This window comes from Musa acuminata, chromosome BXJ1-7 (assembly GCF_036884655.1).
Source record: "Musa acuminata AAA Group cultivar baxijiao chromosome BXJ1-7, Cavendish_Baxijiao_AAA, whole genome shotgun sequence".
Lineage (NCBI taxonomy): Eukaryota > Viridiplantae > Streptophyta > Magnoliopsida > Zingiberales > Musaceae > Musa > Musa acuminata.
The window spans coordinates 15,571,090-15,698,844 of NC_088333.1; the positions used below are offsets into that span (position 1 = coordinate 15,571,090).

Here is a 127,755-nt window from a genome sequence, read left to right on the forward strand (position 1 = left end):
GCACGTTTAAGAGACCGAAGAATCATCGGAGATGTTGCCGGAACCAACCAAGAAGAAATCGGGAACCTGTCGGAATTTTCAGAAGTTTCCCGAAGAGATCATCGGAGGTTCGCAGAGGTCATCGAGAAGGCTCGGCTACTCGTTAAAGTCAATCACAAGATCAGGAGCTTGCTGGGAGTCCATCGGAAGAAGTTCGTCGGAAAGCTCGCCGGAACAAGACTCGACATTCGCGGTTGAAAACTTGCTTAGGATGTTTTTAGTTATGTAGTTCACATGTAATTAGGATTACGATTAAGAGATAATCATATATCCTGGTTAGGGGCCAATTGGGCCCAAAATTAGACTTAGTTTGGGCTAAATTTAAAGCCCAACCAGTGAACTGGAGGGTCAAGAGGTGGGACCGCCAAACTAGGCGGTTGCACTGCCCAGGACCCGAGAGCTGGGCGGTGGCACCGCTTGGCTGGGCGGTGGCACCGCCAGTCCACTGTCAGTGTAAAACACTGATAGGCGGTGGCACCGCCAGCATCGGGAACCAAAGAGAATTCAAATTTTGGAGCTCAAATTTGAATCCTCTTGAGGCCTATAAATACCCCTTAAATCTTAACTGAGATTACAACTTTTTTAGAAGCAATTGATTGAGAGAAAGGTCTTAGAAAAGTCTTAGCTAGTCTTGTTTTCAATTTGCTAGTGTTCACCTCCTTCTTTCTTGCTCAAAATATGTAAGAGAGTGAACTACTTGTAAAAAGTTGTAAGTGGGGTATTTACCCTTCCCCTTCAAGAGATTTGCTAGTGGAAGGTGGGAGTCTCATCGAAGAGGGGCCTCGCAAGTAGATGTAGGTCATTTGACCGAACCACTTTAAAATCGGCGTAATCTCTGGTTTGCATTTCATTACTGCTATTTATATTACTGTAAACCTTCTTACTTGCTTTATTTCCTCATTACCTTTGCTGCACAACTTTACGAATACGCTTTCAAGTTAAGCACTTCCAAGTTCAATTTTTATCGTACGAAAGATTTGTCGAAACCAACATTTTAATCCGCTGCACTAATTCACCCCCCCCCCCCCCTCCCCCCCCCCTCTTAGTGTCGCTCCGATCCTAACAATTGGTATCAAAGCTAGGCTCACTCTCATATTTGGTTTGATACCGAAGAGAGATGACTTACTCCGGCAATCATGAGGGTCATTCTATCACACGTCCACTCTTGTTTAATGGGTCGGATTATACTTATTAGAAGACTCGTATGAGGATCTTCCTCATTTTCATGGATTTCGAGCTTTGGACTATTGTTGAAAATGGATTTCAAAAATCTTCTCTTCCGATGAGCGAATGGAATAAATCGGAGAAGAAGGTTTTTGCTTTAAACGCAAAGGCTATGAATGCCTTATTTTGTGCATTAGACAAAAATGAATTTAATCGTGTTTCAATTTGTGATTCGGCTTTTGATATTTGAAGAACTCTTGAGGTCACTCATGAAGGCATTAGCCGAGTGAAAGAGTCCAAAATCAACATCCTTGTGCACTCTTACGAACTTTTCCGAATGAAACCAAGTGAGTCCATCGGAGACATGTACACCCGGTTCACGGATTTCATCAATGGACTCAAAGCTCTTGGTAAAGATTTTACTAACTTTGAACTAGTAACTAAAATCTTAAGATCCCTCCCTAAAAGTTGGGAACAAAAGTTACGACCATTCAAGAGGCCAAAGACCTTAAAACATTCCCTCTTGAAAAACTTATTGGGTCTCTAATGACCTACGAAATGACATGTCAAGCTCATAACGAGCTCGAGAACCCCCTTCCAAAGAATAGGAAGGATATGGCACTCACATCACAAGAAGACCACTTGAAAGGAACATCAAGTAATGAGGACAGTGATAATGACATTGCACTTTTGACACAAAATTTAAAAAAATATTTAAGAAAGAACAAATTTACAAATAATACAAAAAATAAATTCGAACACAAGATGGACCAAGTGATTTGCTATGAGTGCAAAAAACCGGGACACTACAAAAACGATTGTCCTCAAGCCAAAAAGAGAACATCAAAGAAGAAGGCGCTCAAGGCAACGTGGGATGATTCAAGCCTGTCCGAAGAAGAGGAGTCCAACACCAAGCAAGTTGCTCATTACACCCTAATGGCCATCGGAGAAGAGGTAACGGATTTAATTGATGTAGATTTACCTTATCATGAATTTTTAAATGCCTTCCATGAGTTATTTGATGAATGTAAGACAATTAGTAGAAAATATAAATTGCTAAAAAAGGAGCATGATAGTCTCACTTGTGATATTGATAAATTAAAAACTGAATATCATGATAGTTTAGCTCCATATGTAAAATGTCATGATCTAGAATCTCTCCAAAAGGAGAACTTGCTACTTAAGGACACCTTAAAGAAATTCGAGGCTGGTAGTAAGTCTTTGAACATGATCCTTACAAATAAGGGTCACGTTCCTAAAAGAAGTGGAATCGGATTTGTGAAAAGTCCTCACCAAAATCCAACTACCTTCATTAAAGGCCCCGTCTTACATGTTCGGCACTAAAGCAATTGCAACTTTTGTTGCAAATTTGGATATAAAACTTATAAATGTCCATTCAAGAAAATTAGTCCGAACAAACTAATTTGGGTTCCTAAAGGAACCATGATCAATTCTATGCAATATGATGAATAAGTTAAATCAGTTTTTAAGGCACCCAAAAGAAAATGGGTACCTAAAAATAATCCCTTCTTGTAGAAACATATACCATCACAAGCTAGGAGTAAGAGATGGTATCTAGATAGTGGATGCTCAAGACATATGACTGGAGATCCATCTCATTTCTCTATGCTCACTAGCAAAGAAGAAAGGTACGTCACCTTCAGAGACAACAACCAAGGTAAAATCATTGGCAAGGGAACCATAGGTAACAAATTAAAATTTTCTATTGATGATGTCTTACTAGTTGATGAATTGAAACATAATCTCTTGAGTGTTAGTCAATTATGCGATAAAGGTTATATCGTTAGATTTGAATCAAATGTGTGTATTATTGAAAAACCAAACCATAACATAACTATGATTGCATTAAAACAAAATAATGTCTATACCATCAACCTTGATGAACTGAGTAATGAAATGTGCTTCTCCGCTTTAAATGATGATGCTTGGCTTTAGCATAGAGACTAGGTCATGCAAGCATGAAACTAATATCTAAGATCTCATCTAGAGAATTAGTGCGAGGAATTCCAAATATAAAGTTTATTAAGGACAAAGTATGCGATGCATGTCAACTAGGTAAACAAATAAAAACTAGTTTCAAACCAAAAACTCAAATTAGCACAACTAGACCATTACAATTGATTCATTTGGACTTATTTGGACCAATTGACACGATAAGTCTAGGAGGAAGCAAATATGCATTTGTAATTGTGGATGACTATACTAGATACACTTGGACCTAATTCTTGGCTCACAAAAGTGATTATTTCAAGTGTTTCTCTAAATTTTGTAAACTCACTCAAAATGAAAAAGGTTTCATGATTTCATCAATTCAGAGTGATCACGGTGGCGAATTTCAAAACCGTAACTTTCAAAATTTTTATGAAGTTAATGGATACAATCACAACTTCTCCACTCCGAGAAATCCCCAACAAAATGGAGTAGTTGAAAGAAAAAATAGAAACCTACAAGAAATGGCAAGAATGATGTTAAATGAACATAGTCTACCCAAGTATTTTTGGGCCGAAGCCGTAAATACAACTTGTTACATCATGAATAGGGTCCTAATAAGACCATCCCTATCAAAAACTCCCTATGAATTATGGAATAACAAAAAACCAATATTTCCTATTTTAAAGTTTTCAGTTGTAAATGCTTTATTTTGAATAAAAGGGATGCCTTAGGAAAATTTGATGCTAAATCCGATGAAGGCATCTTTCTTGGTTACTCTTCCATTTCTAAGGCTTTTCGGGTTTTTAACAAAAGAACCTTAGTAATAGAAGAGTCTATTCATGTAGTTTTTAATGAAATTTCTAATTTAAAGAAAAATAATTTTGATGATGATCTTGGTTTTGATAATTTGAATTTAAATGAACCCCCTCCTCAAAATAGCAACTTGGATGCACCTTCTTCCAAAATTTCCTTACCCAAGGAATGGAAGTATATAGATGCTCATCCAAAGGAGCTAATTATAGGAGAAACATCAAAAGGGGTTCAAACTCGTTCCTCTTTCAAGAATTTTTGTGCTAACACCGCCTTTCCTTTCTCAAATCGAACATAAATGCATTGATGAGGCCATAAAAGATGATTTTTGAGTTATTGCAATGCAAGAGGAATTAAATCAATTTGAGAGGAATAAGGTATGAAAGCTTGTTCCTAGACCTAGTGACCATTTAGTCATTGATACTAAATGGGTCTTTAGAAACAAGCAAGATGAAAATGGTATCGTGGTTAGAAACAAGGTTAGATTAGTGGCCAAAGGTTTCAACCAAGAAGAAGGTATCGATTACGAAGAAACCTTCGCTCCCGTGGCTCGATTAGAAGCCATAAAGATGCTCCTTGCCTATGCTAGTAGTAATAATTTTAAACTATTTCAAATGGATGTCAAAAGTGCTTTCTTGAATGGTTTTATTTCCGAAGAAGTATATGTCGAACAACCTCTCGGATTTGAAAATTCTCTTCTTCCTAATCATGTATTCAAATTGACTAAAGCTCTCTATGGCTTGAAACAAGCTCCTAGAGCTTGGTATGAAAGGCTTAGTTCCTTTCTTATTTTAAATAATTTTACCAAAGGCAAGATTGGTACTACATTGTTTATCAAACATTTTGAAAATAATTTTCTTATTATGCAAATTTATGTTGACGATATTATTTTTGGCTCTTCGGATGAATCACTATGTGAATTATTTGCCAAATGTATGAGTCATGAATTTGAAATGAGTTTAATGGGTGAATTAACTTTTTTTTTTGGATTACAAATCAAACAACTTAGTGATGGTATATTTCTTAACCAATCTAAATATACATTAGAATTGTTAAAATGATTTAATATGGATAATTCAAAAGCAACAAACACCCCTATGAGTACTTCGACTAAGTTAGATATGAATGAAAATAGTGAAAATTTTGATCAAAAAACATATAGGGGAATGATAAGTAGTCTACTCTTCTACCTCACCGCGACTAGACCGAATATTATGTTTAGTGTAGGACTTTGCGCTAGATTTCAATCCAATCCTAAATTATCTCATCTTAAGAGCATTAAAAGAATATTTAGATATCTTAAAGGAACTCCAAACTTAGGATTGTGGTATCCAAAATTAGAAAAATTTGATTTAATAGCTTATGCCGATGCCGATTTTGGCGGATGCAGGATAGATAGAAAAAGTACATCCGGAACATGCCAATTTTTGGGACATGCACTTGTTTCTTGGACTTCCAAGAAACAAAATTCAGTTGCATATCTACGGTGGAAGCCGAATACATTGTTGTAAGTGCATGTTGTGCACAAGTTGTTTGGATGAAAAATACATTAGAAGACTATGGAATTCACTTCAAAAACGTTCCCATAAAATGTGATAATACTAGTGTCATATGTCTTACCAAAAATCCAATTCAACACTCTAGAACTAAGCATATCGATATTAGGCATCATTTCATATGCGATCATGTCCTTAACAATAATGTTGTTCTAGAATTCATTGACACAAAGCATCAATTAGCATATATATTTACAAAAGCCTTGAATGAAGACCAATTTGAATTCATTAGAAGGGAATTAGGTATGTTAAATTGTCCCTAAGAATAAACTTGTTTGAATGGATTTTCCGTAAAGTTTTTTCATCCTCTCTCCGTTCCTCGGTGGATTTGATCCTTCTCTTTCGATTCTAAATGACATGTTAAAATTACCTTATCCTATCTTGAGTCAAACACCGCTCCCATCTAATCAAGATTAATAATTTTATGATATTGTGTGAATCTCAAGATTGATTTTGATGGCTTGATTATGAGTTTCAAGTTGACGATTTCAATTTGAAAGAGTTTGTATTCGAATTATGATCTTGACTTATTGGAGTTACTACTTGAAATTTTTTTCTTCATCACAATCTCTTCTTTGTACACCTACAATTTTTGTTATTCATAGAAAGAAGAGATTTGATAAAATGAATGAATGCTAAATTTTCTTTTAAGATGAACTCTGCGTAAATATTTTAGCATACTTAATTTTGAATGATGAATTTTTGTATGATCAATGCTGAATTCCTGATGTTATAATCACAAATTATGTGCTTCAAGTCTCATTCCCTTTTTGTTGATGACAAAGGGGGAGAAATGATGACTAAGTGATGACTTATACCATTTCGATAGCATGACTCAATGAAAATGTCTTATGTGCATCGATAATATGACTTATATGATTTACAAAAGCTTGTATAATACAAATATCTCATATGCCTTGCAAAATCTTTGAGAATATCGTAAGATTGATTGATCATATTAAAAGCATGCCTTACATCTATATCATGAAATTCATGTTGAAAAGCTTTATCTCCTGTCATAGTGAAAATCATCCCTTATCACTTGACTTGAAAATGATTTTCATCGAAGTTTCGTATTTACCATTGCTTAATGAGAATAACGATAAGTTCTACGATTAGAACTTATCGGTTTATACTTGAATTCAATGGGATGGAATTCAAGTGTTTTTATCTTCTCATAATATGGCATATAGATAGGGGGAGTTACGTTTAACTCCGTCATCAATTGATTGTCATCATCAAAAAGGGGGAGATTGTTGAATCTCGGATTTTGATGATAAAATCAATTGATGGGTTAATTGATCTAATCCATATTATTGAGTTAAGTATGCAGGATTAACTACGATAACCAGAAAATACAAAGCAAGAATACTGGAGTCAAGTTCGATGGACGTTTAAGAGACCAAAGAATCGTCGGAGATGCTGCTGGAACCAACCGAGAAGAAATCGAGAACCTGTCGGAATTTTTGGAAGTTCACCGAAGAGATTGACAGAGGTTCGCGGAGGTCACCGAGAAGGCTCGGCTACTCGTTAAAGTCATCACAAGATCGGGAGCTTGTTGGGAGTCCGTCGGAAGAAGTTCGTCGGAAAGCTCGCCGGAACAAGACTCGACGTTCACGGTTGAAAACTTGTTTAGAATATTTTTAGTTATGTAGTTCACATGTAATTAGGATTAAGATTAAGAGATAATCCTATATCCTGGTTAGGGGCCAATTGGGCCCAAAATTAGACTTGGTTTGGGCTAAATTTAAAGCCCAACCAGTGAACCGGAGAGTCAAGCGGTGGGACCGCCAGACTGGGCGGTTGCACCATCCAGCACCCGAGAGCTGGGCGGTGGCACCGCCCAGCACCCGAGAGCTGGGCGATGGCACCGCCAGTCCACTGTCAGTGTCAGACACTGACAGGCGGTGGCACCGCCACTGATAGGCGATGGCACCGCCAGCATCGGGAACCAAAGAGAATTCAAATTTTGGAGCCCAAATTTGAATCCTCTTGAGGCCTATAAATACCCCTCAAATCTCAACTGAGATTACAACTTTTTTAGAAGCAATTGATTGAGAGAAAGATCTTAGAAAAGTCTTAGCTAGTCTTGTTTTCAATTTGCTAGTGTTCATCTCCTTCTTTCTTGCTCAAAATCTATAAGAGAGTGAACCGCTTGTAAAAAGTTGTAAGAGGGGTATTTACCCTTCCCCTTCAAGAGATTTGCTAGTGGAAAGTGAGAGCCTCATCGAAGAGGGGCCTCGCAAGTGGATGTAGGTCATTTGACCGAACCACTTTAAAATCGGCGTAATCTCTGGTTTGCATTTCATTACTGCTATTTACATTACTGCAAACCTTCTTGCTTTATTTCCTCCTTACCTTTGCTACAAAACTTTGCGAATACGCTTTCAAGTTAAGCACTTCCGAGTTAGATTTTTATCATACGAAAGATTTGTCGAAATCGATGTTTTAATCCGCTGCACTAATTCACCCCCCCCCCCCCTCTTAGTGCCGCTCCGATCCTAACAAATATGACCTGCATCCACTTTCAAATTCCTCCTCCGTCGAGGTCACCAGCGTCCACTAAAGGCCACACCTCTCTTGAATGATCTTAAAACATAGAAAGGGAGGAGGAGAACTCTAGCACTTGTTTACAATACTTTTATACCCCAATAACTTAAGATTATACTCATACTTCAGTGCCTTTTCACGTAGAAAAGGGTAGGATATTTATAGCCCCAATGGCTTCAAAACTGGAACCAAACAGTGTCTTATCCCGATTTTCTAGGGTACTAGTGGTACCACCATCATTACTGGGCAGTACTATTGCCTGTAGTCTGACACTGGGTGGTACTACTACTCAGTTTGGCCAGTATCATCGCCTGACAGAGGTCGGAGACTGAGTTCTAGTAGTACCACTGCCTGACAAGGGTGGTACCACCGCTGGCAGCATTAACTGCCAGTGGTATCACCACCCAGACCACCTGGGAGACTGGGTCTTCCGGGCGATGCCATCGCTGGCCCTGGTGGTGCCACCACTAGTCAGAGTCCAACAACCTGGTTGGGCTTTGTATTCGGCCCAAACCATCCTAGCTCCGAGCCCAATTGACCCCTAACAGAATTAATGGGATTACCTCCCAAATCAACTCTAATTATCGGTCTAACTACGATTAAAGCAAGCATGGTCCAGTGTGTCGATTTTTCACTCGACGATCCTCCGACGAACTTCTCGATGAGTCTTCCGGTGAGCTTCCGGCGAACTCCCAACCAACTCTCGGCTTGTCTTCCGGCGTGCTTCCGGTGATCTTCCGAGAAGCTTTCGGTGAGTCTTCCAGCGTGCTTCTGGTGATCTCACGATGAACTATCGGTGAGCTTTCGATATATCATCCGAGTCTTCGACTCCAGCCCATCATATGCTTTACGCCTTACTACTATCGTAGTTAATCCTGCACACTTATCTTAACACATGGATTAGATCAAATGATTTATCAATTGATTTCATCATCAAAATCTGAGATTCAATATCAAGTACATCCGAAGACAAGAAGTAAATCGATAAAGAAAAGGTGGTGAATTACGCCTTGGTGGCTTTCGATAACGAGGTAAGTGACTTAACCAAAACATCTTTACTTTACTATGAAATTACTTGATACATTTCATAAGGTATTTTAAATTAGTATATAAAATATAAATAAATAAATAAAATAAAAGAGGATCATGCTTCTCTTTCTAGTGATTTTGAAAAATAAAAATTGTGCATGACAATTGTATGTTAACTCCTAGCACTAAGTATGACGAGTTAGATTCACTTAATCATTTTAATTAAAAATTATCATTTTATAAATTTAAGTTATGATAATTTGAATTTATAAATCATTTTACTTTATGTCAAAAATGATTTTCAAAATGATTTTGATTGAAAATACTTTATGTTTAATGAAATCATGCTTGATAATTCAATGATTTAATTATGCATGATTATTTAAAGTAATGATGATTTTTGTGATTTATGGTTTATTGATATTGATGATTTTTATGATGAAATTTATTTTTTTCAGTTTAAAACAATAGCATGAAATTAATCACATAGAGGATTGCATTATTTCTCTTGAAAATGACTCTATCCCCAAAAGCTTATTAAATCTTTCAATAAGAGATTAATGAATCTATTTATGTTATGAATCTCATGAACTATGAAAATGATTTTGATGATTTGAATTTAATGAGTTTTATTGAAATCTTGATTTCTTAAAATTTATAACTCGAAATCGTTTATAAATCAAGATCTCTTATTATGTGTTCTCGTATCATTCCTTCTTATTGAGATTTATCTAAATGAATCATAGTTTCTCTTTTGATTTCTCAGAATCATAACTTGAATTTGTTTATGAATCAAGATTTTTTTTATGATTCCTTCTTTTACTAAAGAGAACGTTTATTCAAATTTTTCTCTTGATTTCTCAAAATTTATAACATAAGATTACCTTTAAATATCATTAACTATTTAATCTCCTAAGATTTCTTTTTATTATTTACTAAAGAGAAGATTTGTCAAAACTGACTCATTGTCTTTTAGTATTCATGACTTGATCTTTCATTTTCTTGATGATTGAAATATTTATGTAAACGTATCGTGGTTATTAATATTTGGTATAATCTGAAAATTGATGTAAAATGAAAAATTTTGTACCATTATATTCCTCTTTTTGACAATGACAAAGGGGGAGAAAGAATTGCTAGCTTAAGATGCAAAACTTACAAACTTGGACATTGCAAAATGAAGAAAAACTTGCTAGCTTACACATTTCAAGAAAAAAAACTTGCTAGCTTGTACATTTCAAAGAGAAGAAAACTTGCTAGCTTGCATGATGTAAAACTTGCTAAAATTACTGGCTTGCACATCTCAAAAGAAAAGCAAAGTTTACTAGTTTGCATATTTAAAGAAGATGCAAAAATAAGCTATCTTGCACATCTCAAAAGATACAAAAATTTTGCTAATTTTCATATGTAAAAAACTTGCTAGCTTACATGTTCAAAACTTACTAGTTTGAACATCGTGAAGAAAAGCAAATTTACAAACTTGCATAACTCAAAATTGTTGCTAGCTTGTATGTTGTAAAACTTGCGTATATCAAAAACTTGCTAATCGCACTTTTCCTTTTTATTGATGACAAAGGGAGAGAAAATACAATGATGATTTATAAGTTATGATGATAATTATGCATGGGATGATGTACTTGGATATTTTGATTATGCATGATTTTATATTACATGCAATGATATGATTAATTGGGTCTTTCAATATTCATGATGCATACTATGGTGAAATACTTATAATTCTATGAATTTAAAAGTTATATTAATATGGCATATTGATAGGAGGAGTTTAGTTAAACTCCGTCATTAATTGATTATCATCATCCAAAATGGAGAGATTATTGAATCTCATATTTTGATGATGAAACTAATTGATAGAGTTTATGATCTAATATGTGTTTTGAGTAATGCAAGACTAGCTTCGATTATGAAGAAACAATTAAAGTATGAAGAATTAATGTTGGGCCGGAGTCGAACATGTCAGAAGATTGGACTCGAGCCGAAGGATCGGTCGACATGTCGGCATAAGGCTTTGTGCCATGAGTTTGGGTATCAAACCTAGAAGAGAGGACATTACGCTAAGGAGATCGGAGTTAAAGAGGTCAACATGCCAATTGTGTTGAATCTCATATTTTGATGATGAAACTACTTGATATATGTTTATGATTTAATCTGCGGTTTGAGTGACGCATGTAACACCCCTCATTTCCGAATTTTCGTATAAATTTCTGGTGATAATGTAAGCAATTATTTTAAATTGACAAAAGAAATAGAGTATGAATGAGAGGTAACTTATTTGTAAGATTTGGGAGATCTATTCAAAAAAAAAAAAAAAAAAAGAAAGAATCTGAGGACCTATATGTAAACCCTAAGGACCTAATCGCGAATATGATAAAAACAAGGACTAAACTACAAAACGCACAAAATGACAAATTCCACCGTTTAAGCCTCTCTGCCTTCGTTCTTAAGGAAGCAGAGAAGGCAGCTCGTGGGTGATCAGGGAAAGAAAGAAAGAAAGAAGAAGAAGAAGAAGAAGAAGAAGAAGAAGAAGAAGAAGAAGAAAAAAAAAAAAAAATTGGGGTTTTTAGGGTTCTTGCTTTAATCTTTTCACTTCGGGTCAAAATTCTCAAAGGCAAGTGTTCTAACCCCATCCTACAGAATTTTTAGTCTCTGTTTTTATGTTGATTCAAAATAAATTGAAGGATTTCTATTTAGAAACTGATATGTCTTTCTTTGGACATAGAACTATGGATTTTGAAGTTTTTTCGGTAAACTGACCCCTATACACTGTTTCAGCTATAAGTTTTAGTACAAAATGTGAATTCAGGCAGGAACTATTTTGTTTGAAATTATACTCGTATATCTTCCTTTGACACTGATTTTGTAGATTTTGGACACCAAACACTTACCCAAACATCTATTTCAAATGAGCCTATAGACGCTGTAAAACAGGGTTCAAGATTTCTGACCTGTCAATACTAAAATGCCTATAACTCCCTGTTGAAAATTCTGATTTGTACCAAACTGATTTTATTTGAAACTAGATTTGAAAATCTTTCTTTTTACATACATTTGGAAATTTTGGAATTCAATTGCCTACCCTATTATCTGTTGAATCCGACCCTATAAATTCTGCAAAACAGTGATTGTGTTTTTGACCTTGTGTTACCAAACCAAAGGTAACTCCGTGTTGGGAGCCCTGTTTCATATGAAATTTGTTCCATCAGAATATAGATTGATATATGGTTCGACCATAGCTTTCTTATGGGTATTGGAGCATAATTGATATTCTGAAATATTTGTTTGATGTGCCACTGGAATTCTGTCTGAAATCGAGCTTTGGTCGATTTCGCATATTTTGTTCCATTCCTTTGGATATTTGAATTCGTCTAACCTTCTTATTGGAATTGAGCTAAATATGATTGCTTGGAATCCCTATACACTCTTGTTTTCATTTCATTCCAAATCTGAATATATTTGTGAGAGATTTGTTCTTTGTTTCGTATTGTCTCGAAAAGGCACATGCACGTTTTGTTGTTCTGCGTGTGCTTCCGATATATGCTACTTATTGTTAAAACTGTCCTCTTGTACTCTGGTGTGTGAGATTGTCTGGACCTTTGCCAGAAATGGTAAAGGGTATGCGCTTATTGCCCGCTCTGTGGGGTCCCGCTCTGTGGGATATTCTGGACCTTTGCCAGAAATGGTAAAGGGTATGCGCTTATTGCCCGCTCTGTGGGGTCCCGCTCTGTGGGATATTCTAGACTTTTGTTAGGTGGTCATTCAGAAATGGATGAATCACATTCTGACTGAGATCCCACTATACCTTCTATATGTTTGATATGACATCCAGAGTTTTGGAGAGTTGTTTCTGTTCATGCTCTGGATAAGAATGATATGATTGCAACGTCAAGGACGACGTTTGAGCTTCTGTACGATATTTGTTTTTGATATGCTCTGAAATGCTTCATTCACTGATGATTTTGCTTCGAAATGTTCCATATGCCGTTGATATGCTTCGGAACATTTTATATGCCATTGATAAGCTCCAATATGTTTCCTTTGTTACTGATATGCTCCAATTACTCTATGCCCCATCTGTCCGGAACCAAATACGTAAGATTGAAAGGACAATTGTGTTTATGCTCCTAATGATATTATGTCTACGAAATCGTATATTCTGCCTTGTATTTTGAAACTGTATCTCTTTGGAAATTGTACTATTTTGATATGGATATGTTAGTCACTTGCTGAGCTCTTTATGCTCACCCCGTTTGTTGATAAATTTTTCAGAATAGTGTATCGCTTGCTTAAATGTTAAGATTTGGCTGAGGCGATGGAAAGTTTAGAAGATTTTGGGCAGATCTTTGTTAGCATATGTCTATATGTTGTATAAGATACTTTGCATCTTATGAAATGTGACGATAAATCTAAACGTGTGGATTTTATGTAAGATAAAGGATCCCTCATGTATAGGATTTTGGAATGTTAAGTTAAATTTATGTAATGATATGATCTTATGGTAATCGTTGGTTTGGTGACTGCATAGACTTCCCCACTTGTGAATTTTATATTGTGGTTATTATTTTGATGAGTTAAATTCAGTTTGTTTGAATTATCGAGTGATGTGTGGGATGTTTATGAACTGCACAGGGTTATGAATTTGTAGACTATAGAGGTGAAATTTTTGATCTGAATGTTTTCTTAGTGACCTCAAATGTATGTTAGGATCCTGGGTTAGTTATGATGAAAATTTTAAATATTGTCGATATTTTGAGGGGCGTGACAACGCAGGATGCTTCGATCAGGATGAGACAATTAAAGCAGGAAAATCATGTTGTGCCGAAGGAACATGTCAGAAGATTGGACATCGGGCCGGTGGATCGGTCGACGTATCGACAGAAGGCTTCGGGCCGTGGAATCGGGCATCGGGCCAAGAAGAGCGGGTATTGTGCCAAGGATATCGGAGTTGCGGAGTCAACTGGCCGATTGGGCAATAGGCTGCAGGAGAGGACGATGCGCCGAAGAATCAGACGAAGCGTCAAGGGACCAATGACATGTCGGACAACTTGGTTAATTGCTTAGGATTAATTGTCTCGATCGAAGTTTTGTTTTTGTTGTGCAGGATTAACTATGATACCGATGAAGACATAAAGCGAAACAAAGTGTCAGAGTCAAGCGCGAAGGATTTGTTGCGAGTTCGAGAGTTCGACAGAAGTCTGAAGGTTCATCGGGAATGCTACCGGAACTAGCCGAGAATGAGTTGCGAGCTTGCCGAAGGGTTTTTCGGAAGCTCGCCGGAAGGTTCGTTGGAAGTTCGCGGAGCTCACCGAGAAAGATCGGAGCTTGCCGAAGAAGCTTGTTGGAACTCGCTAAGATCAAATCGTGAAGTCTAGGAGCTTGCCGGGAGTCCGCAGAATGGTTTCCGAGAGTTCATCGGGAGACCGTCGGAAGTTTGCCGGAAGCTCGCTAGAAGAAGTCTTGACTTGCGAACTTTGTAATAGCTTAGAAAATGTCTTTAAATTCATAGTTAGCATGTTAATTAGGGTTAGGATTAGGTGTTAATCCTATAACCCAACTAGGGGCCAATTAGGCCCAAGTTCGGACTAGTTTGGACCAAGTTTGGAGCCAAACCAAGTGAGCTGAAATAGTGAAAGAGGTGGCACCGCCAGGGTTGGAGGTAGCACCGCCAGGGTTGGATCTCCCAGTGAAGCTGGGCGGTGCAACCGCCCCAGGTAGGAGGTGGCACCGCTTGGGCTCAGTCTCCGAGCGAGACTGGGCGATGCAACCTCCCCTGACAGAGGTAGCACTGCCTGAGCTCGGTCTTCGAGCTCTGGCAGGAGAGGTGCAACCGCCTCAGTCAGGAGGTGGCACCGCCTGGGGCTCAGACACCGAGCCAGACTCAGGCGGTGCAACCGCCCCTGACAGAGAGGTGCAACTGCCCGGGCTCAGTCTCCGAGCTCTGCCAGGCGGTGCAACCTCTCCAGTCAGGAGGTGCAACCGCCTGATCCCGGAATTCCGGGATTTGATCGTTTTGAGCTCCAAATTTGAACTAGGTTGGGACCTATAAATACCCCACCCATTCAGCACAGAAAGAGCAAGAGACCAACACTGAAATCTTGATCTTCTCTGTGATTCTTGAGCTCAAAATTGTTGAAAAGCCTTTAAGTTCTCCTCCTTCTGTTCTTCAAAGTCTTGAGTTGTAAAGAGAGGAGAGAAAGGTTCTGTAAGGGTTGTCTCCTGATCCCGTCAAAAGGAGTGAAATTGTAAACGGGCAGTTGGCCTTCGCCTATTGAAGGAAGGCCTCTAGTTGACCTCGGTGACCTCGTCGGTGGAGGAAGCCAAAAGTGGAGTAGGTCAAGACTGACCGAACCACTCTAAATCTCTGGTTTGCTTTTACTTTAAGCACTTTATCATTACTGCAAACCTCCTACATAGCTACTGCCCTCTACGCTTTTACGAACAAGTCTCTAAGTTCTGATTTTTCTGAATCTGCATTCAGACGTAAATCGGTGTTTTCGTACGATCTTTACATTGCAGTTTACGTTTACGTTCTGATTCCATTTATAACTGCAAACTGTCTTCTGTGCTTTTACGAACGAGTTTCTAAGTTCAGATCTTTCTAAAACTGCGCAAATTGCGTTTAGACGTAAAACTACGTTTAGACGTAAACTGCGCAAACTATGTTTAGACGCAAACTGCGTTTAGACGTAAACTAAGTTTAGACGCAAACTGCGTTTAGGCGCAAACTGTGTTTAGACGCAAACTGCGTTTAGACGTAAACTGAGTTTAGACGTAAAACTGCGTTTAGACGCAAACTGCGTTTAGACGCAAACTGAGTTTAGACGCAAACTGCATTTAGACGCAAACTGCGTAAACTGCGCTTAATCTTAAGATCGGCTTTTACATCGAAATCGCTTTTATTGAACAAACGCAGCTTTCGTTTTTAATCGCTGAAAGATTTCCGCTGCACTAATTCACCCCCCCCCCCCCCCCACCCTCTTAGTGCTCTCGATCCTAACAATTGGTATCAGAGCCCGATTTTTCTCATTTCGGATTTACACCCGAGAGAAATGGCTCTTCATGGTTTTCAATAGAGCTTTTCGGTCTTTCGTCAACCATTGTTTAACGGATTGGACTACACATATTGGAAAACTCGAATGAGAGTTTTCTTGATTTCTACGAATTTAGATTTATGGAATATCATTGAAAACGGTTTTAAACTTCCCTCTAATCCGATGAACGAATGGTCGGATTTGGAGAAGAAGTATTTTTCTTTAAACGCAAAGGCTATGAATGCCTTATTTTGCGCTTTGGACAAAAATGAGTTCAATCGGATTTCCACGTGCGAAACGGCTTTTGACATTTGGCGAACACTTGAAATCACGTACGAGGGAACTAGTAGAGTCAAAGACTCGAAAGTTAACTTTTTATTGCATGATTTCGAGCTTTTTCAAATGCAACCAAGCGAGACTATAGGCGACATGTACACCCGTTTCACGGATGTCGTCAATAGTTTAAGAGCTCTTGGAAAATGTTTTTCGGATTTTGAACTCGTAAACAAAATTTTGCGTTCTCTTTTTAAAAAGTGGGATTCAAAAGTAACTGCAATATAAGAAGCTAAAAATCTAAACAACTTACCACTTGAAGAACTAATTGTTCATTGATGACATATGAAATGGTGCACAATGCACATGATGAACATGTTGAACACAATCACCTTCCAAAGAACAGGAAGGATTTGGAACTCTGGACAAATGAATGCCACTTGAGCGATGACTCAAGTGATGAGGACAATGATGAACAAACCAACCTTCCAAAGAACAGGAAGGATTTGGGACATAGAACATTTGAAGACCACTCGAGCATAAGCTCAAGTGATGGTGAACTTAAACTACAAATGAAACGAAAATTAAAAAACAAAAGAATAGAACTACTTGCTTTAAACGCAAGAAGAAGAACAAAAATTGGGATGAATCGAGCTCCTCTGAAGACGAGAAAGTCAACAAAAGCGAGGCGGCAAACTACGCCTTACCAGCCTACGACATTGAGGTAATTAAAATGCCTTTGGTTTATTTTAAAATTACTTGATGCTTTCGTGATATATTTTCTTTTTTAGTTTAGAATTAATTTTCTTAAAAATTACATGTTTAAAAATAAAAATACAAAAATTATGATCATGCTGATAATTTCGAAAATGATAATATTGCATGATAAACAAACAAAATGATTTTGATCATGGTTAAGAAGTAATAATGTGTATCATGTTTGATTAACATTGTTGAATGAAATCACGTTTGATTTAAAGTAATGCATAAAGATGTAATATTAAATGGTTATTAACAATTTTATGCATGAGATTTTAAGTTATCCATGATCATGAGCTTGTTTGATCTTCTTGATTTAATTTCAAGATCTATAGCAAAAATCATGTCTGAATATATGAAAGTGTTAATTTCATTTTTGGATTCACTTAACAATTGGTATCCTAACAATCAGATTTTCTCATACACTTATGAAAAATATTTTTCTAAAATAGATTTGATGAAATGATTCCTGCTTATAAATTCCATCTTGAAATATGAATGATAGTGTTTTTGCTTGCGAAGATTTGTTTCACATTCATATCTCCTATGATTCATGTGCAGAAAAAGAATTTATAAATCATAATACAATGAGATTTCTTATGCAAAAATAAAGTGCTTTTGTGATTCTTTGCTAAAGAGAATAATCATAATCATGATCTTGATAATTATAACATGAAGCTCTTTATAAATCAAGATCGTTCATTATGCTCCCTACATTTATCAAAAAGGAGTTCTTCAAATGAAATGCAATTCAATGAAGTGTCATATTGATATCTTGAAACTTGGAATATTTTAAAATGTGATCTTGATAAGAATGTTTTAAGTTGCTCTTTGTACTATATCTTTTCGAATGAATCATGAGCCTTGATATCATATATTTCATAATACAACATTTCTTTGCCTTATGTCTTGAACTTTCAAGCTTATCTTAATTTGGCATATAAAGACTAAGGCATGCTTAGATGAAAAAGAATCTCTTAAAAAATGCTTTTCCCATCTGATCGAGATTAATGATTTCATGATATTTTGTGAATCTCGAAATTAATTTTAATGACTTGATTATGAATTTCAAGTTAATGATTTGATTTGAATAAGTTTTATCTAAATCATAATCTTGATCTTGCAAAATTGAAGTCACAAATAATATCTTGTGGTATTCATGAATTGATACTCACAATATGAAAGCATTGATATTCATGACTTGAATTGGATTGAAACATTGTATGCTTAAATTAATCATTCTCCTATGTTTCAAAAATTCTTTAAATGCCTTATGTGATGATTGAAAACTAACTTGCTTTATGATGAATCACAAATCATGACTTGATCTATGATGTAAATGCCTTGAAATGATTGAAATATTTAATACTTTTATGCTCTTCCCCTTACTTTCTTCTTGTTTTCAATGATAAAATAGGGAGAAGTTTTGATCATGCATGGTAGGATATAATTTGACAAAATTGATACCATCATGATATGAAACATTTATGATGTGCAATTATGCATGCAATACTTGTGCTTTCTAATTATGATATGATGTATTGCATATGATGTAAATCATAATTTAAAATGCTATGAGTGCCAAGTTACACATTTTGAGAAGAAATTGTTATATTGAAACATTAATGTAATTATGAATGGTGATATGATATCATGCATGTAATACTTCAACTTATGATAATGATGCATGCAATGATAAAATATTCATGATGAAAAATTGTCTTGACATTCATAACTTGATTATTCATCCTTTGTCATGATTTTGAAATCGTTGTAAAAGGAAAAAAGAACTACAAAACTGTATTCTCTCTTTCGTTTTTACATTGACAAAGGGGGAGATAGCTAGCTTGTACAAGTCAAGAAGATGCAAAAACTTGATTGCTAGCTTGCCTATCTTAAGTAGCAAAGATTGCTAACTTGCTTATTTCAAGAAGAAAAATTGTCTTCTTGAACATCACTATCTTGAATATCTCAAGAAGCAAAACTTGCAATTTGCACATTGCAATAGGAAGCAAGAATCATGAGCTTACACAAGAAAGCTATCTTGCATTTGCTTTCGAAATTTTTGCTAGCTTATATATTGTGAAACTTGTATATCGTAAAGACTGCTAGCTTGTTGGTCTAAAGAGAGCAAAATTTTCAAGAAGCAAGAGTTGCCTTCTTGAACATCTCTAATTTGCTAGCTTGCATGATGTAGAACTTGCTATCTTGAACATTACCAAAAGTGCTATCTTATATGCTATAAAACTTGCATATCTAAAACTTGATAGCATGAATGTTCTAAGCATGATGTAACACTTGCTAAATCTTCTAGCTCCAAGATTGCATGATGATAAAACTTGATACTATGTTTTTCATGCAATGAGTTTAATAAATATCACAAACGATTGATTGTGATACTTCTCCTTTTTGTTGATGACAAAGGGGGAGAAGTATGTTGATGAAAGTATATTGATGACATGACATGTGATGCATAAGTTTATGCATATGTTCATGTTGACGTGTTGCAAGTATTCATGATGAATATTGCAATGACTTGAATTCAGTTTGAATTCAAGGTTCTATCAATATGGCATATTGATAGGGGGAGTTTGTTTAAACTCCGGGAGTTAAGTTTAACTCCGTCACCAAGTGGTTGTCATCATAAAAAAGGGCGAGATTGTTGAATCTCATATTTTGATGATGAAACTACTTGATATATGTTTATGATTTAATCTGCGGTTTGAGTGACGCAGGATGCTTCGATCAGGATGAGACAATTAAAGCAGGAAAATCATGTTGTGCCGAAGGAACATGTCAGAAGATTGGACGTCGGGCCGGTGGATCGGTCGACGTATCGACAGAAGGCTTCGGGCCGTGGAATCGGGCATCGGGCCAAGAAGAGCGGGTATTGTGCTAAGGATATCAGAGTTGCGGAGTCAACTGGCCGATTGGGCAATAGGCTGCAAGAGAGGACGATGCGCCGAAGAATCGGACGAAGCGTCGAGGGACCAATGATATGTCGGACAACTTGGTTAATTGCTTAGGATTAATTGTCTCGATCGAAGTTTTATTTTTGTTGTGCAGGATTAACTATGATAACGATAAAGACATAAAGCGAAACAAAGTGTCGGAGTCAAGCGCGAAGGATTTGTTGCGAGTTCGAGAGTTCGACGGAAGTCCGAAGGTTCGTCGGGAATGCTACCGGAACTAGCCGAGAATGAGTTGGGATCTTGCCGAAGGGTTTTTCGGAAGCTCGCCGGAAGGTTTGTTAGAAGTTCGCGGAGCTCACTGAGAAAGATCGGAGCTTGCCGAAGAAGCTCGTTGGAACTCGCTAAGATCAAATCGTGAAGTCTAGGAGCTTGCCGGGAGTCCGCAGAATGGTTTCCGAGAGTTCATCAGAAGACCGTCGGAAGTTTGCAGGAAGCTCGCCAGAAGAAGTCTTGACTTGTGAACTTTGTAATAGCTTAGAAAATGTCTTTAAATTCATAGTTAGCACGTTAATTACGGTTAGGATTAGGTGTTAATCCTATAACCCAACTAGGGGCCAATTAGGCCCAAGTTCGGACTGGTTTGGACCAAGTTTGGAGCCAAACCAAGTGAGCTGAAATAGTGAAAGAGGTGGCACCGCCAGGGTTGGAGGTAGCACCACCAGGAGAGGATCTCCCAGCGAAGCTGGGCGGTGCAACCGCCCCAGGCAGGAGGTGGCACCGCTTGGGCTCAGTCTCCGAGCGAGACTGGGCGGTGCAACCTCCCCTGACAGAGGTAGCACCGCCTAAGCTCGGTCTTCGAGCTCTGGCAGGAGAGGTGCAACCGCCTGGGCTCAGTCTCCGAGCTCTGCCAGGCGGTGCAACCTCTCCAGTCAGGAGGTGCAACCGCCTGATCCCGGAATTCTGGGATTTGATCGTTTTGAGCTCCAAATTTGAACTGGGTTGGGGCCTATAAATACCCCACCCATTCAGCACAGAAAGAGCAAGAGACCAACACCGAAATCTTGATCTTCTCTGTGATTCTTGAGCTCAAAATTGTTGAAAAGCCTTTAAGTTCTCCTCCTTCTGTTCTTCAAAGTCTTGAGTTGTAAAGAGAGGAGAGAAAGGTTCTGTAAGGGTTGTCTCCTGATCCCGTCAAAAGGAGTGAAACTGTAAAAGGGTTGTTGGCCTTCGCCTATTGAAGGAAGGCCTCTAGTTGACGTCGGTGACCTCGTCGGTGGAGGAAGCCAAAAGTGGAGTAGGTCAAGACTGACCGAACCACTCTAAATCTCTGGTTTGCTTTTACTTTGAGCACTTTATCATTACTGCAAACCTCCTACATAGCTACTGCCCTCTGCGCTTTTACGAACAAGTCTCTAAGTTCTGATTTTTCTGAATCTGCATTCAGACGTAAATCGGTGTTTTCGTACGATCTTTACATTGCAGTTTACGTTTACATTCTGATTCCATTTATAACTGCAAACTGTCTTCTGTGCTTTTACAAACGAGTTTCTAAGTTCAGATCTTTCTAAAACTGCGCAAATTGCGTTTAGACGTAAAACTACGTTTAAACGTAAAACTGCGTTTAGACGTAAACTACGCAAACTGTGTTTAGACACAAACTGCGTTTAGACGTAAACTGAGTTTAGACGCAAACTGCGTTTAGGCGCAAACTGTGTTTAGACGCAAACTATGTTTAGACGCAAACTGAGTTTAGACGCAAACTGCGTTTAGACGCAAACTGCGTAAACTGCGCTTAATCTTAATATCAGCTTTTACATCGAAATCGCTTTTATTGAACAAACGCAGCTTTCGTTTTTAATCGCTGAAAGATTTCCACTGCACTAATTCCCCCCCCCCCCCCCCCCCCCCCCTCTTGGTGCTCTCGATCCTAACAAATTGGGCAAACGACCGTAAAAAAGGATGATGTGCCAAAGGATTGGACGAAGTGTTGATGAACCAATGATATGCTTGACAACATATGATTAATGCTTTGTAATAATTGTCTAGATCGAAGTAGTTTTAAGTTATAATTGAGTTATAATTAGGTCAACTCAATTAGGAGTCCATTAGGCCTAAGTTAAGGTTGAGTTAGGCTAGATGGATAGCCCACTCGGCCACTCGGCCACTTGAAGTCATGCCAAGTGGTGGAATTGCTTGAGGTTCAGCCTCCCAAGAGGTTTGGGCGATAGTACAACCCAAACTAGGCGATGGTACTGCCTATACTAGGCGGTGGTACCATCGGTAGTTAATATTGCCAAGCAGTAGTACCGCCCTGTCACGTAGTGGTACCGCCAAAGCCTAGTCTCTGAGATTCTATCAAGCGATGGTACCACCAGACTAGATGGTGGTATTGCCCAATATCAGACTAGCAGGCGGTGGTCCCTCCCAATACTGGTGGTGGTACCCCGAAGACCCGGGATGAGACTAGTTTTGGCTCCAAGTTTAAATTCATTTAGGGCCTATAAATACCCCTCTCATCCCTGCTCAGAATACACAAGAATTGAGAACAAAAATAAGAAAAAACTCTGTTATAATCTTGTGAGAGTTCTCCTTGTCTAATCTAAGTATTGATTTATGTTTAAGAAAGTAGTGAGTGGGGGTGTAAAAGTTCTCTCCTAAACTTGTCAAAAGGAGAATAGAGTTGTCAAAAGGAGTGAGTGGGGATGTAAAGGTTCTCTCTTGAGAATAGAGTTGTCAAAAGGAGACAGATCTAAGAGGATGCTTGCTTGGCTTATCCCAATCCAGGTACATAGATACCAGTGTCAAAAGGTTTAGCATAGAAAATTCTAAGAGATGTCTCATACCGATGAGATATGGGATATCACTTTCTAGGAATATGTCCCCAAAGACTCCTAAAGAAAGAGTAAAAATTGATAAAATACCCTATGCCTCAGCGATAAGATCTATCATGTACGTTATGCTATTTACCAAGTCTAATATAGCATATGCTCTAAGTGTCATGAGTGTTAGGATCGAGAGCACTAAGAGGGGGGGGGGGTGAATTAGTGCAGCGGAAATCTTACAGCAATTTAAAACCGAAAGGTGCGTTCGTTCAATAAAATTTATTATGATGCAAAAGCCGATTCACAGTTTGTATTTAAGCGCAGTTTGCGTCTAAGCGCAGATTGCGTCTAAGAGTAGTTTACGTCTAAACGCAGTTTGCGTCTAAACGCAGTTTTACGTCTAAACTTAGTTTTACGTCTAAACGCAGTTTTACGTCTAAACGCAGTTTTGCGTCTGAACGCAGTTTTACGTCTGAACGCAGTTTTACGTCTAAACGCAGTTTTGCGTCTGAACGCAGTTTTGCGTCTGAACGCAGTTTTACGTCTGAACGCAGTTTTGCGTATAAACGTGGTTTTACGTCTAAATGCAGTTTTGCGTCTAAACACAGTTTTACGTCTAAACGCAGAAACTGAACTTTGAAAATCTTTTTGTGAATGTGCAGAAAGTAGTTCGCAGTTATGAATGGAATCAAAGCGTAAGCGTAAACTGCGATGTAAAGATCGTACGAAAACACCGATTTACGTCTCAATGCAGATTCGGAAAGATCTGAACTTAGAGAATCGTTCGTAAAAGCGCAGAGGGCAGTAGCTATGTAGGAGGTTTGCAGTAATGATAAAGTGCAAAAAAATAAACGCAAACCAGAGATTTAGAGTGGTTCGGTCAGTCTTGACCTACTCCACTTTTGGCTTCCTCCACCGATGAGGTTGCCGACGTCAACTAGAGGCCTTCCTTCAATAGGCGAAGGCCAACTACCCTTTTACAGTTTCTCTCCTTTTGACAGGCTCAGGAGACAACCTTTACAGATCCTTTCTCTCCTCTCTTTACAACTCAAGACTTTGAAGAACAGAAAGAGGAGAACTTTTGGACTTTACACAATTTTGAGCTCTTAGAATCACAGAAAAGATCAGGAATTCGGAGTGGATCTATATCCTTTCTGTGCTGAACGGGTGGGGTATTTATAGGCCCCAACCCAGTTCAAATTTGGAGCTCAAAACGATCAAATCCCGGAATTCCGGGATCAGGCGGTTGCACCTCTTGACTGGAGAGGTTGCACCGCCTGGCAGAGCTCGAAGACTGAGCTCAGGCGGATGCACCTCTCTGTCAAGGGTGGTTGCACCTTTCTGCCAGAGCTCGAAGACCGAGCTCAGGCGGTGCATCTCCTGACCAGAGAGGTTGCACCTCTCTGCCATAGGTGGTTGCACCTCTCTGCCAGAGCTCGAAGACCGAGCTCAGGCGGTGCATCTCCTGTCCAGAGAGGTTGCTCCTCTCTGCCAGAGCTCGAAGACCGAGCTCGGTGGTTGCACCTCTTGGCAGAGCTCGAAACTTGAGCTCTGGCGGTGCTACCTCTTGACAGAGGAGGTTGCACCGCCCAATCTCGCTTGGAGACTGAGCCCTGGGCGGTTGCACCTCTTGGCTGGGGCGGTTGCACCGCCCAGTCTCGCTGGGAGACTTAGCCTGGGCGGTGCTACCTCCAACCCTGGCGGTGGCACCTCTTTCACTATTCCAGCTCACTTGGTTTGGCTCCAAACTTGGTCCAAACCAGTCCGAACTTGGGCATAATTGGCCCCTACTTGGGTTATAGGATTAACACCTAATCCTAACCCTAATTAACATGCTAACTATGAATTTAAAGACATTTTCTAAGCTATTACAAAGTCCGCAAGTCAAGACTTCTTCTAGTGAGCTTCCGGCAAACTTCCGGCGGTCTTCCGATGAACTCTCGGAAACCATTCTGCGGACTCCCGGCAAGCTCCTAGACTTCACGATTTGATCTTAGTGAGTTTCAACGAGCTTCGTCGGCAAGCTCCGATCTTTCTCGGCGAGCTCCGCGAACTTCCAACGAACCTTCCGGCGAGCTTCCGAAAAACCCTTTGGCAAGCTCCCAACTCATTCTCGGCTAGTTCCGGTAGCATTCCCGACGAACCTTCGGACTTCCGTCGAACTCTCGAACTCGTAACAAATCCTTCGCGCTTGACTCCGACACTTTGTTTCGCTTTATGTCTTCATTGTTATCATAGTTAATCCTGCACAACAAAACAAAACTTCGATCGAGACAATTAATCCTAAGCAATTAACCAAGTTGTCCGACATGTCATTGGTCCCTCGACGCTTCGTCCGATTCTTTGGCGCATCGTCCTCTCCTGTAGCCTATTGCCCAATCGGCCAGTTGACTCCGCAACTCCGATATCCTTAGCACAATACCCGCTCTTCTTGGTCCGATGCCCGAGTCCACGGCCCGAAGCCTTCTGTCGATACGTCGATCGATCCACCGGCCCGACGTCCAATCTTCTGACATGTTCCTTCGGCACAACATGATTTTCCTGCTTTAATTGTCTCATCCTGATCGAAGCATCCTGCGTCACTCAAAACGCAGATTAAATCATAAACATATATCAAGTAGTTTCATCATCAAAATACGAGATTCAACAATGAGCAGGTATCAAGCGGATCCAGACTTGAAGCATTAGAAAGCAATAAAGTGTATCCTTAAGTACTTGAGAAGGACTCAAGTTTTCAATCTGATGTCGATGATAGCAAGTCAAATTCGGGGTATGTGCATACCCTGAATGGAGGAGCAATATGTTGAAAGAGTCCTAAGTAAGATACTATTTCTAACTCGACCACAGAGGTGAAGTACATTGTTGTAGTAGAGGCAGCAAAGGAGGGAGTTTGGATGAAGAAGCTCATTATAAATTTTGGGAGTCATGCAAGATAGCGAGGAGTCGATTACCTTATATTATGACAATTACGGGGTGATTTCTCAAATAAGGGAACCAGGGTCTCATCAAAAATGTTTTAGGGAGGTTCCAACTTATTAGAGAGATCGTGGCTCGAGGATATGTAGAAGTGGAAAGAGTTCCATCCGAAAATAACATCGTAAATCCACTAATAAAGTCGTTATCTCATATTATCTTTGAGCATCATAAGGGTCTGATAGGGATCAGACACATAGGTCATTGGATTTAGGTCAAGTGGAAGTTTGCTAGTCATAGGTGCCCTACAAGCCAATCACGTGAGTGATGACACGTGTGACATGATACGCATTCTAATTGCTTATTATATATTAACATTTTTATCTCTTTATATTGCTTGTTGCATATATGTATATATATTGTGATGTCAATGGATTTATGTAATGGGAATCGGATCGTGATCAGATCATGATAATGAAACTGATTCACCTTTAAACATAGACCCTAAATAATTCTGGTCATAGATTACTCGAGAGGGACATCGAGATAACCAGCTAGATTAGTATATTGTATACTCATCTATACGATGGAGATAGCTAGTCTGATAGCTACTTGTATGGGGACAATAAGGATAGATAACAAAGAATCATATATTTCAATTCTACATAAAATATACAAATTGTGGATGGATAAGCTCTCGCAGGACACTTAGGATTCTACAAACATGACGAACAAAACAAGAATTGAGTATGAGAATATTGCATTCTATATATAGAGGGAGCTTGGCTACATAAAGTGATAAAGGACGAGGAACAGCACTAAGAACAGTATCGTTCCAAGACCGTAGCCTTCGTCATCACAGCTCGAGTTGCCTTCTTGCCCGCCTCCAAAAGACCACGAGAAAGAAGGGAGCGACTCACTACAGTAATGAATCATCAGCAGGACCAGGACGAGAGGGATCAACATAAGGAGGAGTTTGTTGCTGCCTCCGCCTACCTCTTCGTCTTCACCTCCTCCTCTTTCCCCCGCGCCGGAGAACGCCTCGAACACGCCCAAGCCATTGATGAAGAAGCACAAGACCACGATCGTCAGCAGAGGGATCAGCGGCGACGGGCCACCTCCCCTGTTGTTGAACCAGAGCATCGAAGCGAGCAGTCTTCTTATCCTTTGATGAAGCCAAGACAACTGAGTCACAGAGGAGCTGCTGCTACTCCCTCTGCTTATAGAGCTCACAAGTGGGTTATTGCTTTTAGGAATTAGGTTGATGTCGATGGAGATGGATTACCGACCACACCATGTGTAATAAAACACCTCTCCCTGTTTTGGAATTCCGTCTCATTCCCGTACCAGCCTGATGATTGGGAAGAGTTATGGGGCGCTTCCGGAGCCCACGTCCTTTTGCCACCCGATAAAAAACGGGTGATAAGTGTCGTGGTGTGCGATGGAGACTTGGCCTACATACCGGTGTCTATGATGTAATATAAGGACAAAACTGGCGTCTTTTTTCTATATTGTCTGTTTTCTGGTAGTTGAACTGCTGACGTATATCCTAGTGTGTTCATCATTATTATAGGTGTTTTTACTTATATATCCTTTGGACTTTGAAACCAACCTATGGCATAACTATGCCTTAATATTATCATTAACATAAAAGATTGCAGTATCTGATTCCACAAGAACTCATTGTAAGGCATGAATCAGCCCGTCCCCCCTATTTGCAACTGCTACTACAAAGTATAATGTTACTTCATAGGCCGTCCTAATAATAGAACTTTAAATTATAGTAAACACACTAAAGAGCCAAAATCATATTTGGATTCAGTATGTGTGAAGCATATGGATCAAAAATCTATACCAAGTTTGGTAAGGAACTACTAACTGCAAGGCCTTCCGTTCCAAGCTTATGTGATAATGAATAGAGGAGACTGAGCAAATTGTGATGATGATGATGTTGTATTCCGATCAAGATGAAGCTCCATGCCAAACCTAGACTTGTACTGCAATTAAAAGTACATGATGGTGGCCACTGACAACGAGATGGGAACGAAACGCTGCTGCAGAGATGGATTGCCGTGAGAAGAGCTGCGGAGATGGATTGTCATGAGAAGAAGGACAAGGAAGACAAGTATAAAGGGCGAGGTACGTCCCTTTCTTCCCTCTTCTGCTGCTGCTGCTTCTGTTGTTAGCATCTTGATGATCTTGAACATGCCAGGGCCAATGAAGAACAAGAACAGGATCAGGATCATGCAGAGGGGAATCCATGGTGATGGAGCACGTCGCCTCTTGTTTGACCAGTGCATTGCTTCACAATTTTTAAGCCTTCTTCCTAGTTCTCACAATCTGCTCCCTGTTTATTTCAGCTCATGAGTCCATCGCTTAACAAAGTATACTAGATGAAAAGACATGATTAAGATGGTGTATTGTCTTGCCAATGATCATATAAACAATACTAGTCTTATCTACTGCACAAAACATGATTTAAGTTGCCTGTATACTCTCCTATTGTTGAGAAAAACAATCATGAGCTAGCATTGAATTCTGCTGGTCCTGATAACATGGGAATCAGATCATGTTTTGTGCAACAAGAATAAACTAAGGGGGCATGAATTTTTAGTATAATCAATCACATTGAGTTTATTCCACCATCATGAAACTATTAATCATGGAAATGATATATTAGGGAGGATCTCAAGATCAAGAGGCACAAGTGCAGAAGAAAGACTATTTTTCTACCCCTGCAGCTTCCTGATATCCATCCCAACAAGTGAAACCCATTATCACAAGCATGTGCCTTAATGTATACAATAGGGCTGGTCTTTGGAATAGAAAATATATGTTTTGAAGCACATCCCTGTTGGCACCATCACACAACCATGACAAAGACTTTTATATAACTCCACCTGCAAAATGGCACCAAATCTGAAGATGATAATTTGTCGGTGAACTATGATCCTCGGTCTTCAGATGATCCCATGAAGGAGCAAGTTGATCTTCATTAAATCGATTAAAATACCAGGCTATAGAAATCCATAGTTCTTGATGGTCGCAACATATATTTTCTGCGATACAAGGAAGAAGATTTAGTATCCACCCAAAACCAAGAGAAGGTTAGGAAAAGGAAATATTGAAGCAGATGCAACCATTTTCATCATAAAAACACAATTAACATGTCCAAAATGACTATGAAAAAAAAACATTAATATCCAGCAGAAAAAGATTGAAACTCTTAAGATCACCATTATGTGAAGAAAATAAATCAGACTTTTCATTTCATGAGATGTCAGACAAGTTCCTCTGTTAGGGAAACCTCTTTAAGTTCACCATTATATGAAGAAAATAAATAAACTATTCATTTCATGAAATCTTCTGTTTACGGAGCAAAGTAGAACATCCACCAAGGTAGTAGGACCAGGAATAGTAAGTTAAACCTTCTTTTCCATTCATGTAGGTATCAGCTTGATTGTTATTCATCTGGTACATAGAGCTTGGAGGAATGAGAGAGACGAGCAAACCAGATCAAGATTATAGAAAATGTTACCTTACCTCAAATTAGTACCAAAGAGACTGAAAGAAATGAGGCACAAATTGCACTTAGGAGGTCAGGATTCAACACAAATTTCTCGGCCTTCATCAAGTGGATGTACCCTGTACAGAAAACACAAACAACTACTTATAGTAAAAATAAAGCACCTCATCATAATTCCACACCGGGCACTTGCAGTCTTGTGATTCTTTTGTGCTCCAATTTTTTTTTGTCAGAAGTGGCTACACACTATAACTGCATTAGGATGGTGCATTGAAAACATGCATATGATTATTTAATACAGAATCAATGCACCAAAGGGAAAGGACACCATTTGGTTCACTGTATTTCCATCAAAACATACTTTGTATTATTGGTACAACAAAAAATGACAAGTATTCATGGAGATAATGGCAGGATACATCCAAAAATTTTTACAATCTGAGGGGCACCATGATCTCATAACAAAAAGAAAAGATAAAAACTGATTGTAATAAGTTATTTGTATGTATCATACACTGGATTCCATAGGCTTTAGTTGCAGTCTTGCATCTTATTTGGAAAGTACAGCAAAAACAGGAAGCAAATCAATGGTTCTGATATGAAATTAAGATGCTACGGAAACCCTAATTTCACATTCATTAATATAATTAGTCCCACCAAAATGGAACATTCTACAAGCCAAAGTTGTCATCAAAAATAGAACTGTCACATGTATAAAGTAACAAACTTGTCATATAAACTGAATCATAATTTGAAACAACAATGAATTTATCTCTATTAACATGTTTTGATAATAATTCTTACTCATTACCACTAGCTTTTTTTTTAGGATAAATAGATATTATCATAACTTCTTCCAATGGCCAAGATGGCTCGAATTTTTTGTGCTTCTAATATTGATTTTCAGTGAAGAAAGGTAGTACATTACACAAAATCTGTCAAGAATGCAAAACTGAGATACTCCAAAAAAACAAAATTAAATTATCCCTACAAAAACTAAACAAAAATCTGAGAAACATATGCTATAGAATTTTTTTTCTTTACATGTGAAAAAAATGCAGCTTTGTCTATCCATAATTAGGACTTACAGTTTTGTTATTGTTGTTGTATCACGGTTGACTTTTGCCTATCGAAGTATACCAGCCACCGTCATCTGTTATAATCTTGATTTTCTGTCCAATGAACCTGGCATAAAGGAATTGCAATGATAAATTATACAGCACAAGGAATATAATGGTGGATGCAATTCATTTTCAGGATTTATTAAAAATCTACTCCTTGGTTAATTGACAGATCTTATTATTGAAATAAGCAATATGCCAACTATGGTGTATGGAAGTTATACATGAGAGCAAGGTATACAGTTTCAAATAATACCGTTCGTACCGAGCGGTACATACCGGTCCGTCAGCTGACCGGTACATGGACCGCCTATTACCGGATGGAATATATATATATATATATATATATATATATATATATATATATATATATATATATATATATATATATATATATATAAACGAGGCAACGTCGCGTCGCCTCGATGATGTCGCCCCGCATGGGAGAAGGAAAAGGTGACGTCGCCGAGGCGACACGACGTCGTCTTGGCGACGCGACGTCGCCTTTTATAAAAATATTTATATATAAATAAATATATAATATTTTATATATAAATATATATATTTATTAATTTATATATATATATATAAACGAGACGACGTCTCTTCGACGACGTCGTTGAATTATATATATATATATATATATATACACCAAACGGTATACCGCTCGGTATATAGTATCGTACCGTACCGAGCGAACATCGAAACTTTGGTACAGTATGATATTTCAATCCTTGCATGAGAGGACAATTTGAGCTAAAAATCATCATTTCAGATCCACTAGAAATAAGCTGAATGCCTTAACATTAACTGACAGTTTAGTAAGAACTTATTCATGAATGCAATTGTATGACAACAGTTGTTCCCTCTCTGGCTTAACTCCAGCAGAGAGGGAACAACTGCCACTTATGCCACCTCCAGGTGGTTGCTACCACTTATGAACAGGTGGAGCTCCAGAATAGATCTGAGGGGTCTACTTACCATCCAGACCTCATATGGGATGTCCCATCTGAATGACTTCACTGAAACTTTATATTGGAATTATCTGATCTTCAACCAGACTCTATTCTTGCAGACACTAACACAGGCAGAAAGCTGCTGCTGGATGCTTATATGGGAGAAACCACGATGCCCTTCATGCTGAATGTCAAACTATTCTCCAAGGCCTACTAAGAGAAAGAAGGGAAGGCATCCATAACATTTGGATCAATAATGAAGCTTTGGAAGTTATCTGATATTCTAGACTTAGCCAAAGTCTAGAATATATCTGAGTCTAGAAGTCAATGGTCCCAATGAGTCTCCATGGCATATATCTGATATTCTAGAGTTGGCCAAAGTCATTAATGTTGTAAAGTCTGGTCGTCAGTCATGAGGCCGGCAGTGCAGCCCATTGACTAGCTAATTTAATCGCAGAGAAGAATTTCTTTTTGCAAAGGGGAGAATACTTCACTATTTTTGCTCCCAGACAATGTTCTTAATTTACAGATGACATCTGAATAGATCTTCCTTTTTTAAAAAGTATTAGAGTCATTGTGTCAAAATTAATAAAGCTTTGAAATAGCATGTGAAAAAAATCTTTAGTACAAATTCATTCAATTTGTAACTTTGCTCTTTGTTTTGGTGTAAAATATATATCTAGGATCTCAAATTTAAACTTGAAAACAATAATTACAGGGTATGACCACCGATGATTTCATAATAATCCAGGTAGTACCAATCTCAAATGAGTAAGAGGAGCTTGATAACCAATAAAACTAAATAAGAGGACTAAGTTATAATTTTTAAAGAAGAAACAGCTAGCATCTGAACAAAATGTATCAGGTTGTGAATTCTGTCACCAAATTGAGAATATTACACTGTGACATAAAGTGAAAACTTCGTCTTACCTAGCATATACAGAACTGACCCTTACAGACCTGATTGGGAATGAAATTGATCAAATAGTCTTGGTTCAATTAAGTACAGTCTCCTTGGACACCTGAGGCTTCAACCACAGTTACTAAAATATCTGACTCCAAAAATAAAATTCAACACTCATACACATGATCACGATCAATGTGAGAGCAATAATTATCCTCTAATATAGATTATAGATCATACATGATATTCTGCTTACAAAGGGTAATCACCACGCTGAAGAAAAGTAAACTAAAAGTATATACTCTAATCAGGTACCTGATTTCGTATATTCTAGAAATGGAAAATGTAACTTAGACATGAGTGCTGCTAACCTCAAATTTTTAATTTGTTGCTCAGCAACTTATACAGCCCAACTTCTACCAATGCAATTTGGACATAAATTGTTGTGAATTCAAACCTTGATAAGAAATATAGTTAAAAGGAAATACTTGGAGAAAACAAAACAGCAAAAGTGAACTAAGATGCTAGGCTACAGTCATATCAGAAAGTTTCAGAATAATCAAATTATCAAGAGTTTTGGATCCAAATAATCATTGAACCCTCTATCTTTATGATACATAGCACAATGATAAAAATGTGAATATGACCTTCCTATTTATGAGAATATGACCTTCCTGCCAGGGCTTAGACCAATTCAAGGACAAAAGTCATCCCAACAAAGAATAAGAAAAAAAAGAAACACCACTAGTCTTCTCTATTTTTTTTCATAGAAATAAAAATGGCAATACCAAGTGTAGATTCAAGGGCTTTCATCATCTCATATTCATGATTAACCAGTAAGAGACCTTGTCCGAGAAAAGTCCTGTTTCAGGAAATATTGTTACTCAACAGAATCATATCTATGGACACTTTCAGCACTTGTAAAAGAAAATTCCCGATGCCTTATGGATCTGCAACCCTATCTGTGTCCATAATGAGGCACTTTAGTATCAAAAGATGAAGTCATTAACATTCTTGGGTATCAAATACTATTTTCAAGATCATATTTATAGAAACTTGAAATTGTAACGTCAAGTTTAGAGGTATTTCAAGCATTGAAGACTACTTGTCATGTCCATAATTGTATTTCATCATTAGATTAAATCCCTCCATCTTTATATCTCAAACAACAAAACATGGTGCTCCCATTAATCCATCTAAAACACTTTATTTCTCCCCTTTTAGCCTAAAGAGTATCATAAAATGGTCAAGAGAAAACAGTCAATATCACTAGAAATTGGAGAATCCGGTCGAAAGAACCTAAACCTTATATAGCGCTGACATGACACCATCGGTGGTTCAAAGTCTGGCTGCTCCAAAACAATTAAACCAAAAAACAGAAAATGCATGTGTTCACTCTGGCTTGTCATGGTCTTCACTAAAGCAAACAATGATTTTTAACAATAGTTACAAAGCAATAACATCAAAGTAATAAAACACATGAATCATCCACTTCGTCAACTTCTATTTAAATCAAATACTAATTTCATGAATGTACAAAAGTTTCCCATCGAATCATCTTCTGTCCATCAATCTTTTATTATCCAGAATGTTAATGTAGAAATTTGATCACAAATAGTAGCAATAACCAAAAAAATGGCAGGCCCTAATATTGAGTAGTATGCAAATTCTAATTACAAAATGCGGGAAGAACAGTTATTTTAGTTTGTCAGAGTATTTATCTCAAAAAGTTAACTAGAAGTACTTTCAGAAGAAAATAGTAATAATAATAACAGACTTGAGATAGTATTAGTACCTCCAATTTGTGACTCACAACTAGCTCTGTTTGTTGAAGGCTTTCTCTAAAATGCAAACCTCATCCATGCACTTCCAAAGATGTTTGAGATGACCTGTATCAAAGCGTAAGGCTAAAATGCATCATGATGTTTATATAATGTGTGATATTTTGATTAATCATGGTGTCACCTTATTCTTATTGTGATGGATTAATATTTCATAACATAAATATTATACAAACATAGCTGAAACATATGAATGCAAAAAATATGCATAGCCATATGAAGCAATATATAAATGTTTCTGCAGGGATGGTAAAGATCTGGTAGAGAAAATTTCTGCATTTAATCAAGAAATCCTTGAACAATGATCTGCCACGCCAACTGTGCAACAAACAACTTGAAAACTCAACCTAAAAAAATTTTAGGAAGCTCATTCTAATAAAACCTGTACAGATAATCATTATTTTTTAAATGTGTTCAGAATGTTTTGACTCATTGACATGGAAAGAATCAAGTTCTTAACAGAGTTTAAGTGACCTGGAATTTTAGAGATTAAAAGAGTTAACTAACAACTTTAGCAAACAACAGGAGAAAATCAGCACATGTGATCCTTATGAGAATGAGAAACACATTTCCCAGAATTAGAAAAGTAAAACTGAAGTTTAAAAAATATATTTATGAAAATTGCTTACTGGAAATTTAGTTAAGTTTAACTGGAATGACAACAACCACATTTAATTTCAGATTCGGTCGAAAAGTAGGCATGAGGTTGCAAAAAGCTTTCCAATACATTCAGTACAATGGATAAGAGGGCATTTCTTGCAAAAGCCACCATGAAGTGCAAAACAAATGGAGAATAAAAACTGTGTAATCCAATGCAAAACTGGAAGCTAGTGATGCCTTCGGAACAATTAGTGTCCTCTCTCTTTCTAAAGTACAAAGCTGAAAGACATTCAACCAGGAGATAATGCTATAGAAAGAGAAAAGCTAGTTACACACAGGTACAAGAACGTCCACAATCTCAGAGTGCTTCTTTGAGCTGAAAGATTCTCAGAATTGCTCTAGCTTTGTCATACTCATTCAAGGACACTAACATATTCTTCAAACGGCGAGCAAGCCCACAAGTCTCTTCCTCGCTCACACCTGATGCATGCCTTTTCTCCAACTTGCCCCCTAACTCTGCAATGCAATCAACCAAGGGCTGCAGCTTCTGACTGGGTCGTGAAGTGACCTCAGGACCAGACCAAACCCCTACAAGTGATGCTACGATTCTCTCTGTCCTCATGATGGCATCATGAATATTGGGCATGATGCTTTTGACATGAGGCAGGAGCTTCCCTCCCAAAAGCTCTTCAAGGGCAAGATTCTCTAAAACTGGCATGGAAAGAATATTTTTCCACAGGCAAATATTTCTAAGAAGCCGAACAGATGTACCAAACCTATATGCCACAATTTGTGCAGCGCCTGGCACAGCCTTTGTCACAACACTACTCCAAACTGGCAAATTAAGGCTACTGATGGCCTCATTCAAGCGATTGTGGACAACAGTCAACAATTCACGCAAAGGCTTGCTTGAAGCTGGAACATAGCTGATGACCATATTTGTTGCAAAGACTGCATTTTTCGTCCTTTGGGTACTCAATATGTCCCAACAGTGTGCAATTTCATGATGCAAGATAGGAAGCGCTACCTTTTCAACTATTTCTGGAATAAGATTAGCATCTGCATCATTAGGTTCAAAATCTTGACCTTTTCCTGGCAATCCATAATCAAAAAGAAGTCTGTGCCACTCCATGTCAAAAAAGTCTGTCGCATCATAAAGAGGATCCCACTTCAAAAGCTCCAATCTCACATACGGAGAGAACAAAGAGGGTATGCTTAGGGAGACATAAGCATCTCGATAACTAGAAAGGTAATGGCTCTTCCATCTTTCGAACCTTTCCTTCACAGTCGTAAGGTTAGAATACTCTTCCGATGCATCACTGAAAATTTCTTCAGCAGTTTGGAGCAACTCATTCCTGCTAGAAATATATGCATTGCTTTCAGAATCACTCTCATCGGTGCTTAATTCTCCTTCAATCTGCTGGGAAACATTATCCTTACCAATATATGTGATTCTTTTGGATTCAGCCCAAGCTTTCCTCCTTTTCCTGGACTCTGCCCTCCGTGCAAAATCCATGCGCAATTTTAGATTGATATCCCTGCCAAACTCATCCAGTTCAACAGGTAAATCTGCACTTTCTTGAGCAGCAGCATTGGCAGCCTGAGCTGCAGCTGTAGCAGCAGCAATGTAAGCCGATCCAGAGCCTTTATTCAGAACTGCAATCGCTGCATTCACAGCAGCTTCCACTTCATTGGAATCATCAGAAATATCAGCAGCTCTTCTTTCAACAACAGCTAATGCCCTCTTCTCATGGAGCTTCTGCATCTGCTCTTCCAGTTCCTCAATAAAATAAGCCTTGTCATTCAAAAAATCACACATCACCGAAATAAAGTCCCGGAATTGTTGCATAAATACATACTTATCATCAGCAGCTTTCAAAGACTTCTCAAGATTGGTAATTTCAGATAGTGCTTCGGTGATATTTGTATCTGTTTTCACCAATGAATTCATCGTCATTTTGTGTGATTCCTTAAGTTTGCTGATGCTCTCCTGCAGAGCTCGTGTTGCAACCTCAGCCTGCTGAGATATTGACATAACCTCTGCACTACGTGAAACACCAAATGAAGCTGACATGCTGCTCACTGAGGGTTGATGGGTGACGCCAGTGTAGGCAGTTGGCAGTGGCTGGATAGCAGGAATGGTTGGAATGCTGTAATTGACTCTCTGAGTGGAAGCCTCATCAATTCTCCTTCCCAGTCCCTTCCTGAACTGCTCTTCCTCCCATTTTCTCTCCTCCTCATCTTCATCATCATCCACATTGTCATGCACTTTACTGAGTCCACCATCCACAAACCTCACCTCTGCTGCATTGATCCTCTGCCCAATAGTCTCAAAAACCCCCTTCTTCGACCCATCATCCACCTTATCCCCAAACAAAGCAATCCTCTCTTGAAAATCATTGTCCTCTTCATCACTTGATGCGCCAGCAGAAGGGTGGCTACTTGGCATCCCGCCATCAAGAGAGATGTAATCGGGTGCAGCATGACGTGGTTGCTGAAGCTGCTGCCTCTTTGCCCTGATAGCTTCTATGGTTGCCTGATCAGGTATCACCGGCAACCTCATCCCAGTCAGTGGACCACCATTGTGATCATCTTCTTCCTCCTCTTCTTCTTCCTCATCCTCCTGCCGTTTCGGCACAACATCCTTCTCGCTGTCTCTCCCAGGCACAACAGTGGTCGAGGTTGGTTTCAGGAGGCCTTTAAGAACGATAACAGGTTCAGCAGGGGGATCAGGTTTTTTCGACTTGGGCTCTGCGGCTGCCTGCGGCCGCTGTGGCCGTGACGTGCTGCCCAGGGGCCTGGCGTTCTTCTGGAGCTCAAGGAGCCGCTCCTTTGTATACTCGCCGACCTGCGGTTGAACATTGGAAGGGATGGGAGGAGCCAAATGCGAGGCCTTCGAGCGGTCCTTGGCGGAGGTATGCTTGTGGAAAGTGGCGGAGGAGGAGGCCGGGGTCCGGGCGGGGCGACGGACGGTGGCAGGGCGATCGTCGTTCTCCTCCTCCTCATCGTCGGCGAAGCTAAGCCGCTTCGGGGCTTCCGGTTTGGAGGTCTTGGATTTGGTTTGAATTAGGGTTTGACTCTTAGTGGCGGCCGGACTCGGTGCGGATTTCTCCTCGCCGTTTGCATCATCCGCCTCGGAGCGGCGGCGGAAGTTCTTCACTCTGCTGCTACTCATCGATCCAAGCACCTTCGTTTTCTGCCACGAATCGGACAAACAAATTGCCGTAAGCCTGTTCTCTCCTCCGACGTCAAACGGAACAAGAAAAAGAGGAAAAACAAACTACGAAAACCACAAAAGCTTCCAAGGATATGTAAAAGATCGAAAGGAAACGAAGGAAGAAGAGGAACGAAACCTACCAAGTTCAATTTTGTGCTTCTGATCTATTTCTCGTTCGGTTTTGTTTGAAGGGTTTCAGGCGGAGGCGCTTGATGATGATTAGAGGGACAGGTCGGCATGGGATGTAGGTGTGAGCTGATGCGACGAAGGGGGCGGTTTCCAAATCCAACGGGCAGTGAGGGACGTCGTAGGAGCATTCTGACCGTCCAATTGATGAGCCGAGACAAACAAGCCGAATCGACCGTGAGTTCTCCGGTTCGATTCGGCCCATGAGGCTCGGTTCACTCAACATCAATCCAACTCGCCCTGGCACAGGAATAAGAGCGTATTTTCTAATACAGCGTATATTTTCCCCTAAATACCTAGATATTACATAAGTGGCTTTACCAATCGTGGTAAACTATAAGCTAAAAAGGTAATAATTTTTTTTAAATACCGATTAATTGACTTCTTATTTTCTGAACTTAATTTTTAAAAATATTAATTATTAATTTAGGAGCGATAATATGTACATAAAAATATATCCGGTATTAATACAAAAAAAAAATCACAGGAAAAAGATCTATGTAATTTACTTTAAATAATCAGCACATTATAGCTTGTTATTGTTATTATACTTTTTTAGGGCATTCTTGTCAGAATTCCATCATCATTATACTGTTTAACCAAAATTATATATTTGAGAGTTTTTTAAGTTTTCATATTTGAAAATGTTCGAGTTTTACAAAGATATAAATTCTAAACTTAGATCTAAAGAGGTAAGTATGCAGCTCATACTTTTCAGTTTTCATACCATACCTACATTTCAGTAGAACGAGAACATTTTAGAAGTAGTCAAAGTAATATATTTCCTTAAAAGATTATATTATACAGAATTAAAAGACTAATACTGCAAGAACAAGTCCATAAGATACCTTTATAAAGGATAGGCATAATAGGAAGATTGCGGGCTTTACAAGTCGTGCATCAACTTCAAAAGAACAGGTGCAGCTGAAAGGCATAACGAGGTGGTGATATCAAATGATCAACCTTCATGCAGCAAATACCAAGATCAGTTTCATCCTAAAGCCCAGCTGGCATCAAGTGATCTGTTATTAACAACTAGAATCAATCAAGATAGCAATGGAATGATATCTGCTAAACCACAACGTTAATGGAGATCACTCTTCAATAGTATCAGGAAGAAAACCATTCATTTTTATCCAACTTTAACTTGATCACTGGCTTATACTAATTTGGTGGATGGAGTTCTCCACAAGAGGGTAGAAGATACCAGCGTATGAAAGTATAAAAGGATATATATATATATATATATATATATATATATATATATATATATATATATATATATATATATATATATATATATATATATATATATATATATCATCAAGAACATGATGTCTGAGTTTTCTTAATATCGGAGATCTCCAAAGATGCACCTATTCTTTTTTCAAAGAAAATCTGGGTTAGACGAGATAAGAGGGTCCACACCACAGGAGAGCAAAGTCACCACTTGGAACAATAATACGAAAGCAATCTCAGAAGGCCTTTAGATTTCCTATTCACCGGCAACGAGAATCGGAAGTCCCCTGGAGACCGGAATAATAAACAGTAGTTAGCATGATCACAATTATCAAAACAAGAACAAATCAAAACCACAATGCCAGTGACATCAGAATATGCTGTTTCAATGTGGCAGATGTAGGCATGCTAAGCCACATGATCTAAGATCTTCGCCAACTTTAAAGAGGAGAAAATTTGATGATACCTTACCCCAAAACGATGAAAGAAAATGCCATGGTTGACCAAAAAATGAACAAAGCCAAATCTGACACAATTCAGAAATTAAGATCGTTCAATTTTATTATGGTCTGTGGTTCAAACAGTATACTGGGTGCAATTTTAAGTCATATAAGTTCTAGAGATCTGAATGCAACTAATCGTATATTAAAATTTGGAAGAAATGTATGACTACGACCTATCACTAGTTTTTCAATAAAAAATCTAAGTATGGACTGATAACATAAATATATGAAGCAATAACTTGTACAAAACTTCAGTGATGGACTCAAACATCTACATAACTCATGCTAGCAATAAATCAATAACCTCACGCCAAAAATAGAAAAGTAAAACCTTAAATCATTATTTTTTTCATAAATAATAATGCTATAATTTAGTTAGCTTACAAGACCCTCTACAAATGAGAAAAGGAACTGTGTACAAAAATATGTAAAGATCTTTCTTCAAAGACTATCTAAAGTAGCCACCTAGAAAAATATCAAAAGAACAGAATTAGACACGTCCCAACCTGGACCTCCAAAATGGCTCAGATTTGCATTCCATTTCAAGATACTCCAATTCACTTACGTCAAATATACTTTTACAGTCATTGCATGCAACTCTATCCAATAACCTAGTGAGAAAATCTCTACATGGTACAATCTCTCTACTCCAAGTATCAAATATTCATCTTGTTTCTTCAAATTTGTATCGAGAATTAAGAGATCATAACAACAACAAAATCTAGAATCATGTTTCTGCCTTTATTATTTACCTCACATCCATGATTAGAACTTCCAAATTTTTTATGCTCTCACAAACGTGTAACCTTTTGAATCCACCTGAAGGAGAAGTTCCCCACTAACTAGTATTCCCTAGATGGTTGAGCTTAAACATAAACTTTGGTTTCATGAGATCACCTAGTTCTGCTTGAGAAACATAAAACTAATAGCATTAACAATATCTTTGATTGGTCGGGATTTTAATACTCTGTCATATACTCACAACATTTTCCAGAAAATCCTAACCTAGATTAATGACTATATACTTTTCTGAAAATATTATCTAGGATAACACCAACCTGAACATTATTTTACTTTATTTTCTCATCATATATTAAATCTTTTTAAAGGAAATTGCCAAATTTATGTAGAAACACTAAAAATTTTACAAAACCAAGGCTGTGGCCCCAACTGAAAATGAAACTTCAAACCATGGAATGACTTGCTGCAATAAATACCAGCCATACAAGGTTGTATAAAACAAGACCAAGACAAGAACCACTAGATTTCAGGTTGTGAGAGCTTGATAAGCTAAATATGATCGATATTCTCCCTTATCTCTTCTGCAATGGCAATGCCTTCCTCTCTTTCTCCCCAAGTTTTTACTCTTCTCTGTTCCTTAAGGACAATGGTCCCTCTCACTCCAATAACCCTTTCCATAATGTCATCAGCTGACAATCAATGACCTTGCAACATAAACATTATTTTGTTATTTTTCATTTTTTTATTTTTTCCAATTGATACCATCAAGTATAATGTAACATTACCCTTTCCATGGTTTTGTTGTTGTTGTTGTTGTATAACATAAAGTATTGTGCCCACAGCAACATAACAAACTAGTCCAAGCAGTGATCACTATAATTGATACCCACGAAGAATATCCTTAAGCTAAATAACACTAATATTACTAGAATACAGCTTTGGAGCTAAGATAGTTCTAAACAAGGTTCGCAATACCGTACCGTACCGGTGTTTCGACCTGGGCTCGGTACCGGTATGGTACGGTATACCGAGCGGTACACCCAGGTATATCGAGCGGTATACTCAGGTGTGCCGAGTACTATAGCTCTGCTATAGTGCTGCAGTACACTACTATAGTGCTACAGTACACTCGGACCGGTACATACCGCCCGTACCGGGCAGTACAGTTCGGTACTGCAGACCATGGTTCCAAACATTTAGTTCATTTAAGATGATTTGATTTTAACATGCTGGTCAAAGTCCTTTAATGTACCTTGTTCTGGGTTAAGCAGTTACAGTCTATTGTTACATTTCCATCAAAAGAACTTCTACCCAAACAGACCGGTGACCAATTGCAAAGCAATTGTCATCAATCCAGTAAAACCAAATTAGAAAAACTATTAATAAATGTAGTAATTCCAAAGAGAATGAATATCTCAACAAAGATTTGGAACAACTTTATGTTTCATACATCATAAATAGTGAGTCAAAAGACAGGTGAAATAGTAATCTAACCAGCCTCTACTCCTGGAGAAATAGTCGTTATCCAGAGAAACAGCAAGAGCGACAGCCACCGCTCTTTCAGAAAGAGTTAGTGGGCGAGCAACTTCTAACTCTTGAATCTGAAATGCAAAGCATAGGTCACAGACAATCCAACAAAAAGCTATACCTGTTTATAAACAATCATAATTTTCAGTAACCCCTGAAGCAGGCTCAGTTATGGGAAGTGAATTAGAGTCCCCAAATCGAATCACATATTGACCAGCATCGGTGAAGAGCTGCAGAACAATAAAATACAAAAATCAATGTCCCTTGACTTACTCTTTACGAATAGATATATTCATTCACAATATGTTTAAAACTGTGGATTTCCAATACTTGAAGTCTGATGTAATAGAGTCCAAGAATTGTATGCTGTGAACAAAAAAGTAAACTTATCCCACCTTATCTCCTATTCTCCCACTCATCAAAAAAGATATTAAAGATTTGAAAATCCAACAAGTGAAGAAAAAATAAATTATGAAAACAGAAGATCAAGTGAAGATGACTACCTCAAAACCAATACCCCTCCAATCACGATCAATTTGAGCCAGTACATTGTCATCTTCATCCTTTAAAGTAAATGTCCAATTCCAGAAGCCAGGATTTTCAACCACAGAAAATTGTTTGTTTCTAAAATTCCACAATAACAATAACATTTTCAGTCCAGCATTTAGCCAAATATTGAGTTTAAAATTCCCAAAAATTGTTGAACAAGACAACACAATGTCTGCAAACACCAGATGTTTGACAACTTTTACTGGATTCCTACTTAATTTACTGTTTCAGTTTTAATTATTAAGTTTTCCGAAAAGTCCAAAAATGGTTCAGAAAAAATATTTTTTGTGCATCCAGATTTAGACATGCATTGCATGCTTGGGCAGCTACTTCAGTGTATAGTTTGTGATATAAGTTAATTCCAATACCATAACCTAATTTGTATTGATATAGTAAAAAGACCAATCAGGTTTGACCCAATTTCTCAGCCTTATAATTTGACATAGCAAGAGTAGATGAAACTCAACTTGAGTTGGCATATGTCAGCAGATCATAACTGATTTGAAAAAGAAGCGGCACAGGAGAGGATGAAGATCAGAGAAGTAAAGATAGAAAATTAACAAAAATAAAAATATAAAATTGCAAATATGAGAGAGGAGATGTTGCGATGTTGAATTTGATAGTTGTTGCAACTGTCACATTTATCGTCTACCACCAGTATTTTACTGTTCAGCAGTATTTGACCACAACTATTGCAATGTTCAATGTTCATTGTCCACCACTGCTTAAGACAGAAAAAGATATAAAGGGAGAAAATAGATAAATAGAGTTAACTTTTACTGTCTCAAGTAAATAAGGATGCCACCACAAAATTTGAAATTGAGGTAACTATTACACTATTAGGACACCTTAAGTCCTCAATGTTTCCATCATACTAAAACATTTCACCTGGACCTGTATTTCCAATGGCATACTTTGAGTTAATCATGAGGTGATCTTTTCATTCCAAGGCTAGTTCATGTTAACATGATGTATAATATGATATCCAAGAAACATCACTACTGGAGTTTTCATATAATAATTTGGGCCCATATTTTTGGGCTCACACTGGACAAAGAAGAAAGGAAATACTGATACGAAACTTTATCCATATACATGAAGAACAAGATAAAATTAAAATTACCCCAAGTATAAATCATAGATTCTCCGCCAAAGATGCCAACGTCTATGGACAACACCCACTTCCTAAACAAGGAAAAAAGATTGAGACCATTTAAAAATGTTTAATCATACAAAATGAAGAAAACAGTTTAGAAGCGACATGCCACTAAACATAATTTACTTACCTTACCATCTATTTCTGCATATATTGTGCTATTTATCCACCAAAATGGCCTGCGAACCTAAACATAAATTACATATAGTTTGGATGTGCACTGCAATATACTAAATTTTATATAACTTGAAATTTCTAGAAGATTTAATAGTAGTTTCATACTCTAAATATTTCATTGCCCATGGCATCAAATATATAAGCAACAAATGGACGTCTTCCACGGAGTAGCTGCAAGGCACATAAAAAATGACATGATGCTTCAGCAACTATACCAAGATGATGAATGACTTACATTCGATCAGTGTATTGTGAGCATCAGAATCACATAAAATAATCATCATAAACAACAACAATGTGGAAGTCCATTTACGTGAGTTTAGACAAAGTTTAAGAATACCAAGCATAGAAACATGCAGAAAACTATAACTATTCAAGGAAATTGAGGGTTATAGATTTCAGAGATGCCCATTATGACAACAGCTTTAGCAACTGACAAATACAAAAAAAGACAAAGATAACCTCAAACAGCATTAGTGCATAAAAGTATATTCAATCAAATTAAGCATACTAAAACTATGAAACAATGATTTGTTTGGTAATGAAAAATACAAGTCAGAGATATGCTGCAAATTATTTTAAAATGATGAAGGATAACAGGACTTATATATCATTTGCTTATAGCACATAACAGATTCAAATACCAATCTGATACTGATACTTATTAGCAGTCACAACAGTCCAAAAAAGGAATAGCAATGGAAAAAATCATACTAAACTTCTCAAAAGGATGCTTAGTTTGGTAATAGAAAATGTAGATCATGTGTATACTGCAAACCATTTTAAGGTGACCAATGATAACCAGATTTATCATATAATTATAGCATACACCATTGATTCTCAGTACTAAATTGAGATTTTAATCTTTGATCAAGTAACCAATATGTATAAGTAAGAGACAATCATTGTGGTTGGACAATGGAGAAGAGGGTAGGCATGATAATGATGAAAGATGGAAAGGGCATTTTGAAAAAGGGAGTGCCTGGTAAAAACTTGGCACTATCTCTATTTTTGGAACACATGGCTTCAATCAAAAAGGCAATTTGTCGTTCGTGAATCCAGAATCAGATGTGTGAAAGTTCTCTAATTTCGAAACACTTACCACTTTATATAGTAATCAATGACTACACAGATCCTCACACTTAATATGTCTCCTACAAGGGATAGGCTAGAGGAAACATATAGTAGAAAGGCCACTAGGACTCATAAATGTAACTAATCATCAAACCTACAACCAAAAGATATAGAGATGTTGTGCTCAACATCTAAGGTGGGTTCACTTGTGTAATTGAAAATGAAATTGCAATGCCACTCCTTTGCTCCACCATGCTCCCCCTTATCTTTTTCACCCATGTCAAATAAGATTTTTCAGCCTCTGGCAATTCCTAGCCTTAGACAAGATCTTTTAAATTCTTTAACGAAGCACCTGTGAAGCACTGAATACGTTGGTATTCAAACCACACATAGACATCATACATGAATTTTAAATAACCACCATGAATTTTGAGCATAACTAGTTCAAAACACCCTCCAACAGAATTGTACAAGCATCTATATTTTGCATCACAACAAATAGGTTAGAACATAAACTACACTATTGTTATCTGAAAAGATTAAATAGAATGGCTTGTCATAATCCAATTATGCCTATTAAGTGAGTCTAGACAAAGAAGTGCGTGCCACAAGAAATTGATGTAAATATTTTTAATTAAAAGTAAATAAAAAAGGACGTACCTAGTGCATGCAAGGAAGGTCAATGTTCGCCAAGACACTTTAATTAGAAGCAAATAGCATTTTTAAATTTGAACACCAAGACAAAATTACACTTATAGTAGATTGGTCACAAAAAAATAGCAATGTTATTTTGAAATTTAAAAAAAAAAGGAAACAATGCAATCTAGTATTGATATTATGCATTACCACTTTAATTGCAAGAGTTGCGACAATGGCAACTATAGAGTGAAGAACCAAGCAAACCAATTGCACAAATTTTGGAAAAATATATGATAACTGGACATTCTCATACAGTATGAGTCATACTTATGATGCAATCTAACACTCTATATCCTCATGACAAAAGCTGAAAACTTGATAAATAGAGTAGTCACATGACCATACAGAGTCATAGATTTCACTAATTTTCAACTGAAGATGGTGGCAAGTGAACTTAGTTTAGGTATTATTAGTGGTTCCTATTTAAAAGATCATGTATCAGACAGATAATAATAACAAAAAGCTTTGCACTAGAAGAGAAAAACAAGGTACATGGAACACAAAGCAAACGAAGGCTTTCTTCTATTTCTTCCACCCACTCGTAACAACTAAATATATAAAATTATACTAAAATCTAAAAATGTTAAATGAACTTATAAACAACTATAAAATATATGACAAAAATTTACATGATTTATATGAGAATTCCAATACAAAAACAAGGAATGATTACTCTTTGTTTGTATACAAAAGATGATGTGGCACAGTGAGTTAAGGTCTAAAAATCAAATAAATTGTAAATCTTATCTACTAAAATAAAACCACTTCAATTACACAAGAATTAAAATATGTTAGTGAAAACAACAGTTCGGAGATCGCGCACCTGCCTAAAGATAACATTACTACTCTCCCGAATGAAACCCACAGGCTGAAGGAGAAAAAAAATTCATTAATGATACTTTTGAGGCTAAACAGGAACAACCCACAAAATTTAGTTTAGATGGAGCCTGACAAATAACTTTAGTTACATACTAATTGGGGATAACAAGCATCCACTATCACATAGCGGTTCTCCTGCAAAACAACAAGACAAATAAATATGTATAAGTTCTGAAGAAATAACAATTGTTGAGCTGTGATCATGTGCCTAAAATCATTGGGCTTACAAAAAATTTCTGTTCATGCCAAACAAAATATTTCATTTTGATCCATTGCAGAGAACCACAAAAAAAGAGAAGTCTCAGGTTTAGAGCAGCAGCAGGTGGTATCAGTGCATTAGCAGTTATATAAAAGTTTTAACATTTTGTCTGCTGAAAAACAAATTTTCAGATCAAAAAGGCAGAAGAGATTTTATATTCATTCTTGTTATCAAATCCACTCTCATTTATACTCTTACATTTTAATTAAAAGAAATGATACAAGATTTAGTAAATGAGGGTAATATAATAATTCAATTTCCTACTCTCTCCCTCTCTCTTGTTTAAAGGTAAGGGGGAATATTTGTAGTATTTTTAGTGTTGAAAAAGATGAAGTTCAGATTAAAAAGAAGAGTTCCAATGTAATGGATGCATATGTTACAGTCTTTGTACATTTTGTTAGTTTTATTTCAAGTAATAAGCTTTCTACACAACATCTTCATATGTATTTCCACATCACTTACCAAGATTGTCCAAAAGGAAAAAAAATGAAATATGACTTGGGAAGATGTGCTTGATCAACAATGTTATCCAAGTAAAGGAACCAATCCTACCCAACGATCTTTCGGATAAGAAAAATATATATCATGAAGCAAGAATAGAATGTGAACAGTTCTCCAAACATGGCCAATGGGCTGTCATTTGATTACATTTTGATCTTATAAATTAGAGATTCATTGTCTAGCTTTCGTTTTTCCTTGTATTTGGTGAAAGGCAAGAAGGGTTGTAATCAAGAATGTGACTGAATAAAAATCTGACTTTTCCCACATTTTGCATCAGTAGTGTGGCCATCTTTTTCTCATTTGTGTGATTCCATCACATGTACATGTGAATCTGGTGCAAGACAAAAACCCATAAGTTTGATCCTTAGGAACTAGAGTGAATCAGATATTATCTTCTCCCTCTTTTCTCTTTTAAGATTATCAAATCCATAAATAAAATAAATATTTTCTTTGTTCTTCTAGTCCTCCATCCTCTTGATCTACATCATATACCTTATTAACCATGCATTTTTTATGCATATTATTTTGATACATAATTAACAGAAAATTTGCAGTAGCATCCAGGTTCCCTCGTGTTCAAACATAGTTAACATCTCCATCTTTAAACAAGAAAGCAATCAAGTGGATACCTTCTAGGCTTAATTGATTTTAAGGGAGGACCTGAGTTTCAAATGATATGTTGCAGTGAAAAAGGCTGTAAGCTTGAGAGGTCTCTGGTAATGATAACTAGTCTTTCCAGAGATAATATCAAGAGTATATAGCACTGATTATTTGCATAAACTGTCATATGAACATCTAATTGATTCACAAGCATGAAGAGAATCAGCAGAAATAACACAGCCTTATAAAATATGCAAAACTTACTATAATTATTGCGACATATATACACTACATTATCATTTCCATGCTTAACAGCATCATTAATTATGAAAGAAAACAGTTACCTGTTCAAAAGCAAACATAATATTTGCCCACTCTATGTCTCTGGTAATAAGCAAATTGGCTCTGGAAAGAAGAGGAGCAAGTCTGACCTAGAAAGATGGAAGCCAAAGGAACAAATCATTATCAAGAGCCAGGTCATGCAAATCCAGCCTGAAAATATCACATACAACACACCAAAGAAACAAAGAAAAGGAAACAAAAAAGTTCTAGATCTTATGCAAAGAATGGTTGGAAGACAAAACATTACATGCACAACAAAAACCAAAGTCATTCCTATCAATTTGAATCTAGGTGGATCTCATATGCCACCGGTAGCATGTAAAAAAGATGATGATCAACCAGATGTCCCAGTGAGATAACCAGAACCCAAAGCATAGTGCAAATACTCCTGACTCCTGATTGGCAATGTATGCTTAACATGTACTCTAAAGTTACAATTACAAGCACTACCCAAGTTATAAGACAGAACTTTCAGATCTTGCAAGTGCTGTCCTAATGAAAGGTACTTTGATTTTGTCAATTAGTTCAGAAACCTCCAACCTAACAAAGCTGGTTTTCAAAATCTTTTCAAAGGTATCATTTCTTATGGATCAGAAATCCGTTCAGTGGCAACTAACTAACTTTTTGCTTGACTCAGCCTACTCATTCAACCAAGACCTAGATGTAATATCTTAATTACGTAAGACTAACAAGGACATGTGATATGCCTAGATGACCAATAACATAAATTTTCCCTACATGAAACTATGAGGCAAGTAGTGCATACAATGTTATCTTAAACTATATAAAACAATGAAGAAAATATCATAAAAAAATACCCCATTTGAAAAAAAAAATTGGTTTGTACTATGCATTATGCATGCTCTGTTGTGCTTAGAACATGCATGCTTCAAAGAAGAACTTAATAAATAAAAAAATCCGTGAACTGCCAGATGTGAGATGAAACAACATCACGAACCAAATCGGAGAACTCAGCAAGATAAAAAGAATAAATTGTGCACAAGAACTCACCTCTTCAGGAGAACCAGGGGACAAGAGATCACCATCATATTGACTGATCGGCGGTTGTTGCATGGTTTCCTTGATACCAGAATCTTGTTCAGCCAGAACTGGTTTTCTTAAGACTGACTTCAGAAATGGAAGCTGAGAAGAAAAGGTGTCAAATAAAGTACCCCTATCTTGAACGCGTGGAGCAGGCTGCCTCTTTCTAATTCCCCTTCTTCTTACTTCCATGTTTCGTTTCTCTTCAACCCAAAGTCGTGCTAACCAATCCCTGCTTAGAGTTCGTTTTTTGCCAGCAGAATCTGAAAACCCTCGACAGCCAATTAGGCGACCATGCAGCACAGTTTGTGGTCTTTTAATGTCGACCTGTGAGTTGGATGCATTCCCCAGCACATTTGCACTTCCTGAGCCAAACTGCTGTAGGAGTGCAGTAACACTGTATCTTGTGTGATGCAGCTTCCCGTTCGTTATTTCCTGACGAGCCCGGTCAGTTAACGAGCCAAAAGGAGTGATCCCACCGGTAAACTTGATGGGAGATGCAAGCCATTTCTTCAACCACCTCATCTGAGCTTTTGAGATTAATGCGGATGTTTCAGGAGCCTTCAAATGGACCAACAATTACGCCAGTTATTCAAAAGCCATCAGTTTGTCGAATGTATTCATTCAGGAACGAGGCATAATCGACAACAAACCGAAGGGAGAGCCGAGAAAAGAACATCGGATCAATGTTTTGAGCCAATTTCGATCTAGGACAGCGAGCGCGGCGACGAAAGGTTTCGGCAGGCGGCCGGGAGAGGGGGAAGAGGGGCAAGCAGGGAAAATAAAGAAGAGGAGAAGAAAGAGGGGGAGGAGGAGGAGGAGGAGCAGGAGATTCACCTTCCACCGTCGACAGATGCTGCCAGCGCCGCCTGTAGCCTCTGGTCGCCGATGGGAGAGACGAGGGGGACCGACGGTGGACTCCGCCAGAAGGAGAGGGTTCGAGTGTAATTGGCGACTTTGGTGGAGGAGCTTTTGAAGCCGGGCGTCTAATAGAGCTAATGTCATTGCACTCAGTTACTTTCGATCGCTATATTTTTAAAAATTATATTGATTTAATATTTAATCTTATTTTTCGTTGATTTTGTTAATTAAAATACCACACATGCCACGCAGAAAATAATACTAAAACAGACTTAAAATGATAATTTCATAATATTATTCTCATCAAGATTTTTTTTATATATCTTTATCGAAAACAGTAGTCAAGAAATCAGCACTTTTTTTTCTTTCCATTTTTCAATAAAACTTCTAAAGACAAAAAAAAGAGACAAAATAATTGAATAGTATTCCCAACAAAATCTCTCTGCTTTTTTTCATTGATAAAAATAATATTATAAAATTATATTTTTAATATTATTTTTGGTAACAATACATACAATATTTCCATCGACAAAATCGATAACTAATTAGTTAGTCCCGTCTCCCATATATTATTAATAGTATTACTTGATGCAATGCAACCAATGTTTTCACCTAAATCGTTCATTTAATCACGCAAAGCATGATGTGCTGCTGCATCAATTTTTGCCCAGTCCCTCCCTTTATCTTGACCTCTAAAAATATGATGGATCAAAATATAAACCATAGTAGTTCCAATCTAATTTTATATCCGTCAAAATTATCTTGTAGCCTTGTTAGTTGTAAAAATTATTTTATATTGACTTGAGTAACTTCTTTAGTTAATTTAATCAATTCTCAAACTTGGGTGTTACATCTAAATGTCATGTTATTTTCATCACACTAACTCGTTTCAATATACACATCCACAATTGAAGATTTTGTCTCTTATGCATTGTTGAAAGTCTTAATTAATTACATTGTATGGAAATTTTGTACTCATTTTTTTTGGAATCACTAATATAATTATGTTCATTATGAGGTGGCTTTATGTTTTCTAGTTTGATCCTTAATTAATTCAGAAATAGTATTCATTTTTTATATTAACGCCACAACCTCTTTACCATGACTCAAATCTTCTAAGAATCCATTCATACCCACTTCAACAATTCTAACCACATCAACCACAGCCCAGCCAGGATGCTGTTTATCTTTCTCTATGCTTCAAGGGTTTTGGTAATTTACATGTTGGGTTCCATGTCTCTAATACGAGATAAGAAAACTCTCAATCTTTCTTCAATATCTATATTGAGAAACTAATAGGAGCAAGCCAGACAAGTTCCATAAAAGTGATGAGCATGTAGCAACAGTGAAACTGGAACCACGAGAACAGAGTTCAGAAATGAACAAAGAGAAAAACCTTCAGAACTATTATACATACACAAATATCTTGCACATCCCCTCAGGTCTAAAAACCCTGTCAAATCATACAAGAGAATAAGATAGCATCAGATCATACAGGCTTCTCGCCTGGGAGATGAGAAGGGGAGCCACCATCAACTTGGTTCTTCTTCCTATGAAATATGCCGCTCAAGTTTGGGAGAAGTGCCTTTTTTGAAACCGTTGGTCTAACAACCTTTCGGTTCTCTTCCGTCTTCTCCACACCCTTTGCACTATGAACCATCGGTTTTGGTGGTAGTGCTTCTGCCAACATCTGTGTCTCGGCCAGTATCCTTGAGGCAGTCTTGGCAGCCATCTTCTGTTCCTTTTCTCGCCACCTCCTCAGCTCTCCTTCAACAGCTTTCTTTGCAGCCTCAGCCATCTCTGCCCTCTTCAGTGCCTCCTCTGTCGCTGTCTCTATGTCCTCCATCTCCTTCCGAGCAGCCTCAAGTTTCTTGACTGCCTCATTCTCACTGGCCCTTACAGCATCCACCTGGGCGATCGCAGCAGCAACCTTCATCTCCGCCAGCTTCCCAGACTCCTCTACCTTTCGGGTCAATGACTCGTACTCTTCTTTTGAAATTGTTATGTTCGCCCCAAACTCAGAAGATGATGCACGAGCAACATTTGCTTTCTCAGAAAGTTCCTTGATAAGATCAAGGACTCTTGCCTCTGCTGCTTTTGCTTCTTCGGCATCCTTCAAAGCAACCTGCAGCTTCTTTTCTGCTTCATGTAAGGTGGTTTGGGCTGCCTCCGAATCAGCTCTTAGTTCTTCAGCACTTTTCTTCATTTCTTCTGCTTCCTGCAATGCATTCTGGGATTCAGATGATAGCTGCTGAAGGGTTGATACTAGATCATCAGATGCTGAAGTCGCTTTGGATTCTGCAACCATGGCTGCCTCAAGCTCAGCTTTGCATTTCTGAAGTTTAAGGTGAAGGTTACCAACAACAGATTCAGTTTCTGCATCCTTCTCTTTGAGCTCTTCATGCTCTTTCTTTAGACCTTCCAACTCAAGCTTCAGGGATTCCACCAAACTTCTGAGTGAACTCTCTTCTTCAGCAAGTTTTTGCAGCATTTCTTTAGCACCATCGAGCTCACAAGTCACTGTAGTAACAAACTCCAGATCTGAGGTCCTGGTATCTTCCATTTCCTTCTGCACAGCTCCAATTTCAGCAGTTGTCTCTGCCAGTTTTGCCTCAAGCATATAATGAACTTCAGGATCAAACTCTTTCTTCAGAGATGCCAATTTCTTTTCAGTTTCTTCTAGAGCTTGTTTGTAGGACAGTTTGTCAGTATCTTTGTCAATGTGAATCTTTGACTCCTCTTGTCGGGCTTGATCAGCGGCAAGCTTCACATGCATAAGTGATTCCTGAGCAGCTGATATCTCCTTAGAAAGCTGAGCAACTTTCTCAGTGTTTGCATCAAATAGCCGCTTTGATTCAGCTTCTTGCTGAATGGCAGTGAGTTTTCCCTCCATCGAAGTCTCAAAATCCTTCTTGATTCTCCTAAGTTCCTGTTTTGCTGCATCAAGCTCCGTGATGGCAGCTGCATACTGCTCCCTTGCATTGTCAAATTCCTGCTCCCAGCCAGCATCCTTATGAGTAGTACTCTCAACAGAGCTCACATCTTCAAGTTTCTTAGTTTGACTATCTGCAGCTTCAGTAGCTTTTAAAGCCTGCTCCTTCGACTCATTTAGAGTACTGAGTTTGTTAGTCAGTTCCTCAACAGTTCTTTTAACCCTCTCTAATTCAGCAAGTGCCTGGATCCTAGTTATATCAGCATTATTAAGCTGTTCCTTGTACTTGTTAAGCTCTTTTTTGGCCAAGTGAAGCTGTGTCTCCTTGGGTAAAGCCCTCTATTAAAAGATAGAGAATGTTGGAGCATAATTTTTGCAATTCAATTGATTGATCAAATTGCAGAAAGCAGTCTATCACTAACCTATATAAAACCAACAACAAGAGCAGAAAAAGTGTCCTAGGTTGAACACAAAGAACATAGTCCAAGAGAGAATTTGACTACTCTTTAGATTATGACTCAATTATGAATGCCAATTAGGCAATTCCCAGAATCCAAAAACCATTTGCTTTTTAAATGCACGAGATTGATGATGTATTATTCTTCTTGAGCAATCTTGAATCACAGTTTGAGATGAATCACAGTGAACAATGTGCTTTTCTCTAAGACCTACCAGTTTTGAAATAAAAGCCAAAAGCTACTATGCTAAAAATTTGGCAGGACTAATACATGATAAAATATCAGCATCTATATCATGCCTGCTACAAATAGCGTCAGATATTCCATTCATATTCTACAAGATTCCAAAGAACAAAAAAGAAAAAAGTTATTATTTCCATAGATGATCATCTACTTTAAATGAAAAAATAGAAATTCAAAGCCAAATATCATTCCTTATATTCTCTTAGGCAGCTGAAACAGAATTTGGTAAAGATAAGTAATCAAACATCAATAAAGATGGTATCCAGTCACAATGGCTATGTATCATGGTGAATACAGTTATGCTTTGGAATTTTGCTATAATTGCTAGACCTTTAAAGCACTCAAGAAGTAATGCAAATGAAGGGATGATGAAAACTCGAAATGACCACCAGAGTTCGAAGTTTTGCATTTTCTTTTCATCCTAATTAAATATCTTTGATATGCTTTGCTTGATTAGCTCCAAATTACTTCACAAGAAAGGGGTATCTTATAGACTTTTTCACAAAAGAAATATATTAATATAAAAAACAGATAGCAATGTCGTTTGTGATGGAGTTAATTTAAATCTAAATTTAAAGAGAAAAAAATGTAACATAAACCTCAATGAGTGGAGGCTTTGGCTTTCTCGCAGTAGATCTGTCAGATGCAAATGCTACCTCACCAAAGAGGCTGACAGCAGCTTTGACAGATTCAAAAGGTGCCCTTGTGTCTATTTCTGCTTTAGGTGAATCTATAGAATTTTGTTGGACTTTTGTCCCCATGCTGCTTTTTCTAACCTGTGTCAGCCTGCACAACCAATAGCAAAAGAGTTTTCATTCTGGACTGATAAAAGTCTCAAGAATTTTATTAACTTCAGTTTCTAAGTGACGTAAGCAATTACAGAAAATTAAAATAATTAATATGCATAGATCTGAAAAGAAAAAAATTGTCTGAGAAGCTTGAGCATGTTCAATGATTCACGTCTATGCTACTAACACTACGTTCACACCAAAAAATGTCGAGTTTAGAAACTCAAGAGAGCAACATAGTATTTGAACTGATGGGTTACATGAGGGTCAATAATAATTACTTCAGTGATAGGATTAAAGCAGATTGGTACAAGTCTCTAAGAAATGATATCAATGGAAAAAACATATTAGAACAGTGACCAAAGGCTAGCCATCAAAATGTCAGACATCGTTGATCAACCTCGGGCAGAACTCATTTGTTAGAGATATGAATAATCAAATGAGCAAATGTTGCTCCATCCAGGCCTTTCTGAGTATCTCGATGACTAAATCTCAAACTATAGGAACATTCAACCCTAGATTGGCATAGTAGATCTTGCCCTATTACCAAGGGACAACTACTCAAAAGATCCTTCAGTTCATGGAAGTCTTAGACCTTCACATCCTAAAGTACTAAAGCTAAATAAAGATAATAAACTCGGTTCCATTGTACTAAACAAAACAAGTTTCGCCGCAATTCTTTAACTTTCAGTTAATTATCTATATCTTCTAGGATTTTCATGGCATTACTAAACATCTTGAGCTTTCAATTGTAAGTAAAAGTTTAAGAACCACTCAAACCTATAAATTATTACAAAAATGAATGGGTAAGTTGCAAAATATGAGCTAATGAGATTTGATATACAATGAAGCTCTTAGCAAAGCATTTCTGTAGGTTATGTTATTTGTTGAAAATAGTCATGATGCTTAAAAAATTATATACATACATTTTACAAATTTGAGAAGCAACATAATTTATGTTACTATAAAATGCACATGAGTTGTAATTAGCATGAAATATTCTTGGTTGTATAGTGCTAACAATAAACAGTATAAAGTACATGATGAGATGTCCATAATGATATCGTATAGACACATATACACACAGATATCAGTGTGAGCTAGATTAATAGTGCAGTTGACAGTCAAGAATAAATATTAAGATGGATGAAGAATCTTGCAATATATTATTTATACATAAACTATAAATTGACATTTACAAAGCATAAATTGACTTTTACAAAGCACTCTAAGACAACATTGTCATCAACCACTTATAAACAGATGTGGATTTCATGAAGACAATATGCTTACTGAAAATGGGGATCTTGCAAGTCAACAGATAAATTGTTATCCACGTTTGAACATCTGAGACTATTCTGTTGAAATATCCAGCTAATGCAAGACGATGCTAGAATTAGAAGTAATCATAAAAGTACATAAAAACAAACAAACTTTTGCCTGTAGCAAATGTTGAAATGCAGAGAAAGAAGTTGTCTTTAATGGTTTCCCAATGGTGTAAGCTCAAATCTTTACAGCCTTGTAAACACCATGACTCTTAATCACCTCACTAAAAGGAAGATATTATGAATGTTCCCCTTCAGTTTAGTTCTTTCAAGAATTCAGGCTTGAATTTCTTTCTTCTGTTTTTCATTAAACAAACCCGAGACAGCTTCATGGATGGCACAGGACCTGAATTTTGCAGGTTTTATTTTCTTGTCAAAGAAATAAATAATTTGATGTCTTGGCAGAAGTAGAAGTCAAAGGAGGGGCTAAAAGGCTACTAAGGTCGGTAGATATAACAAATCTAACAAATAATTCCATGAAATAAGTAGTAAAGTAGATCAAATGGTGCTTGCTGATGTAATCATAATTTTTCACAAGAAAAATGAAAGTTAAACAGACATTTCTCTGGGCATTGATTGTAAAGCCTATAATCCCAATTTGAAAGGATCATATGTAGTTCAAAAAGAAAACAACTAGTTATATAACTAACGATGCAGTCAACTCTCCGTCCTCAGCCAGTAAAATCATAATATTCTAACATGCAGTTCGTTGCTTTCTTGACACACACCAAAATGAAAAGCAATCTCTCTTTTAGTTCCTGAAGCGATCAACCATAGCAAAGGAACCACTAGACCAGATCAACAAAACATTATCGAGTCGAATAAAATTTAGTTTTTTTACTCCAAAATCATTGCAGTCTCGTACCTTCACCAAAACATTCAAATTTCTCGAGCCTCTTCTTAATAACTATCATCATAAAGATACTGATTTCACAAAAAGGAGGAGCAACTTATCTGATAAAATCAACCAAAAAATAGCCGTCGTACGTATAATTGACAACAAAATTTTATCTTTCCATCGAATCGAGTACGCTAGAAGCCGCGAAGCATGAGAGGAAAGGGAGAGGAGTCATAAAAGCACCGGGTCACAGAAGGGACTTGGATTTACGGCTCCAACCGAGGATAATAGCAGGAGTTGGAGAAGAAGGGAGAAAAGGAGATCAGAGAGCAAACCTCGGAAGGATAGTCGGCGAGAAGCGGCCGTCGAGGGTGCGAGGAGAGAACGGCCACGGAGAGGAGCGACAGCGCGCGATCAAAGAGGTCGACGGCGAACACGCCCGCCGGAGGGGACTCCGGCGCCGAAAGCTAAGAAGCCGGCGGCGTTGGGCGTCGGACGCCGGGCGCGTCGTCGGAGAGAGCAGGAGAAGTGGAGCGACGCCAGGGAAAGAGAGAGAGAGAGAGAGAGAGAGCGCGCAAGGGGTGAAGAAAAGGAAGGCGAAGGCAGGGGAGGGGGTAAAGCGGACTCGTCGGGATGTGCGTAAGGATTTGGATCCCAAAAAAAGTTCGGCACAGCTAATGAGTCCTAGTATGTTATGATTGATTTGTAACAGGCAGGACCACGCGGGTCCCGGGTGATACGGGCCCGTTACAGCAGTGCTCCCACGGGAATCGACCAATGGAAACGATTCCTTTCTTGTCTGGTATCTGCTCGGAGACAGTTGAGCCGAAAACTGAAATTAAAAGCACAGCAAGTGCGCGTGTTGGGACTATTTGAAGTGGTAATATATTTGGATTTGGATTCCCGTCTCACGTAGCTGTTTCTCCTCCTTTTTTTTGGTCTGAGGTTTGTTTTATATCTCTATCCTTTAAAAGTTTAAAAATAGGTCATTCGTCCCTCTATATTATATTATATTTTATATTATATTATTTTTATATTATATTTATATTATATTTATATTATATTTATATTATATTATATTATATTATTTACTTTTAATATAGTTAGTATTTCATACCAATTGTAACTTAATATGGGGAGCCTAATTAGTCAGCCTACCACATCATGATGAGTTGGGAAGGGGATATTGTTTGTGTAAGTGGCTCATCATCAAGTATGCTCGTTGTATGGGGGCGATGGTTACGGCACAGCGTTCCGACGACATAACGCTTTTTCACAAGTGAGCCACAACAGTTGGATCCCGTGACGTGAATCAGCAGTCAATTTTGATACCAACAATTTTCAAATATCTAAATTTTTTTAAGTATTTTTTTTAAAAAAAAATTAGTAATGTCAATTTCAACATCATCATATCAAAGGATGGGTATTAATGATACTAATGCATCGAATATCAAAATATAGCAATGAGTAAACTATTTAATTACTTCGATCATTATTTTTTAAAAGAAAAACAAATCAATGGTTAAGATGGTGGTGGGCCCTCATCTTGATTCGATTAGTTTTCAGAAGATATTTAATCATATGGATGATCAAGATAACAAGATTTGATTAAATAAGTGATGTTTTTTATGTTTTTAGATGGTTACGAATATATTATCTATTAAAATGTGCATTAGACTAATCGAAAATCTATAAGCAAGCATAATGGATCAGCTACTACTACTATGTTCCGGATCTGATATGCCACGATTGTAATTGAGCTCGGAATCGGAAGAGACACACATCGTTCTGTATAACTAACGTTTTTTTAATTTTAATAATAGTTTTCAAAGCTCATTATAAAAGGACTTTTTATACATTATTATTCTTTATTCAAAAATCTAGTCAAATAATCTGAATTATTTACTAACATGGGACATTATCATGAATGCCCTAACACAGTCCTATAGGGATTCTCATTCGGTATCAAAAAGTTTTCACTTAGATTGATTCGATTTTACTATGCTTAATGGGTTAAGAAGCGAGAGGACAAGTGTTAGAGGCATAATAACATGGCCAATATCTTAATATTAGATGATCGATACCTCAACACCATCATGTGATGTAATAGACAGATGTTATCATGTCTCGAATTCGACATATCACAACTAGAGAGCTAGAGAGAAACGTACTTTATTTTTAACATAGTCAACGCTTACCGTCAAAATATTAGCTTTATCGGTATCGATTTATTTATTGTCAGGAAGATTTGATTTGGGATCAAATCAAAGGAAAGACCTTGATTGGATCCGAATGCTCGGACAATCAAAATCTCACTTTGCATCGCTATTAAAAATAAATAGAGGCATATCCATATTAACAACCACTTAATTATTATTAGTCATGGTTATCTTTAATATATTTTTTTATGTAAACTAAAACTTAAAAGTGATAAACAAAGAATATTAATTGATAGAAATATATGTAATATTTTTCAATAATAATTATACCATTTGGTGTTTTAATATCATCATATTAATGATCTAACTGAGCTAAATTGACTATAATAATATTTATGTACATCTTTAGACATATATATATATATATATATATATATATATATATATACACTAAATTAGAATTTAGAGGGGTCAATATTAAAATCATCAACTTTGAACCATCATCACTTGTTTAAAAAGTAATAAAATAAGTATTAAAATAAGTTTATTTTTCCAAACAGCAGTACCAAACACACAAAAAAAAGATGTTAAATCTAGATGCCAATAATGCCTCCAAATAAAGATTGTACAGTTCGATCTAGCAAAATTAACCAATTAATTGGACCTTCTCTCTACATACATGATTAAGTTTGATATAAGAGAAGGATTTGAACTAACAATTCTATATCCTTCATTCCATGGGAGACGGCTTTTCTCCTTCAGCATTCGGAATACACTTGGAGCGAGCATCCACCTCTAACTCTACGTGAGAAACTCCTCCTTCGTGCACAGTAGTATAGCTACTACACCCTCTTTTTAACTGCTGCCAACTCGTTGTGAAGACTTCCTTTGCCCCTATTCCATTTCCCTCCTGCCAAAACACCATCGCTATTTAACTTGAAGCTATCTATCACTAACTAAAAGCTACACAATAAGGTTGTTGTTCTTAGCAATTATTGTCCTCAGAAAAATCATGCAGGCACCTTAGGTGAGAAATTAATAATTTTATAGAATATATATATATTATAAGTTGTCGACTTAGCCCCACTAAAAATAACTTCATTTCGGATATTCCAGATCATTCAATGGAAATACATAATCAATGCTCTCGGTGACACAATTCTCCTCTCGCAGGAATCAGTCCCTTCCAAAAACTCAAAGTTAAATTGTTCGGTTTACACTGTAGCATTGACAATATAAAACAGGTGAAGGAGCAAAAGAAAAAAATAGTGATCCATGTCATCTGTATGGTTGTCACATAAAGTAGAATATCTCAACTCAACTAAGCTGGATGTTAAGACAACTCTACGAAAGTGATATTAGCAGAAGCCAGCGAACCAAACACAAAGTCAATTTTATCTAGATTTCCTTCATGATTAATTAAGAGAGAGTCAACTTTAAAATCTTCTTCAAGTAGTGAATAGTTAAAATACATGGGTTTGAGAGAAATTGGGGTCTCAAAAATTCAATTATCATGAAGCATATTGATCAAAGTTCCAATACCAATTAAACAGTGAAAACTAGATCTAACAAGTTCCGTTGATTTCAAAAAGTAGCTTCCAACACCAACTAATAGTATTAGGGTAAGAAATATTCCACCGATAGACCTCGCTATACTTGGCAGTGATTACATTGGAGCCATTAAGGAGAGAGTAAAGTTCTGAATATTTTGAATACCAAAACAATCAAAGTCTCTTGGAAGAGTAACATAATCCCAATTAACCATATGGATATCGAAGGAATCATAAAACTTTTGCCACAAGAATCTATGGATAGACTTATTAATGTCATTAAGGATGCATTTTAGCATCTAAGATGTAGCCAAACAATAGACCAAAGTGGACAAGAGGATCGAATTAGTCAAGGAAACATGCTCGGTCTGAGATAAATGATTAGTCTTCCAAGAGGCTAGCTCCTGTTTAATCTACTGAACTTTTGGTTCAAAGGCGGACATAGGAATTCTACGGAGCCAACCTACATGCCAAGGTATTTAAATGAAAAACATCCCTCCTAAATGTTAAATAACTAGCAAATCTGATGGCTCTACTTATATGCTTGAGAAAGAATATTTGAGACTTACAAAGGTTAATTTTCTAATTCATTAACATCTAATACTTATAAAAAGATATTCATAATGGTTAAACAAGACATACCATTGGTTATTGGCTTAAATGTATAAGGGGATATCATTTGTAAATATCAAATGAGACAATTTGAATTTATATTTGAAATTAAAAGGGATAAGAGAACCCTCAAAACATGACTGATTAAGCATATCTAATAAAACTTGAGCCACAATGATATATAAGAAAGGGGAGAGAGGGTCTCCTTGTCGAAGGCTCCTATTTCCCCTAAAAACCTTTGAAAATTGATTGTTGATGACACAAGAAAACTCAGGAGATGAAACACAAGAGGAAATCTAAGTCAAAAAATAATTAAGAAATTTAAAACAATGAAGAACATTGATCATAACATCCCAAGATAAATGATTATATGCCTTTTCAAGATCAATTTTAATCATGATTAAAGAAGACTTATCTATAGAAAAGATTCAGGAGAGATTGGTTTAGGTAAAAAAATATGAGAAAATTGGCTAACAACATAGCAACAATCCGATAGTTGATATTATATAATGATATGTGTTTAAAATCTATGCAAGTTTTTGGGTGGGTGCATTTAGAGATGAATATAAGATGCATTTTGAACTAATCTCGGTAAATAAAATTAGTTTAATAGAAAAGATTCAAGGGCAAGCGAAGATGACGAGAGATAGTGGCCCAACATCTGTTGTAAAATTGTATGGTGTGTCCATTTAAGATAGAGTTATTGATATATTGGAGTGATCGGATAGAATCCCACACCTCACTCTTAGTGAAGGGCATGGTAAGGGACTCAAACTGTTAGGATCGAGTTGTACTATTGGGGGGTAGTGAAAGTAATAAGCATGTAAATCAGTTTATAATATAAGAAATACAAATTGAGTTTTATAGTGGTTCGGTAGTCGCGACCTATATCCACTCTCGATTCCTCATCACTCGAGGCTATCGGCTTCCACTACTGATCTTCATTCAATGGGTAAAGATCAACTACCCTTTTATACTATTTTTTCTTTTCGCGAGCTCAGGAGATAATATTTACACCTCTCTTTTAGGCCTCACTCCTTCTATAGAAAACTTTTGGAGGAAGAGATTTTAAATCCTAAGAGAGTTTCCAATTTTTCTCAAGTATTTTTTCCCCTTTTTAAACTCAATTTCGTGCTCAATTCTTGCAACTTAATGCAAGAATAGCTGAGATATTTATAGACACTAAATTATTTCAAAAATAGAATAAAAAAAGGGTCTAATCTCGGATTTCTCGGGTCCTAGCAATACCACCGCCTATGCTGGGCGATACTATCGCATGCAGCTCTGACACTAGGCGGTACCACTACCCAGTCTAGTGATACCATTGCCTGACATTGGGCAGTACTACCACCTGACACAATCTCGGAGGCTATATCTTGAAGACTAAGCCTCTGGTAGTGCCATCGCCTGGACCGGCGGTGCCACTACCTAACCCAACTTTTAGGTCACTGAATAGGCCTTTCTCTTGGCCCAAAATAGCCCCAACATAGGCCCAATTTGCCCCTAATTGAGTTAGCCTAATTCTAACCTAATTACAATTTAAAACTACTTCAATCTAGATAATTATTACAAAGCTTTAATCATATATTGTCCGGCATGTCATTGGTTTATTAGCGCTTCGTCCAATCCTCCGGCACATCATCCACTTTTGCAACCTTTTGCCCAATTAGTATGTTGACCTGTACAACTCTGATCTTCTTGGCATAATGTCCACTCTTCTTGGCCTAATGCTCAAACTCACAGCATGAAGCCTTCTGTCGACACGTTGACCGATCCTTTGGCTCGATGTCCAATCTTCTAACATGTTCCACTTTGACCCAACATTGATTATTCCTGTTTTAATTGTCTCTTCATGATCAAAGCTAATCCTGCGTTATTCAAAACATAGATTAGATCATAAACGCTATCAATTGGTTTTATCATCAAAATCTGAGGTTCAACAATCTCCCCCTTTTCATCATCAAAATCGAAAATAGTCATGTATTATTCTACCGACATGTTTACCGATCCTCTAGCTCGACATTTAATCTTCTGATATGTTCCACTCTGGCTCAACATTGATTCTTCCTGCTTTAATTATCTCTTCATGATCGAAACTAGTCCTGCGTTATTCAAAACGTAGATTAGATCATAAACGCTATCAATTGGTTTCATCATCAAAATCTGAGGTTCAACAATATCTCCCTTTTCAATGATGACAACCAATTGATGACGGAGTTTAAACCAAACTCCCCCTATCGATATGTCATATTGATAGAAATATAAATTTAGACATAAATTATGAATCATAGCAACATGTTATCATAAAATCATGTATAATCAAAATTTTAATATATCATTCCACGCATAATCGTCATCATAACTTCTTCCCTTTTATCATCAACAAAAAGGAGAAGTGTAACTAGCAAGTTTTTTAGATATAATTTCAAATCATTGCATTATAAATATAGTTTTAAGTTTTTGAAACATCATTGCATATATCATCATTGAAGCGAGCAAGTTTTTTTGACATGAAAGTTAGCAAAACTTTTGCATCTTTTAAGATATGCAAGATAGCATGTTTTCTTTTCTTTGTCATATTAAAGCTAGTAAGTTTTTGAAAAAAAATATAAGATTTACATTATTTTAGAACATGCAAGCTAGCAAATTTTACATCATTTTAAAATATACAAGCTAGTAAGTTTGCTTTTCTTTGCAATGTGCAAGCTAACGTGATTTGCTTCTTCTTGAATTGTACAAGCTAACAAATTTTGGTTCTCTTTTGAGATGTACGTACTAGTAATTCTTATTTCCCCTTTGTCATTAGCAAAAAGAGGGGAATAACACAAAGGTGTAATTCAGTTCCCTTTACATCAATCTCTAAGCATCACATAAGGTATACAACCATAAATATAAAAGAATTATACATAATGAAAATCATGTCAAGAAAGATATAATATCAAAGATCATATAAATACCAAAAGATATGATTCATTTTGATCTCTTTTTAATTAAAAAAATAAAAAAAATCTTATGAGACCGAATAGTAAGGGAAATATTAAGTCATGAATTCCAAAAAATATATTCTCTTTAGTAAATAGCAAAAAAGAACATAGGAGAATAAAATATCTCGATTCATGTTAAAAAAATCTCAAATTGTCAAGATCATGATTCATATATTAAAAAAATTCAAGTTATAATTCATAAGAAAAATTATTATTCATAAAAAAATCTTCTCTTTAGTAAATGATAAGAAGAAAGGAGAAATTGATTCATATGTATAAGAAATATCGAGTCATCAAGTGAAGGAATCGTGATTCATGTGACAAAAAGATTGTTGATTCATGCATTTTAGTAAATATTTTTTAAACTATCATTACTTCAACTCATCATGTATAATTTTAAAATGTAAAACCATCAAGCATGATGTAAACATTTATTTTCAAAACATTCATCATTATTTTTAACTTATTCAATTTATCAAATCATCAAAATTACTTTCAAGGGATTCTAAATGACATAAATATATTTATCAATTTCTTATTGAAAAACTAATAAGATAGAGGTAGAGATATTTTAAAAATATATTTCTTTTTAAATTGTTTCAATTTATGTGATTTATTTCATACATGGAAGTCTTTGTCTTTTATACCAAATTAAAACATACATCATGTTTAAAATCGAAAAATAAGATTTATCACAAAAATCATCAAGATAAAAAATATAATACATAATTCCAAAACATAAGATTTTAAATCATCATTACTTCAAATTCTCATACATATTATAAAATCATCGAGCATGGTGTCAAAACTTTTAACATTTTTATTATATCGTTACATCATTATGCATCATTAAATCATCAAACATAATTTCCTTAAACATAAAGCATTTTCAATCAAAATCATTTTGTTTGTCGTAAATGTATTTTTCTTTTTAAGCGAATCTAACTCTTCATGTTTAGTGCTAGGAGTTAACATGCAATTGTCATGCTCAAATTTTTAATTTTTTTTCAAAATCACTAGAAAGAAAAGCATGATATTTTTTATATTTTTTTTTATTTTTTACTAACTAATTTAAAAACAACTTATAAAAATCATCAAGTAATTTCATAGTAAGATAAAGAAGTTTCGAGTGAGTCATTTACCTTATCGTTGAGAGCTATCAAGGCATAGTTCACCACTTTGTCTTTGTTGGTTTTCTCTTCGTCTTCGGAGGTACTCGATTTGTCCCAAGTCGCCTTGAGTGTATTCTTCTTCTTCTTCTTCTTCTTTGATAACCTCTTCTTTTTAAGTTCATTTTTATTTTTTGATTCCTATTTTATGAACTTTTTAAACTTTGTTGTTATGAGATCAAGTTCATCATCACTTGAGCTTTCGCTCGAGTTATCTTTTTTGTTCTAAGTGTAAAATCCTTCTTGTTCTTCAAAAGGTTATTCCCAAGTTTATCATATGCTACATAAGTTATTTCGTAGGTCATCAAAGACCCGATAAGTTCTTCAAGTGGAAACTTGTTTATGTCATTAGCTTCTTGAATTGTAATTACTTTAGGATCATAGCTCTTTAAAATGGATCTTAATATCTTGTTAATGAGTTTAAAATTAGAAAAACTTTTACTAAGTGATTTTAGACCATTGACGACATCCATAAACCGGGTGTATATGTCTCCAATGGTCTCACTTGGTTTCATATAAAATAATTCATAATTATGAACTAAAAGATTGATTTTTGACTTCTTAACCCTACTTGTGCCTTCGTGTGTGATTTCAAGTATATGCCAAATATCATAAGTTGTTTTACAAATAGAAACTCGATTAAATTCATTTTTATCCAAAGCACAAAATAAAGCATTCATAGCTTTAACGTTCAAAGAGAACATCTTCTCCAAATCATTCTAATCGTTTATCGGAAGAAAATATTTTTGAAATTCATTTTCAATAATATTCTATAACTTGAAAATCTATAGAAATTAAGAAAATCCTCATTCTAATTTTTCAATATATATAATTCGTTCCATTAAATATGGGAGGACGTATGATAGAATTACCTTCTTGATTGCCGGCAAAAGTCATATCTCTTAGGTTTTAAACTAAATTGAGAGTAACCTTATTCTGATACCAATTGTTAGGACCGAGTTGACACTAAGAGGGGGGGGGGTTGTGAATTAGTGCTTTCGTAAAAACCTTAACGATTCAAAAATCTCATTCGAGATAAAATCATATCGAAAAGATGCTTGACTTGAAAGCGTGTTCATAAGCATAGTGAAAGTAATAAGCAAGTAAATCAGTTTATAGTATAAATGAAAAGCATAAAAGAAATACAAATCGAGTTTTATAGTGGTTCGATCGTCATGGCCTACATCCACTCTCGATTCCTCTTCACTCAAGGCCACCGGCTTCCACTACTAATCTTCTTTTAATGAGTGAAGATCAATACCCTTTTAAACTCTTTCTCCTTTTTGCAGATTCAGGAGAGAACCTTTATACCTCTCTTTTAGACCTCACTCCTCCCTTAGATAACTTCTAACTCTAGGAGGAAAAGACTCTAAATCCTAAGAGAGTTTATAATTTTTCTCAAGTATTCTTTCCCCATTTTTTAACTCAATTTCATGCTCAATTCTTGCAACTTCATGCAGGAATAGCTAAGGCATTTATAGACCCCAAATGACTTCAAAAATGGAGCCAAAAAAGGTCTCATCCTAAGTTTCCCGAATCATGGTGGTACCACCGCTTGTGCTGGGTGATACTGTCGCCTACAACTCTAACACTGGGTGATACCATCGCTTGACATTGGGTGGTACTACCACGTGACATAGTCTCGGAGATTATCTTGGGGACTGAACCTCTAGTGGTGCCACCACCTGGGCTGGTAGTGCCACCGCCTGACCCAACTTTTGGGTCACTGAATAGACCTTTTCCTTAGCCCAAAATAGCCCCAACATAGGCCTAATTGGCTCGTAATTGAGTTGACCTAATTCTAACTCAATTATAACTTAAAACTACTTCGATTTAGATAATTATTACAAAGCTTTAATCACATGTTGTCTAGTATGTCATTGGTTCATCGGCACTTCGTCCAATCCTTCAGTGCATCATCCTCTTTTTGGACTTTTGCCCAATCGACATATTGACCTCCACAACTCTAATTTTCTTAGCACAATGTCCGCCTTTCTAGGCTTGATGCCCGAACTCATGGCACGAAATCTTTTGCCGACACGTCGACCGATCCTCCGGCTTGACATCCAATCTTCTAACATATTCCACTCTGTCCTAATATTGATTCTTCCTACTTTAATTATTTGTTCATGATCGAAACTAGTCCGTATTACTCAAAATGCAGATTAGATTATAAACACTATTAATTGATTTCATTATCAAAATCCAAGATTCAACATCACCATCCTCCTCATTAATACCTACAATATAGGCCAAAAGGGCAGGGGACATTTGTTGAATCTTGGATTTTGATGATGAAGTCAATTATAATTTATTTGATCTAATCTATATATTGAGAAAAGTATGCAGGATTAACTACAATAGTAGTAAGACATAAAGCAGGTGTTGTGTCGGAGTCAAGATCAAGATCACGTTGGGAGTTTGAGAGTTCGTCGGAAGTCCGGACGTTTGTCGAAAGTTCTGTCAGAACCAACCGAGAAGTCCAGGAGCTTGCCAAAGAAGCTCATCAAAACTTGCCAAGAAGATCGTCGTAAAGTCTAGGAGCTTGCCGAGAGTCCACCGGAGCATTGCCGAGAGTTCATCGGATATTCGCCGGAAGAACGCCGGAAGCTCGCCGGAAGAGTAATTGACACGCCGAAACAAGAAGTGTTGTGATCAGGTCTTAATTATCGTAGTTAGAGTGTAAATTAAGTTAGTACTGGGTGGTAATCCCACTAACTTAATTAGGGGCCAACTGGGCCCTTAACATGGCTGATTTGGATCGAATTGAACAGCCCAATCAGCCCCTGAAAACATGGTCGATGGTGGCACCGCCCAGAAGACCTAATCTCCCAAGTGGTCTGGGCGATGGTACCACTGGTAGTTATTGCTACTAGTAGTGGTACCGCCCCTTTCAGGCGATGGTACCGCTAGAGCTCGGTCTCCGAGCTTTGCCAAGTAGTGGAACCGCCTAGTGTCAGAATACAGGCGGTAGTATCGCCCAATAATGATGGTGGTACCACCAGTACTCCAGAAATCCTGGATGAGATACTTTTTGGCTCTATTTTTAAAGCCATTGGGGCCTATAAAAACCCCACTATTTTTTAATATAAAAGGGGATGAAAGCATTGAGATAATCTTGAGTTGTTGGGGTGTAAAAGTGTTGTAAACAAGTGCTAGAGTTCTCCTCCTTCCTTTCTAAGTTTTGAGATCATTCAAGAGAGGTTTGAGACTTGTAAAAGTTCTTTCCTAAACCCGTGAAAAGGAGAAAGTGATGTAAAAGGTGGTTGGTCTTCACCGATCGAAAGCCTTTGGTGGATGCCGGTGACCTCGTTGGAGGAGGAATCCGAAAGTGGATATAGGTCATATTGACCGAACCACTCTAAAACTCGGTTTGCATTTACTTTGAGCAATTTACTTTTATAACAAACTGCCTCTCCTCCTAACTATGCTTTTACTATGCCTACGTCTCACATACGCTTTCATGTAAACACCTTTCAAGATCGTTTTTAATCGTATGAAGATTTTATGAAACCGACGCTTTTCATTTGTGCAATTTACATCACTGCAAATCTCCTTAATCTTCTTTACACTTTTATGAAAAGCTTTCAAGTTCAAATTCTCTCTGAAATGGATTGAATCAAAATCATTTTCGTCAAAATCAATTTTAATTGAAATAAAGTCATTCAAAATCGTGAAAGCTTTTGCTGCATTAATTCACCCCCCCCCCCCCCCCCCCCCCCTCTTAGTGCCACTCTTGATCGTAATAATTGGTATCAGAGCAAGGTTCACTCTCGTTTGGTTTAAAAACTAAGACATGTGACATTTACCGGCAACCAAAAGGGTAATTCAATTATACGTCCGCCCATATTCAATGGGATGGATTACACATATTGGAAGACTAGAATGAGGATCTTCCTAATTTCAATGGATTTCGAATTATGAAATATTATAGAAAATAGGTTTCAAAAGTCTTCTCTTCCAATGAACAATTGGAATGAGTTGGAGAAGAAGACTTTCACTTTAAATGCCAAGGCTATGAATGCCTTATTTTATATATTAGATAAAAATGAGTTTAATCGAGTATTAATTTGTGAAATGACTTTTGACATTTGGCACAAACTCGAAGTGACTCATGAAGGCACTAGTAGAGTGAAGGAGTAAAAAATTAATCTTTTGGTGCATTCTTATGAGTTGTTTCGAATGAAACCGAGTGAGACCATTGGAGGCTTGTACACCCGATTTACGGATATTGTCAATACTCTAAAAGGACTTGGCAAAAGTTTCTTAGATTTTGAACTTGTTAATAAGATTTTAAAATTCCTACCAAAAAGTTGGGATCCTAAAGTAACGGTAATTCAAGAGATAAAAGATCTAAATATTTTTCCTCTTGAAGAACTAATTAGGTTACTAATGACCTATGAAATGATATGTAAAGCTTATGAAGAGCTTGAGGACACCCTTCCAAAGAACAGAAAGGATATGACATTGAGAACACAAGAAGAGCACTTGAAAGAATACTTAAATGATGAGGACTTTGATGATGACGTGACACTCTTAACAAAGAAATTCAAAAGATTCATAAAAAGAAATAAATTTAAAAATGATACTAAAAATAAATTTAAACATAAAAAAGAACAAGTGATATATTATGAATGCAAGAAGCCGGGACACTTCAAGAGTGAATGTCCCCAAGCAAATAGGAGGCAACCAAAGAAGAAGGCTCTCAAAACTACATGGGATGACTCAAATGCTTCCGAAGAAGAGGAGCCAATCAATACCGAGCAAGTTGCTTACTATGTGCTAATAGCTATTGGAGATGAGGTAACAAGTTTATTAAATGTAAATTTAACTTTCGATGAGCTTTCAAGTGCTTTTCATGAATTATTTGATGAATGTATAATCTTGAGTAAAATGTATAACTTTTTGAAAAAGAAACATACTTCTCTTATTAGCGACTTTGATAGAGTAAAGATTGAGCATGAAAATAGCTTAGCTTCCTACACAAAATGCCATGAACTAGAAATACTTTAAAATGAAAACTTGCTACTCAAAGAAACCTTGAAGAAATTTGAGGTTGGTAGTAAGTGCTTGAACATGATCCTTGCCCATAAGGGTCACGTTCATAAAAAAGGTGGAATCGGATTTGTGAGTAGCTCTCACCAAAATCCAACAACCTTTATTAAAAGCCATACCTTGCATGTATCACCTCACACTAAATGCAACTTTTGTTGCAAACTTGGACATGTTACATACAAATGTTCATTCAAGAGATATCGTCCACATAAATTGATTTGGGTTCCTAAAAGAACCTCAAATGACTCAATGCAACATGATAAGCTATGTAGATCGATTTTTGAGGTACCCAAGGTCAAATGGGTGCCTAAAAATATCTCTTTTTGTAGAAAAATTCACCATCACAAGCTAGGAGCAAGAGATGATACTTTGATTTTGGATGCTTAAAGCTTATGACCAGAGATCCAAAATAACTCATAAAGCTCTCTAGCCAAAACAATAAAAAGAGGATCATAAGAATTAAAACTATTAGTTACAAAATGATACTTATAAGATCATGATGTAATAATTATTTAAAATCTTATGTGATAAATACTTGATCTTGATCTCTTAAACCTGAGAATTCATATGCATAAGTTCCCTTTCTCACTTCTTCCGGATTTCTAAATTTATCGGATACATTCCCTCAAATTTTTTTCCGGATCAAATTCTATCCAACAAGATAATGAATTTATTAAATTTCATTTTTAGACTTTTCTTAATTCTTTGGATCACTCACTTAAATCATGATCTTAAAGTGTACGCAATGAACTATATGCATTTTTCCATATGAGTTATTACGATGCTTGCGTACAAATTTTATATGGTGAATCATGAAATTAATTTTATATGGTGAATCATAAAATTATAGTATGCTTTTTTTTTTATATACGAGTTCTATATAATGTTTAAGTATAGTATGCATTTTATATGATGAATCATGAATGTACAATCTTCAATACGAATCTTCTCCTCTTATGATACGAATTTTACATGATGATGTAAATAAGCTTGTGTGCTTCACAACAATAAAAATGTTGTAAAATTAGAATCACCTATGACAGCAACACACACCAATGTGAGTAGTGCTAACTGCCTATAGGCGGTGGCACCACCCAGCTAGCGGTGCCACCGCCCGCAACCTCTGCCCTATAAAAAGGCACTTAGGGCCGGCGGTAGAACCGACCCCAAGCCCTCCTACATTCCTCCCTCACACCTCTAAAAATCTCTCCACCTCTCATTATCCTTGATCATCCTCTAGAAACTCTAGGAAACCCTCCTCTTATTCAAATCCAAGGATCAATCTCAATCTTTCAAGAAGATCACTGGAAGGGTAATTCTCAAACCTCTTCTTTCAATTTATTGATAGATCTTGCCTCTTATGTGTAGTTTTCTCATCATTTATGTGTTTAGTCTTATGGCTTCTAAAAGATCCTCTAGGGACAAAGGAAAGAGGAGATTAGATAAAAATTATGACTCCTTACTTTTTGATTCTAATCAACATGCACTTAAATTTTCATCCATAGAGTCTAGGAATGTTCATAAGGGTAAATATGTTGATTTAGAGGAACTAAGTGACTTAGAACCCATTCAATGGTTTGCTAATCTAAACATTCTCCCAATCATTCAAATAAGTGAACCCATCTACCCTAGGCTTGTTAGGCTATTTTACAATAATTTACATGTAGATGAAAATAAAATGATATCTACCTATCTATTAGGACATCATATATCCATTACGGATAGAACAATTTGTAACATCATAGGAATTCCAGTAAAAAAAAGAGGATATTATTTTAGAGGATAATGGGATAAAGAAATAGTTGGGACTACTTCCATTGATGCCTTAGGAATAATTTTTGGTAATTCTAACTTAACGATTCTTCCAAAAAGCTATGAACATTTACTACCTTTAAGCACCAAAATACTTCATCACATCTTGATAAGTATCATTCTCCCAAAACAATATCATTATAATGAAGTAAGCCAAATGGAATTAGGTATTATGTATTGGATTATGAAGGGATATAACAATTATTTTGGTTACCTAATTCAACAAAACATGATAGAACTATCAAAAAGGGACATGATGCTTCCATATGGTGGCTTAATCACAAGACTACTCTATATCTATGATATTGACATTCCACCCGAAGAAGAAGTTATAAAACTAGATAAATTTAGTATCATAAATAGAAATCTACTTTCGATGGATGAGATGCACATTCAGAAATGGTATACGGACTAGACTGCTTAGAAAGACTGATCCCCTATAACCTGAACTAGAATCTAAAACACCAATTTTTAGGGGTAATCAATCTCCTCCAACTGGTCCCTTTAAGGAATCACCTCTAGTAGAGCAAGCACCTCCCTCATCTATTGACGATATAGGGACTCGGATGGATCGTTTTGAACAATGCCAAGATCGACTTGAACAACGCCAAGATCAAATCTTAACTGAGTTACAGTAGATTCACTAATAGTTTAATACTTTGTTTGGACATTTTAACTTACCACCACCTAAATAATCAGTGAATAAAATCTCTCTATTCTATTATGCTTACTTTTATGTTGTAATCTTATGTTGATTACCTTGTTGTTTGTAATCTTAAAATGCTGCTTACTTTAATGCAAAAATTTCGTTGTGATCTCTTTTATATTGTAATCTTATGTTGCTTACTCTGATAGTGAAATTCTGTGCTTACTTTGATGAATGCATCACTCTAAGAATTAGACTTGATAAATCTTTTAACTAAATAAATTCCTTGATATATTCAACTTTTGGTATTTATAACCTGACGCATTATTTGATGATGATGATCATTTGCGAAGTTAAGAATGTTAAATTGTCTGAATGCATGAATTTGGTGAATTTCTTTTCCGGACTATCTTCTTAAATGAAACTTTTATGAGTTTAATACCATATCAAGTTTATTTCATATCCTTGCTCCATCATGTAATAATGTTGGATACATGAAATTCATTGACAAATGCATCTCTTACGAATTTCACTCTTGTGAATTTTTTTATGAGAAATGAATTTAACGTGATCATTCATGAAATTTCTTTTATTCTTTCATATGAATTCTTTTTTAATGAAAGAAAATATATATGAATTTTTTAGTATGAGATTAACACTTGCAAGAGTGAGGATTTGATTTCACATGAATATCTTGATCCTTATGAAAATTGAAGCATGATTTAATGAAATTATTTTATCATTTTTGACTTGATTCAAATCATTTCACAAAGTTGGTTTTTAATGGATTTTCTCCTTTCTTTTCTTCTTCATGTAATGGATTTTTAATGGATTTCACAAAGTTGGTTTTTAATGAAAAAAAGGGGAGAAGTTGATGGAAGCTATAGCTTTAATGTTGATAACATTTAATGTTGAGAACTTTTGAATGATACTATGTCATGAATGTAAGAAATATGATTGGTATTGTCAAATACAAATTGAAATGTGACATGAATCTTTACTTGCATTGTTTAATTGTTCTCCTTTTTGTTGATGACAAAAGGGGAGAAATGATACCAAACTGTGGTAAATTGATGATAATGTATATAATGTATCTTATTATAAATGCTTATGTGCTTATCATTTGAGACATATTGAAATATGGCAAAAACATATCTTATCGTATCAAATTGATAAATATCTTTCATAGAAGATATCATGAGTTGAAATATGGCAAAAACATATCCTATCATATCAAATTGATAAATGTCTTTCATATAAGATATCATAAGTTAAAATATGGCAAAAACATATCTTATCATATCAAATTAATAAATGTCTTTCATATAAGATATGTAGAGCTTAATTTGTAATTTTAAAAATGATATCTTGCCATGAATTGCTGTTTTTGTCATCTTTTATATTTGAAATATCTTACTTGAAAATAGATGTCATGACTTGACATCGTACTTATGTTAGATCATGATGTGAATATTGATAAGTTTAAATGAATCTAACTTATCAGTTTAATACTTGAATTCAAAGGCTTTGAATTTAAGAGTATCTTTTCTCAAGTATGACATATAGATAGGGAGAGTTAAGGTTAACTCTGTCATCAATTAATTGTCATTATCAAAAAGGGAGAGATTATTGAATCTCGAATTTTGATGATGAAGTCATTTGTAATTTATTTGATCTAATCTATATGTTGAGAAAAGTGTGCAGGATTAACTATGATAGTAGTAAGATATAAAATAGGTGTTGTGCCGAAATCAAAATCGAGATCACGTTGGGAGTTCAAGAGTTCGTCGGAAGTCCGGACGTTCAACGGAAGTCTGGATATTCATCGGAAGTTCTACCGAAACCAACCGACAAGTCCAGGAGCTTGCTTAATAAGCTTGTCGGAACTTACCAAGAAGATCGTTGTAAAGTCCAGGAGCTTACCGGGAGTCCATTAGAGCATTACCGAGAGTTCGTCAGATGTTCGCCGGAAGAACACCGGAAGAGCAATTAACGCACCTGAACAAGAAGTACTGTAATCATGTCTTAATTATCATAGTTAAAGCATAAATTAAGTTAGGATTGGGGGATAATCCTACTAACTTAATTAGGGGCTAATTGGGCCCTTAATAGGATTGATTTGGGCTGGATTGAATAGCCCAATCAGCCCCTGAAAACATGGTCGACGGTGGCACTACCCAGAAGACCTAGTCTCCTAGGTGGTTTGGGCAGTGGTATCGCCCAAACTGGGTAGTAGTACCGTCGACAGTTATTGCTGCCAGTAGTGGTACCGCCAAAGCTTAGTTTCCGAGCTCTGTCAAGCAATGGTACCACCCCTATAAGACGGTGGTACCACCCAATGTCAGAATACAAGCGGTAGTACCACCCAGTAATAGCGGTGGTACCGCCAGTACCCCGAAAATCCGAGATGAGACACTTTTTGGCTCCATTTTTAAAGTCATTGAGGCCTATAAAAACCCTACTCTTTTCTGTATGAAAGTGGATGAAAGCATTGAGATAACCTTGAGTTGTTGGGGTGTAAAAGCATTGTAAACAAGTGCTAGAGTTCTCCTCCTCCCTTTCTAAGTTTTGAAATCATTCAAAAGAGGTGTGAGACTTATAAGAGTTCTCTCCTAAACTCGTGAAAAGGAGAAAGCACCGTAAGAGGTGGTTAGTTTTCACCTATTGAAGGAATACCTTTAGTGGACGCCGGTGATCTTGTCGGAGGAGGAATCCGAAAGTGGATGTAGGTCACATTGATCGAACCACTCTAAAACTTGGTTTGCATTTACTTTGAGCAATTTACTTTTATAGCAAATTGTCTCTCCTCCTTACTGTGCTTTTACTATACCTATGTCTCACATATGCTTTCAAATAAACACCTTCCGATATTGTTTTTAATCGTATGAAGATTTTATGAAACCGATCTTTTTCATTTGTGCTGCAAATCTCCTTAATCTTCTCTTATACTTTTACGAAAAGCTTTTAAGTTCAAATTCTCTCCGAAACGGATTGAATCAAAACCATTTTCGTCAAAATCGGTTTTAATTGAAACAAAGTCATTCAAAATCATGAAAGTTTTTCGCTGCACTAATTCACCCCCCTCTTAGTGCCGCTCTTGATCCTAACAATATTAAAGATAATGAAATTATTCCAAAGATCCTGATAAAATCTAACAGACACTTTTACGATGATATCAAGCTATGAGACAGTAGAGCCATATGTTCAATATAAAAAATTTTATTCAAAAGTCTACTAAGGGTAATGAGATTATGGTAGCACTTGGAATTATGATCACCATTCTCAATCTACTTGGTTTTAGCTATAGCCCAACGGTTGAGCTGATAAAGGATAGCCTTAAACTTATTATAAAGACAAGGCAATAGATTTCTCATTAGAAAGGACCTTATAGAAATTTAAGTTGAGACATTTCAATTCGAAGAGTAGCAACAATGTCCTCCTTAAGCTTACCCAAATAGGACCAGTTTCATTTGGATAGGATATCTCTAAGATCGGATAAGTTAAAGAAAAGTTAGACCCAATTTGATTAGTATTATGAGAAACCCAATTAGACCAAACCATTTCATAGAACTTTTTATATTGTATCCAAAAGTTGAAAAATTGAAAGGGCCTCTCTTTGGAGGGCCTGAAATCAAGGACAGTAAAAAACAATGGGCAATGATTGAAACAAGCCTTCGATAAATTAAAAATCAATGAATTATCAAACCAATTAAGCTAACAATGATTAACAAAACCATGGTTCAGTCACACATTAAAATTGTTACGAAAAGGGCTCCAAATATTAGCATAAACAATTGATATAATCCAAAGATTTGAGTCACGAACTTGAACTATAGTACGAACACACTGAGCATGGAAAAAAATCACCTAGATAAAAACCATTGTAGTCTTCCATGCCATTCATTATAAAGCCCCTAGAAGCACCCTTCGCCATTTGTGTAACACAGCTTCATACTTTTCCTTGACGACTAAGTAAATCTCTTAGCCTACTTCATGTTCATATATGATATCTACAGTAGAATAACATTCGGATTACATTGCATAAATAGGTAGGTCAAATAGTCCCTCACAGGTCTACGTTTGGCCTTGCAATTTCAATTTATCACTTTCATTATGAGATTACGAATTTAGATGAAATCCCCTGGTTTAAGGTTATTTTGTTCATACGAGAGACCTCCAAAGATTAGGCAGACTTCATCTTTCGTTGTCAAAGCTTTTTGCTTTTGATTCATGCTTTCATTATTTTTAAGCTTGCCTCCAAACATGAATGGGTAGATGATCTTCTATTAGAGGAGGAGCGGGGCCTCTACCAATTCCTCTTGCAAAGGCTCTACTAAAGACACCGTAGAATAATTCCTAATAGAGAGAAGGCCTTGTAGGATTTATGGAGTCTTCTTTCCCAACCGAGCAAAAGAGGAGGATAATGGCTCCCCATCTTCCCTCTCTATTGAAGTTGAGGTTGGCGGCAGTGAGAGGACTGTAACTATTGTGCATTCCTAAGGAGGTCTCGAGCCATGTGCACCTTCAATGAGGGTGTACTTTCCACAAGACATCAAGACCTGCCCCACATTAATGGCATAATCGACTTTTGTTAAAGGCTCATGTAGTCACCAATTGAAACACCCATCCACATCATCGTCCCTTGAAGGCTTTGTCACCTTATTATTGTGGCTCAGGTCTAGCTAGATCTTGCTCCAAAACTAGCACTAGTTGTAACTCCCCGAGAGGTTCTTCCCATTATCATCTAGTTGTGTAGTCGTTAATGGCCTTAGCTAAGTCACCCAAGTCATTTGATCTTTTGACCAAAGATTCATTTGGCTTTATCACCACGTGCATGGCACATGACCTCTTCTTTAGAGTCCACGCCATCGTCTTCCCTAGAGACAAGTCGACTGTGAATGCGTATCTAAGGCCCATAGACCAATTGATTCGCTATAGTGGCTTACACTGAGCCAGCTTGCTCGGACGACGAATTGACAAAAGTTCGACTCCACAACACCACCTTGCACACACATAGCCCATCCATTCAGTCTTTGTGATGGTGTTTCTCTAGTAGTATTAGTGTAAATCTCACTACCTCTTTTGATGGATCTATCACCAGCTTCTTTTGGACATTCGAAGTTTCTATGCCCCACGCTCCCACAAATGAAATATATAAAAGAAAGCTTTTCATAAGACCAACAAACCTAGAAAATCTCCTCTTAGGGTTTCCTTATCAAATATAGGGTTTCCCCTCCCTCGAATAGTCAATGAACTTTTAGTCATAACCTTGAGAACATCACAATCTAAGAAAAATTAAAATATAAAAAAACTCTTTAGCCATATCCATGATTTGACAGGGAGAAAACAAATTTCAAAGTTGACAAACTGAAGTATGAATAACGTCCGATAAAGGTGGACGTCAAAGAAACCGACCAACCGATGATAAAGACCATGGTTTTCCTAATACCGATGGTTCATCTTCAAAAAATAAATTAAAAAAAATCTTCAATCAAACCTTTAGTTTGATTAATAATATTAAAAGTCATGGTGAAATCATCTTTAGAACAAAAAGCATAATCAAAGATTCCTCATGCCTAAGAGAGATTCTATCGTAATCCTTGATGGCCTGAGCTTCTCCACATAAGAGGGTGGAGCATTCGAAGGTGGAGTCGAAGCTTACGTCGACCCTTTTGGACCGAAGGAATTAATTGCCCGAACGCCCTCGTATAATAAAGGAGGAGCGAACGACTCGTAAGGCCAAGAACTGATCGAAGACTTTTTACCTTAGGACTAACAAAGGTTGGTACCAAGAGGATGGCTTAGCAGATAGCGAAGAACACTCGAAGACGAGGCCAATCTAGTCAAAAGCAAAGGAGTCTTGGATGGTGGGGTTTCTCCCGTCATCCATGATGATTCTCTCACTATCATTAGAGTTTCTCACTCTAGTCTCCTATTGAAGTAAATCACTCTTGTTTAGTATTTCCAAGTTGTATCTTAATATTTGAGTTCTTCTATTCTCCCATCTCACTAAATGAAAGAACAGTACAAACATGATATTAGGTGGCCATCGAGACCAAATCGATGTCTTCTCTTCCTGTTCTGTGGGTCGGCTGATGTGATCCAAGGCATGTAGGAAGTCTCCAAACACAATTCATAGTACTAATGTGCATGCTACCAATGACAATTAATGTCGTCATATGTTTATAAGATAAATATCATTTAATGCTTATCATATCGCTAACCTATATGTATCTTTTTAGCAATAATTGGTGTTATTTGTTTCTAAGGTCAAAAATGAAAACATTAAGTTTGAGTGATAGAACAACATCAATAATTTGCATACTAGGTGGTCTTTGTGGAGGGGATTCTTTCTTGATATTTGTCATTCACGAGAATAATATCATCATTAGAGAATCCAAGGTCCATCATCTTTTTTTTCTTTTTCTTCTTCTTCTTCTTCTTCTTCTTCTTCTTTTCTTTCTTGAAACAAGGTTTCTTTGACTTGTCTTCTCCTGTTTAACATCAATTAAATTTATCATTTCTTTCCACCACATGGAACTCACACTACATTTTCTAATTTATTTCCTTTTCACTTCCCCTCGTTTCCTTCTCTTTATGCTTTTTTTTTTCTTAATAATGAGCATTATGTGCCACAAAAAAAGAAGGAAAAAAAAAAAGGACTCCTACATACCAATTTTCGAGCTTTAATTTAATGGATTACAGCAGATCCATAATCCATGAGAGAAGAAAGCTAGACAATCTTGTATTAGCGAGATTGACTTGTATGAAGACGCAACAAGGAACTGGTGATCACACCATGATTTTTATGTTGGAAGAAGACGAGACTGTTTTCCTCCAGTTAACTTAATCTTCCATCATTTGTGCTGCAGCTGATCTGGACATATCACTTCAGAACTCGACATTAATTGCTCAAGAAACAAGACAAACAAGTTCTTGCTAGCTGACTTTACATTTCCTTTTTGTTGACTCCTTGTCATCTCTCATAAAGAATCCAATGTTTGTGGAGAGTTGCTTATTCCAGAAGGCTCCGTTGTTATCTCCCTTCAATCTTAAAGTGCATGATCACTGCACCGCTTGCCACCATGATCTTAGCAAGGAGAGTTCACAAGGTCTCTATCTAATGTTCTCATAATGTGCAGTAGAAAGTCATCCTGCTTGCTTTTCATGCATGGGTTTAAGTTTACTAGTTCAGTAAATTAGAATCAGCTTCATCGATCGATTACTGCATGCTACAGGATCTTCACAAACTAATTACTAAGTAGCGGTTCAATGTTTGCCTTTTAAACCCTCCACCAAGACAAATTACTATGCTTCCAAAGTGAGAGAAGACACTAATGACAAAGCTTAGCTTACAAGTATTGCTTCATACACTGTGAATTATCATAAGCTCCAGAAGTCGGTAAACTCATCACTACTCCAAACATCATAAGGTTTCATAATCTGTACTTCTCGAACCTTTTATCTCCACTAACATAAATAATAGATCGAATACTAGAGACAAAGGCTTCAAATTTCCCGGTCAAGCAGTGGGTGGTATCATCTCTTACATGGAGTTATCAGGTGCAATAATGTCGCAGTGCGATTGCCTCGCTCGAAAGGAAAAGATAACTCGGTTGTGCAATGATGGAATGCTTGCGTTGGAGACAACGTTATCCGCTGTCCTGATTGAGACAATTAATGGCATCCAATAAAGCACATAATCCAAGAATTCATGGAAGCTCCGATGCTTCTTTTACTCCCAATTATGGGATATAAATCGGTCCTTGACGGACATGGAGGACTTGTACGTGACGTTGTTGCAACCTTTCGTCGTTCTTCTCATCATAGCAAAAGAAGGGATCATGGCTTTGAGCCTGATGGCGGTGCTGAAGCTGAAGCTGTTGGCTGCAGGTGGTGGCGGTGGCGGTGGACACTGCCATCTCCATGTCGCCCTCTTGTGGTTCTTCCTGCTTAAGCTGCCGTTTGCAGTGCAAACGTCGGGCTCGCACGCCGATACCATCTTCTCCCTGAGGCTTTTCTTCTTCCGATTGAACCGTGTGCTGTTCTCCGACGGCCCAGGAGACGATCGAAGGCGATGGCGGAGGGCCCTGCGGCTGCTCCGCGAGAGAGTCGTTGCCGGTGCAGGGAGTTCAAATCCACAGTACACCGAGGATGCGCTGCAAAGCATTAGCATCTTATCGCTTTAGGCTAAAGAAGATTATTAGCTAAAAAATCTTCTTCTTATTCTTCTTCTTCTTCTTCTTCTTCTTCTTCAAAAATGAACTCTTTTCTGGGTGAGATCACGAAGCTGTTCCTTTTTATGCCATGAACTACAAAGCCAAGAAAGAAAGAAGAAGACAGGCTGATGAAAAGTTTCCAATCTTCTCCTCTTCCGTAGAGCGGTATGAATTATGCAGAACATAATACATGGCACTGACTGACTACACTAATTTGTTGACATCATGCAATATGTCTCCAAGATAGTTTACGTAGGATCTAATCTTTCAAATGGGAGATGAGCTTTGAGACTTTGAATCTCCTATTACATGTTTCTTCTAGTTTTTGTTGTTTTTATGATCAACGAGTTTCCATGTATTGGGCGCATCTGTATTTATAAAAAATTTAATTTTTCTACTTATCTCAATTATTGGTTCAGTTTATGTATGTCATTGGAATGATCTTAAGGTGAAAATCTCATGTAGGGTTCTTCTGTGGAGTGACAATAAGAATATGACTTATCAATATTTTCACTGTTATCATAAAAATCTAATCTCTAAAAAAATTTTAATTGTTTCCAATTTTCTATTTGTAGAATGATATATATATATATATATATATATATATATATATATATATATATATATATATATATAATTCCCAGTTATCAATTTTTTAACTGTGGAGTGTGTGTGTGTGTGTGTGTGTACAAAATTCCCATCAATCCTTATTCTAACAAATAAATAAATTTATTTGATAATTGTGTATGGAATAAATTTAATTGACAGTTTGTATTATTTGTACATCATCCTCCCCTTGAAAGTTTCATTATGTGCGGTTCTGATCGAGCCACCTTTGTATTATTTCATGTCGTTACTGTTACGAAATATCCAGTTTTCTTCAGGTTTAAATCGTCATTGTATCAATTATATGCTAATAGTCTACTAGACTTATGTAAGATAAGATACATTCCCCTTGACACAACTTTATGTTACAATATAATTGAATGCCTCAATTATGTTACAATCTTGTGTTCAGTAACATAAATGCCTCAATTTGTGTCCCAGAAGGATCTGAATTTTGATTCTCACTTCACCCCACTCTTTGTAATTTATGTCCACGACATATAAAAATCCTCAACTGATTAGATAAAGAATTTGATTACAGAAGTTCAACGTGGATACAAACATTTTCAAATTTCACAGTTATTGCCTTACATGGATCAAAAGCAGATGTACAGAATTTAGAGCAGTCAGCAGCAACAGCGTTTGACAGTCTTTTTTATTTATTTTTACTCCTTCCATAACACATACATATGTGTTTGACACTCATGAGGCACATAAATGTCTCAATTTGTAACACTTGAACCCCCACAAGGATCTGGGTTTTGATTATAAATGGCTGGAACACCTAGAACTGGTCACTTCATCTCTCATCTGTTTGTAGTTTTATCTTCACAATATATCAAATCCTTAAATGATTAAATAAATAATTCGATTACAGACATTTTAACATGTTCAAATTTCATAGAAATTGTTGTGTGAACACATTTTTCACCTTCTCCTTTCCTAAATGACTCTCTTCAGCTTGTATCTCCTTGCAAAAACTACATAAACACAGAAATTTACTGCACACATTCCTGCAAGACTGTAGAAGTAGTAATCAAGGTGGCCCTCGTTCAAATCATCCGGGATCCACCCAGGCTTCCCTCCACTTGCTGTAACAAGAGAAACAAATGTTATGATGAGAGAGCTCAAGTAATTTCCTAATGCGGTTGAGAGCAATGCAAATGATGTGCAGATGCTCCGCATGGTATCAGGTGCCTGGGCATAGAAGAACTCAAGCTGCGTAATGTAGTTGAAGACCTCTGAGCCTGAGATGATGAAATACTGGGGAAGTTGCCATGCTATGCTCATCGTCTGACCATTCTTGACTCCCTGTAATCTCTTGGTTTCAACAATTGCTGCTGTTGTCATTGATATAATCATCGTAAAACGGCCAACTCCCATCCTCTGCAGATTAGAAAGTCCTGCTCCACTTGCAGAGCACCTCTGAACAGCCGGGGCTATAATCTTATTGTAAATGAAAACCCAGACCATGACACACATCACTCCGAAGGAGGACAAGGATGCAGGAGGGATGGAAAAGGACCAAATCCTTGTGTTCATCACACTTCCTTGTTGGATGAAAGTATTATTCATTTGGGTGCATGCCGCTGAATACACGATGGATGTCGCCCATATTGGGAGCATCCGCAGAAGTATTTTCAACTCCTCGACTTGAGTAATGGTGCATAGAGTCCATGAAGTATGAGCATGACTATTACTTGTTTCCGTATCTGAAATAGTGGCAGCTTTATCTAAGAACCTGACAATAACAAACGAAGAAATTAACCTTTCTTTTAACTTTAATATCATCTGCAAATGCTTAGCCAGTCTCTGCTCAAGGAGATATGAAAAGAAATCAGAAATGAAAGATCAAAAGCTGGAGATAAAATATAGTGCTAATTCTACAGAGAGAAACATAATTATGTTAGAAAGACATGAATGAAGACCATCACACACAATTAAGAGAGCCAACAGAGTTTAACTCATAATTAAATTAGTCTAATTGCTTTGATGTTGTATATAGCTAGCTTTTGCACATCTCTTTGGCAAGCATGTGATGTCTGATTTCAGTACAGGATATGTCAATGCCTTGACTACTTACTATAAAATTTCTGAGATATGCTTCATAGAGATCATCAAAATTCAGGAATTACATTTATTATTTTAGCTAAAAACAGTTCTTATTTAGTTGCAGCATCCTTCAAGACATTACCTGAATTCATCAGTATGTGCCAAATGTTGTTGCCCTGAATTATTCTTGTCTACCTCGTACAAGAGATTACCGTCGGTAGGCACTTCCAGGTGCATCTTCCTAAAGGTGGCAACAATTACCTGAATGATACTCTTCATTGGACTGCCAGTTGGCATCCTTAACTTATACGTCGGAGTTCCCAGTAAAAAGCCTCCAGAAGCTAAGGCCATGCATATGGTTGCAATGCCAAATCCAACTGCCCAATCGATGTTTTCTTGAATCCAAACTATCAAAGTACCAGCAATGAGCACTCCTAACATGGAACATACATAGAACATACTGAAGAAAGATACTTTCTTTCTCATTTCTACTGGGTTCTCGCCATCGCTAAATTGGTCCGCACCAAAAGGAAGCAAAGCTGATCTGACTCCGCCACTCCCAAAGGCAATAAGATACAACCCAGAAAAGAATACAAACATTTGAGCTCCAGTTGCAGGTTGACATGAGCTTACATCACATGGAGGTGGTTTCAATGATGGAATTGCAGCACATGAAGTAACAGTTATCATCCCCTAAAGTGATTGATAAAGCAGAAGCAAAGTCAAGATCTATGATAATGGCCATGTAATTCAGGAACATTTGGCCAAAAAATTTAAATCCAGCATACCAGGAGGTACAATATAGTGGATATGACGATTGTCCTGTAATTTCCCCAATACGTGTCAGCAAGGAGGCCACCAAGCAGTGGTGTGAAATAACTAGTTCCACCCCAAGAAGCAACATTTGCAGCATTTGAAGAATTAGCCCCATGGAGGACAGTACGAAGATATAAAATTAAGTTAATGCCAACACCATTGAAAGCTACGCCTTCTAAGAATGAAAATCCTGCAATGCCAGCATAATCATATAAGTGTTTATTGGTTGAGGAGGATGTTTTATGATTAAGATTGCTAAAATTTGCATATACTTTACTAATTAACTTATTTATTGTTTAAAAATGTACAGATACACTCGGTTAACTTGCAGCTTTTTTAACCATTCTTGATAAGAGACGTGAGATAAAAAATGGGCTATAAACAAAAAACTAGACTGAAATCTTACCCAAAATAATGAGTGGTGCCTTGTAGTTAGTAGGTGCACATTGTTGCTGAGGCCTTTGATGTACTGCTACTGGCTCATCATCTTTGTAGCAACTTGATGAATGACTCTGAAATGAGTGGACAAGTATCAAATAAGTATATTATCTTGAATCATCTTTTGCATCATACTTCTAAGTTCAACTCATATAGAAGTACTGATAAGTATAATCATAGGCACAGAATATTATTCTGCTCAAATGGGGAACATTGATGTGACTAGTACATTTTTTTTCTATGGAACACTTTTTCGGAGTAATATATTATATTCATAATCGTTTTCTCCATAATCACCAAACTTAAGAGTGAGAAACATGAATTTTTAGCCTGCCCATGCTTGTAATCAATGTGCACATATAATGGGTTCTGGTATCCAATGATTTTAGCAGAGATCTTGATCTACACCAAGAATTTCCAGTAAAATATACCCTCATTTACATGTTGCATTTATATGTGGTTTTAAGGAGCAAGTGAATCTAATTACAGAAAAAAGCCTGCAGTGTCTCAGTCCGTATGTCAAATCTGACGATACATCAGCAGATGGTATTCATAATTCACAGGAAGGTATCACGGTTATTCAATGATTATGGTGATCTTTTAACTCTACAATAATTCCAGACAGGAAACCACTTAGATCCATTCAATTGGAGACTTGCCTTGGCAAACTACTGATTCAGTGAATAAAGGGATCTGTAAATTGGGGGAGCTTGAAAGTTGGCGGGCTGTAGCTTTTTTTTACGGCTTCCGGCAGCTGGGAGGCAGAACTGCTGGCCATCAAATTGGGAGTGGAGCGCACCTTGGAGGAGGGCATCAGCTATCTTGATATAGAATCAGATCCCGAACTCATCATCGAGTTCCTCAACTAGGAGGAAACACCACCATGGAGCTTGCTTAATAACCTTATAAGATCTATTTGGAACTGAACTTAATTAAGGGTTTCCAAGCTTGTAAAATTTGTCATATTTGGAGGGAGGGGAATAGGAGCGCTGATTGTTCAGCGCATTTTGCTCTCTCCACTAAATCCTCTCACTTTTTGGGGTCTTCTTGGCCTACTAAATTGGATTATTTTTTTGTGCTCCGAAGAGTAGCTTGCACAAGGTAACTTGAGTAATATAATCTGATATTTTATTTGGAAAAAAAAAAAGGGGAAGGGGGGCATCTGTGATGGCTTCCAAAATATGTCTGTAAGAACGATCTACGAAGCAAGAGACCCTCACAAACCTATGTCAGCGGAAACAATACATGTTCTGCAGAACAGACCGATGGTCCGACGGCAATGACGATAAAGGATCAATCAAGATGAAGTATGAGGAGGTACTAATTGTGAAAAGCAAAAGCATATTTCAGATCCAAGTGCAAAGTTAGTCAACTAAAGAAAGGAAAACCCAGATGTAAGGATGAAACAAAGAAGAAGAAGAAGAGTTGAGCAGATGGCAGTACCTCATCCAGCAGTGGCCTTCTTTGCGCTCCCTCCCAGGAACCCCCATTTTCCATGGCAAGAAACCAGAGGGCAGGAAGTGCTAAGAAGGCCTCTCGCCCAGGAGATGGAAGTCCAACAAGTAGAAGGGGGCTTTGTGGTCAAAGTTGGTGGCGGCTACTCAATCATTACGAGCTCATACCGTACCATTTGGGCCGACCAAATCAGAGCTCGCAAATTGGTTCGACCGAGATGGATTAGATTTAAATTGAATCGATTGCTGTGTTCTCTTCAAGCTGATGATGAGGTCAACGGAAGAAAGAGACATCACTGCCAGCTACGACATGATTAGCCATGGCGATACCGTTTCCTTGGTGCCATGAAAGGTGCACGATGACAACTGTCATCTCGGAGATATTTTTTGGTGCGGCCACGAGGTGGAGCACTCTCATTAAAATATTTCATTTTTATTTAAGATAAATAAAAAAAAAATTAACTAAAAAAATACGAAAAATTATCATAAAAATCTGAAATGACGTAAAGGTCGTGCTAAGATAATAATATCTTATGACACGTAGGGAGACCCCAACTCTGAAGTAAGGTTAAAATCTTTCCCTTCGGTTGATATATATGCGAAAAAATAAATTTAAAAAAAAAATGGTCTACCAATTTATTTTAAATATCTAATGTTACAATTTTATTTTGTAATATCTAAGAATACATATGTCTTATTTTGCAATCTGACTCTTAATATCTAATGTTATAGTTTTTTATAATCTTATTTTAAAGCAGTATTGGAGATAGTTAAAAAAATAAAAAATTCTCAAAGATGATCCATTAATTACTAGTTATTTAGAATTTTATACCAAAGTTATTGGGCCTGGTGGTTACACCTACTTCAGATGTTGACATATTTAAAACCTCATCCACAAATATTTGAAAATTACTATTAAATTTGGTTGGTAAAAATTTTATGTTGAGATCAAAATCTTTCTACATCAGTCATCATTAATGAAAAAATATTCTTTCTTAATCATAGCTCGACATGTGATAGTACCATCAACGAGACTTGGTCAACGATAAGGCCACGTGAATACTAGTCCAAAACATTAGTACGTGGAATCTCTATACTCCATAAACAGTAAGACAAGAAATATTTCACCCATAGCAGAATATTTTCCTCGTTAACTCATTATACAAAGTCATCTTGGGCATGATAATAAAGATCAGTTTACTAAAATTACTCAATCCTCAACGATCGCGAAGCACACGTCCACCTTAGCCCTTAAACAAGCATATGAGATGATAAGAAATGATTAGTTAAATTTTTATTGATAATAAATATAAATTTATATTGATAATAAATATAAATTTATATACATAAAGAGATATTACAAAATATGATAATTACATGATTTTCTCAATCAATAATAAATATAAAATATTTACTAAATTATTTCATAACGTAGGAGATCATGTTGAGATTATGATCTTCGTTATTGATAGAATCATGATAATAAGTTATCATAATTTCTATGATTTAGAATTATGATAACATAGTATCAAAATATTAAAAGGATCATCATAATTTTATCATGATTTATTTTTTTAATAATATTTTTTCTAATATACCATCACAAGGTGATGCTCTTATTAGTGACATTGATTGTGGACCAAAATAAAAGGAATTACTAGTGATATAAAGGCTTGGTAAGAGCATATGTTGTAGCATCTTTCATTTTTAAAAATTTAATAAATACTTATTTATAAATATGAGAATTATTTAATAATTTTTTATATTAAATAATATTATATTAAAAGTTTATGGCTAGGGATCTAAGAGTAAATATTAGAAATTTGATATGATTTATGAGAGATATAGATTTAAGTAAAAAAAAAATGATGGGCATGTGTTACTAGCTAACCTAAGGTTGGTGCTATTTATGTTTGCTCTAAAGATAACACCTAGCCCCTTTCATGCATGCATGATACCTTATAATTTTTGTATTAGTCAAAACTCAAATAATTAGATGAAATGTTAAAGAAAACAAAACTTAAGAGTCGTAGACAACGTGAGTTTGAGAAGAAGAAGAAGAAGAAGAAGAGCTTGAGGTTTTTCATCAATTTTCTCATATTTGGGATTTAAACTATTTTAAGGCAAGTGTTCTAATCTCATCCTACAGTAATCTTAATCTTTGTTTTTATTTTAATTTTACATAATTTTGAAAGATTTCAGTTGAGAATCATATATTTCTTTTGTTTTGATATAAAGCTATGAATCTGTAATTTTTTGGTAATATGACCTCTATGCATTGTTTCAGACCTAACATTTAGTTCTAAACTCTGAATTAAACATAGTCTAATTCATTTGAAAGTAGACTCAAAGATCTTTATTTTGATACCTAGTTTGACTAATTTGGAGTTTAAATACTTACTCAGACTTCTATTTCAATTAACCCTATAGATTCTAAAAAACATATACTGTAATTTCTGATCTCTTATTGCTTAACTGCTTATAACTTTATGCTGGGAACTCAGATTCATGCAAAGTATGATTTATTCGTAGCTAGACTCAAAATACTTTCTATATATATCTGATTTGAAATTTTTAGAATACAAATGCAAACTGAAAACATCTATTTTCATTGACCCTATGGATTCAATAAAATAGAGCTGATATTTTCAGACCTTTTACTACGAAATTATTTGTAACTCCTTGTAGCTAACTCCAATTTATGCTAAACTTAATTTACCTAAAACTAGATTGACATATCTTTTGAATAACAATATATATATATATATATATATATATATATATATAGTATAAATTGGAGCATAAATAATCATCTAAATAATTGATAGAATGTCTCTCATATTCTGTTAGAATCGAGCTTTGGTCGATTTTACTTCTTTTTGATTCTTCTCTTTGGAAATCAATTTAAGCAAAAACCCTTACTTCAGTTGAACTTTACATTATACCTATATACTCTTATCCTTTATTTATTTGCACATATGATTTTATTATGTAAAGTTCATGTTTGTATTGTAATATCTCATTTTAGGCACATGCATTCCATTGTTCCACATGTTTCACCTTAAATTCGTCTCTTCTTGTTTTTTCTCTTTAGAAATAAATTTCAACAAAAATCCATACTTCAATTGAGCTTTATATTACTACTCTAAATTCTTGTATACTCTTGTCCTATAATTATTTATATACCTTATTTCATTATATAAAGTTTATGTTTGTATCGCAATGTTTTATATAGGCACATGCATTCTGTTGTTCCACATGTGTTTTTGATATGTCCAAATTTTATTGTTCACTATCCTTTTATACTCTAATGTTTGTAGGATGAATGTGAACCTTTGCTAGAAATGATAAAGGGAGTTATGCTTAGAGCCCGCGATGCTTTGCCGATCCCCTATGACTTCACTCAAAAGTGGGTGGATGAAGCTCCCAGATATGGGAGACTTATGTTTGGTGGTTATTCAGAAATAGATGGACCATATTATGTTATGATCTCACTTCACCTTCTATGTATTTGACATGATATCCAAAGCTTTGGATGTGTTTCTATGCATGTTTTGTTCTTTGATATGTTTCCGAAATGTTATGTCTTTGTTATGCCTTGAAATATATCATATGCTATGGATATGCTTCTTATGCCAATGATATACTTCAATTACTTTTCCTCGATTATATGAACAAAACATGCTTCGAATGAAATGACATCGTAATTCTGCATTCGAACAAAACATGCTTTGGATAAGATTGAAATGAATGCAACGTCATGTGACATTTGAGCTTCTATTCATGTTTTGTTCTTTGATATGTTTCCAAAATGTTATGTCTTTGTTATGCCTTGAAATATATCATATGCTATGGATATGCTTCTTATGCCAATGATATACTTCAATTACTTTTCCTCGATTATATGAACAAAACATGCTTCGAACGAAATGACATCGTAATTCTGCATTCAAACAAAACATGCTTCTGTTTCATCTTGTATCTCTACTTTGTATTTTGATATCTCATTTGTTTGAAAACTATCCTCTTTGCTATAGATATGTTAGTCACTTGCTGAGCTTTATATGCTCACCCCATTGCTATATAAATTTTTCAGGATAGCTTATCGCTTGCTAAAATATGTAATTTGGGTTGAGGTAGTGGAAAGCTAGAAGATTTTGAGGCAAATCTTTCATACTTGATATGTTGATGTTGTATAAGTTCCTTTTGTGTGTATCAATGATAAATCTAGATTGATGTATCTTGTAAATATTTGAAAAATACCTCTCATGTTAGGATTTTGGGAATGTTAAGTTAGAATTATGTAATGATATAAACATGCGGTACATGTTGGTTTTGTAATTATATAGATTCCCACAACTATAGATTTATAATATAGTTATGGTTTAGTTAAGTTGCCTTTGGATTTTAAGAATCATTAAGTGACATGATGTATAATTATAAACTGCACAGGTTTTGTAAATTGTGGATTGTAGAGGTGAATGACTTGAATATTTTTCGACCTCAAATGTGTGATTGGATCCTGGATTATTTATTAAATTATAATATTATCAATTTTGAGTTAAGATCACATCTCCTGAATGAGAATTAAATTTAGGGGGTGTCAATATGTAAGTTGATTAGAAGAAAAGAAATGAGAGACACAGCTCATCATTTTGAACTTTATCAAGAACAAAGTAAAATCGATAGCTATGTGCTTCATTCGAGAGTGAAATATAGGATTAGCACATAGATATATTGCACGATATATAGATGAAGGATCAGAGATTGTGATAAATATTTCATATAGAAATGATTGAATTCAGCAAAGTTCAATAGTTATAGAAGTAACCACTCGATATTCAGCGGAAAACTTTCTACGATTAAAACCGAAAGCTGCGTTTGAACGATAAAGACAACTCTGTATGAAAGTTGATACTAAGCAAGGTTACAGTCAATCTATGCAGGCAGTTTGCAGCTATGATGAAAATCAGAATATCGGCGCAAACTGAAATCCGACATTCGTACGAAGAAACAGATTTACGTCTAAGTGTTGATTCGTAAATCACTTGATTAGATAAGACACAGTTTAAGCAGAAGTATAAAGACAGTGTGCTGCTATTGTACAACTCAAAACGTAAATGCAATCTACAATAAGATCATCATGCGAAAAAGCATATTTACGTCTAAACGCATATTTACGTCTGAACCTTGAAACTCGTTCGTAAAATCGCAGAGGGCAATAAGCTATTGAAAAGTTTGTAGTAAAGGTAAAATGCTCAAAGGAAATGCAAACCGAGATTTAGAGTGGTTCGGTCAATCTTGACCTACTCCACTTTTGGCTTCCTCCACCGACGAGGTCACCGACGTCAACTAGAGACCTTCCTTCAATAGGCGAAGGCCAACCACCCTCTTACAGATTCACTCCTTTTGGCGGGCTTAGGAGACAACCCTTATAGAAGTTTTCTCTCCTCTCTTTACAACTCAAACTTTGAAGAACAGAAAGAGGAGAACTAACAATTTTGAGCTCTAAGAATCACAGAAAGACAGCAAGATTTCGAGTGTGTGTTCTGTGCTTTCAGTGCTGAATGGGTGGGGAATTTATAGGCCCCAACCCAGTTCAAATTTGGAGCTCAAATCTGTCAATTCCCGGAATTCCGGGATCAGGCGGTTGCACCGCCTGGCAGAGCTCGAAGATTGAGCCTTTGGGCGGTGCCACCTCTGTTAGGGGCGGTTGCACCTCTCTACCAGAGCTCGAAGACTGAGCTCGGGCAGTTGCACCTCCTGATTGAGGCAGTTGCACCGCCTGGCAGAGCTCAAAGACTGAGCTCAGGCGGTGCCACCTCCTGTCAGGAGAGGTTGCACCGCCCAGTCTTGCTCGGAGACTGAGCCCAGATGGTTGCACCTCTTGGCTGGGGCGGTTGCACCTCCCACAACAACCTGGGTCTGAATGGATTAATCCATTCGGCCCAATTTGATTCTTTCAAGGGCCCAATTGCCCCAAGATTAAGCTAATGGGATCACCTCCCATTTCTAACTTAATCAATATGCTAACTACGATTATTTCCTAAGACATATTCTGCAGCTTGCTCCGATGCGTCAATCGCTTCTTCCGGTGAGTTTCCGACGAACTTCCGTCGATCATCCGACGAACCCTCGGTGATCCTCCTACGAACTACCGGCAAACTCCTGGACTTGCGACGATCCACTTGGCGAGTTCCGACGAGCTTCTTTGGCAAGCTCCTGGACTTCTTGGATTTGTTCCCGCAGAACCTCCGACGACCGTCCGAACTTCCGTAGAACTCTCGAACTCCCAACGTGATCATTGTCTTGACTCCGGCGCAACTCCTGCTGCATGTCTTTCTTCCATCGTAGTTAATCCTGCACGCTCAAAACAAAAACTTCGATCGAGACAATTAATCCTAAGCAATTAACCAAGTTGTTCGGCATGTCATTGGTCCCTCGACGCTTTGTCCGATTCTTCGGCGCATCGTCCTTTCCTGCAGCCTATTGCCCAATCGGCTAGTTGACTCCGCAACTCCGATATCCTTGGCACAATACCCGCTCTTCTTGGCCTGATGCTCGAGTCTACGACCCGAAGCCTTCTGTCGATACGTCAACCGATCCACCGGCCCGACGTCCAATCTTCTAACATGTTCCTCCGGCACAACATGATGTTCCTGCTTTAATTGTCTCATCCTAATCGAAGCACCCTGCGTCACTCAAAACGCTGATTAAATCATAAACATATATCAAGTAGTTTAATCATCAAAATATGAGATTCAACAATTTCCCCCTTTTTGATGATGACAACTACTTGATGACGGAGTTAAACTTAACTCCCGGAGTTTAAACAAACTCCCCCTATCAATATGCCATATTGATAGAAACTCTTAGATTCAAAAATCTAAGCAACATGTCATCATAAACGGAGTTAACCTTAACTCCTAGAGTTTAAACAAACTCTCCCTATCAATATGTCATATTGATAGAACCTTGAATTCAAACTGAATTCAAGTTATTGTAATATTCATCATGAATACTTGCAACACGTTATCATGAACTTATGCATAACATGTCATGTCATCAACATACTTCTCCCCCTTTGTCATCAACAAAAAGGAGAAGTACCACAATCAAGTGTTTGTGATGTAAGTTTAACTCATTACATGAAAAACATAATATCTATTGTTACCATCATGCAAGTTTGCTATCATCAAATGGTAAGATATCAATATGTAAATTTCGATTCAAGTTCTTGATATCTTAACATGATATGACATTCATAGCACCTATTCATATGAATGCTGCTTTTGATATCTCATCATAATATGGCATTCATGACATCTATTCATATTCTTCAAATATGACACTCATAGTATCATTTTATATATTTCTCCCCCTTTGTCATCAACAACAAGGAGAACAATATAAGCAAATTTTAAATATAAGTACGATGCAATAAGTTGGTTTATGTCATTTTCCAATAGTGAGTGATAGGATACCAATTATGCAAACATCTCGAGGAAAACATGACATGGAGATAGCTTTTATTGCTTCTTCCTTTTTATTTGTTATCTTTTTACATGAAGGAGGAAAGCCATATGTGAAGTTCAAATCGATACGATATTAAAGCACACTTCATTTTTGCAAGGATTAAGATAAGTAAGTGAGTCAAATCCTTGTATGTAAAAATATCTTCCTTTTATAAGAGGGAATCATCAAATATGTTTCTCAAAAAATATTTTTCACGTGATAAGTGCATTTGCTAGATGATTCCATATGTCAAAAATCAATGATGTGAGTTAAACTTTGTTGAATCTCGGATTTTGATGATGAAGTCAATTGTCATTTGTTATCTAATCTATGTGTTGAGATAAGTGTGCAGGATTAACTACGATGAGAGTAAGACAAGCAGCAGGAGTTGCGCCGGAGTCAAGATCATGATCACGTTGGGAGTTCGAGAGTTCGACGGAAGTTCGGACGGTCGTCGGAGGTTCAGAGAGAACAGATCCGAGAAGTCCAGAAGCTTGCCAAGCGAAGCTCGTCGGAACTCGCCAAGTGGATCGTCGCAAAGTCCAGGAGTATGCCGGATGTCCGCAGAAGGATCACCGAGGGTTATCGGTTGATCGACGGAAGCTGGCCGGAAACTCGCCGGAAGAAGCGATTGACGCATCGGAGCAAAGCTGCAGAAGTTGTCTTAGAGATAATCGTAGTTAGCACGATGATTAAGCATGAAAATGGGAGGTGATCCCATTAGCTTAATCTTGGGGCAATTGGGCCCCTGAAAAGATTCAAAGTGGGTCGAATGGAGTGAACCATTCGGACCCTGATTGCACCAGGAGGTGCAACCGCCCCAGCCAGGAGGTGCAACCGCCTGGGCTGTGGGGTTGAGAGGTGCAACCGCCCCAGCCAGGAGGTGCAACCGCCTGGGCTGTGGGGTTGAGAGGTGCAACCGCCCCAGCCAGGAGGTGCAACCGCCAGGGTTGCAAGGCTGGGAGGTGCAACCGCCCCAGCCAGGAGGTGCAACCGCCAGGGTTGCAAGGCTGGGAGGTGCAACCGCTCCAGCCAAGAGGTTGCACCGCCAGAGCTCAAGTTCCGAGCTCTGCCAGGCGATGCAACCACCGAGCTCAGTCTTCGAGCTCTGGCAGAGTGGTGCATCAGCCTGAGCTCAGTCTCGAGCTTTGCCAGGTGATGCATTCACCAAGCTCAGTCTTCGAGCTCTGGCAGAATGGTGCATCAGCTTGAGCTCAGTTTGGAGCTCTGCCAAGTGATGCAACCACCGAGCACAGATTTCGAGCTCTGCCAGGTGATGCAACCACCAAGCTCAGTCTTCGAGCTCTGCCAGGTGATGCAACCATCGAGCTCAGTCTTCGAGCTCTGGCAGAGAGAAGCAATCGGCAGAGCTCAGTCTTCGAGCTCTGCCAGGCGGTGCCACCTCTCCAGTCGAGAGGTGCAACCGCCTGATCCCAGAATTCTGGGATTTGATCGATTTGATCGTTTTGAGCTCGAATTTTGAATTGGGTTGGGGCCTATAAATACCCCACCCATTCAGCACTGAAAAGACACAGACCCATACCGAAATTGTGATCTTTTCTGTGATTCTAAAGAGCTCAAAAGTGTTGTAAAGCCTTTAAGTCTCCTCCTTCTGTTCTTCAAGTTTTCAATTGTAAAGTGAGGAGAGAAAGGTCTGTAAAGGTTGTCTCCTAAGCCTGTCAAAAGGAGAGAAATTGTAAGAGGGAAGTTTGGCCTTCGCCCATTGAAGGAAGGCACCTAGTTGACGTCGGCAACCTCATCGGTGGAGGAAGCCAAAAGTGGAGTAGGTCAAGGCTGACCGAACCACTCTAAATCTCTGGTTTGCGTTTAATTTCGAGCACTTTATCATTACTGCAAACCTCCCTCATCACTACTGCTCTCTGCGCTTTCACGAACAAGTTCTAAGAGCTGTTCTTCCAAATCTGCATTCAGACGTAACTTCGTATTTTCATACATTACAGCTTACGTTTACGTTTGATTCTGCAGAACTGTTTTCCGCGCTTTTACGAACGAGCTTCTTTGCAGTTTACGCTTACATTTTAATCCTATTAATAACTGCAATCTGTCCTCTACGATTTTACGAACGAGTTTCAACATTTAGACGTAAAACTGCATTCAGACGTAAATCGGCTTTCCTCGCTCAATCATCAGATTTCAGTTCACGTTTACGTCTTGATTTCAACTGCATACTGCCTTCTGTGAGTATACAAACGAGTTTCAAAGTTTAGACGTAAATCTGCGTCTAGACGTAAAACTGCGTTTAGACGTAAATCTGCGTTTAGACGTAAAACTGCGTTTGGACGTAAATCTACGTTTAGACGTAAAACTGCGTTTAGACGTAAAACTACGTTTAGACGTAAAACTGTGTTTAGACGTAAAACTGCGTTTAGACGTAAATCTGCGTTTAGACGTAAATCTGCATTTAGACGTAAATCTGAGTTTAGACGCAAAACTGCGCTTAGACGCAAAACTGCGCTTAGACGCAAAACTGCGCTTAAACGCAATCTGCACTTAGACGCAAACTGCACTTAGATACAAACTGAGAATTTGCTTTTGCATCACAATAGTTTTTGAACGAACGCAGCTTTTGGTTTTTAAATTATTATAAGATTTCCGCTGCACTAATTCACCCCCCCCCCTCTTAGTGCTCTCGATCCTAACAATTGGTATCAGAGCCCGGTTAACTCTCTAAAGGATTAAAACCCAAGAGAGATGGCATACGCCGGAAACCAAGAGGGGCATTCGATTACACGTCCACCCATGTTCAGTGGAACGGACTACACTTACTGGAAGACCCGAATGAGGATCTTTCTTATTTCTATGGATTTTGAACTATGGAACCTTGTTGAAAATGGATTTTCAAAATCTTCTCTTCCAATGATCGATTGGAACGATTTGGAGAAGAAGGCTTTCGCTCTTAATGCAAAGGCTATGAATGCCTTATTTTGCGCACTAGATAAAAACGAATTTAATCGTGTTTCAACTTGCGAAACTGCTTTTGATATTTGGCACACACTTGAAGTGACCCACGAGGGCACAAGTAGAGTGAAAGAGTCAAAAATCAATCTGTTGCTGCATTCTTTTGAACTTTTTCGAATGAAACCGAGTGAAACCATTGGCGACATGTTTACCCGTTTCACGGATGTCGTCAACGGTTTAAAAGGTCTCGGAAAAAGCTTTTCGGATTTTGAGCTTGTTAATAAGATACTAAGATCCCTTCGTAAGAGTTGGGATCCTAAAGTCACCGCCATTCAAGAGGCAAAAGATCTGCGAAATTTCCCTCTTGAAGAACTAATCGGGTCATTAATGACCTACGAAATGACTTGCAAAGCTCATGAAGAGCAAGAAGACATCCTTCCAAAGAACAGGAAGGATATGGCACTTAAAACTTCTGAATGCCACTTGAGAGAAAACTCAAGTGATGAGGACTGTGATGATGACTTGGCACTTTTGACAAGAAAGTTTAAAAAATTCTTCAAAAGAAACAAGTTTAAAAACGATGTGAAAAATAAACTTGAACCTAAGAAGGACCAAGTGATCTGCTATGAATGTAAAAAGCCGGGACATTACAAAAGTGATTGTCCCCAAGTCAAGAAAAGAACAACAAAGAAGAAGGCGCTCCAAGCAACATGGGATGATTCGAGCGCATCCGAGGAAGAAGAATCCAACACCGAGCAAGTTGCTCATTACGCCTTTATGGCCATCGAAGAGGAGGTAACGGATTTATTAGATGCTGATTTATCTTTCGATGAATTATTAAATGCCTTCCATGATTTATTTGATGAATGCAAAGTTATAAATAGAAAATACAAGTTGCTAAAAAAGGTACATGATAATCTTACTTGTGAGTTTGATAAATTAAAAGTCAAACATCATGATAGTTTAAAGTCATGTATCAAATGTCATGATTTAGAAACTATACAAAAAGAAAACTTGCTACTTAAGGACACCTTGAAGAAATTCGAGGTTGGTAGCAAGTCATTAAACATGATCCTTACAAACAAGGGTCATGCTCCCAAAAGAAGTGGGATTGGATTTGTGAGGAGTCCTCACCGAAATCCAACTACCTTTGTAAAAGGCCCCATCTTACACGTTCAACACCAAACCAAGTGCAACTTTTGTTGCAAATCTGGACACAAGACACATTGTTGTCCATTCAAGAAAATAAGTCCAAACAAATTAATTTGGGTTCCTAAAGGAACCATGATAAACTCTATGCAACATGATAGAAAATATAGATCTGTTTATGAGGCACCCAAAAGCAAATGGGTTCCTAAAGATCATCCGTTCCTATAAAAACATTAAAAGTCTAGGCCGGAGCAAGAAATAATGTTCTGCTCCTTAACTCTCAATGATCATAAACCAAGAATCAAAAAGGAACTCGCAACGCTTAAGTAACAAGTGGAAACTATGAAATCACAAATACGATACGATTAGAAACTTATGATATCCAAATTCACATCCCCCCTGATCTTTAAAACCTGTTCATCTACGAATTAATTCTTGTAGAAACTAAACATGTCATGATCTTAAAAGGGACACCAAACAAACATTCGTATGCACGTTAAAAGATCTATCTTACAAAGAGCTTCTTCCTTAAATAAAAACTCATACGAAATCATGTAACAAACATAAATTGCTCTGAAACTCTCCTCAAGGCAAATTCTCCCAAATCAAATCATCCTAATACTCACCTGCTGCAGGCGGTGGCACCTCTCCAGCTGGCGGTTGCACCTCCAGCCATCACGGGTTGCCAGAGGTTGCACCGCTCCAGCCAGAGGTGCAACCGCCAGCAGCTCTGCCCCTTAAAATCACGCTAGGGCCGGCTGAGAAACCGACCCCAACTCACCCCCATTTCCTCCTCTACTCTTCCAAGTCTCCTCCATTCCCATTTCACTCCTCTAAGCCTTCCAAATACCTCTTATTTCGGAGCAAAACATCAAGAATCCTTCCTTCTCTTGAAGATTTCACAAAGGTACTCTCTAAGAAGCTCTTAAATTCTGTTTTGTTCTTCATTTACTTTAAGCTCATCATCATCCCTTTAAAACAGCAGTAGTAATGGGATCTAGAAGATCCTCAAGGGACAAGGGAAAGAGGAGAGTAGTAGAAGAATTTGATCTCACTCTTTTTGATTCCAAAAACCATGCTGAAAAATTTCTCTCCTTCGAACTAAGAAGCATCAATAAAGGAAAATACGTAGATCTGAATGAACTAAGAGATGTAGAGACTATCCATTGGTTTGCAAACCTTAATCTACTTCCCATTTTGCAGATCAACGAACCCATTTATCCTAGACTAGTTAGATTGTTTTATAACAACATGCAAAAAGATGATGAAGAAAGGATATCAACCTATCTCTTAGGACAACACATTTCAATCACTGATAGATTCATTTGTGATATGATAGGTATTCCCATGAAAAGCATAGGACTTTACTTCAAAGGATCATGGGATGAAAAAACTATTGAAACATCCTACGTTGAAGCCTTAGGAACAATCCTTGCCAATCCTAACGTAGAATCTATTCCTAAAAGTTGTGAACATCTAATGCCCTTTAACACTAAGATACTTCATCATATCATGACTAGTATAATTCTTCCTAAGCAATACCATCATGATGAAGTGAGTCAATTGGAATTAGGAATTATGTACCTAATTATGAAAGAACGTGACATTTGTCTTGGCTATCTGATCCAACAAAACATGTTGGAATTATCTACGAAAGATATGATGCTCCCATATGGTGGAATTATTACTAGAATAATGAAAGCTTACGACATTCAAATACCACCAGAAGAAGAAGTAATGAAATCAGATAGATACAGCATAATAAACAAAAATCTACTTCACCGACTGAGATGTCACTATAGAAACGGTAACTGGGTTAGAATGCCTAGAAGAACTGATCCCCCTCAGCTTGAACCTGAACTAGAGCCGGAAACCCCAGTCTTTAGGAGTACCCACTCTCCTCCGATCTGTCCCTTTGAGGAAACACATCCGGTTGAGCAAACTCACACATCATCCATCGAAGATATCGGGATTCGGATGGACCGATTTGAGCAACGACAAGAACGGCTTGAACTTCGACAAGATCAAATCCTAACCGAGCTACAACAAATCCATCGACAATTTGACTCTTTATTTAGGCACTTTAATCTTCCACCTCATGAATAAGCTTGTATAAACATCTGATGTTTTTGATATGACATGTTGTAAACTCCTTATGTTATTCATGAAGGACTTTGTCTTTATGGTTACCTGATATGCTGTACATATGTTACCCTGATATGGTTATCTTTATCTATGTAAGCATATTTGCAAACATCTCTTGTTGTTTATCTCGTCTTTTTTACTGAAACTAAAAAGGTTTAAAAGCCTATGCCTTGAAAATATGAAGCAACATACCAATGTAAGTTGATAAGTCAGCAGTATGGCATTGATATGGTAGCTATTGCTAATATGTTTGCTATCATGCCATGTATCAAACAAAAATTTGCATCATACGAGCTGATATCTTACCATGTGATGCAATGCTACACTTGCTGAAATAAAAATCCTGCTATGCAATATGATATAATGCTGCACTTAAAATAATTGTGTTACTACATCAAAATTATTCGAATGCTATTACATGCCTTGACAACGCTTGATCAAATAACATGTTGCAAATTATGTGACAAATATTTTTAACCAAATGCATGTAAGAAGTTCATTTTTCAGGTTGTATGCTAAAAATGGGATGTTCCCGTACACTCTTATGAAAACTCCTTGGAAAATGACTTTCCTCCGTCAAGCAAAAACAATAAAGTGATATATGTGTCATGACTTCCTTTATATGCTTGATAATGCTATCATGCTTTTTGTTGATGACAAAGGGGGAGAAAAATATGAATTGATAAACACTATGTCATAGCTGAACTGCCATAATCATATCTATGTCATAGTTGCAAATACTTGAGTGATGCTATAAACAATGTTATGCCATCCTTGCATCACCAAGAGATATGTGAACATGTACTATAGTTTGCATCATATCTTGATTTGATATTGTAAAGAAAATGCAAACTTACTAGAAAATATCAAATGTGAGCATCATGTAAAAAGTCCTTCATATGAGTACATGATGAATGGTTACGAACACAATCATACAAACTTGATGATGTATGTCATGCCTTGACATCATTCTTGAAGAGAAACATCATGATGGGTATCATGATGGGAGCATTGATAAGTTTAACTGATCTAACTTATCAATACGTCACTTGAATTCTTAGGTCTTGAATTCAAGGTTGACTTATCTCAACTATGGCATATAGATAGGGGGAGTTAAGGACAACTCCTTTATCAATTGATTGTCATCATCAAAAAGGGGGAGATTGTTGAATCTCGGATTTTGATGATGAAGTCAATTGTCATTTGTTATCTAATCTATGTGTTGAGATAAGTGTGCAGGATTAACTACGATGAGAGTAAGACAAGCAGCAGGAGTTGCGCCGGAGTCAAGATCATGATCACGTTGGGAGTTCGAGAGTTTGACGGAAGTTCGGACGGTCGTCGGAGGTTCAGAGAGAACAGATCCGAGAAGTCCAGAAGTTTGCCAAGCGAAGCTCGTCGGAACTCGCCAAGTGGATCGTCGCAAAGTCCAGGAGTATGCCGGATGTCCGCAGAAGGATCACCGAGGGTTATCGGTTGATCGACGGAAGCTGGCCGGAAACTCGCCGGAAGAAGCGATTGACGCATCGGAGCAAAGCTGCAGAAGTTGTCTTAGAGATAATCGTAGTTAGCACGATGATTAAGCATGAAAATGGGAGGTGATCCCATTAGCTTAATCTTGGGGCAATTGGGCCCCTGAAAAGATTCAAAGTGGGTCGAATGGAGTGAACCATTCGGACCCTGATTGCACCAGGAGGTGCAACCGCCCCAGCCAGGAGGTGCAACCGCCTGGGCTGTGGGGTTGAGAGGTGCAACCGCCCCAGCCAGGAGGTGCAACCGCCTGGGCTGTGGGGTTGAGAGGTGCAACCGCCCCAGCCAGGAGGTGCAACCGCCAGGGTTGCAAGGCTGGGAGGTGCAACCGCCCCAGCCAGGAGGTGCAACCGCCAGGGTTGCAAGGCTGGGAGGTGCAACCGCTCCAGCCAAGAGGTTGCACCGCCAGAGCTCAAGTTCCGAGCTCTGCCAGGCGATGCAACCACCGAGCTCAGTCTTCGAGCTCTGGCAGAGTGGTGCATCAGCCTGAGCTCAGTCTCGAGCTTTGCCAGGTGATGCATTCACCAAGCTCAGTCTTCGAGCTCTGGCAGAATGGTGCATCAGCTTGAGCTCAGTTTGGAGCTCTGCCAAGTGATGCAACCACCGAGCTCAGATTTCGAGCTCTGCCAGGTGATGCAACCACCAAGCTCAGTCTTCGAGCTCTGCCAGGTGATGCAACCATCGAGCTCAGTCTTCGAGCTCTGGCAGAGAGAAGCAATCGGCAGAGCTCAGTCTTCGAGCTCTGCCAGGCGGTGCCACCTCTCCAGTCGAGAGGTGCAACCGCCTGATCCCAGAATTCTGGGATTTGATCGATTTGATCGTTTTGAGCTCGAATTTTGAATTGGGTTGGGGCCTATAAATACCCCACCCATTCAGCACTGAAAAGACACAGACCCATACCGAAATTGTGATCTTTTCTGTGATTCTAAAGAGCTCAAAAGTGTTGTAAAGCCTTTAAGTCTCCTCCTTCTGTTCTTCAAGTTTTCAATTGTAAAGTGAGGAGAGAAAGGTCTGTAAAGGTTGTCTCCTAAGCCTGTCAAAAGGAGAGAAATTGTAAGAGGGAAGTTTGGCCTTCGCCCATTGAAGGAAGGCACCTAGTTGACGTCGGCAACCTCATCGGTGGAGGAAGCCAAAAGTGGAGTAGGTCAAGGCTGACCGAACCACTCTAAATCTCTGGTTTGCGTTTAATTTCGAGCACTTTATCATTACTGCAAACCTCCCTCATCACTACTGCTCTCTGCGCTTTCACGAACAAGTTCTAAGAGTTGTTCTTCCAAATCTGCATTCAGACGTAACTTCGTATTTTCATACATTACAGCTTACGTTTACGTTTGATTCTGCAGAACTGTTTTCCGCGCTTTTACGAACGAGCTTCCTTGTAGTTTACGCTTACATTTTAATCCTATTAATAACTGCAATCTGTCCTCTACGATTTTACGAACGAGTTTCAACATTTAGACGTAAAACTGCATTCAGACGTAAATCGGCTTTCCTCGCTCAATCATCAGATTTCAGTTCACGTTTACGTCTTGATTTCAACTGCATACTGCCTTCTGTGAGTATACAAACGAGTTTCAAAGTTTAGACGTAAATCTGCGTCTAGACGTAAAACTGCGTTTAGACGTAAATCTGCGTTTAGACGTAAAACTGCGTTTGGACGTAAATCTGCGTTTAGACGTAAAACTGCGTTTAGACGTAAAACTGCGTTTAGACGTAAAACTGCTTTTAGACGTAAAACTGCGTTTAGACGTAAATCTGCGTTTAGACGTAAATCTGCATTTAGACGTAAATCTGAGTTTAGACGCAAAACTGCGCTTAGACGCAAAACTGCGCTTAGACGCAAAACTGCGCTTAAACGCAATCTGCACTTAGACGCAAACTGCACTTAGATACAAACTGAGAATTTGCTTTTGCATCACAATAGTTTTTGAACGAACGCAGCTTTTGGTTTTTAAATTATTATAAGATTTCCGCTGCACTAATTCACCCCCCCCCCTCTTAGTGCTCTCGATCCTAACAAACTTGATATGACATATGCTTGTTAAATTCGGAAGAGGATAATGTATCAAGAAAATCTAATTGTTAGGATCAAGAAAATCCGAAAATGAAATTTGACACTTTTATACATTCGGACAAGGTTTTACTAGAGATATTCAATTACAATCATGAAGGTAAAACATGCTTATTATCATGGAAATTTTTGTATTCAAGCACATAATTTCCAACATGTAATAATGGCAAGTAATTGTGTAAAATCATTATGGCAATCAAGTGATTTGATCATTTAATCAAAAAAGTTTGAAAAATAATTTTAACAGGTTTAATCATTCAGACAGATTTTTGCCATAGTTTTTTAAATATAATCATGAAGATAAGGTATGCTCATCATCATGATAGTATGATAGCAAGTTTACCATATTCAAGCTAGCAAAAAAATTTTACATTTTAATGCCCGCAAGCTAGCAATTTTGAGATGTTCAAGAAAGCAACTCTTGCTTCTTGAAATATAAGTTTTGCTAGATGTGCAAGTTAACTTTTTGCTTCTTGAGATAGGCAAGATAGCATTCCTTGGTGATGTTCAATATAGCTAAGTTCTACATCATGCAAGCTAGTGAATTTTATAATATTTTAGAACATGCATAATCACCAAAGCATCATAAATTTTAATGATGTGCAAAATTACAAATTTTGCATGATTGCATTTGTGTGTCTTGAGATTTGCAAGATAACACTTCTTGGTGATGTTCAAGATAGCAATTTCTTCTCTTTTGAGAAGTGCAATTTTTGCTTTCTTCTTGAATTGTGCAAGCTAGCTATCTCCCCTTTTGTCATTGTCAAAAAGAAGAGAAAAACCCTTTACATCAATTTTTAAATTATGACAAAGGTTAGTATCAATCTCATTTGTGCATCATTATATTTTCAAACTAAAACATGCACATTTTCAAAACATATAAACTCATTATTATATGCATGATTCCAAATCATCATTCATATTATTTCAATCATTGTTTCACTCATCACTATAGCTTATCATGCATAATATGTAAAACCATCTAACATGATATAAACATTTATTTATTTAATTTTTTTTTAAGCATTCATGATACACATCATACATTATCATAATAAAAAAGAATATGCATCATTCCAAATCATAAATATTTCAAATCATCATGGTATTAATTTGTCACATTGCATCCTACCATGCATGATCGAAACTTCTCATTTGCATACATCAAAATAAATTCATGAATATCTCATGCATTCATATCATCACTTGAGGAATATTGAAAAGAAATAATTGGATGATGAGATAAATATTTCATGAATACAAAGAATTGCATAAAAATCATATCATGAATACAAGGAATACAAGTCACAATCATTCAAGAGAAAAATCATCATTCATTTTCAATTCATTCAATTTGATAAATCAAGATCATGATTTTGATAAAACTCATTTCAAATTTAAATAATCAAAATCATTTTTATGACTCACAAAATTTATAACATAAATAGATTCATGATTTCATTGATAATATATTTTCCCCCTTTTTAAGTGTTTCATTTTAAGTGGTCGATTTCATGTTAGCATGCCTTTTCATTTATGAAAACATGCATCAAATTTTTTTTTTAAAGCCACTGTTATTATCATGAAAATTGATAATCAAGATATCATCATACATAATTTCAAAAATATATACTCATTAATCATAACTTCAAATTAAACATGATTTCATATACTCAAAATCGAGAAATAACAATGGAAATCAACATGATACACATTATTACTTCTCAACCACATATAGCATGATTTCATAAGGTATTTTTAATCAAAATCATTTTGTTTATCATAAACATGCAATTTTCATGATTATTTTCAAAATTACTAGAATGATAAGCATGATTCCTAATTTTTTGTATTTTCATTATAAAATTATTAAACATGCAATTTTCAAGAAAATTAAATAAAAAAGAAAAATGCATTATGAAAAGCATTATGTAATTTCAAAGTAAATTAAAGGCATTTTGATTACCTCAGCGTCGAAAGGCGTAAAGGCGTAGTTTGCTATCTCGCCTTTGTTGATTTTCTCCTCGTCTTCGGAGGAGCTCGATTCATCCCAATTTTTGTTCTTCTTCTTGCGTTCAAAGAAAGTAGTTCCGTTCTTTTTACTTTTTAATTTTTGTTTCATTTGTAGTTTAAGTTCACCATCACTTGAGCTTATGCTCAAATGGTCTTCAAATGTTCTATGTCCCAAATCATTCCTGTTCTTTGGAAGGTGGTTCTCAAGTTCTTCACGTGCATTGCACGTCATTTCATATGTGATCAATGAACCAATTAGTTCTTCAAGTGGAAAAATATTTAAATCTTTTATTTCTTGTAAAGCCGTTACTTTTGAATCCCACTTCTTAGAAAGAGAACGCAAAATCTTATTCACAAGTTCAGAATTCGAAAAACATTTGCCAAGAGCTCTTAAACCATTGACGACATCCGTAAAATGGGTGTACATGTCACCAATGGTTTCGCTTGGCTTCATTTGAAACAGCTCAAAATCATACAGTAAAATATTAACTTTCAAGTCTTTGACTCTACTAGTTCCCTCGTGCATGATTTCAAGAGTGCGCAAAATATCGAAAGTCGTTTCGCACAAAGAAACCCGATTAAACTCATTTTTGTCCAAAGCACAAAATAAGGCATTCATAGCCTTTGCGTTTAAAGAAAAATGCTTCTTCTCTAAATCCGACCATTCGATCATTGGAAGAGAAGACTTCGAAAAACCGTTTTCGACAAGATTCCAAAGTTCAACATCCATAGAAATAAGAAAGATCCTCATTCGGGTCTTCCAATAGGTGTAGTCCAATCCGTTAAACAATGGTGGGCGAATAACCGATAAGCCCTCTTGAAGAGTCATTTCTCTTGGGTGTAAATCCGAAATGAGAAATATCCCGCTCTGATACCAATTGTTAGGATCAAGAGCACTAAGAGGGGGGGGGGTGAATTAGTGCAGCGAAAAACTTTCTGCGATTAAAACCAAAAGCTGCGTTTGAACGATAAAGATAACTCTGTATGAAAGTTGATACTAAGCAAGGTTACAGTCAATCTATGCAGGCAGTTTGCAGCTTTGATGAAAACCAGAATATCGACGCAAACTGAAATCCGATGTTCGCACGAAGAAACAGATTTACGTCTAAGTGTCGATTCGTAAATCACTTGATTAGATAAGACACAGTTTAAGCAGAAGTATAAAGGCAGTGTGCTGCTATTGTACAGCTCAAAACGTAAATGCAATCTGCAATAAGATCATCATGCGAAAAAGTAGATTTACGTCTAAACGCATATTTATGTCTAAACGCAGATTTACGTCTAAACCTTGAAACTCGTTCGTAAAATCGTAGAGGGCAGTAAGCTACTGAAAAGTTTACGGTAAAGGTAAAATGCTCAAAGGAAATGCAAACCGAGATTTAGAGTGGTTCGGTCAATCTTGACCTACTCAACTTTTGGCTTCCTCCACCAACGAGGTCACCGACGTCAACTAGAGACCTTCCTTCAATAGGCGAAGGCCAACCACCCTCTTACAGATTCACTCCTTTTGGCGGGCTTAGGAGACAACCCTTATAGAAGTTTTCTCTCCTCTCTTTACAACTCAAACTTTGAAGAACAGAAAAAGGAGAACTAACAGTTTTGAGCTCTAAGAATCACAAAAAGACAGCAAGATTTCGAGTGTGTGTTCTGTGCTTTCAGTGTTGAATGGGTGGGGTATTTATAGGCCCTAACCTAGTTCAAATTTAGAGCTCAAATCTATTAATTCCCGAAATTCTGGGATCAGGCGGTTGCACCTCCTGACTGGGGCAGTTGCACTGCTTGGCAAAGCTCGAAGATTGAGCCTCTGGGCGGTGCCACCTTTGTCAGGGGCGGTTGCACCTCTTTGCCAGAGCTCGAAGACTGAGCTCGGGCGGTTGCACCTCCTGACTGAGGCGGTTGCACCGCCTGGCAGAGCTCGAAGACTGAGCTCAGGCGGTGCCACCTCCTGTCAAGAGAGGTTGCACCGCCCAGTCTCACTCGGAGACTGAGCCCAAGCGGTTGCACCTCCTGGCTGGGGCGGTTGCACTGCCTAGTCTCACTGGGAGACATAGTCTGGGCGGTGCTACCTCCCTGCCTGGGCGGTTGCACCTCCCACAGCAACCTGGGTCCGAATGGGTTAATCCATTCGGCCCAATTTGATTCTTTCAGGGGCCCAATTGCCCCAAGATTAAGCTAATGGGATCACCTCCCATTTCTAACTTAATCAATGTGCTAACTACGATTATTTCCTAAGACATATTCTGCAGCTTGCTCCGGTGCGTCAATTGCTTCTTCCGACGAGTTTCCGGCGAACTTCTGTCGATCATCCGACGAACCCTCGGTGATCCTCCTGCGGACAACCGGCAAACTCCTGGACTTGCGACGATCCACTTGGCGAGTTCCGACGAGCTTCTTTGGCAAGCTCCTGGACTTTTCGGATTTGTTCCCGCAGAACCTACGACGACCGTCTGAACTTCCGTAGAACTCTCGAACTCCCAACGTGATCATTGTCTTGACTCCGGCGCAACTCCTACTGCATGTCTTTCTTCCATCGTAGTTAATCCTGCACACTCAAAACAAAAACTTTGATCGAGACAATTAATCCTAAGCAATTAACCAAGTTGTCCGGCATGTCATTGGTCCTTCGACGCTTCGTCCGATTCTTCGGCGCATCATCCTTTCCTGCAGCCTATTGCCCAATCAGCCAGTTGACTCCGCAACTCCAATATCCTTGGCACAATACCCGCTCTTCTTGGCCCGATGCTCGAGTCCACGACCCGAAGCCTTCTGTCGATACGTCAACTGATCCACCGGCCCGACGTCCAATCTTCTGACATGTTCCTCTGGCACAACATGATGTTCCTGCTTTAATTGTCTCATCCTGATCGAAGCACCCTACGTCACTCAAGACGCTGATTAAATCATAAACATATATCAAGTAGTTTCATCATCAAAATACTAGATTCAACATAAATATGATATAAGTACTAATAAATATCCTATCATCCTTATTATATATCCAATCGATATCTGAAAATGCATGAAGCAATAGAAGAGAGTCATTTCAAAGAAATAAGCTAGGATCAATAGTGCTCTTTTTAAGTATCAAAGAAGATATTTAATAATTTTCCAATAATTAAAAGTATGCTCATGTATAAATTAAGATAATTTATTCACTACATATGAAATGTCTAGATAAGTAAATGTTAAATACTATAGACTGTCAACAACTTGATGATACTCAATGTCGTCACTGAGATTAACATTATCAGATAAGATAAGAGGAACACTTCTAGAGATTGGTGTAGTCAAGCATTTTGGTGCGATTAAGAAGGTCATGAATATAATTATGTTGTAAAAAATAATTCATTTGCCATGTGGATTGTGTGAACACTAAAAAAATAGCTGAATGACCCAAGATCTTTGATAAAAAAAACTTATTTTCAAGCTACTAAATAAATAAATTAATTAATATTAATTTATTACCAATGATAATTAAGTCATCTATATAAACTAATAAAAATAAGATTATATTTTCATGAGAATAAATGAATAACAAATTATCAAATTGAGAATTATGAAATCTAATTGGAACTAGATGTATTCAAAATTCATGATATCAAGCACGAGGGATCTACTTAAGACCATAAGAGTCTTGCAAAACTTACATGCATACTAAGGAAGATTGTGATCAATAAAGCTTAAAGGTTACCTCATAAATATATTATCGAAAATATGACCATGAAGAAATGTATTATCCATGTTTAACTATCGAAGTCCCTAGTGTAGGGAAATCTAAGGGTGACATCACATGCACAGCAGAAGAACATAAAATAAAATCCCCAAAATTTTCAAAGATGTGTTCGTCGTCGTGCGAAGATTGGTGCATAAAATCCGCAAAAATGAAAACTGCATATATATGAAAGATTATGTTTTACATAGGGAGATCATATATCCTCGAATCCCTACAGATTTGTAGGAGAGGATGAAGGAGGTCAAGTGTCCTCCTCTCTGGCAATGATCCACACAGTAGGGGTGTGACGATGCTCCTCAAATCTCCAAGTCTACTATTTGAGGAGGAGAAGGGGAGAAGAGAATAGGAGGTGGCAACTAAGAGAAGCTCTAGCCTATGAACATTTAGTTCCCTCTTATTTATAGAGGCACCTTGTCAGCTTAACCCTAATGGATCCTACCTTAGTGGGTATTTGATCTTCATGTAACTACCCAAGCCTTTTAGATTAGTATATCTCTATCCAATAATCTCTCATTAGCTTTTATTAGATCTTATCCATATAATCCAATAATTTATGGGCTTATTAGATATCCAATAAGATAGGGGCTCTGACGGATATCTCATATCTGAATCTCTACTCGTCGCAACACCTACCATATGTGTGTGACCCTCTAAGCCCAATATCGAACTGGCTATGAGTCATACCTATCAAAACTCCTTCTGACTTAATGAATTATTATTTTTATAATAATTCACTCGACTCATCGACTATGGAGGTACTAAGCCACTATGCCACAATCCCTAGACGATACATGGGAATCCAATCCTTTGGATCTATCTATCTTCAGTTACTATGTATCTATAGTCCTTCATCCATATACCGAGCATGGTGCTATCAGGCCCATATAGTTTCTCCTCGAGTCTCGCTCTAATCGGATTCTTCTGGAGAATTATTTCTCTCTCAATCTGAATGACATTGGCTAAGGATTTGTTTGAGAAAAAATACACAAGATATTCCTCTCATAATACCGAGAGCATATAATACTCTATCGACACTCAATAGCCTTGTAAGGTTGATAGTCACTCTCAATAACCAGTTGTACTATATTTGAAACTTTCAAACCTATAAGTCTGGTATTAAAGAGTAGAGTACTCATACAAGACATCCTTAGTGTCTCAAGTTTAAGGATTAGATATACTACTAGGACTACGGAATCATTGTCTTACAATAAGGTATCATCAACCATCCAGTATTATATGAGTAGATCAATTAGTAAACTCATTCTCTAATGAGCACATGCACTGTATCCCTAGTATCCCCGTACGAGCAACTATGAGACTAGCTGCATCCATCATATGGATGGGTATCCAACACACCAGTCTATCCTATTATCTCGATGTCCTTCTCGAATAACCTATGACCGAAATTATTTAGGATTCGTGTTTAAAGATGAATTAGTCTCATTATCGTAATCTTACCACGATCCAATTCTCATTGTATAGATCTATAAACATCACAATATATTCAAATAATAAGTAATATAAAGTGATAAAATATTAAATAATAATAAACAAAATGATTGTGTGTCAAGTCACACGTGCCATTACTCATATAATTGGCTTGTAGGGTATCTATGACTAGCAATCTATCACTTGATCTAAAGTCAATCACATATATGTTTAATCCCTATTAAACCCCTATGACGCTCTAAGACAATTTGAGACAACGACTTTATCAGTGGATCTACGATATTATCTTCGGATGGAACTCTTTCCACTACTACATCTCCTCGAGTCACGATCTCTCTAATAAGCTGAAATCTCCTCAGAATACTTCTGATGAGACTTGGGTTCCTTCATTTAAGCAATCGCCCCATTGTTGTCATAATATAAGAGAATATACTCCTCGCTGCTCAGCATGACTCCCAAATCTGTGATGAACTTCTTCATCCAGACTCCATCCTTTGTTGCCTTTGCTGCAACAATGTACTTCGCCTCTGTGGTCGAGTCAGTAATCGTGTCTTGCTTGGAACTCTTCCAACACACTACTCCTTCATTTAGGGTGAATACATGTCCTGAATTAGATTTGCTATCATCGACAATAGATTGAAAGCTCGAGTTTGTGTAGCCCTCAACCTTGAGGCTACTACCTCCATATACCTGTAAACGATCCTTAGTCATTCTTAAGTACTTAAGGATACACTTTACTGTTTTCCAATGCTCCAAGCCTAGATCTACTTAATACTTGCTTATGACACTTCAAGCATACGGTATATCAGACCTAGTACATAATATAGTACACATGATAGACCCTGTCGCTGAGGCATAGGGTGTCATATCTATTTCTGCCCTTTCTTCAGGAATCTTTGGGGACATACTCTTAGAAAGTGACATCCCATGTCTCATCGCTATGAGACATCTCTTACAATTTCTATACCAAACCTTTTGACAATGGTATCTATGTACCTAAATTGGGACAAGCCAACCATCCTCTTATATCTATCTCCATAGATCCAAATCCCTAATATATATGATGCTTTCCCTAAGTCTTTCATGGAGTAGTGTCTAGATAGCCAAGCTTTTACTGTGGATAGCATTCCTATATCATTCCCAATGATCAGGATGCCATCCACATATAACACCAAAAATATAATAGCACTCCCACTTACCTTCCTATATACATAAGACTCATCTTCATTCTTAACGAAGTCATAAGATCTGATTGCCTCATCAAATTTTATGTTCCAACTTCGGGAAGCTTGCTTTGGTCCAAAAATGGACCTAAGAAACCTGCACACTTTTTTTAGACTATCCTTGCATATAAATCTCTTAGGTTGTATCATATACACCTTGCTAGTCATAGGTGCCTAGCAAACCAATCACGTGAGTGATGGCACGTGTGACTTGATACAGAATCTTTTTGCTTATTATATTTTGGTATATATCACTTTATAACTATTGCATATATATATTGTGATGTCTTTGGATTTGTGCAATGGGAATCGGATTGTGATAAGATCACGATAATGAGATCGATTCACCTTTAAACACATATCTTAAATAATCCCGGTCAAAGGTTACTCGAGAGGGACATCGTGATAACCGGACAGACTGGTGTGCTGTATACCCGTCCATATGATGGATGTAGCTGGTCTCATAGCTGCTCGTGTAGGGACACTAGGGATATATTACAGGTGCTCATTGGAGAATGAGTTCACTGATTGATCCGCTTACGGAATGCTGGATGGTTGATGATGCCTTATTGTCAAACAACGATTCCGTAGTCTTAGTGGTGTATCTGGTCCTTAGACTTGAGACACCAAGGATGTCCTGTATGAGTGCTCCACTCTTTGATACTAGACTTATAGGTTTGGCTGTCCCAGATCTAGTACAGCTGGTCATTGGGAGTGGTAGTCGACATTACGAGGGCTATTGAGTGTCGATAGAGGATCATCCACTCTCGGCGTCATGAGAGGAATATCCCATGTGTTCTTGCTCAGACAAATCCTTGGCCAAGGTCATTCGGGTTGAGAGAGAAAGAGTTCTCCGGGAGAATCTGATTAGAGCGAGACTCGAGTAGAAACCGTATGGGTCTGACAACACCATGCTCGATATACGGTCTCTGGGATATTAGATGGATGAGGGACTTTAGGTACACGGTAACTGAGGACAGACAGGTCCAATGGATTGGATTCCCCTGTATCGTCTGGGGACTACGGCGTAGTGGCCTAGTATGTCCGTAGTCGATGAGTCGAGTGAATTATTACAGAGATAATAATTCACTGAGTTAGAAGGAGTTCTAACAGGTATGACTCACGGCCAGCTCGATATTGGGCCTAGAGGGTCACACACATATGGTAGGCATTGCGATGAGTAGAGGTTCGGATATGAGATATCCGACGGAGCCCTTGTCTTATTGGATGCAGATCCAATACCCACTATGGGAGGACCCATTAGGGTTTGACAGGGGACCTCTATAAATAGGAGGGATTTAGAGCCTCATAGGCTAGAGTCTTTGCTTGCCTTTCGTATTCTCCTCTCCCTCTCCACCTTAAAGCAGACCTGGAGTTTTGAGGAGCGTCGTCGTAACCCTGCTGTGTGGATCACCGCTAGAGAGGAGGACGCTTGACCTCCTTCAGCCTCTCCTAAGGATCTGCAAGGAAACAAGGATATACGATCTCCCTAGGTAACACAATCTACTTTATACGCAGTTTTGAGTTTCGCGGATTTTGCGCACCAATCTTCGAACGACGACGAACATCTTTTTAGGAATCGGGGATTTTGTTTTCTTGTTCTTCCGCTGCGCATATGATGTCGCCCCCAAGATTTCCCAACAGTGGCATCAGAGCCAGGTTGTTCGTGTGAATGATTGGTTTTGAACTGCGTGTGTTGTGTTTAGGAGAAATTTTGACGTCAAAATCGATTTTGATGCAAAAACAAGGAAGGGCAGCAATAGTTGCTGCCCTTGATCTGCGTGCGTGCAGCGCAGCCGAAGGCGGGCAGCACAGGGGCTGCGTCTGTAGTAGCCGGCCGGCAGCCTACTTGCAGCAGGCTTGTGTCCGGCGGGGCTGGCAGCCCGCAGGCAGAGGCGCCTGCGGCCGCTTCTCCCAGGGGGTGAGACACCGCTGCTCCCGCGAGCGAAACCCCAGCACCGCCTGTGGGCGTTGCCCCGCCAGTAGAACCGCCCGCGGGGGAGCCCACCTGCAGCGGCAGCGCCGCCAGCGAGCGTGCCGCCTGCAGGCGAGGGCAGCGCCCTCGCCCCGCCGCATAGGCCACCGCCAACAGGGTGGCGGCGGCGGCGGCAGTAGCAAAGGGTAGTAGGGTATTAGGGTTTTCTGGGAAAAAGATAGTTTTGCCCCTCGGAATTTGAGAAATTCCAATTTTTGTCTTTTATCCAAATTATGAAAATACCCCTATAAATTCAGCCATTCCCTACATGTCCCTGATTTCAAAAATATTAATTAATTAAAAGGTTTAGTTGATTATTATTTTTATTATTATCTAGTAGTCCTATATGATGACGATTATTTATATATGTGATGTATGATATGTGGATGGATGATCATGGACAGTGTGATGTGTGTACTTATGATTATTATTATTGAGGTCTGCGAGCCTCCATTATATTTCTCGTTTATTATCGGGCCTACGTGCCTATGATTAAGTTGTAATCATATGAGGAGGCGCAGTGGGAGCGTGAATGCGATAGCGGGACCCACGAGACGGACGATCGTGATGTATGGAGATGCATCAAGATGTCGACGGAACCGACGAGGACGAGATGGACGATCACAGGGCATGGAGATGCACCATTACACACATAGATCTTGATGTGAGTGATTAGGCCTACTAGCTCGGGCCTAATCATATTAGGTTGTGGTCCATGATCATCTGGTGTGATTGCTTATACACTTACTAGATATGTATATATATTTACATGTGATGTAGATATATATTAAATATGTATATGTGTGACATGTCATATTAGGAGACCAAATTATAGAAATATCTCTCGATAATATTAAGTCGGTAAACGTGAGGCAATTAGATTGACCCACGTGGCCTTCCATCGTTATAAGTAGGAACTGATTCCCGGTGTAGGCTGAGTTGGTCGAGTCCCTCGAGACTCACCTATATCGCGATTCGCTATCTTGCTTATGACATAGAGATGTCACCGGTGACCTGAGGGCATAGTATGCTTGATCGAGTCCCTTGAGGGTATATCATCAAATCAGACTCATCTTGTAACGAAGGTGTTAACTTAACCGAGCATCATGGTTGGTCGAGTCCCTCGAGACCATGGTGATTCGGAGGCCGAACAGGACGGGAATCACAAGGAATTGTGATCGGCAAGAGTTGCCTACCTTTTAGGCTTAGTGTGATTAGTCGAGTCCCTCGAGGTTACACTAAGACGCTAATTGGATCCTAATCCCCACTAGAAATCTGCCGGAGACTTCCGTTTCACGTGTTGAGGGTGTCGCGTGACTCGTTAGTAAAATAGTGGGAGCAGATTAAGATAGAAGTCCATATCTTGATAGTTTATTTCTTGCAAAATCCGCATGTTATTCATTTCTGCTGCATCTTTATTTTCAGAAAATGTCGCTTTTAAATCCCTTACGTGGCATACTTGATGTCAACCGCCTCACTGGTCCAAATTATACGGATTGGCTCCGTAACTTGAGAATTGTTCTCACAGCGAAGAAAATCATGTACGTCCTTGATACAGTGATGCCTACGCCCGAAGAAGGGGCAAGCGAGGATGAGATCGCTCGCTACGTGAAGTACATTGATGACTCCACTCTTGCTCAGTGCTATATGTTGGGCTCTATGACTCCTGAGTTACAGAGACAACATGAAAAGATGGATGCCAGATCCATTCTCATACATGTCCGCAAATTGTTTGAGGAACAGGGAAGGACTCAGCGATATGAGATATCTAAAAGCCTCTTCCGTACTAGGATGACTGAGGGGACACTGGTTCAGAACCATGTGCTAAAGATGATTGAGTGGATAGAGAAACTCACAGGTCTAGGAATGGTCCTAGAGGATAACTTGTGTGTGGATATTGTGCTTCAGTCCCTATCAGATTCCTTTTCACAGTTCATAATGAATTTTAATATGAACAAACTTGAGGTGACTCTCCCAGAGCTCCTCAATATGTTGAGGGAGGCAGAGAGTTCTATTAAAAAAGAGAAGTCAGTTCTCTACACTAGTGAGACCAGAAAGAAAAGGAAAGTAGAAAAGTCCCTTAAGAAAGGAAAGGGCAAGGGCAGATCAGGTAAAGCAAAGGTTGCTAAGAAAGACCTAGCAAAGGACAAAGGTCAGTGCTTCCACTATGGCAAAGATGGGCAATGGAAGAGGAACTGTAAAGAGTACCTTGCAGAAAGGGTGAAATAGAAGCTTGGAGAAGCTTCAGGTACATTCATGATCAAATTCCAATTGTCAGATTTTTGTGATAGTGCATTGGTATTGGATACCAGTATTGCTTATCACATCTACAATTTATTGTAAATTCTAGCAATGCCGAGGGGAGATTGGTGAGAGGAATATTGTATAAAGGTTTATTTATGCAAGACACTACTCCACACATCATGAATGTAAGTGTCTAAGAGGAAACGAGATGAGGTGAACAGTGCATACCTTTGGCATTGTAGGCTAGGTTATATCCATGAGGGAATGATTCAAAAGTTGCTAAATGATGGATATATAGATCCATTTGACTATGTGTCATATGCAACTTGCGAGCCTTGCTTTCGTGAAAAACTGACCAACTCTCCATTTAGTGGAACTGGAGAGAGAGCCGTTGAGCTATTGGAACTCATACGTAGTGATGTATGTGGACCTATGTCAACTCATGCCATTGGTGGTTACTCCTACTTCATTACCTTTACTGATGATTTCTCAAGGTATGGATATGTGTATTTAATGAAGTACAAGTCCAATGCCTTTGAGAAAGTCAGAGAGTATAAGAATGGGGTGGAGAACCAGACTGGAAAGAGTATCAAAACTCTTCGATCAGATCGAGGAGGTGAGTACTTAAGTACATAGTTTACTCAGTTCCTCAAGGACCATGGGATATTATCCCAATGGACACCTCCTTATACACCTCAGCTCAATGGTGTCTTTAGAAGGAGGAATCCCATTAGATATGGTACGGTCCATGATGAGTTTCGCTGACCTACCCATCTTATTCTAGTGATATGCCCTAGAGACCACAGCTTACCTTCTGAACAGAGTTCCAACTAAGTTGGTAGTGTCTACACCATATGAGATATGGAAAGGGAAGAAGCCCGATCTTAAGGTTGTTAAGATTTGGGGCTGCCCTGCCCATGTTAAAAGACACAACCCCGATAAGTTAGAATCAAGGACAGAGTGATGCAAATTTATGGGATACCCCAAGGAAACTTGTGGGTATTATTTCTATCATCTCTAGGACCAAAAGGTCTTTATAGTTAAGAGAGCAGTGTTCCTTGAGAAGAAACACATTCTTGGCGGAGACAGTGGGAGAATGATAGAGTTGAGCGAGGTTAGAGAACCAAGCTCAAGCACCACTCTATAGCCCGAGTCTGTTCAGGTACCTAATACATAAGTTTCAACTTTACGCAGGTCTGATAGAGTATCCCATCCTCCTGAGAGATATGTGGGACATATTAGAGGAGAGGATGTTGAGGATATTGATCCTCAGACCTACGAGGAGGCTATTATGAGTATAGACTCCGGGAAGTGGCAAGAAGCCATGAATTCTGAGATGGATTCTATGTACTCCAATAAGGTTTGGAACCTAGTTGATGCGCCCGAAGGTATTGTACCCATCGGTTGCAAGTGGATCTTTAAGAAAAAGATCGGAGTAGATGGAAAGGTAGAGACCTATAAAGCAAGGCTAGTGGCTAAGGGGTATCGTCAAAGGCAAAGTGTTGACTACGACGAAACTTTCTCACCCGTAGCAATGCTAAAATCCATCAGAATTCTATTGGCTATTGCAGCACACTATGATTATGAGATCTGGCAGATGGATGTAAAAACCGCATTCCTCAACGGGAACCTCGAGGAGGAGGTGTATATGATGCAACCTGAGGGATTCGTGTCCAAGAACTGCCCAGATAAGGTGTGTAGGTTGCTTAGATCCATTTATGGACTAAAGCAAGCTTCCTAAAATTGGAACATAAGATTTAATGAGGCAATCAGATCTTATGACTTCGTTAAGAACGAAGATGAGCCTTGTGTGTACATGAAGGTAATTGGGAGCGTTATCACCTTTTTCGTGTTATATATGAATGACATCCTCATCATTGGGAATGACGTAGGAATGCTATCCACAGTAAAGACTTGGTTATCTAGACACTTCTCCATAAAGGACTTAGGGGAAGCATCCTATATCTTAGGGATTAGAATCTATAGAGATAGATCAAAGAGGATGCTTGGCTTGTCCCAGTCCATGTACATAGAAACCATTGTCAAAAGGTTTGGCATGGAAAATTCCAAGAGATGTCTCATACCGATGAGACATGGGATATCGCTTTCTACGAGTATGTCCCCAAAGACTCTAGAAGAAAGGGCGAACATGAATATAATACCTTATGCCTCAGCAATAGGGTCTATCATGTAAGTCATGCTATGTATTAGGCCTGATATAGCACATGCTCTGAGTGTCATGAGCAGGTATCAGGCGGATCCAAGCTTGGAGCACTGAAAAGCAGTAAAGTGTATCCTTAAGTACTTGAGAATGACTAAGGATCTTTTACTAGTATATGGAGGTAATAGCCTTAAGGTTGAAGGCCACACTGACTCAAGTTTTTCAGTCTGATGTCGATGATAGCAAGTCGAATTCAGGGTATGTGTACACCTTGAATGGAGGAGCAGTGTGCTGGAAGAGTTCCAAGCAAGATACCACTGCTGACTCGACCACAGAGGCGGATTACATTGCTGCATTAGATGTAGCAAAGGAGGGAGTCTGGTTAAAGATGTTCATCATAGATTTGAGAGTCGTTCCAGATAGCGAGAAGTCGTCTTCCTTATATTGCGACAACTATGGGGCGATTACTCGAATAAGGGAACCTGGGTCTCATTAAAAGTGTTCTGAGGAGGTTCCAGCTTATCAGAGAGATCGTAACCCGAGGAGATGTAGCAGTGGAAAGAGTTACATCCAAAGATAACATTGCAGATCCATTGACAAAGTCGTTGTCTCAGATTGTCTTTGAGCATCACAAGGGTCTGATGGGGATCAGACACATATGTGATTGGCTTTAGGTCAAGTGGGAGATTGCTAGTCATAGGTGCCCAGCAAGCCAATCACGTGAGTGATGACACATGTGACTTGATACATAATCTTTTTACTTATTATATTTTGGCATATATCACTTTATAACTATTGCATAAATTCATATATATATTGTGATGTCCTTGGATTTGTGCAATGGGAATCGAATCGTGATGAGATCATGATAATGAGATCGATTCACCTTTAAACACATATCTTAAATAATCCCGGTCATAGGTTACTCGAGAGGGACATCTTGATAACCGGACAGACTTGTGTGTTGTATACCCGTCCATATGATGGATGTAGCTGGTCTCATAGCTGCTCGTGTAGGGACACTAGGGATACAGTACAGGTGCTCATTGGAGAATGAGTTCACTGATTGATCCGCTTACGGAATGCTGGATGGTTGATGATGCCTTATTGTCAGACAGTGATTCCGTAGTCTTAGTGGTGTATCTGGTCCTTAGACTTGAGACACCAAGGATGTCCTGTATGAGTGCTCCACTCTTTGATACCAGACTTATAGGTTTGGCTGTCCCAGATCTAGTACAGTTGGTCATTGGGAGTGGTAGTCGACCTTACGAGGGCTATTGAGTATCGATAGAGGATCATCCACTCTCAGCGTCATGAGAGGAATATCTCATGTGTTCTTGCTCAGACAAATCCCTAGCCAGGGTTATTCGGGTTGAGAGAGAAAGAGTTCTCTGGGAGAATCCGATTAGAGCGAGACTCGAGTAGAAACCGTATGGGTCTGACAACACCATGCTCGATATACGGTCTCTGGGATATTAGATGGATGAGGGACTATAGGTACACGGTAACTGAGGACAGACATGTCCAATAGATTGGATTCCCCTATATCGTCTGAGGACTACGGCGTAGTGGCCTAGTACGTTCGTAGTCGATGAGTCGAGTGAATTATTACAAAGATAATAATTTACTGAGTTAGAAAGAGTTCTGACAAGTATGACTCATGGCCAGCTTGATATTGGGCCTAGAGGGTCACACAAATATGTTAGGTATTGCGATGAGTAGAGGTTCAAATATGAGATATCCGACGGAGCCCTTGTCTTATTGGATGCAGATCTAATACCCACTAGGGGAGGACCCATTAGGGTTTGACAGGGGACCTCTATAAATAGAAGGGATTTAGAGCCTCATAGGCTAGAGTCTTTGTTTGCCTTTCCTATTCTCCTCTCCCTCTCCACCTCAGAGTAGGCCTGGAGTTTTGAGGAGCGTCGTTGTAACCCTACTGTGTGGATCACCGCTAGAGAGGAGGATGCTTAACCTCCTTCACACTCTCCTAAGGATCTGCAAGGAAACATGGATATACGATCTCCCTAGGTAACACAATCTACTTTATACGCAGTTTTGAGTTTTGCGGATTTTGCGCACCAATCTTCGCACGACGACGAACATCTTTTTGAGAATTGGGGATTATGTTTTCTTGTTCTTTCGCTGCGCATATGATGTCACCCCCAAGATTTCCTAACACACCTCCTCCTCGAGATTACCATTGAGGAACGTGATTTTTCCGTTCATCTGCCAGATCTCATAATCATAATGTGTTGTAATAGCCAACAGAATTCAGATGGATTTTAGCATAGCTACAAGTGAGAAAGTTTCGTCATAGTCAATACCTTGCCTTTAACGATACCCCTTAGCCACTAGCCTTGCTTTATAGGTCTCTACCTTTCCATCTACTCCAATCTTTTTCTTGAAGAGCCACTTATAACCAATGAGTACAATACCCTCGGGTGTATCAACTATGTTCCAAACCTTATTTGAGTACACGGAATCCATCTCAGAATTTATGGCCTATTGCCACTTCCCGAAGTCTATATTCATAATAGTCTCCTCGTTGGTCTGAGTATCAATATCCTCAACATCCTCTCTCATAATATGTCTCACATATCTCTTAGGAGGATGAGATACTTTACCGAACCTACCTAGCATCAAAACTTATGTGCTAGGTACCTAAACAGACTTAGATTGTAGAATGATGCTTGAGCTAGGTTTTCTAACCTTACTCAACTCTACCACGAGGTGATAGAAATAATACTCTCTTGGCTACAAAAACTTTTTGGTCCACGAGGTGATAGAAATAATACTCATTAGTTTCCTTGGGGTATCCCACGGATATGCACCGTTCCGTCCTAGATTCCAATTTGTCGGGATTGTATCTTTTATATAGGAAGGGCAGCTCCAAATCTTAACAACCTTAAGATCAGACTTCTTCCCTTTCCATATCTCATATGGAGTATACACCATTGACTTAGTTGGAATTCTATTCAAAAGGTAAGCTGTAGTCTCTAGGGCGTATCCCTAGAATGAGATGGACAGGTTAGTGAAAATCACCATAGACCACACCATGTCTAACAGTGTGTGATTCCTCCTTTCGGATTTACCATTGAGTTGAGGTGTATAAGGAGGTGTCCACTGGGACAAAATCATATGGTCCTTAAGGAACTAGGTGAACTCTATACTCAAGTACTCATCTCCCCGATCTGATCGAAGAGACATATACTCTTTCTAGTCTGATTCTCCACTTCATTCTTATACTCCTTGAATTTCTCGAATACCTCGGACTTATACTTCATCAAGTACACATGTCCATATCTTGAGAAATCATTAATAAAAGTAATGAAGTAGGAGTAACCACTTATGGCATGAGTTGACATGGGACCACATACATCACTATGTATAAGTTCCAACAACTCAGTAGCTTTCTCTCCAATTCTACTAAATGGAGAGTTTGTCATCTTTCCACAAAGGCAAGACTTGCAAGTTATATATGACTCATAGACGAATGGATCAAAGTATCCATCCTTTAGTAACTTTTGAATCCTTCCCTCATGGATATGACCTAACCTACAATGTAATATGTATACATTGTTCACCTCATCTCATTTCCTCTTAGACTCACTTACATTCATAATATGTGGAGCAGTGTCTAGCATAAACAAACTATTATGCAATGTTCTTCTTGTGATGATCTCATCATCTAATAATATTGAACAATCATTATTCTCAAAAACTAATATATATCCATTAACTATCAAACATGAAATAGAAATCATATTTTTGATAATAGAAGGTACAAAATAGCATACATTTAATGCAATAATAGCTCCACTAGGTAGATATAGGGCGACCTCGCCAACAACTACTGTAGCAACTTTTGTTATGTTGCTCATCATGAGGTACATCTCGCCTCTAGCCAATCTCCTAGGTCTTGCTATAACCTGTAATGAATTACAAATATAATAAGCACTATCGGTATCTAATACCCATGTGTTATCATAAAAGTTTGACAAATGGAGACTAATCATGAATGTACTTGAAGCTTCTCCAAGCTTCTGTTTTGTTCTCTCTGTAAGGTATTTTTTATAGTTCCTCTTCCAATGCCCATCTTTGCCGTAGTGGAAGCATTGACCTTTGTCTATTGCTGGGTTTTTCTTAGCAACCTTTGCTTTACCTAATCTGTCCTTGCCATTACTCTTCTTAAAGGGCTTTATGTCTTCCTTTTTTTTTGTCTCACTAGCATAGAGAACTGGCTTCTCTTTCTTGATAGTGCTCTCTGCATCCCTCAACATATTGAGGAGCTCAAGGAGAGTCACCTCAAGCTTGTTCATATTAAAATTTATTATGAACTAAGAAAATGAATCTGGTAGTGACTAAAGTACAAGGTTTACACATAGGTCATCCTTTAGGACTATTCCTAGACCTGTGAGTTTCTCTATCCACGCAATCATCTTTAGGACATGGTTCTGAAACGGTATCCCCTCAGTCATCCTAATACGGAAGAGGCTCTTAGATATCTCATATCGCTGAGTCCTTCCCTATTTCTCAAACAATTTACGAAGATGCAAGAGAATAGATCCGACATCCATCTTTTTATGTTGTCTCTGTAACACAGGAGTCATAGAGCCCAACATGTAACACTGAGCAAGACTAGAATTATCTATGTACTTCATATAGCGAGCAATCTTATCCTCCCTTGCCCTTTTCTCAAATGTAGGCATTACTATATCAAGGACATACACGATTTTCTCCGTCGTGAGAATGATTCTCTAGTTGTAGAGCCAATCGGTGTAATTTAGACCAATGAGGCGGTTGACATCAAGTACACCATGCAAGAGATTTGAATATGACATATTTATAAAAATAAATATGTAACAGAAATAAATAACATGCAGATTTTATAAAAAAAATAAATAATAAAGATAAGGACTTATATCTTAATCTACTCCTACTATTTTCTCGTGAATCACACAACTCCCCCCGGTATGAATCAAAGACCCCCGGCAAATCTCTAGTAAGGATCGGAATCCAATTGATGTCTTAACGTAACCTCAAGTGACTTGACCAATTACGCTAAGCTCGTAAAAGTAGGCAACTCTTGTCAATCACAACTCCTTGTGATTCTCATCCTGTTCAACCTCTGAACCACCATGGCCTCGAGTGACTCAACCAACCATCATTACAAGATGAGTCTGATTCAACAATATGCCCTTGAGTGACTTGACTAAGCATACGATGTCCTTAGATCATTAGTGACATCTCTATATCATTGGCAAGATAACGAATCGTGAAATATGTGAGCCTCGAGTGACTCGACCAACTCAATTTACGTCGAGAATTGGTCCCTACCTATAACGATGGAAGGCCACATGGGTCAATCTAATTACCTCAGGTTTACCAACGTAATATTATAAAGAGAGGAGATTTCTTATTTTGTCTCCTAATATGACGTGTCATATACATACATATTTAATATATATCTAAATCGCATGCAAATATATATATATATATATATATATATATATATATATATATATATAGTAGGTGTATAAATAATCACACATCATATGAGCAATCACACCAGATGATCATGGACTACATCCTAATGTGATCAGGCCTGAGCTAGTGGACCTAATCACTCATATCAAGATCTATGTGTGTAATGGTGCATCTCATCCTTTTCGGTTCCGTCAGCATCTTCATGCATCGCAATCGTCCGTCTCAACCTCGTGGGTCTCGCTATAGCTTCCACGCTCCCGTTGTGTATTCTCATATAATTACAACTTAATCACAAGCATGCAGGCCCAACAATAAACGAGAATAAAATTGGAGGCTCGTAGCCCTCAATAATAATAATAATAATAATAATAATAATAATCACATATACACATATCACATGGTCCATGATCATCCGTCCACATCATACATTATATGTACATATCATCATCATATAGGACTACTAGATAATAATAATTAATTAATTAAACTTTTTAATTAAACTTTTTGAAAATATAATAATAATAATAATAAGTAAAAAGAGTGCGTGTCATGTCATATGTGTAATCACTCACATGATTGGCTTGTATGACACCTATGACTAGCAACATAACCAATAATATCATAACCGATTAAAAGAGAATAAAATTTACTATACCAAGAAGTATAGTTTATAAATATAATTTTGAGAGGCGCTTGGACTACAACATTATTGGAGACAAGAGTTTTTTTAAGAACAAATGAATTGAGGATAATATGAGATGAGTGGCTAATTGAAGAGGCATTACCGACTACGTCAAAAAGTGGAGAAGAAAAATATTTAAAGTAGCTTACAAGAAAGAAATACTCATTAGAGTATAAAGCTAGGAGGTATAAAGCTACAATAGAAAAGAGAGGATAAAAAAAAAAACCTCATCGAAGCAACTATGGTTTTGATAACATGAGTAGAAATGATTAGTTGAATTTTTATAGATAGTGAGTATGAATTTATATGTACAAAGAGATATTACAAAATATGATAATTATATATTTTTTAATCAATAATAATATAAAATACTCACTAGATCATTTTATAGTATATGAGATCATGTTGAGATCATGATGTTTATCATTGATAGAATCACGATAATATATTATCATAATTTTTATTATTTAGAATCATAAAAACATATTATCAAGATATTGAGAGGATCATAATATTCATATTATGATTTAATTTTCTCAATAATATCTTTCCTAATATGAATCTCATATTCAGCCACTTAAATCGAGTTAGACCAATTGAAACATCATAGAAAATCATACTATCCATACTATCACTTTATAAATAAATAATAAAATTAATTATTAAAAATATTTTATATTAGAATTAAGTGAAAAAAGAGTGTTTGAGATTTTCCTTTCTCAAATTGCAACATGTTCCTGATGCCCTTTTGCTAGCTTAGAGTTACTACTCTCTTTAACTTAGCACATCATAATTATTTGAAACATGATCGATGGATAACTGGAACAACTCTCGTCCTTGTGACCAAGACTAGTGCTCTGTCGGTGACATCCTCTGAACAAAATGCGTTCAGTAACGAACAAAAGCGATCAAATAGGCAAATGAGCAATCCTGTGCTCAAGATATCCTTACTCGTCATTTCAATAGGATTATGCGCTTTAATTGGGTATTGGATACTGGACTTATGAACTCCTCCATTGTTTCTGGTTATGCTTGAAAATAAAATTAAAGATGATTCTTGTTATTGTTTCTAATAAGTTAGGGTGGATTTCGTAGATCAACTAAAGATAATATGCAAACATGGATGTAATGTATATGTCTTTCTTTGCTGCTTTTGATATTATGGGGAAGGTCAATATAGGTAATCAATTCTTTACATTTACATTTAGAGAGATGATATGAGTATTAATTTCTCATGTCAAAAAGGAGTAATCTTATTGTTGTGCTAAGAAGGCAGGTCCTCTATATGGGAAATAGAGATAATTTTAATAAAAAATAAATCTTTATTTTATGATAATTTTTTATATAAAAACAACTATAGAAGAATTATATGTGGTCTCCAAGAAAATTCTAATCGTATGTATGTATATCGAAAAGAATAGATATCTTACAAACATCTTGAGCATTATGTTGGTTCTAAAAAGATCAATCTATTCGAAAGTAAGATGATTAAAGCCCTTGCATTCAAGTATTGCACATATCTCCTCGGGAATAAATTTTTCATGTCTTCACTATGTAATGTAATGAAGAACGATGACTTCAAATACATGGAAACCGTAGTTCAACTCATCGAGACCTCAGACATATTATTATTATTATCTAATACACTAATCTTAGTCTTAACCTGATAAAATCTGTGAGATTGGGAAAATATTTTCATGTACATTAGAATATGAGATCTATCAACTATGCAATACTATACTAATCACTATATTATATTCATAAAATAATATAAAATTTTTCCCTTGCTTATCATTCTTACAAATTCTAGCAAAACTCTTCTTGAGTTGGAGTTGGATGATAATTTGGATCCCTTCTTTCGATCAAAACTCTCAACATACATATTAACTCGAAATCTAAAAATTCCAAACCGAAAACGATGGTCCACTCACGATGTTCGAAAGATGATGAGAACAACAGAACTCTTCTTGCGTTTGGTGGCAATTTGGAATCCTTCTTCACACCAAAATTCTGACATGCATCTGATAACGTATTCACTTGCAATCTAAAATGTTCAAACCAAAAACTAATTTCTGGTTATAGTCCGCTCTGTCGGTTTGCCAGCGCATTAAAGAATCATGCAACCCACACCGATCAAATAAACGCTTAGTAGGTGACCACAATGGTTGGGCTTCGCATTCCACCCCACTAAGCAATCCCATCATATCGCGATATAATATGCACAAATCACTTCATTTGGGGCGGCAATTCCGCCGCACAATTGGCCGCCCCGGTCATTCTTCCCGTCACATGGGCGCTCGTGCCTCGGCCGGTCGCCGGCTTGCGCCACCCAACCCTACAGCACACACCGCACTGGCTCTCCTCGTCCCGGCTTGAGTCACGACTTGTGGTACGGTGCGTGCGAAATGATATCCTGTCTCTTTCGGGCCCGCTCATCGTGCAAAGGAAGGATGACTTCATCGGCCGCACGCGAATCCTAAAAGCGAGTAAAGGCGACGCGTTTCTTTTGGCTTCGGCGGAGTGCTCTTGGTCCGCTGTCCCTGCAGCACACGTTTGAGAGCGGCCACCCTCGGGTTCTTCCCTCTTCCTTATTGATGTTTTGATATAACGCCTTCGAGGAGCGGGCAGCGATAAGGGTAAAACGCATGCGGCGGCGCGATGACGGCGTCAAGAAGAAGGTTACCTACCAGTTGTTTGGCGGTAATATAGAGTGACGTCAGTGGCAAAGAACTTGGCAGTTTCGCTTTGACGGGTACGTTCCTCTCAGCCGTCCGATCGATGAGGCGGTGCAGGTCCCTGGTCGTCCAGTTCGTGATCGGACGGCGAGTGGACTGCTTGGGTCGACACGTTTTAGTAATTTGAATTGTTTGAGAGGGTCAAAACGGTATTTGTGCGTGTATTCTTATCTTCGTCCGAGGCTCCCGCGGCATACTTTAAGGAAGCATCGGCGTCCACGTGAGACCTTGTCACGG

General features: G+C 37.6%; 4 protein-coding genes across 5 annotated transcripts; all 4 read right to left on the bottom strand.

Moving 5' to 3' along the window:
- Nucleotides 1–28,477: 28,477 nt before the first annotated feature.
- Nucleotides 28,478–38,385, bottom strand: LOC108953392 (transcriptional repressor ILP1-like). Of its 2 annotated transcripts, XR_010515117.1 has the most exons (6): nucleotides 38,135–38,385; nucleotides 35,114–37,973; nucleotides 34,132–34,225; nucleotides 30,444–30,540; nucleotides 29,373–29,474; nucleotides 28,478–28,888 (listed from the first exon to the last, which is right to left on the bottom strand). XR_010515117.1 is itself a non-coding variant. In XM_065192197.1 (2 exons), the coding sequence occupies exon 2, from the start codon at nucleotides 37,950–37,952 to the stop codon at nucleotides 35,136–35,138; it is 2,817 nt and encodes a 938-aa protein (XP_065048269.1). In that variant the 5' UTR covers nucleotides 37,953–37,973; nucleotides 38,135–38,383; the 3' UTR covers nucleotides 34,954–35,135. The 2 variants fall into 2 exon arrangements, 1 of the variants encoding a protein (XP_065048269.1); XM_065192197.1 differs by lacking the exons at nucleotides 28,478–28,888; nucleotides 29,373–29,474; nucleotides 30,444–30,540; nucleotides 34,132–34,225 and having other exon boundaries at nucleotides 34,954–37,973; nucleotides 38,135–38,383.
- Nucleotides 38,386–39,169: 784 nt separating this feature from the next.
- LOC135678932 (altered inheritance rate of mitochondria protein 25-like) lies at nucleotides 39,170–50,456 on the bottom strand. The gene is made up of 13 exons (XM_065192198.1): nucleotides 50,305–50,456; nucleotides 49,599–50,028; nucleotides 49,438–49,520; nucleotides 48,429–48,515; nucleotides 46,818–46,859; nucleotides 46,669–46,713; nucleotides 44,178–44,243; nucleotides 44,026–44,082; nucleotides 43,863–43,924; nucleotides 42,694–42,814; nucleotides 42,343–42,420; nucleotides 42,158–42,264; nucleotides 39,170–39,706 (listed from the first exon to the last, which is right to left on the bottom strand). The coding sequence occupies exons 2-13, from the start codon at nucleotides 49,990–49,992 to the stop codon at nucleotides 39,676–39,678; spliced, it is 1,173 nt and encodes a 390-aa protein (XP_065048270.1). The 5' UTR covers nucleotides 49,993–50,028; nucleotides 50,305–50,456; the 3' UTR covers nucleotides 39,170–39,675.
- Nucleotides 50,457–51,707: 1,251 nt separating this feature from the next.
- Nucleotides 51,708–57,521, bottom strand: LOC103991991 (WEB family protein At5g55860). Its single transcript, XM_009411541.3, has 3 exons — nucleotides 57,248–57,521; nucleotides 54,561–54,747; nucleotides 51,708–53,599 (listed from the first exon to the last, which is right to left on the bottom strand). Exons 2-3 carry the CDS (start codon nucleotides 54,720–54,722, stop codon nucleotides 51,818–51,820), a joined length of 1,944 nt encoding a protein of 647 aa, XP_009409816.2. The 5' UTR covers nucleotides 54,723–54,747; nucleotides 57,248–57,521; the 3' UTR covers nucleotides 51,708–51,817.
- A 25,039-nt stretch (nucleotides 57,522–82,560) lies between these two features.
- LOC135678933 (protein NRT1/ PTR FAMILY 8.3-like) lies at nucleotides 82,561–86,809 on the bottom strand. The gene is made up of 5 exons (XM_065192199.1): nucleotides 86,474–86,809; nucleotides 84,999–85,104; nucleotides 84,565–84,782; nucleotides 83,919–84,469; nucleotides 82,561–83,465 (listed from the first exon to the last, which is right to left on the bottom strand). Exons 1-5 carry the CDS (start codon nucleotides 86,525–86,527, stop codon nucleotides 82,667–82,669), a joined length of 1,728 nt encoding a protein of 575 aa, XP_065048271.1. The 5' UTR covers nucleotides 86,528–86,809; the 3' UTR covers nucleotides 82,561–82,666.
- Nucleotides 86,810–127,755: the final 40,946 nt, after the last annotated feature.

Excerpts from the sequence above, each read along its gene's own strand:
- LOC108953392 (XM_065192197.1), bottom strand. The coding sequence starts at position 37,952 with ATGAGTAGCAGCAGAGTGAAGAACTTCCGCCGCCGCTCCGAGGCGGAT.
- LOC135678932 (XM_065192198.1), bottom strand. The coding sequence starts at position 49,992 with ATGAGGTGGTTGAAGAAATGGCTTGCATCTCCCATCAAGTTTACCGGT. Across the intron at positions 42,815-43,862 it reads ATCTATGATTTATACTTGGG|AAACAAACAATTTTCTGTGG; the intron begins GTAATTTTAATT and ends GTGGAATTTTAG. Across the intron at positions 39,707-42,157 it reads TTCTCCAGGAGTAGAGGCTG|GGGACTTCCGATTCTCGTTG; the intron begins GTTAGATTACTA and ends TCCGGTCTCCAG.
- LOC103991991 (XM_009411541.3), bottom strand. The coding sequence starts at position 54,722 with ATGGGGACAAAAGTCCAACAAAATTCTATAGATTCACCTAAAGCAGAA. Across the intron at positions 53,600-54,560 it reads CAAAGCCTCCACTCATTGAG|AGGGCTTTACCCAAGGAGAC; the intron begins GTTTATGTTACA and ends ATCTTTTAATAG.
- LOC135678933 (XM_065192199.1), bottom strand. The coding sequence starts at position 86,527 with ATGGAAAATGGGGGTTCCTGGGAGGGAGCGCAAAGAAGGCCACTGCTG. Across the intron at positions 84,783-84,998 it reads GGCACCACTCATTATTTTGG|GATTTTCATTCTTAGAAGGC; the intron begins GTAAGATTTCAG and ends CTGGCATTGCAG. Across the intron at positions 84,470-84,564 it reads CCACTATATTGTACCTCCTG|GGGATGATAACTGTTACTTC; the intron begins GTATGCTGGATT and ends CAATCACTTTAG.